The sequence below is a fragment of the Sus scrofa genome, chromosome 1 (genome assembly GCF_000003025.6).
Source record: "Sus scrofa isolate TJ Tabasco breed Duroc chromosome 1, Sscrofa11.1, whole genome shotgun sequence".
Classification (NCBI taxonomy): Eukaryota; Metazoa; Chordata; class Mammalia; order Artiodactyla; family Suidae; genus Sus; species Sus scrofa.
Genome location: NC_010443.5, coordinates 271,996,735 through 272,138,020, shown reverse-complemented (window position 1 = coordinate 272,138,020; position 141,286 = coordinate 271,996,735). Strand labels below are relative to the sequence as shown.

The 141,286-nt window shown below is 52.7% G+C and overlaps 2 protein-coding genes and 1 long non-coding RNA gene across 16 annotated transcripts in view; 2 read left to right on the top strand and 1 right to left on the bottom strand.

Moving 5' to 3' along the window:
- The window catches only part of SETX (senataxin), a 77,409-nt gene extending 32,837 nt beyond the window's left edge, over positions 1-44,572 (top strand). For 7 of the 13 annotated variants that reach the window (XM_021070661.1, XM_013987048.2, XM_021070654.1 and 4 more), the window contains 15 exons: positions 10,713-10,883; positions 13,479-13,711; positions 14,690-14,857; positions 15,373-15,529; positions 20,593-20,694; positions 21,042-21,157; positions 22,193-22,264; positions 24,348-24,497; positions 25,250-25,357; positions 28,808-28,995; positions 30,067-30,159; positions 31,806-31,970; positions 35,338-35,436; positions 35,985-36,072; positions 41,527-44,572. In XM_021070661.1, the coding sequence (XP_020926320.1) occupies positions 10,713-10,883; positions 13,479-13,711; positions 14,690-14,857; positions 15,373-15,529; positions 20,593-20,694; positions 21,042-21,157; positions 22,193-22,264; positions 24,348-24,497; positions 25,250-25,357; positions 28,808-28,995; positions 30,067-30,159; positions 31,806-31,970; positions 35,338-35,436; positions 35,985-36,072; positions 41,527-42,243 (2,627 nt within the window). In that variant the 3' untranslated portion in view covers positions 42,244-44,572. Of the gene's footprint in view, positions 1-10,712; positions 10,884-13,478; positions 13,712-14,689; positions 14,858-15,372; positions 15,530-20,592; positions 21,158-22,192; positions 22,265-24,347; positions 24,543-25,249; positions 25,364-28,807; positions 28,996-30,066; positions 30,160-31,805; positions 31,971-35,337; positions 35,437-35,984; positions 36,073-41,526 lie in introns of those variants that run through there. The other 6 variants (XM_021070714.1, XM_021070705.1, XM_021070681.1 and 3 more) reach the window with 4 other exon arrangements.
- On the top strand, positions 57,558-60,693 carry LOC106507242. 2 transcript variants are annotated; one of them, XR_001303098.2, is made up of 3 exons: positions 57,558-57,723; positions 58,178-58,318; positions 59,095-60,693. It is a non-coding gene; the product is annotated as an uncharacterized LOC106507242 (long non-coding RNA). The 2 variants fall into 2 exon arrangements; XR_001303099.2 differs by having other exon boundaries at positions 59,092-60,693.
- On the bottom strand, positions 60,916-130,508 carry NTNG2 (netrin G2). Its single transcript, XM_021070626.1, is given in 9 exon segments — positions 60,916-61,070; positions 61,073-61,237; positions 61,766-61,900; positions 63,526-63,693; positions 65,146-65,270; positions 71,909-72,085; positions 99,272-99,915; positions 125,498-126,548; positions 130,299-130,508. Coding segments are annotated over 8 exon segments (1,695 nt in total). The 5' UTR covers positions 125,711-126,548; positions 130,299-130,508; the 3' UTR covers positions 60,916-61,002.

Sequence of the window (141,286 nt, the reverse complement as noted above, 5' to 3'; positions counted from 1 at the left end):
TGAGTAAATCTTTCTGCCCTCTGGCTTCTCATTTCATGATTGGTCAGAAACACATACCACATTTATGCTGGTTATAAACCAAACATTGAGAACTCTTTAAAATAAAAAGTATAAATTTTCTCTTGATGTGTGTGTGTGTGTGTCCCCATCCCAGTCCATCCTACTTCATTGATTCATTTCAGAAAAAAAGCACCTGTATGCATTTTGGGGGAAAGGTACTGTGTATTCGTTGGAGAACATTCAGATAGTGTTGGCGAACTCTCAGTAGTGAGACAGACCTCACTCCCAGTTCCCATCATTCATCCGGAGATGATCCTGTGAACCCAGTAGTGTCTGTAGGGCTTTGTGCTCCTCCCGTGGAGGGTGTGTATGTGGTAGGGTCATTTTACCTATCCTGGGGCTTTTTTTCATTTACTTATTCAGCCAGTATTTACTGACTTTATATTACCCGATGGTATATGATTCTAATTGCTAGGTGTGGATCTGTGATGAAAACATAAAATTGTGCCTTTGCAAAGCTTACATTTGACTTTTTTCATTTAATCTATTGTAAATGTCTTTTTCAGAGATAATTAAATAGTAACGTATGTTCAATATTTGTAAGCATATGCCATAATTCTGTTTAATAATTTCTAGTTAGACATGTACATTATTTAGAGTTGTTCACTATTACAAACACTGAATAAATCCTTGTACTACTAGGTCAGACAATGTGCATTTTTTTTTTTTTTTTTTTTTTTGTCTTTTGCCTTTTCTAGGGCTGTACCGGTGGCATATGGAGGTTCCCAGGCTACCTGTAGCTGTCGGCCTACCTCCAGAGCCACAGCAATGCGGGATCCTAGCCCTGTCTGTGACCTATACCACAGCTCATGGCAACGCAGGATCCTTAACCCACTGAGCAAGGCCAGGGATCGAACCTGCAACCTCATGGTTCCTAGTTGGATTCGTTAACAGTGAGCCACGGTGGGAACTCCAGACAATGTGAATTTTAAGACTTTTGATTCATGTTGCCTCTGCCTACTGAAAAGAATACCATTTTTACTCCTAACATAAGATGTAAGAATATATCTCTTCTCATTTGCTAACTTAAACTTTTTTCCCAGTTTTATGTGAAAGATGTATCTCGTCTGAGATCCTAGTGTTTGTCCCTGAATCTTTATTGGTCTTTTGTATTTTCGAAGGAGGAGGGGGGAGATATAATTGTCTGTTCATGCCTTTTTCCTTCTTGCTATTAGACAGGTTGTTTTCTTATTTGTATGCGTTGTTGTAATTTTTTTTTTTCAGTTGTTTGCTGTGCAGTTTTGTGTGTGATTTTTGAGGTTTATACAGTTTTTATCTTCATAGGTTCAAAAATACCATATTTACTTCTTTACTGTTAAGACTTTTTTTTTTTGGTCTTTTTTGTCTTTTTAGGGCTGTACATGCGGCATATGGAGGTTCCCAGGCTAGGGCTCCAGTTGGAGCTACAGCTGCCAGCCTATGCCATGGCCACAGCCATACCAGATCCGAGCTGCATCTGCGACCTACACCACGGCTCACAGCAACACTGGATCCTTAACCCACTGAACAAGGCCGGAGATGGAACCCGCAACCTTATTGTTCCTAGTTGGATTCTTTTCCACTGTGCCATGATGAGAACTCCAAGACTTGTTTTTTTTTTTTTTTCTTTTCACGGCTGCACTTGTGGCATATGGAAGTTCCCAGGCCAGGGGTCGAATCAGAGCTTCAGCTACTGGCCTCCACCACAGCCACAGCAGCACCAGATCCAAGCCTCATCTCCAGCTTGGGCTGCAGCTTGCAGCGATGCTGGATCCCTAACCCAGAGGGAGAGGCAGTGATCAAAACCACGTCCTCGTGGAGACTATATCAGGTTCTTAACCCACTGAGCCACAATGGGAGCCTCCAAGACTTCGGTTTTTAGAAATCAGATACATACTTTCACATTTTCTTAGAGTAGTTTTATACTTATTTTTTTTTTAATTTTTTTTTTTTTTTTATTGTTAAGCCACTGAGATTGAGGGCTTATTTATTATAGCAGACTTTTACCTTAACCAATACAGAGCATTGGTATTTTGTTTTTGTTTTTTGTTTTTTTTTGGGGGGGTTGTCTTTTTTTTTTTTTTGCCTTTTTTCTTAGGGCCGCACCCACAGCATATGGAGGTTCCCAGGCTAGGGGTCTAATCAGAGCTATAGCCACCGGCCTACGCCAGAGCCACAGCAACGTGGGATCCAAGCTGCGTTTGCGCCCCACACCGCATCTCACAGCAATGACGGATCCTTAAGCCACTGAGCAAGACCAGGGATCGAACCTGCAACCTCATGTGCTGGAGGCCAGCTCTGGCGGCCAGGAAGTGTACACTTTTCCCAAAGGAGAGGGATGTGCCTCAGCTTTTGCAACAGACACAGCCTCTTTGTCCCTTCTTTCAGGGCGCTGGACTGCTCAAATTTTATTGGCATAAGTGGTTGATTATATGGACAGTTTTTCACTACGGATCACATCATGGTGTTAACTTTTACATGGTACAGCAGCTATACATCACGTCCTAACATCTTTGTCTTAACTAAATTTAGTGAGTACAGTTTAAGGGCAGTTAGGTACAATACATCATGTGGAAAGGAGGAGACTCAGCACCAATCGTCCCATGACCAGCAAGTCTCCACAAGTTGAAGACATCACAGACGTAAGAATTTGGCATTCACAAATCTTGTTAGGCTGGTGCTTATCTTCAAAGCGTTATGGCAGGGAGACAGTGTAAGAAAATATAAACCAGCTTAACTAGATATCACTTAAAAGCTTCTATTAACTCATAGCTAGGTGTCTTTTGGTCAAGAATAATATATGTCTGGGGAGTTCCCGTCGTGGCGCAGTGGTTAACGAATCCGACTAGGAACTATGAGGTTGCGGGTTCGGTCCCTGCCCTTGCTCAATGGGTTAACGATCCAGTGTTGCCGTGAGCTGTGGTGTAGGTCGCAGACGCGGCTCGGATCCCGCGTTGCTGTGGCTCTGGCGTAGGCCGGTGGCTACAGCTCCGATTGGACCCCTAGCCTGGGAACTCCATATGCCGCGGGAGCGGCCCAAGAAATAGCAACAACAACAGACAAAAAGACAAAAGACAAAAAAAAAAAAAAAAAGAATAATATATGTCTAACGTCTATGAACCTCATTAAAATCCTAACTCTAAAGTTTACTGTATAACTAGTTAGTGGCTAAACACTATGTTTTAATTAAGTTGGATTTAAATAGGGGAAAGTCCATCAGGATGAAATTCTTATTATATTATTGTTGTAATTTTGTTAAATCACAAATCACCACAGGAAAATAAGAATGGAAAATAGAAATAATAAGCAAATAATCAGGAAAGACTGAGGAAAACTGAATAACGAATAAAACAAGAGGAAAGACGAGGTCACCTGAGAAACAATCCACGTTCTCTGGCGCAGACATGGACATTGTTTTCCCAGGAAAGCCCCAGTTCTTCCCCGTCAACATCAGCGTGAGAGCCGTGTAGCCTGAGGCCTGCCCTCGGCTTGTCCCCTACAGGCAGGCTCTCATCCCGACCAGAGGCCCACCTTCGGCTTGTGCCGGGCAGGCGAGCTCCCTTCCTTGGTTAGGAACCTGCCTTCAGGTGTTCTTTTTTGCCATCAGGCAAGGTCCTTTTTTTTGAGTCCCTGCATCTGCTCGGCTCCCTGCACTCATGGTTCCTAGTTGGATTCTTTGGCCACTGAGCCACTTTGGGAACTCCTTATACTTATTTTTCATATTTAAATCATTGATTTACTGCCATTCCTTGTGATTGTGTGGTAGAGTCATATAGTATTTACTCTTGTGTCTGACTTGTTTGATTTAACATGTTTGTGTAATTCATCAAGTTTGTGTGCCTCTCTGGCATTTTCTCATTGCTGAGGTGGTGTTTCATTGTGTGAATATTATCACAATTTTCACTGCTGATGGACATTTTTTACAACAGTTTTGGCCTGTGTCAGGGGTCTCCAAGACCATCCCCAGGTTCAGGGACTCGTTCAGAGGACTCACAGGAATTGACGTTTTTTATGTTTGTTGTTTTTTTAAGGGCCACACCTGCAGCACATGGAGGTTCCCAGGCTAGGGGTCTAATCGGAGCTGTAACCGCCGGCCTACGCCACAGCCACAGCAATGCCAGATCCTTACCTCACTGAGTGAGGCCAGGGATCGAACCTGCATCCTCCTGGATACTAGTCAGTTTTGTTTCCGCTGAGCCACGGTGGGAGCTCCAGGAATTAACTTACGTGCTGCTCATGGTGTGTCTTACGGTGGGGAAAGAGCACAAAGCAAAATTAGCAAAGAGAAAAACACATGGGGTGAAGTCAGAGATAAACCCGGAGCAAACTTCCAGGAATCTTTCCCATGGAGTCACGCTGAATGCATTTAATTTTCCCAGTAGTGCGTTGTGACGACACATGTGACATGGTATCTGCCGGGGAAGCTTAGAGATAGTGCCTGAAACACCCTTGGCCTCGTCGCAATTCATGACTTTTAGAAGTCAAGTCGGGTTTGACATAAACTATCCTGAGATCCAAGTTTCCAGGTGCTAAGGGCCAACTGTGTAAGCAGGCTTTTTCTTTCTCTGTCTCTCTCTCTCTTTCTGCTTTTGAGGGCCTCTTTTACACACCGTGTTTTATGAATAATGCTGCTGTGATCGCTCATGAATCTCTTGGTGTTTGGGGGAGGGCATCCTTTGTTGAGTCTGTCTCCTGAGGTGGGTTTCAGAGTCTCAGGCTATGTGCAAGTTCACGTGCGGAGACAGTGCCAGGCCAGTCACACAGAGCTACGCTGCACGCCCGCCCGTGCACAGAAGTCACGTTGTCCTGTGTCGTTACCAACACGCTTGTGTTGACGGTGGTGTTAATTATAGCCTTTACAGTATGTGTTTATGGATGGCCGCTTGTGGTTCTCTTTTGTAATATCCTTAGTGTTTTGTTTTGTTTTTCCCTTTTTGAGGGCTGCACCTGCCGCATATGGAAGTTCCCAGGCTAGGGGTCGAATCAGAGCTACAGCTGCCGGCCTACACCACAGCCACAGCAACGCTGGATCCTTAACCCACTGAGTGAGGCCAGGGATCAAACCTGCAACCTCATGGTTCCTAGTCGATTCGTTTCCAGTGCGCCGCTATGGGAACTCCCTGTAATATCCCTGTTATTAGTGAGATTGAGCACCTTTTCACATAGTTGGGAGATACTTCAGTAACCTCTTGGGAGAAGGTCCTATTCAACGCTCTTGTTCATTTTCTGTTAGTTGCCTTTTTCTTGCCGATTTGTAGAGAGTTCTTTATATAATCTGGGTGTAAACCATTCTCCCACTTTGGCTTGCTGTATGACTCCCTTAATGATGTCTTAAAGATTCTTTTAGAGTTCCCCTTGTGGCTCAGTGGAAACAAACCTGACTAGTATCCATGAGGATGTCGGTTCCATCCCTGGCCTCACTCAGTGGGTTAAGGATCCAGTGTTGCTGCAAGCTGTGGTGTAGGTCACAGATGTGGCTTGGATCTGGAGTTGGCTGTGGCTGTGGTGTAGGCTGGCAGCTATAGCTCCGATTTGACCCCTAACCTGGGAAGTTCCATGTGCCACAAGTGTGGCCCTAAAAAAAAAAAAAAAAAAAAAAGATTCTTACTTAATTCTTGTTTAGAATTTATTTATTTATTTACTTATTGTCTTTTGTCTTTTCAGGGCCACACCTGCAGCATATGGAGGTTCCCAGGCTAGGGGTCTAATTGGATCTACAGCTGCTGGCCTACACCACTGCTCATGGCAATGCCAGATCCTTAACCCACTGAGCAAGGCCAGGGACTGAACCCGCAACCTAGTCAGATTCCTAGTCAGATTCGTTTCCACTGCGCCATGACGGGAACTCCCTAGAATTTAAACATAAGAATGCATCTTTTTTTTTTTTTTTTTTTTTTATGATTAATGCTGTGTCCCTCATTTAAGAAACTTCCCTGCTGTATGTCATGAATATATTATCTTAACCTCTAGAACAGGTGTCAGCAAGTTACAGCTTACAGAACCACCCTGTGTCCTGTTTTAGTGCTACTCTAGAGTAGGGTTTTAAATTTTTTTAAAGTCTTGAATAAAAGATGATGAATATGCAACAGATACCGTATGTGGCCTGCAAAGAAAATCTGGCTCTTTACAGAAAGTTTGCCAGTCCTTTTTCTAGAGGTTCATTGTTTTGTCAACCTGGAATTGATTTGTAAGGCTCATGCTCCATTTTCTTCTAAATGGAAACGTCATTATCCCAGTGCTGTTTCTTGAAAAAATTACTCTTTCTCTACTTTCTGCAGTGCCATATTTGTCATAAAGCTAATGTCCATTTACTGCACTGATCTTTTTTCTAAACTCCTTCTGTATGGGGTCATTTGCCTAACCCTGTGCCCATAATCACATTGCTTAATTGCCTAGTCTGGCTATACAATAAGTTTTGTTTTCTTTTCTTTTCTTTTTATGGCCATACCTGCAGCATATGGAAGTTCCCGGGCTAGATGTTGAATTAGAGCTACAGCTGAGGCCTGTGTCGTCCAGGAACACTGGATCAGAACCACATCTGCAACCTATGCCACAGCTTGCAGCAACACCAGATCCTTAACCCATGGAGCGAAGCCAGGGATTGAACCCATCCTCATGGATACTAGTCGGGTTTGTTACCTTTGAGCCACAGTAGGAACTGCAGGGTGTGCTTGATCTCTGATTTCTTTTTATAGTATTTGTAGCGGTTGATGGTAATCCCTAGATTAATTTACTAAAGGATACAAAATGGCAATGTTTTTATTTGATCATTTCTTCATTTATTAGTGAGCGTATTTCTTTAAGCAGGAAGTTCTCTGTGTCGGTTAATGACACTGTAGTATACTTCACGAAGAAAGGTAGAATAAGTACTTGCCATGTGGCCGGTTTTCGAAGTACTGACCTAGTTCATTGTAAATACTGGCGTTGACCGGTGAGCTTTTTTTTTGAATTTCATTATGAACACATGGACTTACATGTGCTTCTGTTTCAGTTCTTTGTAACTGGCGTCTTCAGGTCGAGCCCTTGAGCCCTTTAGATGGGATCCTCCTAGTCTTTGAGAGCGTCCGTGCTTATCTGACGTAGCTGATGTTATCTATGTTTCTTATCCCACATCTGAACTTGGTGATTTTCCAGGTAGCCTTAGTGTCTTTTCGGAATCATTATGGACATGTTATATGCTGTTAACAAGTAATATATGTAAACGTAAAAATACAGAAAAGGTGAAACAGAAAGACTGGAGAAAGATACTCATGCAAACCCAAGTAAAAGAAAACTTGTTTTGTTCTGTTAATATCAGACTAAAAAGACTTTAAGGTAGAAAAGCATTATTCGAGATTAAGGGAATATTTTACAATGATAACAAATCAGGTAACAGAGGATAGTGACAATTTTTAGTGGATATGTACCTCATAAAACATATAAGGAAAAAACTGTTAAAAAGTTCCCTTGTGGTGTAATGACTTAAGGGTCTGGCATTGCTGCAGCTGTGGCGTGGGTTATAACTGCAGCACGGGTTCAGTCCCTGGCCCAGGAGCTTCCGCATGCCATGGGTGCAGCCAAGAAGAAAAAAGAAAAGATTGATGGGACTAGAGCATACTTTTTATGTATGTGTGAGACTTTTGAGCCATTAAACTAACAAAGGTGAATGATTTAAAATGCAGGCCATAAGATGAACTACAATAGCACAAATGAGCTGAATTATACATTAAATTTATGACTTTGGGTTCAATTGAATACCTAAATTTTTTTTTTTTTTTCATTTTGAACTTCTTTGCATTTTTTTCTTCTCTTTTCATTTGGAAATTATACCTCAATTTATACCTCTTTTGTTATTTGGTAGTTTAGGTCAAAACTTAAATTGTGGGAGTTCCCGTCGTGGCACAGTGGTTAATGAACCCGACTAGGAACAATGAAGTTTTGGGTTCGATCCTGGCCTTGCTCAGTGGGTTAAGGTTCTGGCGTTGCCGTGAGCTGTGGTGTAGGTCGCAGACACGGCTCCGATCCCGAATTGCTGTGGCTCTGGCGAAGGCCGAAGGCTACAGCTCCAATTCGACCCTAGCCTGGGAACCTCCATATGCCACTGGAGTGGCCCAAGAGAATGGCAAAAAGACAAAAAAAAAAAAAAAAAAAAAAAAAGAAAGAAGAAAGAAAAACTTAAAATGTGCATGCTTGGAGTTCCCGCCGTGGCACAGCAGAAACGAAACTGACTAGGAACCATGAGGTTGCGGGTTCAATCCCTGACCTTGCTCAGTGGGTTAAAGTTGCCGTGAGCTGTGGTATAGGTTGCAGATGAGGCTGGGATCTGGCAATGCTGTGGCTGTGGCGTAGGCTGGCAGCAACAGCTCCAATTTGACCCCTAGCCTGGGAACCTCCATATGCTGCAGATGCAGCTGTAAAAGGGAAAAAGACCAAAAAAAAAAAAAAAAAGTGCATGCTTGATTTATCTAAGTGTATAGTTTTAGTAGATATTTTAAACGTCTCCATAAATAAGGTAAAATCTTTAAAAAACCTTAACTCTGTTATCCCTACCCCATGTTGTTATGTATTTTAACCATATTTTAAACTGCTTAAGACATATGGTTGGTTCTCTGTATCTGCAGGTTATGCATCCTTGGAATCAAGTGTGGATTCAAAATGTTTGGGAACAAAAATTGCAGGAAAACTGATTTGCTGTGCACCAGCACTTACTTACATACCCTTTATATGGGATTTACAACCCATGCAGATAGCATTTGCAATCCAGAGATGATTTAAAGTAGGCTGGAGGATGTGATTGGGTTATATGCAGATACCATGCCATTTTACATAGGGGACTTGAGCCTCCAGATTTTGGTGTCTGTGGGGTTCTTGGAACCAACCCCTGCAAATACAAGGGCTGACCATACTCTGTAGTGTCTCGTGCAGCCCTTACTTGGTTTATTGATTCTACCAGTTTATGTAGTTCTTCTCTCCTTGTGCTTTGCTTATCTCTAACGTGTTGGTCATTGTCTTTGAAAAGTGATGTTAGGAGTTCCCGTCGTGGCTCAGTGGTTAACGAATCCGACTAGAAACCATGAGGTTGCAGGTTCGATCCCTGGTCTTGCTCAGTGGGTTAAGGATCCTGCGTTGCCGTGAGCTGTGGTGTAGGTCACAGACTCGACTTGGATCCGGTGTTGCTGTGACTGTGGGGTAGGCCTGCAGCTGCGGCTCCGATTCGACCCCTAGCCTGGAAACCTCCATATGCCGCAAGAGTGGCTCAAGAAATGGCAAAAAGACAAAAAAAAGGAAAAGTGATTTTAAAAAACAATGTGAGGCCAGGGATGATACTGTCTTCTTCCAGAGAGGATTTTTCTTTGCTTCTGTCGGGATTCAGGGGCACTAGCACTGTGGGATCATGTTAACCTCATTGAAAGGGTCAGGCTTTTGCGAAGTACTCAGGTGAGTGGAAGCTAGGCTGCAGCCCGTGTAGAGGCTGGTTTACTTCTGCTTTCCTTCTTGGGTGTAGTCCTTCACAGTCCAGCCTGAAGCTTGGGGGCTACCAGGGTACCCCACTCTGTGCAGACTTGGACCCTAGTTTTTGTCTTTTTTTTTTTGGTACACAGTCATCCCAGATGCAGCTGGAAGTCCTGGCTGCTATTCCCCGAATAGTTCATATGTTTCTAGAAAGATACTGGGCTCACCCCTGTGGATTTCCACATTGTTCTCAGTCTCAATACAGTAATTCTTTTTTTTTTTTTTGGTCTTTTCTAGGGCTGCACTCGCGGCATATGGAGATTCCCAGGCTAGGGGTCGAATCGGAGCTTGCTGCCAGCCTACACCACAGCCACAGCAACGCAGGATCCAAGCCAAGTCCGCAACTTACACCACAGCTCATGGCAACGCCAGATCCTTAACCCATTGAGCGAGGCCAGGGATCGAACCCGCAACCTCATGGTTCTTAGTCGGATTCGTTGACCACTGAGCCACGACGGGAACTCCAGTAAATCTTCATTGTTGTATCTGTTCTCTGATGTCTAGAAATAGATATTTCTTTCATGATGCATTTTAAAAATTGTTTTTTTGATTTAGTGGTTCAGCCTACTTAATCCCAATACTCCATTCTGTGCTTCAGTCCAGTCTAGGGGGTCAAGTTGAAGCTTCAGCTGGGACCTGTGCCACAGCCGTGCCCACACTGAATCTGAGCCATATGTGTGACCGATGCCACAGCTTGTGGCAATGCCAGATCCTTAACCCACAGGGCAAGGCCAGGGATCAAACCCTCGTCCTCATGGATACTAGTCAGGTTCTTAACCCACTGAGCCATGATGGGAACTCCCCGACTCAAACAGAGCCCAGAGTCCCAGAAACTTGATCTGTTTCTGGATTTTTCTCTTGGGGTTTTGAAAATAGGGAACAGAAGTCAAAATTTCTTGGTTAAAAACTAAGATAAACTTCAAGGAAAGGATATTTATTAGCTACTTTGGAATATTATGATTTCATTTATTCTGGCTTTGTGTAGCAGTTTTTAAAAGATGTTTCTTAATACAGTTTAAACTATTTGAAAATGTTGACTGGCTTAGACCACGATTTTGAAGTATTTAAAAGCCCACTAGTGTTGTATACTTGTTTGAACTTAGTACAAGGGTTTAATATCCTTTAAATTAATCTTATGTAAAATAATTCTGTTAGAATGAATATGCCTTACTGTTTTATAGTTTACCTTGAGGAATGTGAACTTGCTAAACAGCTTCACCCAAAGGAAAATGATCTGGTGTTTTTGGTTCCTGAAAGACTGAATGGAGAGAAGGACGTAGAGAGAAACCGTGCGCACAGCCCCCGTGAATATCACTGCGGTTATGTTCATAAGTTCCGCCGCACTTCAGTCAGTAAGTACATCGTGGGACGTTGAAGTCTGTCCGCTGCTTCTGATTTCCCTCTAAGTCAGGCTCTGCTAGCCTCTGTTTGCTGTACATCGGCCAGCCATGTGTTTGCTGTACAGTTGCTAGATGTGTGTTTGCTCTGTGTTATTCGACGGTATGTGCTGTACATTTACCAGACATGCGTTTGCTTGGTTGATGATTTGCTCGTCGGCGTCCTTTTTTAGTTTTTCTAGACTCAGCTGGAAAAGGCCCAGTATTAATTGCTTTAGACTTAGGATTTAAAAGCTTTCTTTTGTAATGTCTTCTCCTAGTAAATTCCTTCATCTGTCAGTGTATTCGTTATAAAACAGACAATCTGCACACCGTCTGTTTGTCAAATCATCTTCCAACCTTGGTTTTGCGACTGATTGTTAATGAGAAGACCAGTCATGTAAGTCATTGTAAGGCAGCTTGAGGAGGTACTGTTTCCATCACTCCTGTCCATTGTGTTGTAGGGACGTCTCCTCTGAAGGCAGCATAAGAGAAATAATGTTGGCTTGAATTTAAGGGTTACCCACGGTGTTCCAGACAGGGTGCCCTGTCCCTCCTGTGCGCACTTAGCATCTTTTCCCCAAGCCCAACAGAGCAGTGAGAATTGTTTGTTCCCTGCCCGTTGGGAAGGCAGAGCTCGGGGACGTTCAGTGACTTACCCAAGGTCATCCTTAGCATTCAGTGCTGGGCCCAGAGTTGAAACTTGATTTTGTTTTGACTGCCAAGTCTGTACTCTTTATTATATGGCAAGCTGCTGCCTTTTTTTTTTTTTTTTTTTTTTGGCTATGCCCACAGCACGCAGAAATTTCCTGGCGAGGGATCAAACCCAGGACACAGTAACAACGCTGGATCCTCAACCACTAGCCACCAAGCTGCCTTTTTTTTTTTTTTTTTTTTTTCTTTTTAGGGCCGCACCTGCGGCATATGGAAGTTCCCAGGCTAGGTGTCAAATCAGAGCTCTAGAGGCCGGCCTATGCCACAGCCACAGCAGCGCAGGATCCGAGCTGTGTCTGCGACCTACACCACAGCTCATGGCAATGCCGGATCCTTAACCCACTGAGCAAGGCCAGAGATCGAACCTGAGTCCTCATGGATGCTAGTTAGATTCGTTAACCACTGAGCCACAGTGGGAACTCCAAGCTGCCTTTTTGACATTGGTCCTTCTTAGTCTGTTATATGGAGAGGATGTAATTTCATTACTCCTTTACCTTTTTTGCATCATATCTTAAAAATAGCATCAAAGCTCCTCAGAAGGAGTTCCCACTGTGGTGCAGCAGATTAAGGATCTAGCATTGCCACCACTGTGGTGTAGGTTGCAACTGCATCTCAGATTCAGTCCCTGGTCTGGGAATTTATGTATGCTGTGGGTGTGGCCCCCAAAACATTAAAAAGCTCCTTAGAGTTCGGCATTGTGCTGCTGCATCGAAACAGGTGTACCGCGTTTACTGTTGTGATCAGAGCCCCATTCTTTGTGTAGGGTGCATTTAGCAGAGTGGCAACAGGAATATGTAGTTTCATCTGTGAGTTTGACTCTGAGGAGTTGGTTATATTTGCCAGTTTCCTGTTGCTAAGGTAGTCTCCTTCTCTGAGCGCCTCATGCATCCCACTATCCGACATCTCCATTGGGAGGTCACTAGACATTTCAGACCTACAGCAAAAAGAAACTAGAGTTTCTGCCTCACGTCTGCTCTGGCTTCCGTTTTTCTTATCTCAGAAAGCAGGACCTCCATTTTTCCAGTTGCTCAGCCAGAAACCCCGGAGTCATCCTTGTGGCTCTCTCTCACTCAGCACCTAATTCATCAGGAGGTCCTGTCGGCTCTTCCTTTGCAGCACTCCAGCGTCGCGGCGCACTCTGCTACTACCTCCTGGCCCACGTGACCGTTTGCTTTTCCCTAGATGAGCTCAGTAGCCTCCTGAATGGGCTTTTGGTGCTTTTCCTATTGCAGTTTATCTTCCTTCTACAGCAGGTAACTCTGTGTGTAAGTTAGAGCCTGTCACTTCCCTGTGTGGAGCAGTCCGGTGGCTTTCACCCTGAGTCAGGGTGATGTCCGCAGAGCCCTGGGAAGTGTGGCCGGGTTAACGCTCTGTCTTCTAGCTCGCTTGTCTCTTCTTTTCCTTCCAGCCATTCTAGCCTTCCCCCTACTCCTAAGATAGTCCAGTCACCTCTCTGCCTCGTTATCACACGTTCCCCAGGTAAAGGCGTGGCTTCCTCACTTAGGTAGATCTGCTGAAGTGCCATCTGACCGGGAAGACCTCCCCTGACTCCTGTGCTGCCGCAGTAACTCCTCTCCTCCCTCCTCACTGCCCCGTCCCCCTGTCTGCTTTCCTCAGAGCACTTTCATCACCTGACGTGTGTCTTTGCTTATCTGCTGCTGCCTCCTAAAAATAAGCCTCCCGAGGAGAGGAACATTGCCTGGGTCTTAGGGGGCATTCAGTAGATGCTTACTGAGTAAATTACTTAAATGCTATATCGGAAGCATGCTACAGAATACCTAATTCTGAATTAGCTTTTTAACTGGACACTGTTATTCACTGGTGACTCAACTCCCTCTTTTTCCTTCTCGATGGCAGTGCGCAGTGGGAAATCTGAGTGCTCCCTGTCCATCCAGACTCAAGATAAGTTACCAGTCAATTTAAATGAATTCGTGAAATGTGTTGTCATCAGCTCTCTGGTAACCACGCAAAGGAAGTTGAAAGCCATGTCTTTGCTGAGCGGTCGGAACCAACTGGCCAGAGCCATTCTGAATCCAAACCCCATGGACTTCTGTACAAAAGATTTACTGACGACAACATCTGAGAGAATTGTGAGTGCCGATCATATGATCACAGGGAAAGGCGGGACATTTCACGTCGGGATGTTGTTTTATCTGTCGTGTTCCCTTTCGTCTTGCCCCGTGCCCAGTGCCGTTGTGTAGTGCTTGCTCTTCTTCAGTGTCGCGAAGTCTGCCTTTGTGCTTTCGTTAGTCAGCTTACGTCAGGACAGAGGCGCGTAGGCTAAGGGATGAAGGTGCGCTTGAAGGGCAGCATTCCGAGGGTAGACAAACATCCTCCGTGACGGTTAGGTGATGAGAATTCGGGAGTGCGAGGAGGTTTAATGGAATTGATTTGGCATGTGAATCATCAGTGGAGAATGACTGGTGGTGTTGCAGGTGTGAAGGTGAAGTTGTCATTCTGTGTGAACACATTTCTCCTAAGAGGTGTGTGATTAACACAGGAACACTGAAATTAACACAGGCAGGCAAAGGGGAAGTAATGGTATTTGAACCCGTGTTGGGGCTTTCATGTGCATTGCCTCGGTCAGTTCTCACCGTTTAAGGACTCTCGGACTTGGTTGGGTGACACAGGCTGAAGCCCATGGAGGTGAGGAGTTGAGAGACCCAGCTGGTGTGGGCGCAGCTCCGACCCCCCATCCATGCTCCTCCCGCGAGGTCAGCTGTGGTAGGAAAGACCGTCTGGGACTGTTTTCCAGAGAACTGGCTGAAATGGGAAGAGTCGAAGCATAAGGAGGAGGGAGGTGCCGAACACTCTGTTGTGATCATCTTGTAAGAATCAGAAATAATCCAGTTACATGTGTAGCTGGGCTGAGGCCTGTGGCCTTGGACTGGTGCCATTCCCGTAGTGAAGGGGTTCTTAGGTTAAAGGTCATTTGGGATCTCACTTGAACATAACCGGAGCTTCTGTCTGGTAAATGAGGAGCAGTTCAGACAGATGTTTTCCAGTGTCTTCCTCTCCTGTGCCACTCCAGGAAGAACAGCTCACTCTCACCAATGTGTTTTGTGTAGATTGCCTACTTAAGAGATTTCAATGAAGACCAAAAGAAGGCCATAGAAACTGCGTATGCCATGGTGAAACACTCCCCTTCCGTTGCCAAGATCTGTCTGATTCATGGACCACCTGGAACCGGAAAATCCAAAACCATCGTTGGCCTCCTGTACCGCCTGCTGACAGAGGTAGCGTGTGCACAAGGGCTCTTCACTGAACACGGTCGGGCCTTGCTGCAATTAGCCAAACGTAGATCAGTATGAGAGCACCTCTCCCCCTTTGTGAGTCTGTGTGGAGCTGTGGCAGGTAAAAGGGTAGCAGAGGTGAAGAAAGTTTATCAGAAATAAAAAGAGCAGGAAATGGCACCCTGTGTGAAACTCACCCCAAAGGCCAGAAGCCGTGGTCCTCTGGCCTTGTCACAGGCCACGTCTGATCCCAGGAAACCACCTCGACTACTTCCCTGAGCTGCATTTGGGTTGGGCGGAGTGTTGAAACGAGTGGGTAGGAGGGTAAAGCCCAGAGAAGTATGAAAATATTTTATGCCAGAGTAATTTTTTGATAGCAATGGAAGGTGTCGGTGCTTTTGTTTATTTTTAAGTCTAGGGGGACTTGGGAACATGAGGAGAGAAGAACTGTACCACTGTCTTATCGAACGAGCTCACCAGTGTGTGTGTGTGTGTGTGTGTGTTTGGTGGCACTGCAGAACCAGAGGAGGGGGCACTCAGATGAGAACTCCAATGCCAAAATCAAACAAAACCGTGTCCTTGTGTGTGCGCCTTCCAATGCCGCTGTTGATGAACTTATGAAAAAAATTATCCTCGAATTCAAAGAAAAATGTAAAGACAAGAGGAATCCTTTGGGTAAGATACTTACGTGGGCTTCCGATGGGTTTGGGTTTTGGTTCTCAGTGTTTAGCATGGGCAGCTTGGAGTGACAAAGAGCACGCCCGTTCTGGTGATAAATTCTCCTTGAGGCTGTGGCCCAGGTGGCGTCGTTGGTTCATTATGGAACATCACTGAGCACTTACTCTGTGCTGGGCACTGCGCTAAGTTCTGAGGTTTCAGCAGTGAAGCCTTCGGAGAGAGAGTGGATGAATCAGTGGGCAGTTACCCTCTCCAGGTGTGCGTTCCGTCGTGGGAGTGAAACGTGGGTGCTCTGGAGCTCCCTGGCCCAGCCCTCGATCCCGTCCTGTGGGGTGGGGAGGCTTTCAGAGGAAGTGGTGTCTGGGTGAGACTGGAGGAGCAGTGAAGAGTCAGCCATGGGAAGTGAAGGAGGGGAGGAGACACTCGCAGAAGTTGCTGCAAGTAAAAAGGACCCGCAGCGAGAGAAGCTCAGATCAGGCCACATGAGGAGACTGTCACGAGCTCCACGGAAGTGGGGTTCTTCAAAACATCTGTTCCAGCACCTTGAACAGTGCCTGGCATTCACCTGGGGTCTAGTAGGTATTTAGAGACAGAGAAGTGAGAGCAGTCGCCGTCTATAGTTAGGAAGTGCTTACCCTGTGTCAGTAACCTCAGAGTGACCCTGTGAGCCACGTTGCAAATAACCTTACCGTCTACATTTTATCGGCAGAGAAACCGAAGAATTGAGGCGAGATACGCTGTAGGGTAACTTCTGGAGTACCCTTGACAGATGGGCGGAAAGCGCCGCCACCGAGGATTCGGGATGCCCGTGTACTTACCCTTTAGCCCCTCTCAGGCCACCCAGGCCGAGCGGCGTGGGCGTGGCTCTGAGGGAGGCTGCTCTCCAAGCACGTCCGCCTTGCCTCCTGAGCCAAGGTTTCGTTTCCTTGAGGTTGCCTGACAGTGACTTGAACGAGTTAGGGTTCGACTGGGCTCACAGTGGTTCCACATACAGTGGCTCAGAGCTGGGCAGTCTTGTGTATGACTCTGCTGCTGAGCGTCTTCCGAGACCCAGGGGTTTCTGTCGCTCCACTGTGGTCCAGCAGTGACATCCAGCATGTGTAAGGAAGAGAAGAAGGGGCACAGGGGGCACACGCCATGCTTTAAGGAAAGTTCCTGGACACTGCCAGTAACCCCTTTGCTTAGGCCCACGGCCCCACCCAGCTGCAGGAGAAGCTGGGAAGTGTCGTCTTTATTAACTGCTGCGGGGTATTTCACCGTAGGAGGACACAGTTTATTCATTTTCCATTGATGGAAATTTTCGTTTATTTTTTTGTTGTTGTTGTTGTTACTTCTAATTTTTGCAGTGGACTTTCCTGTACTTGTGCATATTTCTCCAGCGCAGGTGTGAAAACCCCTACTACAGGGAAGAACGGGGTTGTGTTGTGTTGCACAGCAGCCAGAGGGACGCACCGAAGTTCTGTGTCTCCTGGGCACTCAGGCAGCCTCCTAGGGCAGTGCTTTTCCCACTGTGGCTTGTGACCAGTGAGGGGATTGTGACGTCAGCTCAGGGAGGCCAGAACCAGCGTTCTTGAGATGAAAGAGACCCGGAGAGGAGAGAAGAGCTCGGAGTCGGGGTGGTGGGGAGGTACTGTTGTGCGAAACCTGCTTTACCGGTGAGGTACGAGCGAGTGCTGAGTTTCAGGGTGACGTGTACTTCGTCCAGTAGACCAGAGTCCAGAGAGCTTATGAAGGCCGGTCTCGCGTGTGTGTACCTGGAAGTGAGACTGTCGGGTGGAGGCGTTTAAGTATCTCCAGCTTGCAGAGGAGCGCTCCGTCTTCTCGAGGTGGTCCTGTCGGGGGGCCCTTGCCGGGCAGCGGGTGGTGGCGCGGCGGGCAGCGGTGCAGCTTCCCTTTCCCTGAGGCGGGGGTGAGCCCCTTGTCAGGTGTGTGTCAACAGCACGCAAGCCCGAGCCCGGGGCACGGAGGGGGCAGCTGAGGTGTCTAGGTCGGGTCTCGTCTTTTTGTTAGAAAATGATCGCAGTCAGTAGAGCCTCTGTCTTCTTCTTCAGTACTCGCATTTCCTTTCCTTCCCACTAGTTCCAGTGGGCCTGGGTGTCCTTTAATAAATGCCTCGGCCGTCTCACCGTTAAATAGGATGTTTGTTTCTGGGGTTTGGGATATATATACCCTTTATTGGGTTCAAGAAGTCCCACTCTCATTAGAATTTTTTTTATGTATGGGTATTGAATTGGACTGCATGTGTATTTTTTTCATCCATTGAGATGGTAGTGAAATTTTTCTTCTTTAATCTGTTAATGTGGTAAATTACAATGCTTTTCTAATGGTAAAATATCTTTGATTCCTAGAATAAGGTCAGCTTGGTTGTGTGTTATTTTTTAACACATTGCTGGATTGTTCATGTTTTATTTAGGATTTTAAGAATTGGTAAATGAGACCAGCTTGTAATTTTTCTTTGTCATATCTGTTTGGTTAAATCAGGCTTCGAAAATGAAGTTATACAGACAATTTGGAATTTTTGTATAAGACAGAGATTGTCTGTTCTGTGAAGGTGACATTGTTTTTAGTGCTGTTTTGTTGGGATTTTTTTCTAGGGGTTTTCTTCGGTCTGCTTTTTGACAGATGGGTAAATTTCTGTCTGCTAAATGTCTTTTAATTATTGTTGGCCTCTTGAAGTTTTGTAGAGTTGCATGAGTTTTGCTAATTGGTACTTTTCAAGGAAAGTGCCCACTTCATCTTCGGTTTCCAAATACATTGGCAAAGGTTGTTCGTTGTGTTCTTGCTCTCGCCGTCTCCGCTCTCTGCTGGTGGGATCACCCTGGTCGCTCTCTGGAGTCGCTAATGAATCGACGCGTGGCACGGACCTGTGGGGAAGTCCAGAAAACTTATTTTTTTCCCGGCTAAACCCACCCACGCCAAGACAGATTCAAGGGTGTTTTTTTTTTTCTTCCATCCCTGTACCTCTTCCAGGCCCTCTTGCTTTTCTAATGGGCTTTAAAATCCAAGCCCCTCATTATAAAATTTCTCTGTCTTGATTGGAATGGTAGTTTTGCCAATGTGTGCATTTGTCAAACTCTCCAGCACTAAGGATTTTAGATCTCTGCATTTTCTTAGACATGAATTAGAAACAACACCTAAGCACCTAGACCAGACCAGCTCTTAGCCTCTTCCCTCAAAGGAGGCCTCCGCAGTTCAGGCTTTCAGCGCTGGTTTTCTGCTTTCTCCTTGGTTTTGGCCCCTAGGAATTTCTCTTACATTTTTATGAGCTCACCCTGCACATTTTTTGCTGCTTAGGGCCTTGTCTGTGGCATGTGGAATTTCTCAGGTTAGGGGTCGAATCAGAGCTGCAGCTGCCAGCCTACACCACAGCCACAGCAACCCGGAATCTGAGCCGTGTCTTCGACCTACACCATAGCTCACAGTAATGCCAGAACCTTAACCCACTGAGCAAGGCCAGGGATCGAACCCGCAACCTCATGGATACTAGTTGGGTTCATTTCTGCTGCACCACAGCAGGAACTCCTCACCCTGAAATTTAAAGGATGTCTGTTTTAATTTCTGGAGCATTTTTAGGTGTTGATAGTGGTTGTAAATCTCATCCGCCCTCCTGGTATAAACACAAGATAGCAATTTCAAAATCTTCAAGTGAACATTGACCAGGGAAGATGGCTTCAGATTTAGAAGAGTGAGCTGAACTAGGAACAAAAATATGTCCAGACACCTGTATCAGAAGTTTTTCATTTATTCATTAAATATATATTTATTATCCTTATTATATGTCAGCTGCTCTTCTAGACAGTGTCCAAAACCAAAGCAAACCCTGTTCTTGTGGGACTTGGATTCAGTGAAAGACAGTGGACAGGTGTGGGGGGTGTCAGATTGGGATAAGTGCTGATAAACTGCAGGATTGCTATCGTTTAGTACAGGGATGCAGTGGGAGATTTTTAGATTTTTTTTTGTCTTTTTGCCTTTTCTAGGGCCACTCCTGTGGCATATGGAGGTTCCCAGACTAGGTGTCTAATCAGAGCTATAGCCACCCGCCTACGCCAGAGCCACAGCAGCGAGGGATCCGAGCCGTGTCTGCGACCTACACCACAGCTCACAGCAACGCCGGATCCTTAACCCACTGAGAAAGGCTGGGGATTGAACCCACAACCTCATGGTTCCTAGTCGGATTCGTTAACCACTGCGCTATGACGGGAACTCCTTTAGATTAAATATTATCTGAAATGTGCTAAACTAATTTTAAAACGTGGTTAATAAACCAGTTAAACAATGTTGACAGTTTTTGAAATGAGCCATATTCTGGAATTTCCAGCATCTTGTGTCCCTTGTATCCCTGGAGTGGTGTTGTGATGTGTAGCAGAGTTTCAAAAACGTGGTTCAGAGGATACTTTAGAAAAAGATTTGATGGTCGGTGTCCTATTTTGGGAATTCAAACATGTGTTACTAGATAAAAGTCTTAATCTCTGAGGAGTTCCCGTTGTGGTGCAGCAGAAACGAATCCGACTAGGAACCACGAGGCTGCGAGTTTGATCCCTGGCCTAGCTCAGTGGGTTAAAGATCTGGCGTTGCTGTGAGCTGTGGTGTGTAGGCTGGCAGTTGTAGCTCTGATTAGACCCCTAGCCTGGGAACCTCTGTGTGCTGTGGGTGTGGCCCTAAAAAGCTGAGAAAAAAAGAAAGTCTTCATCTTTGAAGTATCCTGTGTTTAAGAAATGTTTTCTTTTTACTCACCATTTGCCAAGTGTATTTAACAGTGAAGTGTTGTATAGAACCTGGTTGAGAAACATGAGTGTAGCAGAAGCTCAGCTCCGCAAAGTGCTGTCTCTGCAGCCTCACTAGCTTTTATCAGGTGGAAACAAGTCCTTGCCTTACAGGGTTGTTACGAAGAATATCTCTAATAATGTGACTGAAGCCCCTAGTGTAGTTTCAGGTATCTGGTTGGTTAATAGTCATGTTAGCTCTCTTCTCTGTCGTTGACGTGTTTGCTTAGAAACAGTTCTTATGTACAGAGACGGGTAATGTCCTTATTAATTTCTAAGTGTGACTTTTATCAACAGGAAACTGTGGAGATATAAATTTAGTACGTCTAGGTCCAGAAAAGTCTATTAATAACGAGGTCCTAAGATTCAGTTTGGACAGCCAAGTTAACCACAGAATGAGTAAGTACTGAATCAAGGTAAATGCTCACTTCCTTCTGCTGCTTTTGTAGGGTAGAAAATGGCTTGGGTGTTAAAGGCAGTTTGGAGAGCCTAGAAATAGTCTAGTTTTTGTTTGTTCGTTTGTTTGTTGTGGCCACACCCACAGCATGCGGAAGTTCCTGTGTCAGGGGGTTGAACCTGAGCCACAGCAGTGACACCACTGGATTTCTAACCCAAGAAGCTACCAGGGAACTCCAAAAGAGTCTAGTTTTGAAAACTAGTTTTTCTTCCCATTGTGTATGCATATATGTGTATTTGTTAGAATTAGCATATCATTCTTTATCTTTTTTTTTTTTTTTTTTTTTAAGAAAAAGACTTACCTTCCTATGTTCAAGAGATGCATAGAAGAAAGGAATTTCTAGATCATCAGCTAGATGAACTTTCCCGCCAGCGTGCTTTATGCCGAGGGGGAAGGGAAATGCAGGTATCTAAACATTTCTCGATCAGTGTTTGTTAACAACTCATGGATAAGCTAGTGATGAGGATTTGATGTCATTCTTTCATCGTGGAATAGCAGAATTTGTGTGGAAAAGTGTGTATGAAAATGGTATGCCTTACATCAGGGGTAAACTTTTTTTTAAAAGACACAAGGTAATCAATACTTTAGACTTTGCAGGCCATGCGGTGTCTGTTTCAACCACTCAGCTCTGCTGTATAGCATGAAAGCAGCAATTGCTAACACATAAATGATATCCCACGGGTTGGTATGCCTAAGCAGGCAGAAAGAGCATACCTGCAATACACTGGATAGAATTGAGTCTGACACAATATTAAGAATTTATCAAATTAACACCTGCTAAGCCTAGCATGGGGTGCTGGTTGTTGGGTTGCTGAAGAACTGAGGTTTAAAAACAGACCACAAGAAATCAATAGAGAAGTTACTCTTCACAGGTCTTGAAGGAAGGCTAAGGCGTGGCTGGAGGGGCGTGGCAGGGAGGTGGAGGCAGAGTGGGGACACAGAGGCAGGCTCCGGGGCACACGCCTTTATCAGGGTCACGGGTGGAGTGCTTTGGGGTTCTTGGCCTAAGGCTGTGTTGGTCAGTTTGAACCAAAGGAGCGAGCAGGGTTTGGGGAGCAGCTTGGAGGGTCTCTATCTAAGGGACGTGTGAGGGGAAGGCGTGGATGGCAGGAGAGCGTTGACCACCAGGGTGGACGTTGGCTTGTGACTCGCAGGCTGCTCTCTAGGGCCTGCGCGTGTGTGACGGGGCTAGTGTCAGTGTCAGGTCTCTGCAGGCTGCTCGGCCAAATTAAATGGGTGCCAGGCAGCAGGGCCGTGGAGGGCCTGAGCCAAACTCTGATACACAGCAACACAGAAAGGCTGGTAGAGAGAAAACACTGGATGAGGCAGTTTTTCATTGGTAAATTATAGGCTCACCCTTTGGAAATCTGAGGCAGTCCATTGGAAAGCATTTTAAAATGCTTAGTGTAATTTTAATGATGGTATTCTAATCTTTTCCAGAGGCGAGAATTAGATGGAAAAATCGCCGAAGTTTCAAAAGAAAGGCAAGAACTTGCTTCTAAAATTAAAGAGGTAAGTGTAGAGTTGATTTACAATTCTGTGCCAATTTCTGCTGTACAGCACAGTGCCCTAGTTATGCATATCTACACACTCTTTATTTTTCTCATGCTCTTTTCCAACATGTTCTATCCCAAGAGATTGGAGAGAGTTCCCTGTGCTGTTCCGCAGGACCTCATTGCTTCTCCGCTCTCAGGGTCGTAGTTTGTATCTGCCAACCCCAAACTCCCCATCATCCCACTCCCTCCCTGTGGTTTTTCTTGAGCCTAGCCATGAATGCTTACTACCACCTGAGGTTTCTCAGAGGTGATTATAAAATACTGTTTTCCTTGTCTAGGTCTGGGTAAATATTTTAAGGCGCTCACTAGTTAAGTGTTCTACTTCTCCAGCCACCCCCACTGCAAAATCGGTTACGGTAATTAGCAGATGAATGATAAGACTTGGTTCCTGGGGCTTTTCTGTATTACAAATAAAGAAGAAAAGAAAGTCACATGTCTGGTTTCAGGTGCAGTGCCAGTGGCTGGGTGTGGCGCAAGAAAATGCAGGGATCTTTATCAGTTTTTGGCTGAAAGCATAAACTTTTCTTACTTGTTTTTGATCACAAGAATTTTTCTATAAATGTATAACTTTTCCTCCAGTATTCTTTGGATATAAAAATATCAACTAAGATCTAGATTGGTCAAAGCTGGGGCGAGCCAGGTTCATATCCTCATCACCAGAATGCAGCCCTAATAAAGTCAGGGAGAGAGGGTGATATCAGCTGCTAATGGTATTTGTATTTTTGAGCTGAGATTTTTTTTTTAAATGTTTTATTGACCTTCTCTATGTGGCTAAATAAATACAGTTGAATTTAATGCATATTTCCATTAGAAGTTTATGTAAATTAAAAATTGAGTGGAGGAGTTCCCGTTGTGGCTCAGCGGAAAACAAATCTGGCCGCGCTCAGTGGAGTAAGGATATGGCGTTGCCGTGAGCTGTGATGTAGGTTGCAGATGTGGCTCGGATCCTGTGTTGCTGTGGCTCTGGCGTAGGCCGGCAGCTACAGCTCCGCTTTAACCCCCAGCCTGGGAACCTCCATATGCCTCGGGTGTAGCCCTAAAAAGACAAAAGACAAAAAAAAAAGAAAAAGAAAAAAAAAGAAAGCAAGCTTTTGTTATTAAAATTTTCAATTGAGCCCAAAATCAATCTTCCCAAATTTAAGGATAAAGTCCATATTTACGGGTATTGTGGGTTTTGCCACTGTTCACATCGTTCTGTGGGCTGTTAAATGAACCACATGTGGCAGTTGTACTCATTCGGTGGGTGAGCGCAGAGGCGTGTGGCAGTACTTTGACATGTGAGCGTGGGAAGGCCGCAGTGGCTACCCATTTCCCAAAGCTCCCCTACTTGCCTTGGAGTCCACGCTGGAACAGGTCACGTGCTCAGGGATGGTTGCCTGCTGCTTTTCAGGATCCGAAGTAGGCTGGCCACGTCTCCAAGGAGAGGGCTGGTTTGTGAATTTGAAAGTACGCAGTGGACGTTGTGAGGCCGACCTCAGTCATCCTGTCCGCCTCCTTTACGGTGTGTTGATTCCCCGTAGGTGTGGACCAGGGTTGCTCCGAGGTGGAAGTAGGATGCTGATCGGTCCCTGAGGTGTTTTTGTTGGTGCTAGCTAGCCTTGTAAAAGAAAGAGCAGTGTTGCATACTTAGAATTAACAGGAAAAGTATGTTCCAGCTTAGTTCTGGTCCTGGTTTCCCTCAGAGAGTTGCTCACAACTCAGTAGCGTTATTCAGTCTCTGCTTATTCTGATACCTTCCCACATCCATCAGGCTATAAGAATTGTAATCTACTTTGGCCAAATTAAACCCTGAGTAAATTGTGTTTAATGTGCTTAAGTCATGTTCTAAGATTAGACTCCACTGCAAAACACAGTGTTCTTCCTGGTGGCTTCTGATTATCTTGAATGTTTCTGCTGTTTTTTATATTTGCGGCCCCCCCAACATTTCCTAAACGTTATTCTGCCGCATGATAAACGGTGGGCGTGTTAAAGTCAGAATAGGCCTGTCGCCGTCAGGAACTTAGGTGCAGCTGAGTACTGATGGACTTTTATTCTCCTAGGTTCAAGGACGCCCACAGAAAACCCAGAATACCATCATCCTAGAGTCGCACATCATCTGCTGCACGCTGAGCACGAGCGGTGGTTTGCTGCTGGAGTCCGCTTTTCGCGGGCAGGGGGGTGTCCCCTTCAGTTGTGTCATTGTCGATGAGGTCAGTGAGCCGTCGGCCGTACAGCTCTGCCTAGTGCGATAAGGAGTAAGTCTTAGGTGGAGAGGGGCTGTTGAGGTGTTGGCAAAGTGGTCTTTTTGCATCTGACTTCTACCTGCCTTTACACCGTATCCTCTTGTGTTCAAACATGTTGCTGGTTATCCCGCTCCTGCGGGGAATACCTGTGGTTACCTTTGGAAGCTTTTTTTTTTCGGCTGTTCCTGGGTGAGGGATCAAACCTGCACCATAGCAGAGGCCCAGGCCGCTGCAATGACAGTGCCTGATCTTTAACCCACTACACAACAAGAGAACTCCTAAAGTTTGTGTGTGTGTGTGTGTGTGTGTACGCGCACGTGCATGCGTGTACACTTTTTACAGCTGCACCTGCAGCCCATGGAAGTTCCCAGAGCAGGAACTGAATCAGAGCTGCAGCTGAGGCCTCTGCCACAGCCACAGCAACACCAGATCCCAGCCACATCTGTGACCTACACTGCAGCCATGGCTACGCCAGCTCCTTAACCCACTGAGCAAGGCCAGGGATCGAACCTGGATCCTCACGGACACGATGTCAGGTTCTTAACCTGCTGAGCCACGGCAGGAACTCAGAATATACTTACTTTTGATGTTGGTGCAGAAAGAGAAAGTGTGATACTTTTCTGAGTGGTTAGAACTTTTATGAGTTAGACAGACTGTATATGGGTGAATAAAGGACAGATAATTAAGAGCAAGTGTCCCTTCTGTACTTTCTTACCAAGGCCGGGCAGTCTTGCGAAGTGGAAACTCTGACTCCACTCATCCATCGTTGCAACAAGCTTGTCCTCGTAGGGGATCCTAAGCAGCTCCCTCCCACGGTCATTTCTATGGTAAGGCTTTGGAAGGGGCTTTTTGGCTTTGGGGAGGTGGGGGCTTTCTCGGATCATCACCTCTTATTTGCAAAGAAAAATAGGGAAAGGCCAAGAAAAGAGAACCAGTGTTTGGACCTTAATAGTTCGAGTCTCTGGGAATGTTCCTTTGCTCACAAGTGGAGCAGTGACGTGTCGGAGACACATCTGGGAGGATGGCATTCCCTGTGCACTGGGCTGCTCCTTTGGGACAGGCAGTGCGCAGCTGTTCCGAAGGGTTGTGTCTGATGTATCTTAATAATATAAACATGGAAACAGTAATAAAAGAAAAACTTTTTTTTTTTTGGCTGCACCTGAGGCTCATGGGTTGAATCCAGGCCGTAGCTGAGACCTACACCACAGCTTCACAACGATGGATCCTTAACCTGCTGCAGCAGGCCAAGGATCGAACGGGATCCTTAACCCACTGCGCCATAAGGAGCATTCCTTAAAGAAAAACTTGAGAAGCAAGAGTCCTGGGAGTTCCTGTTGTGGCTCAGCAGGTCACAGTGTCTGTGGGGATGCAGGTTCCATCCCTGGCCTCACTCGGTGGGTTAAGGATCTGGCATTGCTGAAAGCTACGGCACAGGTCATACATGCAGCTCGGGTCGGCTCTGCTGTGGCTGTGCTATAGGCCAGCAGCTGCAGCTCCGATTTGACCCCTAGCCCAGCAACCTTCTAGATGCCACAGGTGCAGCCCTAAAAAGAAGAAAAAAAAGCAAGAGTCCCAGCCTCCTGATTTATATTTAAATGTGTGCAAATTTGAGGAGAACATTATAAAGAGAATTTATTTTTGGAGTAACATTTCAATTTTAGGATTCTGTCTCCTCTAGTGCAAGAAAATGCCTGTGTCCCTCACATCCTCTGAAAGGAAGGTGAAAGGAGAGAGCATGAACTCCGCTCGTGGGAAAACGAGCACCTAAATTGTGGCCCCTGTCACTTTTTTGGGTTTCCATCCTCATGGCATATGGAAGTTCCTAGGCCAGGGATCGAATGCCACAGCTGTACCAACGCTGGAGCCTCATCATACCCCCACCGTAGCAGCAACCCGAGGTGCCACAGAGGCAACCGCTGGCTCATTCACCCACTGTGCCATAGCAAGAACTCCTTGTTTTCTTAAGGTCACTAAAGATAACTCCTAGAAGTAAATGCACAGCAGAATCAGAATTCAGATGTTTTGGGTAATCTGAATAGGTCTAGACCATGACTTTGAAATGTAATAAAATTTGAGCATTTCAGTAGTACATAGATTATTTGTACAAATCAAGAGTAGTGGCTGCACAGACAATCGCAGAGAACAGATCATTTTCGGAGCGTTTCTGTACAGTTAGGGGACGCAGGCATGTGGGTTTATTAGGACTGTTTTTTACTTTGGCATCGTCCACGTGGTGGTGCAGTTCTGATGCCCGAGCACGGACACATGGCCATGCGAGGGGGTGGCTGAGGAGCACCTCGCCCTGAGGGAAAACCTCGTCCCCAGAGAAGAGCTGCTGCCGGTGACTCTGCTGGTGGAGAGTTAGGAGCAGCCACCTCTGCCCTGCCCTCAGAAACGTCCTGGGGTTCCCATCGTGGCGCAGCTGGAACGAACCCGACTAGGATCCATGAGATCATGGGTTCAGTCCCTGGCCTTGCTCCATGGGTTAAGGGTTGGGCATTGCCGTGAGCTGTGGTGTAGGTCGCATATGTGGCTCAGATCCTGCCATGGGTGCAGCCCTAAAAAGATACCCCCCCCCAAAAAAAATACTAATTTAACTTCTTGAAGGGCCTCAGCATGTAGTGAAAAAGGGATTTCAGTGGGCCTTAACTTCAGTGCCTACCTTGGTGATTAATTAAATGGGAAAAATCTATTTGGGCTGTCTTTATTATTACAAAAATAGTACAGGCTTATTGAGGGAATTCTAGAAAACAGTGAAGGTTAATTTTCTCAACATTCTTTCCTAACCACCTATTTCTAGGGTGATTACTGTGAGCAGTTCAGTGGGTGTTGGAACAGTTTGTGTGCATTTGTGTGCTCCCTTTGCTCCAGTGTGTGTTTATCGAACGCCAGCCTAGTTCAAGCACTGTCTTAGATTCTGGGGTTAATGCAGTGGTGAAATCAGACAAAAATCCCTGCCTTCATGAAGCTGACATTCAAGTGGGTAACAAACAGTAAATAAATTGCTAAAGTGTAAAATACAAACGGTGTGTGTGTAGGTGGCGTCTGACCTTGTCTAAAGGGAGCAGGGTCCGTCTGTGCCATGTTGCCTTTTTTTCGCATCAGTAAGTAGCTCAGGAACATGTTTCCATGTCAGAACATAGGCCTTGTCATCATTTTGTAGGACGGATTCAGGTCTTTTTTTTTTTTTGGAAATCAATGTGTGTTACCTTTTCTTTTTTCCCAGAGTGAAGAAGAAAACGAGGAGGTTTTAGATGACTGGAACAGATAAACTTTAAGGGGTCTAGATGACATGGCCAAATGTCTACTAATAACATTTATTCTTTTTAGTTACACAGACCTTTTTACAGTCACATGTGTAAATAATCACATATATAAATATTATAAATGAGAGGTAGTCTCTTTTTTCCCACTCTGATAGCTTGTGAAACAGGTTTGTTAAAACTCTGCATACCCATCTCCACTGCTCACGTCTTCAACATTACTCATGAAGATCCCATCGTCTTAGTGGGTTTTCCAGAGCACATTTTTGCTTCTAGGTTATTCTGAGGTATAGTCCTTTTTTTTAATTCGGTGAATTTTATTAAATGTATGGTCGTACACCATCGTCATCACAACCTAGTTTTGGAACATTTCCGTCCCAAACCCCAACCCCATCCCTCCCCACTCGAGTGTAATATTTTTGAATCTCGATATGATGCAGGCACAACCAAGATCATATTAAGACAGTTTTCCCGGTTTGTCAGTTAGGTCCCTCTGTTTCAGATTGCACTAGTAACCCTTACTGGATGTATGAAACCAACTTGGTCAGCTGCTTGTCTCCCCTCCACTCGGAGCGTAGGTTCTGGAGACTGGATTGGGTTCCCCTTCACCGTCTCAGTACCCTGAATTGGAGATTTAAAACGTTGGCGTTGTTTCCCATTGGGGGAGCGTGCCCCAGAAGTCCGTGTTAAAATCTGTTACAGTGTTTCGCTGCTTTTGTCATTGGTTCTTTCGAGTAACCTCTGTTAGCGGCACAGTAGCTGCAGTTGTGGTCATCCACAAGGTCACATGGCTTTAGAAGCAGGGTGTGGGTCTTCTAAATAAAGGGAAAACACTTCGACCTTTGTAGTCAAGCTAAGGGCTGCCGTCAGGAGCATCTGCTTTCTCTGAGTCTGTGGTTGTTGAGCAGATTAGGTGCACATTTGCCATGCACACCTTAGCGCTCAGCAGCTTTTATACTTGTGGGGAAGGTACAAGTGAATTCTGGAGATTACTGCTCCATTTCTCCCTTCCAGAAGGCCCAGGACTACGGCTATGACCAGTCGATGATGGCCCGTTTCTACAAACTGCTGGAGGAGAACGTGGAGCACAACGTGATCGGGCGACTGCCTATTCTCCAGCTCACCGTTCAGTACAGGATGCATCCCGACATCTGTCTCTTCCCTTCTAACTACATCTATAACAGAAACCTGAAAACAAACAGGTACGTTCAGCTCAGCTCATTGCAGGTTAGCTTATTTTATTTGTAGATTTAGCTGCTTAGGAAGGAGAGATTTTTTTTTTTTTTTTTTTTTGGCCTTGACTGTGGCATGTAGATGTTCCCGGGCCAGGTGTCAAAGCTGCGTCACAGCAGCAACCCTGCCCACTGCAGTGACAGCGCTGGATCTTTAACCGGCTGTGCCACTCGTAAACTCCAAGAATAGCTCTTTTACTGTGCTTTTTTTAAGGTCTTGTTATTAGCAAACATGAACATTTAGTAATTTTAATTATAAAAGTCGTATTGATTGCAGCAAATGCAGATAGAAAAGAAGGGCAGACACCCAACCCGTATTTATACTGCCCAGAAGTAATCACTGATGACATTTTGTAAGTCCTAAGTCCTAGCCATGAGACCACCAGGGAACTAACTGGGGATGTTTTCGTGTATCTGCGTCTCATCCTTGTACTGTATGTACGTCCTTTTTTCCTATTTTTAAGGGAGAAAAATCACACCATGCATAGCATTCTGTGGCCTGCTTTTTTTCCTTAACTCTCTTATGGATAACTTTCCAATCATAATTGCTATGTATCTGTATATTTGTTTATTTAGGGCCGCACCCCCAACATATGGAGGTTCCCAGGCTAGGGATCGAATCGGAGCTGTAGCTGCCAGCCTCTGCCAGAGCCACAGCCACAGCCATGCTGGATCTGAGCCGTGTCTGCGACCTACACCCCAGCTCACGGCAACGCCGGATCCTTAACCCACTGAGTGAGGCCAGGGATCAAACCCGCAACCTCATGGTTCCTAGTCGGGTTTGTTAACCACTGAGGCACGACGGGAACTCCCCTCATTGTTCTATTTTAATCACATGGCTCATTCTCCTTAGCACTAGAACAGAAAATTCATTTTCTGCCTTTCACTAAAACATACTATTTAAACTTCATTTAAGAAGAAGGTCCTTCTTACCCCTTTCCTTTCCCGGGCTCTCTCTCCCACTCAGAAGAGGTGGCCCTAGTAACTGAAGTTTTTCTTTTCTCGTGACGTGTGCTCTGAATGGTGACTGCTTTGTTGTAGCTTGACGGAGGCCAGCCGCTGTTCGTCAGACTGGCCGTTTCAGCCCTACCTCGTGTTTGACGTCGGGGACGGCTCCGAACGACGGGATAACGAGTATGTCCTCCTTTCCCTGCGCCCTCCGCCCTCCGCTGACGGACCTAGAATGCTCACTCTGCTCTTGTTCCCGTGTCAGTTCAGAATGTCTTCCGTGCCCACCTCCCCGCCCGGTGCCAAGCACCCTCATTTCCTTTTCGCTGGGTCGCCGGCTTCATCTTCTTTAGTCACAAATCCTCCTATCTCTGTATTCGTGTGTCCTTCTCATCGTCCTTCGCTGTATACTGGGGACCACGTTCCCTGGCATGCGGTCAGCACGTGAGTCCGTGCGGTCTGAGCTGTCCCAGATCTCGGCTGTGAGTGAAACAGCCATGGCCCTAGCACAAGGCTCTTGTGGCCCGAGAGGGCCTTCGCCGTGGTGAGTGATGATGCCAGTTGGGTTGGGACCGTGGAGGAGGAGTGTAGATGCCGTTGAACGAAGGTCCGAGGCAGGAGGTGGACGGTCTCTAAGCATGTCGGACTGTGATTCGGGTGGCCTGGACGGCAGCAGAAAGGAGCAGTGGTTCCTAACTAGGAAGCGGCAGGGGAGCCGGGCCCCTTGTGAGGGAGGGGCAGGGAGAAGTAGTGCAGAGGCTGCGTTCCTTAGCACAGACCTAAGTGCCACCTCTGTGTCATGAGTCGTAAAGCAGTAGAAGTTCCACTTCCGTTTCGGGAGAGGGCGTCAGAGCAGGTGGTGTCCTCGGTGAGAAGCAGGTATGAGTGAACAGGTGGAAGCAGGGGACACTCCGAGAAGACGTTAGAGACACAGAGAAGCGGGCTGCGGGGGGTGGGGGGCTGTTCCGGGGTCCGTCAAGACGGAGCAGGGGATTGAGAGTTCAGCCCATAGGTATTATGGGGTTGGGTGGTCCCCGGCGGGATGTTGCCCTGAGGGGTGACCCAAGAGAATTGAGAGCTCAGGTATGAAAGAGAGAGTCAGGTAACTGGGTTGTCTCTACAGTAAGTCCTGGAATTAGGACCGGGAGCATTTAAGGCTTTAAGGCGATAAGACAGATGAGGTGGTCTCAGGAGTCAAGGTGCAAGTGCAGGGCGGCTCCCACTGTGCGTGGGGCCTTTGGTGCGATAGCGAGGGGACGCGTGCAGGTGGGAGATGAGTCAGGAGTGCAGGGCGAGGCCAGCAAGGACGGGGAGCCCGTGAGCCTGCTCTGGGGCCCCACGCGGTTCCTCCCGGGGGCTGTGTCTCGCTTAGCCCGTGCGGATGGATGCCGTCCTCTCAGTCAGGTGGTGCGCGCACTGCGTGGCCGGTGGAGGGGAGGGAAGGGAGGCAGGTCAGCTCTTCTCAGGGCTTGAAGGATGGCGCATCCTTGGTGTTAGCTATTTATTAGTCAGATCTTCCTATTATACGTACTTTGGTTCTTTCTGTGGCTGTCCCTGTTTTAACACATGACGAAATTCGTGTCTCATCCTCATTGAACACCAGCCTCTTTTCTCTCATACGACTTCGTGCTTCACTGGAGCGTTATCCTCGTATTTATTCAGATGTACAATATTAGGTCATTATAACAGCCTCTTTGAATCACTGCTGACTGAATAAAGATGAAACCTACCTATTTACTCTTTACTGTAATGGAAAACAAAGTGGAATTTAAGTTAGCAATTGGATTGCTCTTAGTTTTGATGTGTTGTATTTTTTTTTCCATCTTATTTAGCTCATATGTAAATGTGCAAGAAATAAAACTGGTAATGGAAATAATTAAACTTATTAAAGACAAAAGGAGGGATGTTACTTTCCGAAACATTGGCATAATAACCCATTACAAGGCTCAGAAGACGCTGATTCAGAAGGATTTGGACAAAGAGTTTGATAGAAAAGGGTGAGGCATCTATATTTTTACAGATATTTCCAGTTTTTCTGTTGAATTAAAAAGAAGAAGGGGGCTAGAAGGACAGAAGACAAGGAAACTTGGCCCTGGGGAGTGGTCTTAGACCAGGGTAGTTTAGAAGGAGGCGACTGGGACGCTGGCGTCCGTGGCCCTGTGCTGGGAAGGGAATGAGGTTACACTTGCAGCCCTGTGGACGGAGTACCTCCTGCCAGTCCAGTCGGAATGTCATCACCGTTGTACTTGACGATGGAGTTAACCGAGAAACTCTTCAGGCCTTTCCCTTTAGTCGCATGACTTGTTGATCTGAATTCTAATTCTGCTGAGACTCGCGTAGTCGCATTTTCACTTAGAATAAATTACGTAACCCTTTTAGTGCCTTCACGTATAGGGTAAAGATGTTTTTGTCTCCTTTATACCTCAGTAGTAAAATTAAATCTTGAAAATCCATTAACTCAAAAGTTTCTTCACTTAGAAACACACAAACTACCAAAATTGACTCTAGGGGGAAAAAAAAAAAAAGAAAGAAAATTTGAATAGACCTATAAAATATAAAGAGATGGAGTTAGTAGTCACTTTCCAACAGAGAAAAAGCCAGGACCGGGCTTCCCTGTTGAATTCCGTCAAACATTAAACTAAGAATTAGCACCAGTCCTTCTCAAACGCTTCCGAAAAATAGAAGGAGACTTTCTCACTCATGTTATGGGGCCCAGTATGACCCTGGTACCAAACCTCGGAAACATCATCAGAAAACTGCAGGCCAATATCCCTTATGCATATGAATGTAAAACTTCTCAACAAAGTTCTGGCAGCTGAACTCAGCAGCATATGAGAAGGCTTATACACCATGGTCAAGTGGGACTTAGGAATGCAGGGCTGGTTCAGCCTGTTACATTAACAGAGTAAAGGGGAACCTCACATGATCCTCTGAATAAATGTGGAAAAGGCATTTGCCTGAATGCAGCAGCCTTTCATGATGAGAATACTCAACAAGCTAGGAATAGAAAGGAACTTAGCCTCATCAGAGGTGTCTATGAAAACCCAGTAGTTAAAACATCATACTCGACGGTAAGATCGAGGACTTTCCCCAGGTTCAGGAAGAGTGCCTGCTGTGCAGAATCGAGTGAGAGGTTCTAGGCGGAGCAGTTGAGCAAGAAAAGTAAACAAAAGGCGTCCATATTAGAAAAGAAGTAAATCTGTCTTCTTCACAAAGGGCGTGAACTTACATAGAATCCCCCGCAAATTCGCGTCAACAAGTTCAGCCGAATTGTAGGATATGAGATCAGTATCCAAAAATAAGTTGTAATTCTATACACTAGCTATGAGAAATCTGAAAAGGAAGTCTTTACAAATTCTATTTACAATAGCATAACGAAATTCTTAGGAATGAGTATAACCAAAGAAGCATAAGCTTGTACACTGAGTGCAAAACATTGTTGAAAGAAGCTGAAGAACTCCCAAGTAAAAAAAACAGTCCCGGAGTTCCTGTCATGGCTCAGTGAAAATGAATCTGACTAGCATCCATGAGGACGTGGGTTCAATCCCTGGCCTCGCTCAGTGGGTTAAGGATCTGGCGTTGCCGTTGCCATGAGCTGCGGTGTAGGTCGCAGACACAGCTCGGATCTCTCATTGGCTGTGGCTGTGGCTGTGGCTGTGGCTGTGGTGTCGGCCGGCAGCTACAGCTCTGATTGGACCCCTAGCCTGGGAACCTCCATATGCGGCCCTAAAAAGCAAAAAAAAGGTCCATGTTCATGGATTGGAAGGCTTAACATTGAGAGGGTGCTGTCTCCCCAAATTGATCTACTGAGTGTTACCTCTATCAGAATTCCAACTGCCTTTTTACAAGAATGGACAAGCTCATTCTAAAGTTCACATGCAGGCGCGAGACCCTAAATAGCTTGACAGAGGACAATGTTGGAGGGTTCGTACCTGCCTTGTTCAAGGTGTCCTACAAAACTGGTTAGTATTGTCATAAGATAGATCGGTAGACCAATAGAACTGAGTGAGCTTCCAGAAAAAAGCCATACATACGCGGCCTCTTGATTTTCAGCAAGGGTGCCAAGACCATTCGGGGGGAAAGATTAGTCTTTTCAGTAAATGATGCCGGAACAACTGGAGATCCACATGCAAAAGAATGAATTTTGATCCTCACCTCACACTGTATACAACAATTCATTCAACATGAATTAGAGCCTTGTAAACCTAAGGGACACAGTTATAAAACTTACAGGGAAACAAGAGTAAATCTTTATGACCTCAGACTAGGCATCAGATTCTTAGATATGATAACTCAAGCACAAGTAACCAGAGGAGAAATGAATTGGCCTCCTAAAAAGTGTGTGTGTGTGTCAAAGGACACTATTGAGAGTGAAAAGACAGCCCGTAGAATGGGAGGAAGTACTTGAAAATTACATAGGAGTTGCATCCAGAATATATAGAGAACTCATTCAACTCAGTAATAAAAAGGGAATCTAATTTTTAAAATGGACAGAGGATATGAATAGCATTTCTCAAACAAAGACAAAAAGCCAACAGGCATGCGAAAAGATGTTCCACATCATTGCTCATTAGGGAAACGCAAGTCGAAAATCACAGTGAGATACCATTTCACACCCACCAAGATGGCTATTATAAAAAAAAGAACAGGCAATGACGAGGCGGTGGAAAGACTGGAGCACTTAGACGTTGCTGGCGAGACTGTGAGATGCTAACACACTGTAGAGACCAGCTGGGCAGTTCCTCCTAGGGTTAGACATGGAAGGACCACCCGACCCAGCTCTTCAGTGCTTGATGTGTGCCTGAAAGAAAGGAGAGGGTGGCCACACGAGAGCCGGGACCTCAGTGCTCACAGCAGCATCCTTCCCGGTCGTCTGAGACTTGAACCCAAACGTCCACCGTTGTGCGTGGGTAAACTGTGTGTCTGTACAACCCCAGAGTCAGTCACAGAAGGAATCCAATAGCCGTAGCAGGAATGAGGGCTGTCACATTGCTGTGACACGGATGAACCTTGAAAGCATTTGCTAAGTGACAGAAGCCCAACACAGAAGGTGCCATGTTTGATGATCCCATTTATACCAAAGTTCCAGTATAGAAAAACCCATAGAGACAGACAGCAGATGAGCGGTTGCCAGGGCCCGGGGAGGGGGGACGAGACTGGGTGGTGGGCGTGTGCAGGAATTAGCGGTGATGGCTGCACAACAGAGGGACTGTGTCGAGAGCCACCGAGGGTGTTCTGTAAATGGTGACTTTTATGGTATGTGAATTAGTTTAAGTTTTAAAAGTTTCTAAAATGACTACTGTGTAAATATATGTATTTAATTATTTTCTTTTGCCAGTGAACATGTTTCTCTTTTGTAAATAGGCCGGCAGAAGTAGACACCGTGGATGGATTCCAGGGTCGTCAGAAGGATTGTGTTATTGTTACATGTGTGAGAGCAAAGACCTCACAAGGCTCCATCGGGTAACTGTCTTACTGATTTTTGTGTGTGTATAACCTAGAGTTACATCCGGTTTTCATCACTGTTAGAGAGTGCTGTCAGGTTGTGAGGTTGGTCCGCTCTCAGGTCTGCTGCTCTTAGTATCCAGGTCCCAGTGCGAATCTGTTTTTTCCCTTGATGAGAGGGAAGAGATGACTAAATCCAGGATATTTTGCAGAGGCATCTTCCTCTCCATGCTCTGTGTCGTCACTGACCTACTGTCAGATTAGGGGGATTTTTTTTTTAAGGCTTAAAAGTCATAATGCTAAAATGTTCAATATCACATCCAAGTCAAAATAGGAAGTGGACAGACGCATCTCTCGGATGGAAAGCGCTGGGCAGCTTGTTTCCTCGTCGTCATGGGCGTTGCCTGTGTGCCGGGCACCCTGTGCTGGGAGGTGCATGACAGCGCTGTGCCCCCAAAGCAGAAAGCCCGAGAGAAGCCGCCTGAAACTCTGCCTGGGTCTCGCCTCCGTGGCAGGCCAAGTCACTCTGTAGAAGGAAGTCACTTTCTTTTTTTCCTACTGCTTAGGTTTCTGGCAAGTTTGCAGAGATTGAATGTCACCATCACACGAGCCAAGTACAGCCTCTTCATCCTCGGACATTTGAGGACCCTGAGGGTAAGTACGGCCTAGAGGACTGGAGGACGCCCAAGTTGGCCCGTCCTTCCTGATGTTGCATTGAGGCTTTGTTTTTCTTTTTCATCAAAATGACAGTGATTTCGAGGTTACAGACCCTAAGAGCCTCTTCCCCCGACAGGTGTGTCCTCCAGCAGCTCCTTCCTGGGAGCTTTCCTGTCTGTGCCCTTTCTTAGCCCAAAGCCCCCCGTATCCAGCGTGCTCTCAGGATGACCTTTAAGAAAAATTGTGTCTGCATCATAGCCTGGTTAAGCCGTGAGTGCAGACACACGACGTGCTAGAAGACGGGTGAGCACGTAGTCAGCCCTCAGTCAGTGTGGCTGTTGGCCCAGCTGACTGGCAGAGAGGTGGGCTGTGCGGGAGTGAGCTTGGACCTGCGTTTCCGTCCTGCACTTGGGGCGGTAGAGCTTGCTGTGTCCCCCGAGGGTTCGGGGTGTCAGAGCCCCTCCATCGGCACAGGTGCTCCTCCAAAGGGGTCCCATCCGTGGGAGACCAGCCCTAGAGCTTAAATGCTGTCTAGAGCGTCCCGGCTGGATAGGGCGTGTATTTGCTGCGTGTCTCGCCGGGAGCGGTAATACTGTAGTTTTTCTGATTTCTCTAACAAGGTCATTGGTTTATCTTAGGAGCGGTGCCAACTCGGTAGGTTTTTCCCCTGTTTTGGTTAGTTCCACCAGAGGGCGTTCGAATACAGTCTTTCTCCTCCTTTCTCTTAACCTAGATCTCTGGCCTTCAACTTTTGTTGTTTGTGTACGAAAGAATTTTAAAAAGCTGTGTATCCCCATTTTTTTGGCCGTGTGGAAATTCACAGGCCAAGGATCAAACCCATGCCACAGCATCGACCCAAGGCGCTGCAGTGACAGCAGCAGATCCCTAACCCACTGAACCACAGAGGAACGCCCACCCCTGTTTTTAAGTTGATATTGAAAATTTTTATCGTGAGTATTGATAGGGATTTTGTGCTCTGTCTGTCTCCTCTCTCCACACCCCCCACCTTGAGCCCCCCCCGTGCTTTCTCCACATGTCTTCTCTCAGTAAACACTGTAGTTGCCACAAAAGTTTTTTTGTTTCTAATGTATAATAAATATTGATGTTTTAAAATAAAGCTAGTAAAAATAAATCCATCACTTTTAAATGTAAATCCGGTAGAATACAGTAGTAGTATTCTTTCTGCTTTTTAAAATTGAAATACTGTTTAGGATGTAATCTAGTGGGGTAATTAATATATTTTTATAATTGAAAGCCTTTTTTTTTTTTTTTGCTGTTTTAGGGCCACACCCACAGCATATGGAAGTTCCCAGGCTAGGGGTTGAATCAGAGCTATAGCTGCTGGCCTACACCACAGCCACAGCAATGCGGGATCCGAGCCACACCTTCGACCTACACCACAGCTCACGGCAATGCTGGATCCTTAACCCACTGAGTGAGGTCAGGGATTGAACCCGCATCTTCATGGCTGCCAGTCAGGTTGGTTAACCACTGAGCCATGACGGGAACTCCTAAAAGCCTTTCTATTAATATGGCTATTATGCTTTTCTTTTCTTTTCTTTTTTTTTTTTGTCTTTTTGCCATTTCTAGAGCCGCTCCCACGGCATATGGGGGTATGAAGTTTCCCAGGCTAGGGGTCTAATTGGAGCTGTAGCCACCGGCCTACGCCAGAGCCACAGCAACGCGGGATCCGAGACGCGTCTGCAGCCTACACCACAGCTCATGGCAACGCCGGATCCATAACCCACCGAGCGAGGCCAGGGATCGAACCCGCCACATCATGGTTCCTAGTCGGATTCGTTAACCACTGCGCCACGACGGGAACTCCTAATGTGGCTGTTATGCTTTTCTACCACAAAAGTTTACATATAAATTGAAAGCTTAAAAATTGTTTTTCAGAGTTCCCGTCGTGGTGCAGTGGTTAACGAATCTGACTAGGAACCCTGAGGTTACAGGTTTGATCCCTGCCCTCGCTCAGTGGGTTGACGATCCGGCGTTGCCGTGAGCTGTGGTGTAGGTCACAGACACGGCTCAGATCCCGAGTTGCTGTGGCTCTGGCGTAGGCTGGTGGCTACAGCTCCAATTAGACCCCTAGCCTGGGAACCTCCACATGCCACGGGAGCGGCCCTAGAAATGGCAAAAAGACAAAAAATAAAATAAAAAAATAAACTTGCTAAACAAAATTAAAAAAAAATTGTTTTTCATAACTGGGGAACCTAGGTGAAGGGTGCCTGAAACCTTTCTGCAGCAACGCTGGATCTTGAATGCACTGTGCTGGGCCGGGGATGGACCCCGCGTGCTGGTGTTTGCAAGACGCCGCCAACCCCATTGTGCCACAGCTGGAACTCCAGAACCTCTGTACTTTTTTGGTAACTTCCTCTGAATCTATAGTTACCTCAAGATAAAAGGGTTTTCAAAAAATTATTTTTCCTGTGACCACAAGGACCTGATTATTCGGGTGTGCTGTCAGTTGGATGATAACGTATTAGCAATCATTGTTTTTACGCAGTTGAATTTTGATAGTGCGCAAACCTGAAAAGGACAGTGTCACTAGAGCTGTGGCTCTCCGATGCCCTGATGACAGCACCTTTCCTGGGCACCCCTGTTTTTACCAGCCCCTTCATTTGACACCCAGGAGTTTCCACCTGCCCTGGCAGGCCCTCTGCCCTGTGCTCAGAGCTGGGGCCGACGTGAGCCATGTGCCTGTGAAGGAGGGCAGGGCAGGAAGGCCCCGGGGCACACGGGAGACCAGGGTTTGCACGCTGAGGTTTGGAAATTGATTCCCAGAAAACATTCTGCCGGGCCCCGAGGACACCTGGAGCCCCCAGAGTAATGCCCCTCTGCACAGACTTGGAGCCCGCCGCCCGCTGGCCGTGTGTGGCCCAGGCATTATTTCCGCTCTCGGAAGCCAGTGCTGCAGCAAAAGGCGGGTGCAAGAGAAGAGGGCCCGGCCTTGCCGCCTCTGGACTTGCCGGGCCCGCTTGTGCCTGTTGTCCTTGGGCTTCCCCTCCCCCCTTGGGGGTCCTCGAGCCCAGTTTCCTTCGTGGAAATGGAGTTAATAATTACAGTTTCCTCTGAGAAACCAAGATTAATAGCCCCTCCTCAGAACTGTTGTTGTGATTTTAGAATTAGCTTAAACACCAAGTGTAGGTGCAGTAGGCTTGGCAAAGGTAGCAGTTAAGGCCACGTGCTTGACCTCTGCGTTCCCGCCCCTGAGCAAGAATCTCTAGGGTTCCCTGGGGGTCTGAGCCGCAGAGCCTGGTGCTGCCGCCGTGTGTACCTGCTGCTGCCCGCGACCCCGCCCTGCGCCTGATTTCCTGGGCTTCCTAACCCTCTCGGAGGCCCTGAGCCTGGCAGTGCCACCAGTCTGTCACATCCAAGAAGCTGTTCCTTATAATACGCGTCAGTATTTTATGTTCTGCCATTGAACTGTGACACTTTATTTTCACTTAGAATTTTCATTTTATGTTTATTGAAAGAACTCTTGTTTTAGGCAGATTTTTGTCATACCGCTCTTGTTCATACAGAGGAAATGCAAACAGCAAATAAGGTGAGGCAGTCTTAGAAGTATTTCACCCGCAGACTCTTAACACGCCTTAATCACCTCGCGGTTCGGCGGCCGCTCGTGTCCGGTGCTTGCCTTCCCGTCTCCTGTGCAATCAGAGGTGAAGTTTCCTAAGAGTTTCCAGGGTTTTCTTCCAGCTGCTAATCTCCGTTCTCTACGTTTTAATGTGGGTGCTCTTTTTTGTCTTATCAGAAGATATCTGTGGAACGAGCCAGGACTCACTGTTTTTAAAAATGGTTTATTGGAGTTCCCGTCATGGTGCAGCGGAAACGAATCCGACTAGAAACCATGAGGTTGCAGGTTCGATCCCTGGCCCCATGAGGTTGCAGGTTCGATCCCTGGCCTCACTCTGGGTTAAGGATCCGGTGTTGCCATGAGCTGTGGTGTAGGTCGCAGACTCGGCTCAGATCTGGCGTTGCTGTGGCTCTGGCATAGGCCAGCGTTTACAGCTCCGATTCGACCCCAGGCCTGGGAACCTCCATATGCTGCAAGTGCAGCCCTAAAAACACACACACACACACACCAAAAAAAAAAAAAAAGATGGATTATTGACTAAAAGTCAAGAGTTTGTAATTGCCTAGCCATGGATTCCTCCAGGATTATATACTGGAAACTGCTACCTGGCAAGGATACACCCCAAATTCAGAAATGGTGAAATGTGAAAACAGGAGTTCCCACTGTGGTACAGTGTGTTAATGATCCAGCTTGTCTCTGTGGCATTGCTGGTTTGATCCCTGGCCACATACAGCGGGTTAAGGAACCAGTGTTGCCACAGCTGTGGCTTAGGCCACAACTCAGATTTGACTCCCAGCCCAGGAGCTTCCATATGCTGCTGATGCAGCCAAAAAAAGCAGAAAAAAAGGTCAAAATCATGCACATTTTAGAATCAATTAAATAAAATAGCCCTATTTTACAGATGAGGAAACAGGCTCAGGGAGGTCAAGTGACTTGGCCAAGGTCACACAGCAAGTATGTGCTGTGTGTGCACCCTCGCTGCTGTACCCTTGCCCACCGTAGGGTGCAGGAGCCCGCAGGAGGGCGGCTGTCCTACTGCTTCTCTTCCCTTCAGTCTTCATCTTTTTTCCTGCCTCAGGCTCACTCTGCTTTCTAAGGAGGGCCAGGCTCTGATGTTGTAAAGAAGCAGCTTTATTGTTGAGGAAACTGAAGGGAAGAGAGGAGAGATGTGAGTTGGGTTTTTCCCCCCTTTAGATGTGCTTTTCATAACTTGAGGGCTTGTAGAAAGGAGACAGAAAGCAGGACGGTATTGCTGGGATCACAGCTCAGTGGATTGAGTTGGTCGAGCCCTTTGGAGTTTGGGAGGCTTTGGGGAATTTGCGGAAAGCTATGGACCTCTTTCGGGAGCAGTCGCATGCACTCAAAAGTTGAGGGCTTTCTGAAACCAAGCCCTCCCGTTAGTCTTGCCCAGAGGCAGGTGACACTCTAGATTGGCAGTGTCGAGGGGACTTGGGGTGACGGAGCGCTGCTGCGTCTGCATTGTCCACACCAACCTGAGTCACACGCGGCCGCCGAATGCTTGAAATGTGGCTGGTGCAGTGGAGGAAGTGAGTTCTCAGTTTTCGTTCATTGAAATTTCAGTAGCTGCCTGAGGTGGCAGCACAGGTTTGTGTCATAGCTGGGTCGCCATGTGGCTGAGGAGCAGGGGCAAAGTGGTCCCTGGGAGGTGGTGCCTGGTGTTCTTTTCTAGCAGCGTGGCCTTGTCATTCTGTATTTGGTCTGATTTTTCTTTTCAGCCTTGTCTGACAAGGAATGGATTCTTGAGAATCTGTTCATGAAAGTACACTATTTATTCAGAAATGAAAGCTGGACCCCCTGCTCCCCAAGCCTGTCTGTGGGGTGTAAACGTCTCTCCTTCTCTTCGCTTCCAGGAAAACGATCATTGGAATCAGCTGATCGAGGATGCGCAGAAGCGTGGCGCCATTATTAAGACTTGCGACAAAAATTACAGACATGACGCAACCAAGATTCTGAAACCCAAGCCCGTACTGCAGAGAAGTCTGACTCACCCTCCCACCATCGGCCTGGAGGCGTCCCCAGACGGCGAGTTTTCCAGGACGGCTGTTGCTTCTTCCCTGTACCACTCTCCCTCTGACTGCAGAGACGCCACGGTTACTGCCAGTGACCCTGAAAGGCCACCCATTCAGGACCGGCTTCGGGACCCGCGACTGCTGAGGCGGATGGGCCTGAGCCCTGAAGCCAAAGGGAGATGCTCAAGGGAGCCACAGCCCTCGAGCCCCCAGCAGCCTGGGGCAGCGCCCCCCCCGGGAGAGGCGGGCTTCTCTGGAAGTCTCCAGGATCCCGCCGGTCCTGGGCAGCAGCCCACCGCCAAAGGAGCGGCTCCGAACCTCCACAGACCTCAGGCGCAGGGCGAGCCTGCAGCCGCTGGTGCGGACGCTTCCACGAGCAAAAGAAAATGTGACCCGGAGGAGGGCTCGCTCAGCCACAGAAGAGAGACCAGGGCTTTCAGCGAAGGGGGTCCGGAGAGGCGAGGCTCTGTGCGCCACCACGCGGGGAGGGACCTGGGCTCGGACGAGTGGGGGCCGCAGAAGGAGGACGGTGGCTGGAAGAAGAGAAGGCTTTCATAGTGAAGCCGGACGACAGGCTGTCACCCACAGGCATCACCGCAGCCCTGAGACACCAGCTCCCAGGGCGGCCCAGATGAGATGACTTTGCTCCTTGAAGGAGTTTGGGCACTGTTGGGAAACAGCCTGTGTACCTGACCCCTGAGCCCCCTGAGCCCCCCGGTCCCGCCGCACCATTGTCAGCAGCAGAAGCTCTCCGAGGGCACGCGCCCATCAGTGCCAATGTCCTTGAGGCCAGAGACTTGAAGTGTTGCTCTCTTGCTCCTCTGAGAAGAGGAGGTCGGACTGGAGCAGACGTTGTAAAGGTTGGAATGTATATTTGTATAGCAAATAACAAAATCCTTTTAAAATTTAATCTGGTAGACAGCTTTTCTTTCCCCGGCTTAAAATGTTAATCATTTTCAACAGAACAAACCTTGTATTTAAAAAAACAGAAAGAGGTGGAGGGCAGGTTCTTTCAACCATTGTTACGGCAAAACACACCTCTGACAGCCCAGGTGGTTTGGGATAAGCTGAGTTTGTGCTGGTGGGTCAAGTGTCTCCAGTTCTGTTTTAAAACAGCAACTGGCATCTCCTGGGGGAAGCTCTGGGGTGCAGAGTTACCATGTTAGGTGAAGTCCCACTGGTGTGCATCTTTAGAAGAGACGCCTTGGCAGTGGGACACGACGCTTCTGTGACAAGTTCATCTCCCTAAGGTGGCACATGGTTCTCTAGCTCAAGTTCCTCTTCTTCCCTGAAATTGAAGCATATGCTAAACGACAGACTTATTCTTGAAACATCATTCAGATGCCCGCAGCCTATCGAGAGTTTCCTGCACCTGGTGGGTTACAAATCCAGTGGTTGCCAGGTGACAGACTAGTGCCAGGGTGGCCGTGTGAGGCTCGCCCGGGTTGCCTGTGGAAGCATGCAGGTTGCGGGGAGAGTCCCGCTCATTAGCTGCGGGTGGAGCCTCGAAAGCTGGATGTTAAACCTTCCTGAGGGATTCCGGTCACTGGGCAGTGTGGGAGCCAGAAGGGCAGACCAGAGACAGTATTTTAGGCAGGGAGGAGCCATCCTTTTCAAAGGGAAGCGTGGAAGGGGAGTGCACATACTCGGGAGGTCACAGCTAGGAAGAGGGTTGTCACCTGCTTTTTGAACAGAAGGGCTTTGTGTTAGAAATTCTGCTGAAGCAGGGTATTAAGATCTTTAAAAAAGCATTTGGTTGCCAGAGGTTTCAGCTTTGTACTTCATGACCCTTGTCTTGCCTGTGGGGTCCGGACACCTGCTGATCAGAGTGAACATCCCTGTGGCTCAGGGACCACCGCTCTGTCCCCAGTCAGCCCTGCTCCCTGTTCAAAAGCATAGAGCTCATCCCCAGCCTTTGGGGGTCGGGGTGGAATGAGCCCCCCCACCGCCGGCAGGAAGTGGGCTTCGTATACTTGCTGCCAGGCCTTTGGCAAGAAGTGTTTTTTGTTTGTTTGTTTGGCTGCTCCCATGGTATATGGAAGCTCCTGGATCAGGGATCAAAGCCATAGCACAGCAGCAACGTGAGCTGCTTCAGTGACAATGCCAGATCCTTAACCTGCTGAGCCACCAGGGAACTCCATGAGAAATCTTTATCATTATTTGAAGTTTATTTTCCTGCTATCTTGGGAAAATGCTGGATGTAGCAGATACTTGTGGTGACAACTTAGAGTCAAAAACCGTAAGCTCGTACAAGTGGCGTGGTTAGATACTCACCCCACTCGGCTCATGCAACACATGAATTAGGGAATTGCTCTCCACCAGGCGTGGTTGGCTGCCACACCCCAGAGGTGTTACTTCCAGTGTGACGCCTGTTCTCAGGGTTCACCCCTCACGAGTCGGATTATGGGAGAATTAGGAGAAGTGAATACTCCCCTCTCAGGGGGAAGCCTGTGTCCTGACAGCTTCTCCCAGCAGAAACGCTCACACCCCTCATTGCATTGGAGACGAGTTGTTGTTCCAGTTGGTGGATGTGTTTGCGTCAAACATTTCATACGTACAGTCCGGCCTTTCTTGATGTGGCTGTCATAGCCGTGTTGATCGGGGGTTAAACTGATCACAGATGGAAAACCTGGCAGTTGGTTTCGTCCTTGCCGTGGTGTTCTAAGAAGGTGTGCTGTCTTCTTTCAGTCTTGGTTCTCTCAACATGAGTATGTTCTACCTAAAACCTTTTGCTTCTTTGTACCTGCTTTGCCTTGGATTCATTGTGCACGGTTTATTTGGTTCTGTGTTTTCATGTGTTAGCAGGAGCAGCTTAGATAAGTACACGTGATAACTGCCTGTAAATGAGTTTTATAACAGAATTGTACTAAACTATTTTCTAAAGTTAGTTACGCAGTTGACCATTTTTTTTCCTGTAGCTGTAACTCTTTCTATGCTCTGAATTCCTAGCTGAGAGGTAGCCAACGGTAGCCCTGTTGTCTTTGTGAAAGTCTACATTTTAAGAGAAAAGAGCAGAATTAAAAGTGGAAAGAAGAAAACTGCCATGGATTAGGAGTTATGTATTACTGAATGAAGACAGTTCAAGGTACTTCCCCGATGACCTGTTCAGTCCGCCCTCAGACTCGTCTTGGGCTGACGTGAGCTGGTGGGATTTGTGTGATTCGAGTTCACCATCCAGCCCACCCCCCCAGCTCTCCTGGCTTCTTGGCTCACCCTGAAATCTCAGCGGTGAGGTAGAGGGGGGCGTGATGGCCCGACGTGGGCTTCAATTACACGTTGAGACCTTGGGGCCAAGAAACGGCACGTTCCCCCTCAGGCTGAGCTTGGGGAGGAGGCCGGGGAGGGCGCGGATGAACAGGGCCCAGGAAAGGAGCTCCCAGGGAGGCGCAGGGCGTAGGTGGCCAGGTCGAGGGTAACTGCCGGTGGTGCCGGGGTCGAGAGTGCTTTGGAAAGCAGCGAGTCCCGGGAGGGTGCTCAGACCTGCCGCCGCTCCTGTCGGAGGGCACCCGCCCTGGGCCCGCGCCTCGCTCCCCTGGGCCCTGCGCGCAGACGGCTGCGCCGGGCCTCTGGCTCATCCGGGTGTGCACCCCACCCACCCACCAGGGTAAAGTGGTGGCTGTGGAGTCATGGGGCCCGAGGAACCTGACACAGGACCTGATGAGGGGGCGAGTGCTCTGCGATGGCCATTGCAGGTGTGGTGTTCTTCACCTCGGCCGCCGGAGCAGTGATTTTTAAAGTCACTGCCGACCAACGCGCACCGCACGCAGTCGCCACCACCTCCTGGGTTTGACCGTCCATTGTGTGAGGAGTAAATAATTCAGGGCCAGGGAGGAAACTAAAATCTAGCTTCAGCTTAAGTAGAATTTACAGTGTCGTGCGGGCCATAAAGGCAGTTTCTGTCCACAGGGGATCCCTCCAGAACTCTTCAAGGACCTGAGTTATTGTCACCGTGTCCCACTGTACAAAAGGCATTTGCCAAGTCAAATGGCGTAAGTGGTGTCCACAGGTGGACGGTGTCTGAGCCGCGGGAGAGGCCTTTGTGCTCCCTTTTGCAGCTCAGGCTCGGCTGTGCTTTGTTCTTAAGCAGCATGGCTGCAAATAGAACCGTTAATAGTTTTCAGCCTGAGAGGAGTTAGTTATCTGGGGAACTTTTGAAAAATTCCCACTTCTGGGCCCTACCCTAGAATTTCTGACCGAATGGGTCTGGGGGCAGGTCCTTGCCCTTTTTAAAAAATTTAAGTTTAAACTCACTCTCAGGTGGTTCTGTGGAGCAGCCAGCCTTAAGGCCTGGCTCCTAAGGGATCAGGAAGAAAGGGGAGCAGCCTTGGGGCCCGCTGGGGTCACGTCTGCTTTTCTCAATACATTGTTCCCTGTAGGTGCCCTGGACAGGGCAAGGCCCTCCACCAAAAGCCATCTGGGCATCTCTGCTCTTGTTCAGGAGGTTTCCAGAGGCAACGGGAGCTGGGAGACTCCTGACGCTGGCAGGAGGGGCAGGTAGAAGGCTGCCTGTGGGGTTGAGGAGGAGCCCAAATGAATGGGGTCTGAGCAGGACTACATGCCAGGCTGGCACGGAGCCCTGGAAAGGGCCTGGGCCAGGAGCTGGTGTCCTCAGGAGCGAGGCTGGAGGGAGGTCTGCCTTGGCTCCGCCTTGCCCTGGGCCACCCATAGCGCCTGGTCTTCAGGGCTTCAGTTTCTTTACCTGGAAATGACACCTGGGGTCTGAATTCTCTTCTGATTCTTTTTACCAGTAAGTTCTGAAATTCCAGGCCCCAATCCCTGAAGTTCTAGAGCGGAAGAGGCTAACAGGTGTAGAGGAGGGAGTTCCCACTGTGGCTCAGCAGGTTACAAACCGGACTGGTATCCACGAGGATGCGAGTTTGACCCTGGCCTCGATCAGTGGGTTAAGGATCCGGTGTTGCCATGAGCTGTGGTGTAGGTCGAAGGTGTGGCTGGGATCCTGCCTTGCTGTGGCAGAGGCCGGCAGCTACGGCTGTAATTTGGCCCCAAGCCTGGGAACTTCCATATGCCGTAAGTGTGGCCCTAAAAAGAAAAAAGGCGGGGGGACTTCCCATTGTGGCTCTGTGGGCTAAGAACCTGACTAATGTCTATGAGGATGCGGGTTCAACCCTGGCCTCTCTCAGTAGGTTAAGGATCCAGCATTGTTGCAAGCTGTGGCATAGGTCGCAAAGGTGACTCAGCTCCTGCATTACTGTGACTGGCAGAGCCTGGCAGCTGCAACTCTGATTCAGCCCCTAGCTTGGGAACTTCCATGTGCCACAGGTGCAGCCCTAAAAAGAAAGAAGAAGAAAAAGATGACACAGGGACCGTTTAACCAGCTCCCACAGCTGCATTCAGCCCAAGTCCTTGAAATCCGCATGTCACATCTATGGGATAGTTGTTACGCTTCGTTCATTGAACCCTCACAGACGCGGAAAGTCCTGGTCCCTCCAAGTGGGGACGGACTTCCACAGTCCTCTCTCACTGTGAGGAGGGCGGACCTGTGTAACCAACCGGGTGTTGAGGGAGTGATGGCCTGAGACTGGAGGCCCGCTGCCCTGTCTCGGGTCATTTGCTCTGGGGAAAGCCGGCTGCTGTGCTGTGAGGACACTCTAGTGGCTCTGCGGGCAGAGGTCCCCGTGGGGAGGAACCGAGGCTCCTGCCCACAGCCGGCCGCACCAACGTGGGCAGTGAGTGCAGCATCTCGGATCCTCCAGCCCCGGTCAAGCCTTCGAGTGGCGCAGCCCCAGCCAACACCTTCCCTGCAACCTCAAGAGAATCCCCGAATCAGAACCATGGAGCTGGAGCTGCACCAGGAGCCCTGGCCCACAGGACCCAGGTGAACCCCCAAGTCGGTGCTTTTCAGCCAAGAAGAACGAGCCGTATGGAGGGTAGGCAGCACCGCGCTGTGCTGGGGGAGGCCAGCCGGGGGAGGCAGAGGGTGCCGAGAGCTGAAGGCTGGAGCACAAGCCGGCAATGCAGACAAAACCTGGACGCCCAACGACGACGAGCAAGAGGAAGCCGGGCTGGCGGAGGAGGCCCAGGTCTCGGGCCCTGTTGGGCTGTGAGCAGACAGGTCTCGTCCTGAGGGTGGTGGGAGGCCCTGAGGGTTTTTAGGGAGCGCAGAGGGGCTGTGACTACCAGCCGAAGTCATTCTCTCGGTCGTTCTTCCAGTCTCTCTGAAGGCACAGTGACAAGGGTAGCTGCTTACTACTTGCCACTGGCACTCGAGAAGTGACCGTCTCCGCTCCTCCAGCTCCATCCTCCGAGACCACCCCTCACCGGCTCCCATCTCGGGTGTGGCCCGGAATCACCCAAACACACAGCTGGGCAGGGAGCCCACAGATGGCCCTGCCTTTGCCCCGCGGCGGGGGAACGTGTCCTCCAAGCTGTTTGTGTTTACGCTTCACACGTGCGTGCTGTGATGGTAGCTGATGAGAGCAACGGGTAAAGCAGAAATCCAGTCCACAAATCTTTCATCATAGCCCTCTGCTCGTAGCAGACGTGTTTGTTGAGCAGGAGCCAGCCTCTGGGGTAAGCAACAGGAGAAAAGAGATTTTTAAAATAACAGTTCCCATCATGGCTCAGTGGTAAAGAATGGGACAAGAAACCATGAGGTGGCAGGTTCGATCCCTGGCCTCACTCGGTTAAGGATCCAGCGTTGCCGTGAGCTGTGGTGTAGGTCGCAGGTGTGGCTCAGATCTGGTGTTGCTGTGGCTGTGGTGTAGGCTGGCAGCTACAGCTCCAATTCAACTTTTACCCTGGGAACTTCCATATGTTGTAGGCGCAGCCCGAAAAACATTAAAAGTGAAATAGGAGTTCTTGTTGTGACTCAGCAGTTAATGAATCTGACTAGCATCCATGAGGACGCAGGTTCAATCCCTGGCCTTGCACCTGCGTTGTGATGTAGGTGACAGATGTGGCTCTGATCCCATGTTGCTGTGGCTGTGGTGTAGGCCGGCAGCTACAGCTCCAATTTGACCCCTAGCCTGGGAACCTCCATATGCTGTGGGTGCAGCCCTGAAAAAGCAAAAAAAAAAAAAAAAAAAATCATTGAATAAAATGTCCTTAAACTTTTCAATTTACTCTTAAATTGAGCTATTCAGTATGTTTCAAATTGAAATAAAACTAATCTGATGAATGAATATGCCAGATTCTCTTGAATGTTAAAACTTGAGCTATCTGGAGTTCCCGTCTTGGCATAGGGGAAACGAATCCAACTAGGAACCATGAGGTTGCGGGTCCCATCCCTGGCCTCGCTCGGTGGGTTAAGGATCCAGTGTTGCCATGAGCTGTGGTGTAGGTTGCAGACATGGCTCAGATCCCTCATTGTTGCAGCTCTGGTGTAGGCCAGCAGCAACAGCTCTGATTCGACCCCTAGCCTGAGAACCTCCATATGCCATGAGTGTGACACTAAAAAGCAAAAAAAAAAAAAAAAAAAAACCCAAAACTTTAGCTATCAAATACACTTTAAGTAACAAATATAATTTGATACAAAAGCATTAGCACTCTGGGGTTTTTTAAATTTTGTCTTTTTAGGGCCACACCTGTAGCATATGGAGGTTCCCAGGCTAGGGGTCGAATTGGAGCTGTAGCCACCGGCCTACGCCAGAGCCACAGCCACGCAGGATCCAAGCTGTGTCTTCAACCCACACCACAGCTCACGGCAACACTGGATCCTTAACCCACTGAGCGACACCAGGGATCGAACCCGCCACCTCATGGTTCCTAGTCGGATTCATTTCCGCTGCGCCACCACAGGAACTCCTCTGCAGTGGTTCTTAGACCGCTGATTGACATAGACCCGGCTCTTAAAACCTTTGTAAAATAAATCCTATACATCAGTGTATACAAGATCAGTGTAAAATGAGAGACGTAATACGACAATTGTGCTGTCTACTCCCCCAGCATAAGAAACAGGTCACTGCTGACACCACTGCTGACAGCCGCTCCCTGCTTCTTCTGGTCGCTTTTCCTCCTGCCTTCCACCTAATTGTAACCAGCATCCCAAACTCTGTAGTTTGTATAAAATTTCACTACATACTCTGAAATTATATTTACTTAATTTTGAACTTTATGTCGATGTATCAATGGGTATTTTGCGACTGACTGCTCACTCTCTCTCATATTTCTTTCTTTTTTTCTTCTCTTTTTGGCACATGGACTCAAATCTGAGCCACAGCTGCAACCTACACCACAGCCACGGCCACACCGTTTCCGAGCCACATTTGCGACCGTCACCACAGCTCATGGCCACACCAGATCCTTAACCCACTGAGCGAGGCCAGGGTCGAAACCTGCGCCCTCGTGGACACCAGTCAGACTCTCTTCTGCTGAGCCACGACGGGAACTCCCAAGAGCTCTCATCCTTGTATTCCTGAGACGACGTCGTATTCATTCCATTTTAGGAACGTGCCACAGTCCGTCCATTCTACTCTGGCGGACGCTGGGGGTTGTGACTTTTTCTCCTGTCGTGTTCCCCTGGTGCACACGAAGAAGCGTTTTCCCGGGCAGTGCTCAGTCGTCTGTCATGCGAGGACGCAGGACAGGGAGGCAGTCCAGGGCCCTTGGAGGCGATTGCATCTGGGCTTGAGGCTGTGACATCAGAGGACGGCACGTCAGGACATGTCTCCCCCTTCCCTGGGAACCAAGCCGTGGGGACAGCATGCTCGGGTGGGGCCTGATGTGGAGCCCTGCCCTTTGCACCTCAATCCCCATGTCCCACCAGTAACTCCCTTGATCACAGAGGCCAGGCTTCACGGGTTCCATTCTTTGCAACTTAAATGCCTTGACTGGAACAGCCCGTAACTAGCCATCTGCTCTCGGGCAATTATGGGCTCGAGAGACCCATCCCGCTTACCAGCAATGTTGTAACTTCCTGACATGGCTGTGCAACCAACACTGCGGGAGGGTTAATGATGGCACCTCTCTGGGGCAAGGTGACAGACCCAGATATAAAAACAGACCGTGGTAGATGGAGAACGCCCACAGTACTATGGGAAGGTGGGGTTCTAGTTTTCTTCTGTGTGTATATGTGTGTGTGTTTGTATGTATGTGTGCCCCACGGGATACGGATGAGGGATGCGATCCAAGCTGCAATTGTGACCTACACCACAGCTGTGGCAATGCCCAGTCCTTAACCTCCTGTGCTGGGCTGGGGATCAAGCCTATGTCCCATCACTACAGAGATGCTGCTGATCCTGCTGTGCCACAGTGGGAACTCTTGTATTGCTTTGTTGTTGTTTTGTTTTGTTTTGTTTTGTCTTTTTGCCTTTTCTAGGGCGCTCCCGCGGCATATGGAGTTTCCCAGGCTAGGGGTTGAATCGGAGCTGTAGCCACCGGCCTACGCCAGAGCCACAGCAACGCGGGATCCGAGCCGCGTCTGCAACCTACACCACAGCTCACGGCAACGCCGGATCGTTAACCCACTGAGCAAGGGCAGGGACCGAACCCGCAACCTCATGGTTCCTAGTTGGATTCGTTAACCACTGCGCCACGACGGTAACTTCCTGTATTGTTTTTTGTACTAGAAAAAAAGCCTACACAGAGTTCCCGTCGTGGCTCAGCGGAAACGAATCTGACTAGCATCCATGAGGACACAGTTTCAACCCCTGGCCTCACTCAGTGGGTTAACAATCCTGCGTTGCTGTGGCTGTGGTGTAGGCCGGTGGCTGTACCTCTGGTTCCACCCCTAGCCTGGGAATCTTCATATGCTGCAGGTGAGGCCTTAAAAAGACCAAAACAAAAGAAAGAAAAGGAAAAACCTATGGAGTTCCCTGGTGGATCAGTGAGTTAAAGATCCAACTTTGTCACTGCTGTGGCTCAAGTTGCTGCTGTGGCATGGGTTCCATCCCTGGCTGGGGAATTTCCACATGACTTGAGCATGGCCAAAAAAAAAAAAAAAAAAAAAAAAAAAAAAACACCCTAAAAAGACATTCACCAGAATGGCAACAAGAGTTAGGTCGTTTTATTTTTTTAAATAGAGTTTATTTTTTAGAGCAGTTTTACACTGATAGCAATATTGAGCAGAAGGTACGGAAGTTTCCCGTATGCCCCTCCCTGCACCTGCCCACAACCTCCCCCGCCACCAGCATCCCCACCAGAGGGTACGTTCGTTACAATGGGTGAAGCTACACCGACAGGTCGTTATCACCTAGAGTCCACAGCTGACATCCGGGCTCACTCTTGGGGCTGTGCAGTCCATGGCTTTTGACAAATGTGTGATGACATGAACCCACCGTCAGAGTATCATACAGAATATTTTCACTGCCCTGAAAATCCCCTGTATCTGCCCGTTCTAGGGAGTAATTCTAAGTGTACACACGTACATTTTTTCTTCATTTTTCCGTTTGTTGTATGGTGTGTATGAATTACTTTCACAATAAAAATAATTTTAAAGACACACGTGTTCTTTAGTCACTTTTCTCTATTTTTTATTTGCTTATTTTTTCTCTTTTTAAAAAGGCGTTGTCCCTGGAGTTCCCATCGTGGCTCAGTGGTTAGGGAACTGGACTAGGAACCATGAGGATGCGGGTTTGATCCCTGGCCTCGCTCAATGGCTTTAGGATCCAGCATTGGCATGAACTGTGGTATAGGTCACAGAGGTGGCTCGGATCCCGTGTTGCTGTGGCTGTGGTGTAGGCCAGTGGCTACAGCTCCAATTCGACCCCTAGCCTGGGAACCTCCATGTGCCAAGGGTGTGGCCCTAAAAGACATAAAGACAAAAAAAAGGCAGTGCTGGGAGCCTGCGGAAAAGGCCCTGTTAGCACATCATGATCCGGGCAGGCCCTGGGGGCTGCGTTCAGCTGAGCGGCGTCCCCATGAGCCCTCAACAGGTGTTCACCCCCTTTGGGGCTCAGCGTAACCACCTCCTCCTCATGGGGGGTCCCCACAAGGCCTCCTGGCCTTCCCATCCTGGCCCCCTAGAGCCAGGGGACACTGTGGGGCTCAGCAAAGCGGTTACTGAATGAAAGGCCAGAGGGGCAGCTGCTCGGGGAGGGGAACCCCAGCCTCCTTCCCCATCAAGGGTCACCCCACCACCTGGGCCCTCTCGTCCTGGCCCTGCACACCTGGGAGGGCCGTCCCCGCAGCCTGGGTGCGAATGAACTCCCAGCGGGCACCTCCTGACCTTGTGACGGCCTTTCTTTGTCCAGCCGTGGAATCGGCCTCCACTCGGAGGAGCGCTGCTTCCTCTTAGGGGAGAAGCGTGTTTAGAACCCAAGGTCTAGGGAAGGAGGAAGAAGTGGGATGGACGGGGAGTTCGGGGTTGGTAGATGCAAACTGTTACATTTAGAAAGGAAAAGCAGCACAGGGAACTCTGTCCACTCCCTGGGACAGAACTTGATAGAACGTAAGAAAGGGAAAGTATATATATATATATGGATGGCCGTTCCCGTTGTGGCTCAGTGGAAATGAAGCCGACTAGGATCCATGAGGACACGGGTTCCATCCCTGGCCCCGCTCACTGGGTTAAGGATCCAGCGTTGCTGTGAGCTGTGGTGTAGGATGGCAGCTGTAGCTCCAATTCGATCCCTGGCTTGGGAACTTCCATTGGCTGTGGGTGCGGCCCTAAAAAGAAAAAAAACAAATTACGTATGACTGGGTCACTTTGCTGTGCAGCAGAAATTGACTCAACACTGTAAATCGACCACATTCTAATAAAAAATAAATATGAAAAAAGAGAGAAGGAAAGAAACCAAAGTCTGGGCTCCCTGTTTCCACCCCTTCGGCTGGGCTACCAGTGCTGGGGCCCTGGAGGAGCAGGGAGGGTGGTCCCGGGTCTCCACGAGGTCTGTCTCAGTGGGGTGACAGGCGTGGGCTTCTCGGCGCCCCCTGAAGACGCCCCGGGAGGTTGATCCCTCCCTGTCCCCTCCCCACCAGCCCCCTTGCCGCCCCCACCACGGGCCCCTCTTCCAACAGCTCCGGAGAGGACTGTACACAGCACGAGAGCGCGTGCCCTTCGTCTCTGTCTCTGGAGGCTCCCCCTGCCCTTCTCTGCCTCACTGCTTTGTGGCCCCGATGTGGCCCCGAGGTGGCCCCTGAGGGCAGGGCCACCTGCGTCTGCTCGGCCCCGGACCCAGTGGAAGATGACGAGGGAGGTGAGGACTGGCATGGGGAAGGGCGCCCACTGTGCCCCGGGGTGCTGGGCGTCGGGGGAGGCAAAGTGGGTCTGCCTGGTTCTCGTGCCCTGGGGCCCAGCACGTGTGCCGGGGGAGGGAGGGAGGGAAGGGCTGAGTAATACTGCACCCACTTGGCAGGTCTGGGGGGCACAGGGAGGAAATGCATACCAGCCGACACTGGTTCCTTTGGGCCGGCACTCCACCTGCCAACTTGCGTCATCTTCACCACAGCCCTATCCTTTTTTTTTTTTATTTTTTTGTCTTTTTGCCTTTTCTAGGGCCACTCCCACGACGTATGGAGGCTCCCAGGCTAGGGGTCCAATCGGAGCTGTGGCCACCAGCCTATACCACAGCCACAGCAACGCCAGATCCTTAACCCACTTGAGCGAGGCCAGGGATTGAACCCACAACCTCATGGTTCCTAGTAAAATTCGTTAACCACTGAGCCATGACAGGAACTCCACAACAGCCCTATCTATGCTGCAGGTACTGTTTTTGTGGTTTTGGGGTTTTGTTTTTTGGGGTTTTTTGTTGTTGTTGTTGTTGTCTTTTTAGGGCCACACCTGTGGCGTATGGAGGGTCCCAGGCTAGGGGTCCAGTGGAGCTGTAGCCGCCAGCCTACGCCACAGCCACAGCCATGTGGGATCCCATCTGTGTCTGCAACCTACACCACAGCTCATGGCAGGCAACACTGGATCCTTAACCCACTGAGCAAGGTCAGAGATCGAACCCATGACCTCATGGTTACTAGTCAGGTTCTTTAACCACTGAGTCACAACAGGGACTCCCAGTACTGGTTTTGACATCCCTATTTCACAGATCAGGAGACTGAGGCACAGGAGTTCCCTGGTGGCTCAGCAGGTTAAGGATCACTGTTGTCCCTGCTCTGGTTCTGGTGACTGCTGTGGAGTGGGTTCGGTCCCTGGCTGGGGAACTTCCGCATGCCATGGGCGGCAGGGTCTGGTGGGAAGGAGACTGAGGCACAGAGAGACCGAGTCGCTTGCCTAAGGTGATCCTGGTGGGGGAGGATGGCTTCAAACTCAGGTGGACAGACCAGAGGGCCCCTCAATGCTATCCCTTCTGCCTTTGGAAACATTGCCCCCCCACTCCCCCATCCCTGTCTTTGGGGGAGAAATATGGGCACTGGGTCAGCTGTGAGATGGACAGCGTGAGACAGGCCCCAGCGCTTCTAGTGTCAGCTGCAGGGCACAGCTCCTCAAGCTCCTGGGGCTTGGGGCCCCACTCCAGCTGCTCCTGGCCAGGTCCTCCCTGCTGAGTCCTCTGGCCAGAAGCCATCTGTAGCTGCGGCCCAGGGGCACCTACCTGAATTCCAGCCTCCACCCACCTTTGCAAAGGTCTTCTGTGCTTTGGGGAACCCCATGCCAGGGTTCTGGGGGCCAGACCAGACCTGGTCGTGAGGCCATGGCAGTGGGCGAGCAGAAGGCAATCGGCCGGGGCGGGGAGGAGCCTAAAGTAAAAGGGAGAAGTTTTGCATTTCCTTTTTATTTCCAAAGACCTCCTTGGGGAGTTCCCGTGTGGCGCAGTGGTGGTTAACAAATCCAACTAGGAACTGAGGTTAACGAATCCAACTAGGAACCATTAGTTGCAGGTTTGATCCCTGCCTTGCTCAGTGGGTTAAGGATCCGGTGTTGCCATGAGCTGTGGTGTAGGTTGCAGACGCGGCTCGGATCCCACGTTGCTGTCTCCAATTAGACCCCTAGCCTGGGAACCTCCATATGCCACGGGTGTGGCCCAAGAAATGGCAAAAAGACGAAAAACAAACAAACAAACAAACACAAAGATCTCCTTGGATAGAGTATTGCTACATTTTGTTACGCTGGCTAAAGAAGGGTGTGTATAAGATGAGGCCATTGTTGCCAAAATAAATAAAATAGAGGGAAAAGTGGCAGCCCAGCAGCTCAGTGTTACAAGCTAGAGCTTCTGCACGGGAGACTGTGGATTTGCAACCCAGACTCTGTCTCTTCCAGGCTGTGTGACCTTGGCCACTTGCTCACCCTCTCTGTGCTGAAGAGTCAGCATTTCTTTGTGCCCTTCCTCTGGTTGGGGAAAGACAGCGGAGCTCCTCTGATGGGGTGGGAAGCTGGACACAAGGTGGAGGGCCTGATGGGGAGGCCATCAGGAGGCAGGCCTGGGCCCGAGGTGCTGCCTGTGGACGCAGCAGTGGCTCTCAGGCCAGGATACGGGACGTGGTGCGGGCTTCCTGGCACCCCTCACCCCACCCCGAGCATCTGGCCTGTGTCTGTGGGTCCCGTGATCTTTCAAATAATCTCCTTTTCTGCTTAAGTCACCCAGAGGTGTCTTTTTGTGCTGTACCCAAGATCTCAGACCAGGCTCTTCTGGAGCCTCGGTGGTCCCCGCTGTGAAATGGCTCTATTCCTGGAGCCCGCTTCCTAGCTTCATGGCTGGGGTCCTTGAAAGGAGGGCTGTGCAGCCTCAATGCGATGCTTAGCACTATCTTAGCAAATGTTGGGCAGACTGCGTGGGGGTTTGTTTTATGGAAAAGCACTAGAAATGTACATCAGAAAATATTAACAGTTATTAGCTCTGGATGGAGGATTGTGGGCGATTTTAATTTAAAAATTATTATTTCACATTTCTGTATGTTCTAACTCCCCTGCAAGGCGTGATTTGTGTTTTACAGAGGGGGAAAAAACACATCAAGTTTTTCTTCCCTGGGCCTTTCCCCCTAACTCTTCAGGCCTGAGATGGGGTGGTCCCCTGGGGTCCGGGGGAGACTGGGCAGCTGGAGATGCAGGGCCTGGGGCACGGGTGCTGGCATCGGGGTGAGCCCCTCTCAGCCCTGCCCGCCCAGGCCTGCTCCCCAGGTGCCAGTTAATGCCTCATAACTGCTGACACAGCAGGCCTGCTTATTTAGAGGGGGCAGGAGGGCCGGGGGTGAGGCCTTTCCCCTGACAGCAAAGCCATTCCGATGACGACAGGTTCCCCAGGGCTGCTTGCCCAGCCGGGGAGCTGCTGCAGGGGCCGAGGAGGGGGGCAGGCAGGAGCCTGAGCCACCGCCTGGGCTGCTGAAGCTGCAGGGCCTGGGTGAACACTGGGCTCTGGAGTCAGGCTGTCCTGAGTCGCCTTCTGCACCCGCTTCTTGGCAGTGTGACTTAAGGCAAGTTATCTCCGTCTCTGGGCCTCAGCTTCCCTCTCTGTTAAATGGGTAGACAACCCCTTCTACCAGGGACAGTCGTTCTCAGTCTGGGGGGATTTTGCCCCCAGATTGCAATGTCCAGAGGCGTTTTTGATTGTCACCACCAGGAAGGACATGCTACTGGTGTCTAGAGGCTCCAGATCAGAGAGGCTGGTACACATCCTAGGACACACAGCACAGCCACCTCACCCCCCACCCCCAGCAAGAACCATCCAGCCCCAAACGTCAACAGCACCGAGAGTGAGAAACCTGTCCTGGGGTGACCATGAAGGTTAAGTTCAATGCTGCCGAGCTACGCCTGTGGACTGTGGCTGTTAACATCTGAGCTGTGAAATGGGAGCCTTCTCTTCGCCTCTCAGCACCAGATGTCAAAGCAGGAGCTCTGGGCCAGGCGCGCCGTTGACAAGAGGCGGGCTGTGACTCTGGCTCTGCTCACCTTGTTTTTTCCTCCTTCTCCGCTGCCTGGAAGACGTCAGAGTTTTCCAAATGGCCACTGGCAACGTTCCTCCCCCTCCGGCCGGGGTCAGGGCCTGAGCTGCGTCCTGGGGGACCTGGGCTGCCACTCTGATTTGCGACGTGCTCCACCTCCTTGGCCCTCGTGCACAGAGGCTTGTCCCAAGGAAGCTGACACAGCGCTGCTGGTCCGGCTGAGAGGTCGGGGCGGACAGAGTGCTACCACCCAGGACCCCTCCTCTCAGACCTCTCAGGAGCCCTCTGGGGACATACCGAGGGTGACACAAAGAGGTTTGTGTGTGTGTGTGTGTGTGTGTGTGTGAGCCCGGCCCAGAGCCCGTCTATGGGAAACGCCTCCACTGCTGTGATGCTTCTTAACAGCTCACAGCTGCCCACCCTCTGTACTGGGGCGGGGGGGCTTATACTACACCCCCCAGATCCAGCATGAAGCCAGCGACACGAGACTGCCCCTTGCCCTTGTCTCAGGACGGGACTTGTGCTCAGAGGCCTCCGGGGTGGACCAGGCTGCGGCTGGACATTCTCTCGGGCCCCTCCCTCTCCCTCTCCTAATTCCCTCACTGCCTTACGTGTGTTTCCGAGCAGCACACCTTCCAAAATCCACGCCCTGAACCCCTGTCTCAAGCTCTGCTTCCATCAAGGGAGCCAGACCTAAGACTGTGTGTACGTGTGTGTGTTGGGGGTGAATTCTTGTGGCTCCTCCATATTTTAACACCATGATCCTTAGGAGGAAGGTGACAGCTGTTTGCAGGGATAACGCCAAACCCTCAACCACCAGGCCACCAGGGAACTCCTCCCACTGCTTACAAGTTGCAGGCAGCAGCTGATGTTTCTCTAGAGGTGGACTTGGGTCAGCCTGGAGGTGGAGGTGGGGTGGGTACTGGTCTGAAAACACAGGGTTTGAGGCAGCAAATTCTGAAGCCCTGGCCTTAAGCCGCTTAATCTGTGCTCTGCCTCGTGGGCAGTGTTATGATGGGGGCTATGGCTGAGGGAGGGGGTGGTTGTTCTGGCCCCTGGTGGACTCAGGGGGCCAGATGCTGGGCCCGGGGGGTCTGGTAGGAACTGGTAGGTAGGGACTGGTAAGTCTGTGTGTAACAGAAAACCCAAAGACCAGTTTTCATCACACCAGGGTTTATTTTTTCTCACGGGTTAAGAAGTGCGGAGGTTGGCGCCCAGGGCAGGTGTCCCTTCTCTGCTAGGTCCTCAGAAAACAAACAGCCACCTTCTCGGCTCCAGCGTCCTGAGGGTGGCACCTCACCCATGCTGACTGAGCATGGAGGGAGGGGCAAGAGAGAAGCCAGGGCTCCAGACTTGGCGACTGAGGCTTGGCAAGGAGGGAGGGGAGGAGAGGCTTCTGAGGAGTTTTCTGGGCCCCCCCATCACCCCTGCTTAAATCTCATTGGCCAGAGCTGTGTCACGTGGACACCCCTCCCCACAGGGAGCCCCCCAGGGAGGTTTGCTTTCAGCCACTGGAATAAGCAGGGTTCTGTCCTTAAGAAAGAGGGCACGGATGGTGATGGGGAGGCCACGGGGTGGGGGGAACCTGGCAGAAGGCACTTCTTCGGGGTGGGGGCTGAGAGAAGGTCAGGAGGGGCTGGTGTTTGGCCCAGCGAGGCTGTAAGCATATTTTATATCCACTAGTAGCTGTGTCACCCTCAAGGCCAAGTTCTGCTAAAGCTCCGTCCGAGTCTTGCTTTGGGGATTCACAGGAGGGATCCAGTTCTGAGCTTCCCAGCCTGGAAAGAGTGGCTACAGCCAGAAGGTAACTGCAGGTGGGGCAACGGGACTAGAACCTGATCCTTGGGGTGGGAATCTTCAGGCCTGCTGTGATAGGAAGTCGGAGGGCAGAGAAATCCAGACCTTCTAGAGAGACCGCAGGAAGTCCACCCCCCACCCCCACCCCGCGCCCAGGCCCTCCCGAAGCACAGGGCTAAGCTAACGGACTCCATTCTTCCTTTTTTTCAGATGAAAAAATTAAAACCTTCCAAGGTCAAATACATTTTGCAAACAAACTTTTGATAGGCCAAGTCAGCAGATTTCCTGCAGGACTTGTCAGAGCCTTTAATATGCTAATGCGCACATCATTCTTTCACATCTCCCACACTGCCCCTAGCCCCTTGGCTGTCCTCCTTCCTGATGCTGGAGAGAAAGAGAAAGGGGAGAGGGGTCGACTGTAAGTCCCTGGGTTGCCACCTCCACCCGTCTATGCCCACCTTGGAATCTGGCCCACAGAGGGCTCTGGCAGAAGGCAGGAGAAGCGGCAGACCGGCAGACATCAGGCCAGAAGGTCTGATAGGACCTGCTATTCTGATTTACAAACAGGAGCATTCAAGTCAAGCCCTATTAGGATGCTCTGCCAGTCACTTCCCTTGGACTCTAAGCAATGGTATACATGTCTTTTTTTGTTTTTTTTGGTGATTTTTTTTTGGCTGCACCCAAGCCACAGCAGCCATAGCAGCGACCTGAACTGCTGAAGTGACAAGGCAGGATCTTTAATCCACTGCACCACAAGGGAACTCCTTCCACTATGTGCTTTTTAAATTTGAGGGCAGCTAAGGAAAAGTGTCCATAAACTCTGAATTTTTTTTTTTTTTTTTTTTTTTTTGCGGGGGTTGGGGGTGGTGGGGTAAGGGGTGGGGGAGGAAGGCAACAATTTCCCAAATGTGGGGAACACGTGGTCATTGCAGAGCCACGGGTGGCCAAGCCAAGAGAGAGCTCTGCTGACCATGCCTGCCTGTCATGCACAGAAGCGCTTGGGGAAGGATGGCCTGAGAGTGAAATCTTGCGGGCTCCGCTTTCAACCCCAAGCTTGCTGGGCATAAAAGAACAGAACAAAAACAGGCCCTGGAGGCAGCAGTGAGCAGATTCTTTACTGTCAGGTTCTATACCCTCGCCCGCCCGCCGCCGCCGCGGAGGTGACCAGCGTTAAGACGAACACGAATTGTTCTTTACAAAAGGAAGTTTCCGGCCCTCCCAACACCCTCCTTCCTAACTCCCTTCCCCAGACAGTGAGCTCCCTGGTCTGGTGGGTCGCAAAGAAAAACAAAGAAAGAATATAAAAGAGAATCTAAGTCAGCGACTCGAGTCGTAGGCAACTGGAGTTTCCGGCCCGCTGGCGGATGGCGAGCCAGGGACGCGCGCAGGCCGTGTCTGCAACAGTCGTGTGTGTCAGCGTGAAGAGGGGAGGGCAGGAGGCAGGACCCGGGGGTGCTGGGGTGAGCCGCCCTTCTCCCCACCCCCTATCTCACCCCCAACAGAAAAACAAAAAAAGGAGAGTGGAGGGGGTAATAGAAAAACTAAGACCAAAATCGCAGGCCGCTGGGGCCAGGGCCCCACAGCGCCCCCTGCTGCAGGGCCGGGGCGGGGGCAGGTGCCACTTGGGGGCCGGGGCGGGAGGACTGCTGAGTAGCACCTGGGAGCAGCTCGGGCCGCACCCTTCTCGCCGTCGGGCCTCGGACGCCGGCCCCGGGGCCCCCAGCTCCCCGGGCGCAGGGCGCAGGGCGCGGCGGTGCTCGTGGACCAGCCCACCCGGCCGGGGGTCCTCCGGCGGGCTCAGCAGTCCAGGCGGGCCGCCAGCCCCAGCAGCAGCAGGCAGCCGAGCAGGGTGGCGGGGCGCGGGGGGCCCCGGGCGCGCGGTCGCAGTCCAGGCCGCTGTCGTCGTCGGCGGGGTCGCAGCGGGGCTGCTCGCAGCGCACGCCGGTGTAGCCGCGCGGGCAGGTGCAGCGCTGGTTCTGCACGCAGGTGCCGCCGTTCTGGCACAGCAGCTGGTCGTCGTCGCACACGTTGGCTGCAGGGCGAGGGGCAGTTAACGCGGATGGTGGCCCAGTCCACACCCCCACCCCATGCTGGAGCTTCTGCGACTGGGACGTGGGAACCTTGGGGGCGCGGCCTGGACCAGGAGGTGTTGGAGGCTCAGGGCGCACTTGGGGCGAACGGTCCCTGTGCGGGTGGTATCAAGAGCCAGGCGAGACCTGGCGCCTGCCCCCGGCCCCGGGGTCTCGCCGCCCCCAACCCCCAGCTCCCGCCCCAGGCACTGGCCTTGGTGCGGTTCTTCCGACGCACCTGCTTTCCGGCCTCCAGAGCTTAACGTGTGCTGTTCCATATGCCTGGGGGCCCTTCCGCCCGCTTCCCGCGGGTCTCCGCCGACCCATCACTTCCTCGGACAGCCTCCCTCCCTTCTCGCAAACCCTTCTGCCATCTGCCCCCCAGCTCCGCTTTTGTCTCCAGCTCCCTTCCAGGTACCGACTCCGTCACCTGTCGCATCAGGCCCCGCCCCGCCCTCCTGGCCCCGCCCACGGGGACCGCGCGCACTCACGGTAGCAGCCCTGGCGCCAGTAGTGCGTGGGGAGGCAGTCGTCGCACTTGGGCCCCGCCGCGCCCTCGCGGCACTCGCAGAAGCCGGTCTCGTTGCACCGGTCGTGCACGGAGCCGATCTGGTTGCAGTTACACTCTGGACGGACAGGCGCACGGCGTGCGATCAGGGCGACTTTCTGGACCTAACAACCCTCCCGGCGGGATCTCCGCACCCACGGCCGGACGGCGGGTGGAGGCTGCCTGTGGCGTCCAGATCTCGAGGAAAGACTGTGTTTCCTCACGTCCATAGCCCCCTTCCCCTCTGGCCCCGGCGCTGTGTGGCCCGAGCCAGCCCCTTCCCCTCTCTAGGCCTCAGTCTCTGCATCTGTAACCTGAGTGGGCACTGAGCCCTCCCAGCCCCAAAGAGCTGTGACAGGCAGGTGGGAGGAGCCTCATCAGAGGCCACCGGGCATCTGTCCTTGGGGCTGTGAGCTGTGGGGGAGGAGGCGTGTATAGGCGGCATCCTTAACGCCTCTCCAGGGCTGGTAGAGGAGCAACCCCGGGGCCTCCAGCCTCCCCTGGTCCCTTCTCGCTTGGTTTCCGTGGGAGGAGACAAACGCCCCCATTCTGAGAGTCCTTGCCACCTAGTGCTGGGCCTGAGAGTGCAGGCAGGCCGCAGGGAAAAGGAGGGCGCTGGGGGAGGAGGAATGCCTCTAAGCCCACCCAGCGGCCTCGCCCTGTCCCTGCAGCTGGCCGGTGTGACATGGAGAGTGCAATTCGGTCGGGGTCACTTTCGAGTTGATGAAATTATCTGAAGGCCGCTGCCATAATTCAAACTGACAGCTGCAGCTTTGTGGGCAGGCGGTCCTGTGCGCAGCCAGAGCTGGCCGGCCCGGTGGGGGATGGGCGGTGGGCTCCCAAGGTGCCTGGGCATCCCAGGGCTGAGAACTGGCTCTTGCTGGAGACAGCCTTCTGGGCTAGTAGGTGCTGGTTGCCGGCCCTGGGTCTGGCCCTTGGGGAAGACCTGCCTCTGCCGAGGCCCAGGGTCCTTGTAGATTTCCTTCTTTACCCCAAAAGCCAGACCTGGAGCAGAGGTTGAAGAAAGGAGACCATTTGCCCACTGGGAGTGGAGGGCAGCTTTAAAAGCTGGGCTCTGCTTATAAAGCATGAGAAAAATTTCATTTGAAGAAAGGCTTTGGTTGCAAAAAAGAGCTGAAAACTTTTGATCCACCTTACAAATAGGGAAACACGCCCAGAGAGGGGAAGAGAATTCCCTAAAGCACACAGCAAGGCAAGCCCCAAACCCATCTTTTTGTTTTTTCTTTCTTTTTTAGGGCTGCACCTGTGGCACATGGAGGGTCCCAGGCTAGGGGTTGAATTGGAGCTGCAGCTGCCAGCCTATGCCGCAGCCACAGCAACGCCAGATCCGAGCCGCGTCTGTGACCTACACCGCAGCTAGCGGCAATGCCAAATCCTTAACCCACTGAACAAGGCCTGGGATCGAACCCGTGTCCTCATGGATGCTCGTTGGAAGTCTAACCCTCTGAGGCACAATGGGAACTCCAAGAACCCATCTGTGCCTCTAACTGGTGGTTAGGAAACTCCCAGTGCCCACAGGGAGACCCGCATGGGGACATTATTGATAGAACAGATTCTGGAGGCTTCTGTCTTTCACGACGCCCAGCTGGAGTGGGCCCTGGAATTGCAGTTTCCACACACTGCTCCTCCGCCCGGAGCCCCGTTCACGAGCTGGCTGGCCCCACGCCCCAGCTGATGGCTCACCAATGCATACGTTCTCGTCGTCCAGCTCGGCCGAGCCGTTGCGGTAGTAGCCCAGGCGGCAGTGCTGGCAGTGCTGGCCTCGGGTGTTGTGCTTGCAGCTGACACAGGTCACCACGTTCAGGAAGTCGATGTAGCTGCAGCGATTGGAGTGGCCGTAGCACTCGCAGTCTGGGCCGGCCAAGCGTGAGAAACGCCAAGGGTCAGAGAGCAAAGGGAGCCCATGCCTTCCTGCTGCTCCCTCCCCCGTGCCTTCGGGCAAACTGAGGCAGGAGGTAGGACGTGGCACAGGAAGGGGCCCTGGGCCCCCGACACTTCTGTACCATCTGGGGAGAGATGGGCTTGCTAGCTTTGAGCCCAAAGGAGAACCAGCACAGGTCCAGCCCAGCAGTCTCACCTGGCCCTGTGGGCAGGGCACCAGGGAGGGCCAGTGGGCAGCACCTGCTAAAGGCCTGGCCAGGTGCCAGGGCAAGGTGCTCTCTGAATGGATGCCCGCGTGATGCTGGGGTGATTCATGCAGGGAGGGTGGGTCGTGCTGCCAGACTCGGAGCTCAGGGAGATTGGTGCCTGGGTTTGTGGCTTTCGCCACGCCATCCCAGTGATTCAGGGAAGGGTAGGCGCATGCGTGAACGCTGGAGAAGATGGAATGAAAGGGCCAGGAGCTTCCTCCCCGTGCTGCTTTGGAAGACGGCTGGAAGGAAAACACCCACTTGCGAGAAACCCTTCTTATTAGCCTGGGCTGTTCTGCGAATTTGGCATCAGAGGGCAGGCACTTGCACGACCCTGAGAGTGGGGCTGCCTTAAGATTGTGCTCTGGGCATCTTGCCTTGACTCCCCTTGGCCTTGGCCCGGCTTCTGAGTCTCACTGGAGGCACCTGTGACCTCCGGGGGCAAGCCCCCTGGAGATTGGAGGTGGCTCCCATGAAGTCATCAAGAGGTGGGTGGGGTCTGGGGAGGAGGGTCGCCTTCCCTGCCACAAGAAGGGGGGGCATCCTTTGACACCCCCTTGAACAAGAAAGTCAGTGTGGCTCCCCTTGAACAAGGAGGGGGAAACACCATCTCTGTTTCTTTAGAGGACCCCCCCCCTTTCATGATGGGAGAAGGAGGGATGGACCAAGTGTCAGGGTCAAGGGCAGGGGAGACCTTGGAGAAATGAGCCTCTGACATGTGCCCAGGAGGAGATAGGGGGCGTGCCCACACCTTGGGCCTCCTGGACCTGTCCCCTTCACCTTGTCCTTCCAGGGACAGTGATATGGTGAGGCATCCTCCGGGTGTCCCAAGGGGTTAGTGCCAGTGACCTCTGTGTCCCAGATCTTGCTTCAACCAAGATGAGCCCCTGGGCCACACCTCCCAGGGGAGCCAGGACAGGCTATTTCTGGCCACTGCTCTGCCCGCCCTGTGCCTGCCCACCAGGCTTCTGACTCATACCTGCTCCCAGCTCCCCAGGTCGGGGGTGGGGGAGGACAGGAGGGGAGACAGGCTTGGTTTCACCTTGACCCAGCTACTCCAGGAGGGTTTTCTGAGCCAAGCATCCGTCCTCATCCTGCTCCCCCCGCCACCCCCGCCAGCAGAGGTCGGGGGAGAGGTGCAGGGGCGGGCACTGATTCTCCCCGGGGGCCTTACCTTGGAATTCTTCAATAGGCATCACTTGAGGAGATTTGGGCCTGAGCTGGAAAAGTTTGGAGGCCTTGACAGGGCCAAGGACAGCAGCGGACGAGCCCGCAGCTTGGAGAGATGAGAAACAAGCTCTTTCTTCAGCCGTGGTCCAGCTGCCCGGGTCGGGTGGTCCCAGCCCAGGTAAACTCCAGCAAAGGCTCCCGAGGTGCCCTGAGCAAACTCTGGGGCAGCTTTGTCACCCACTGAGATGTGAGATGACACAGCACATCCAGGAGCGTGCAGAACCGGGCCTGTCTTGGGCCCCCCCCTCGGAGACCATCTACACATCTAGCTGGATTAATCTTCCCCGGTTGCTCTCTGTCCCCAACAACCCTCATGCTGCGCTAAATACTTTGCTGACTCGGGACAGTTGTTTGACTATTTGTAAACCTCGCTTTGCACATCCTCGTACTCCTTCTCCCGCTTCGGCTTTCCTAATGAGCATCAGACCAGACCTTGAACTTGGCATTCAAGATTCTGGCATCATCCTTCCTTTCTGAAGCAGACTCCCTGCTCCAGCTAAAGTGAGTCCTTTGCCGTTTACAGAATCTCTGTGTGCAGGTGCTGTCCAGCCATGAGCACAGTTGGCCCTGCTTCCCACTGCCTGGAATCCCAGCCTCGAATTTTCTGGGGAGGGGGGTGGTCCTGGGAGCACCAGCGCCTCGCTTCCCCCTGGGAGCCTGTGCTGCCTTAGTCGGTCCGGGGCTGGGAAGGGATGGCTCCAACCTGCTCTCCTTCACCAGGTAGGACGCCCCACTCAGAGGCCTCCAGGTTGCTCACCCATTGTGGCTCCGGAACTGTTTGCCAGCAGGGGGCGCTCAAAGCCCTGCTCACTGTTCCGCGGGCGGGCGGACGAGGGGAACTGGGGATGTGGGTGGGGTTGTCGCCTAAGCCAGGCATTAGGGTCTAATGTCCAGGGAACAGTGACCTGGGGCTGGGGACAACAGTCCTTGGAGACCCGGGCAGACTCTCTGTGCTTCCTGTGTGTGCCCACCATGGCTACAAAGCAACCCACGACGCCACATGTCTCAACCCGGGGTGGCTGGAGGATGGGACTCTGGGCTTGGTCTCAGTGCCTTCCACCACCGCTCTGGGCACCCCAGTTGGTCGGGCGTGCTCACTGCCATCCCACCGCCAAGCCTTTGCTCCCGCTGCCTGGAACTCATTACCTGCTCATACTCCCCTCCACCCACCGCCCCGCAGGAAGCTCTGACTCTGAGCAGTCCTGTGAGCGCCGTGGCTGGAGACCGAGGACTACCGTTATCAGGATAGAGTCTCCACTTGGCTTCCAACCCTTGGGGGTTGGGGTCAGGATGGAGAGCAGGACTCAAAGGGCTGGTGTGGCGATGTCACGCTGGCTCTAAGTCGTGAGAGCTGCAGGTGGAGGTGGGTGGAGTTCCGAGGCCCCTCCCCTCAGCGCACTCGGAGGTGCCCTGCCCCTGGGGTCCCCACCGCATGCCCCTGCTGCCTACACTACAGAGCCTCGGAAGGGGCTTGCCCCATACCTTCTGCACTGGAGGCCACCTGGGGCCAGGGGGCGCTCGCCCAGAGAGGGGCAGCAGTAGATGGCCCGGTCCACTCTTGGGGGAAAGAAGAGAAGAAAGCAAGTTATGTGAGGGGCGGGGGCTGAGAGAACCTGCTACAGGCCCCCATAGGAGAAGCGGCACTATAGAAGCGGCTCTGTCTACACTGGCCAAATAGAACTTGATTCAGATCTACAGGAGAGGCAGCGTCTACACTACAGCAGCCTGTGAGGGGCACACAGAATCCAGCTGGAGGGGGCCCCATGTCCGAGCATCTGCATGCTCTGGGAGGTCTTAGGGGGGGCACCTCATTCTTGGTCTCCGCCCCCACTGAAGGCTAATGTTAGACTGAGCCCCATATCTGGGCCCAGACACCTCTGGGCTGAAGTCTCTGGCTAATGGCTGCAAAGGGGGCGTGTTCTCTGGCCAAGACATTGAACGTGTCTCCAGAAGGTCCTTGAAGGCTTCCCGTCCAACCTCATTCCAGGGACTGGACAGAAAGCCCTTCCCGACCCCTAGTTGGGCTCATTTTCACCAGGAACCCCAACATGAGTCAGCCCCAAAAGGCCACAGTGGCCATCTCCAGGACAAACTGGACACACAGCAAGGGACGCAGGCAGGGCTGATAGGCAAGGAATTTGCTCTGTGTTGAATTTCAAAAGACAGACCCAGAGGGACAGGGGAGAAATCGGATTTTTTCCGCTTCTTAAAGGGATTATGTACATGAGAAAATCTACCAGTTAAAAAGTGCAGGAGACTTTCCAGCTGGGAGCTGGGAGCCTCTGGACATCAAATCGACAGTAATGTGATGTTCAATGGGAAGAGGCTGCTGGACCCAAATTGGCAAGGGCTTAATTAGAGCCACGATGAACCTGCCCCCAAGGCAGCGCGCTCTGCAGCCTTTCTCCCACCGCCCTCCTCCGCGGCCGCCCTGGGCAGAGGGCGAGTGATCCTGAACAGCCTTTCTGCCCGCAGCCCTGGCCCGCCAGGCAGGAGGGAGAAGCATCTGGGCCAGGGGTTCAAGGGCCCAGCTGGACTCGGGCCAGAGAGCCCGAAGCACCTGGGGGGAGGTCCCTGGAGAGACTCAGGACCTTTCTGGGGGCCGGGAGCTGGACTCCGGCTGGGCTGTCCGGGGACACACTTAGGTATGCGGGAAGAGCCTTGTCACAGTGGCCCAAGTCGTTTGCCGAGAGCAGATGGAGTCCCCGTCTGTTCCTTCGGAACTGGGGAGGGTTCCAAGCCAGGTCGTCAGGCCCGGGGGCCGTGGCACTGGGCAGCTGAGGGGGCCATGAGCGTCTGGAGTCAGTGAGCCCCGAGTTCAGCTCCTGCCTTTTGCCTGGAGCAACTGCTTCTTTCTTTTTTTTTTTTTAAAAAAAAGCTTTATTGAGGTATAATTTACATACTCTAAAAAGCCAGCTCCTTTTCCCTAAGCCTTAATACCTTCACCTGTGGGACTAGGACGCTAACTCGCAGGGCTGTGAACAAGGGACACAGGACAAGCTCCCAGCCCAGGAGGCGTCTATTCCCCACTAGCTGCAGTGAGGGTCATGACTAGTGGGGGGCCCGGCATCGTGGGGTGCCAGGCACAGGCTTCAGCTGCTAAATAGCAGTGACGACCCCCAAGACGAGGGCCACTCAGGTCCCCGGCTGTCACACTGCAGCCTTCTCTTAATGTTCACCACCTGGCCCTGGGCTCAGGATGTGAATCAGACCTTGACCTCACTAGATGTCGGACAGTCTGGCCTGGAGGGAGGGGTGCCTCCTGGAGACCCTCAAGGTTCAAATTTTGCCGGGCTCACCACCCTGACGGATCCTCTCCTTAATTCCCAGCTTTGCAGTTTGCAGCCCTGGTAACACATCAGATACAGCTCTGAAAATGGGGTGCAGGATCCTTAACGTGTGTGTGTGTGTGTGTGTGTGTGTGTGTGTGTGTCACTGGCCTCCCACCCAGACAGATCACCGTTTGCAGGCAGACACAGCACCCACCACTGACTATTTTTGGTCCCATCTGCCCATCACAGGCTCAGCAGAAAAAGCGCAGGTCTCCGGCAGCTGGATCAAATTATGTCCAGGGCCCGGCTTCCCAGAGTGACGGGTGTTCTCCACCCCAAAGAGGATTCCTGGGTCAGGAGGCTCCTGAAACCCTCCCATCTCCCAGCAGGCCCTGCCTCCTGTAACTGCCTCCCGTGGAGAAGGGAGGGAGGCAGAAAGAAAAGAGGTGTGAGGTGTCGCCCTCTGGTCCACGGAGGAGCTGGGGGAGGGGGGCTTTCCCATCGAATCCACTGGCTGGGGGAGGGCTGATCACGGAGGCAGGAGAAGCCAGCCTGTGGGCAGACCCCTCCCCAGCGGATGGAGGGGGTCCCTAACTGTTGGAAATGCGCCCCCTCCAAGGGTCCGTGAGCATCAGAGAGAGGAACGGTCAAGAGCTGCCCAAGGAGTAAGGAGCCCCCACTCCACCATCGCCTCCCTGCAGAGGGGGATGGGCGCAGGGTGGGGGCACACTGTGGGGCACCCCTCCCCGCTGGTGGGACCCAGGAGAACTGCCCTTGGCCACGCCTTCCTGACGCTCTCTGGGAAGGATGAGGCCTTTCAGACTCCTGGACCTTGCAGTAGGCAGGGCCTCATGGGACTCCCCGGGTGAGACCAGAGACCACGCACTCAGCCCCGAAAGGCCCAGCAGTCCATGGCTGAAAACCCCGGCTCAGAGGCTCGCTTCTGCCTCGCTGATCTGAGGAGTCTGCCTTCTTGGCTAACCCTGCACCGTCCATGGGTGGGCGGCTGGGGATGGGGAGAGGGGCGGGGACGGGGCTGGGACAGCTGCTGGGGGTGGCCCAGCACTGAGGCAGGAACCCCACTGGGAGAAGTTTTGGGTGAACTTAAGTGACCTTGCTGCCACTGGGCCCCTCCTCCTCCCTGTCCTGTTGGCTGGCTGCTCTCGGGGTCCTCCTGAGCAGTGCCTGGGGTGGGGGTGGGGCGCAGGAGGAAGAGGATCTAGGAGCTTGCGGTGAGTCCTAAAGGGCCTGGCTGGGGTCCCGCGACAGGGGGGCGGTCCAGACAGCCTGAGCACCCCTTGGCCCCAGGCTTCTGTGGCTCTGGGGATCTAGCATTTTCTACTCTAAAAGCCAAGCCCCTGCCCTCCCCCGAGGCTGATGCTCCCCCTGCCCCATCACCGACATCCGGGAGGGGCAGAGATTCAGCAAGAAGTGGGAAAGGGCAGGGCAGCCGAGACTGTGCCTGGGCACCCACCTGTGGGCTGTGGGGTGCTGGGGACCGCGGGGGTCTGAGCAGTGGATGCGGAAGGGACAGGAGTGGTGGGGTCCCCCCACATGGCCGCAGTGGCCACAGGGGGTTTGGGGACAGGGTCTTTCCGGGACCGGCTGAGGCCTGGCGAGAGATGAGAAAAGCAGTGGGTGGGGTGCAACCCAGAGGAGCAACTTAACGAGCCCACTGAGGGGACCAGAGTCCCCTCTGGATCCAGCTTCCTTCTGGGCCACCCCACCCCCCGCACCCGCTGCCCACTGGTGTCCCAGCAAGGAGCAGTCTGGGGACTGAGTGTGGCCCCAAAAAGCCCTGGCGGAGGCACCCTGGAAGCCTTTCTGAGGTTTGGAATGAGCCTCTGGCTAGCTGGCTGGCTGACACTGGCAAGACCTCTCCTGCTGACACTCAGAGCAGATGGTAGTACCTTCCGAGGGGGCAGAGGCGTCAAGGATGAAATGAGACGGCACAAGTGTCCAGCTTAGCTGATGGCAGGCACTGTCAGTGTTTGATGATGACTTCATGATAGTCTGTCACCATCTCTCCCCCACCTTCCCTGCTGAGCTGTCAGGACCCCCCCCACCGCCGCCGCCCCGCCTCCTTCAGATGATTTGAGGGCCCTGGGACCTGGATGCCTCAGGGCAAGTGGCTGCAGAGGTTAAGAGCTGCAGGCTGCCCAGAGGGAGGCCAAACCTCGTGGTCAGACTGGGGGGATTCTGCCTCTGGTCAGGAAAGGTGACTCCTCTCTTGCCCGGTAGGAGGGGGAGGAATGGGGAATTGGTGGGGCGAGGGCGGGGTGGGGGGGGACCTTTCCAAAGCAGCACTAGCCAAGGAGCTGGAGGGGCGGGACTGTGAGACAGGAAGGAGGGGCTGAGGGGAAGAAGCCAATGGATGGGGAATGGGGAGGGGCCCACAGGCCTAGCGTGGGGTGGGAGTGGGGGTGGGGGACAGGAAAGCCCCATCTTTCTGTCATTCCTCTGCTGCACTTTCCAGGACCTGCAGAGGCTCGTGCACCGAGGGCCCCAGTCGCCTTCCCCAGGGCGGCAACCCGGTGTGTACTTACTGCCAACGGCGAGCCTGCAGCGGCACCTGCAGAAAAGAAGAGCAACAGCCACGTGAGGGGCTGGTCACTGCTCACTCATTCAGTCCTCACAACAGCCCCACGGGGGGGTCTCTTAGGGTCCGATTGTACAGAAAGCAGGGCTCAGGAGGGGAAATGTCTTCTCCAAGGCCACACCGCTGAGTGGCAGAGGCCTGATTCCAATCCGGGCCATTCTGTCTATGCATCCGTGCTCCAGCATGCTTGGGTGGATGCTGCGGTGTGGGCAGGGGGACACGTGGCACGTGGACCTCTCCTGGTGGCCCCGGTGGCGTGATGGTGAAGAAAGTCTGAGAGGAGGAGCCTGGGGCCCCTCGGGGCCTGACCTGCGGGTAACGGTCTGGTCTGTGGGTGCGGGGGGGACCTCGGGGGATCCTTTCTGGAGAGCAGGGCACAGAGGGTGGGGGAGGCCAGCAGGACAGATGCAGGAAGGTGAGCCTGCGAGTGAAGGGAGGAGACAGTGACTAAAGAAAGGGGGTTTCAAGAAATGGTTCTGGCAGCAAAGCGCTGGGTGGGCACCTGCGAGGAGGCAGTGGAGGGGGCTGGGCTGTCATGCCCAGAGCGCTCTGTGCCTTTGAAGGCCCGTGAGCGCCGTGAGTCTGGCCCGTCACCCTTCAAAGGCCTGTGAGCAGCACACGCATGATGTGCCTGTCACCGACTCATGGCAAAGCTTCTGGCTTTGATCAGCCTAAAGTCACATAAATCTTTCACCAGTTGTTGCGGGGGCGCCAATGGAGGGGCTTCTGGGGGTGTGGCCAGGAGGGGCGGCCAGGAGGACTGCAGCCTCGCTGGTCCGAGGTGGGAAGGGGGTTGGGGGACGTGGTGGTCGGGGGCAGCGGCCACTCTGCGGTACGCACACGCGTTGGGCGAGCCATGGGGCAGCGGCAGGTAGGAGCCAGCCCGCCAGGACCGCGTGCGGAAGCTCCTCTTGCACTTGCCGCAGTCGGGGCCGGTGGTGTTGTGGTCACACTCGCACTGCAGGCTGCCCTCGCGCACAGAGCACAGGTTGGCGTGCAGGTTGCACTTGCACCTGGGGTGACACAGGGGGCAGAGGCGTCAGTGAGCACGTGGCCGGGCTGGCCTGGCTTCCGGGAGGGGCCGGGGTGGGGTGTTAGGGGTGGTCCGGAAGGGACCCTTGAGGCCACCCAACCAACCTGCCATGACTTTCCTTCCAGACAAACTCTCCCCAACTCCATTCTGAGTCCTCCCCAGCCTGAAGGGGCCCCTGGTTCCTTCCTCTTGGTTGGGGCAGGGTAAGGAGAGGCCCTTGTCCCGGATCGTAACACAGCTTACAGTCACCTGTGCCCTTAACTGTGGGAAGTTGACAGGCAGCAAAAGCTAGCTGCCCCTGCTTGCGTAGACAGGAACCCAGCCCCAGGACACACCTCTCTACTCTCAGCCATGCCCACACCCAGGCCCTAGAGGGCAGAAAGAAGCCCCGAATCCCAAACCCCTGTCAATTCATCCACACATGTATTATTCATTCATTCATTCAAATATTTATAGGCAACTCATTATTCTGAAACCAGTAAATAAAGGGAAAGAATCAAGCACTTGTCTTGCCTGGCCTATATAAACTGTACCTCCAGGTAACAAACAGCTGATGGGTGGATATTTCTTTTTATAGAAGCATTCCAGCTGATAACGGTAAATGGGAGGATAGAATTAGGAAGTTGCCACGTAGCATCCACCGAGCATCAACAGAGAGACAACCAGAGAAAAGGTTCCTGATGGAAGGATACACCCCACCCTGAAGCAGTCTCGTCGAGATGAACCGAACTTGAATCTGATCATAAACTGATGAATTTATGATCCCATACATTCACTCGGATCCAGCTATGAGTTTATGGGAAATACAGAGGACAGACAAACATACTAAACACCACCAGGGGGATGCAATCAGCAAACTCCAGACTGAGGGAGCTCCGGAGGTGAGGACAGAGTTTCTAGAACAGATGAATAGCAAGGAGCAACACTTAATATGGAGGGGGGGAGGCATCAAGAGAAACTTCAAAGGCAAAGCAACCATGTGCAGGGTGTGGGCCTCATCTGGATCTTCGCTCAAATAACCTCTTTTTTTTTTTGTCTTTTCTCTTCTGAGGGCCGCACCCGGGCCATATGGAGGTTCCCAGTCTAGGGGTCTAATCAGAGCTGTTGCTGCTGGCCTCTGCCAGAGCCACAGCAACGCCAGATCCGAGCCGCGTCTGCAACCTACACCACAGCTCATGGCAACGCCGGATCCTTAACCCACTGAGCGAGGCCAGGGATCGAACCCCCAACCTCATGGTTCCCGGTCAGATTCGTTTCTGTTGAGCCACGACAGGAACGCCATCAAATAACCTATTAATTCAGATAAATGGGAGTTCCCTGGTTGCCTAGCGGGTTAAGGATCCGGCATTGTCACTGCTGTGGCTCAGGTTACCGCTGTGGTGAGGGTATGGCCCTGGAACTTTCTGCATGCTGCGGGAGTGGCTAAATAAATAAAATAAATTCACAAGACAATGGCAATTTGAATACTGACTATACTTGGTGATTTAAATTAATGTTTATGGGGAGTTCCCACTGTGGTGAAGTGGGCTAATGATCTAATTGCAGCAGCTCAGTTCACTGCAGATTGTGGGTTCAATCCCTGGCCCGGCCCAGTGGCTTAAGGACCCGGTGTTGCCGCAGCTGTGGCTTAGGTGGCAGTTGCAGCTCAGATTTGATCCTGGCCCAGGAACTTCTATGTACCAAGAGAGCAGGTGAAAATGAAAAAAAAAAAAAAAAAAGAAATAAAAAATATAATAAATTAATTTTTATTGAGTGCGATGATGACATTGAGGTTACGTTTTTAAAAGTCCTTATCTTTAGGGACACACACAAATATTTACAGATAAAATCGTTGTCGGGATCCACTTCAGAATAACACAGGAAAGAACACGGCCAGGGGTGCAGATGAAACAAGAAAGGCCATGAGTTAATTGCTGAAGTTGGGTGACAGGTATATGGCAGTTCATTATGGTAGATTCTATTTCTGTATGCATGTTGCAAATCCTCCATAATAAAACGTTAGAGAGAGCGTGCGAGAGAGAGCAAGTGCTCTCTAGTCTGATATGGGAAGATTTCCAAGATATATTGTCAATATTTGCAAAAAGCAAATTGCAGAATAACCCCTGTTTGGTGGGATTTTATTTTTTATTAAGATGTGCAAAGAAAATATTTATAGGGCACCTGTTACATGCCAGGGGGCGCTAGCTGGGAAGGGTGAGTGGAATGGTCAATAAAGAAGAGGGGGTCCCTGCTCTGATGGAGTCTAGGGTCTAGCAGGGAGACAATTAAAAAAAAAAAAATCAGTGATTGGGGGAGGGGTGGGAATGACTAGGTGGAACCCAGGAGATGTTTAGGGCAGTGAAGTGATTCTGTGATTCTGTCATAGTGGATACATGACATTATGCTCTTGTGAAAACCCTGAGAACCGCACAGCACCAGGATAGAGCCCCAGTGTCAGCTGTGGATTTTAGTTAACAGTGTATCAATATTGGTTCATCAACTGTAACAAATATATCACACCAAAGCAAGATGTTAATGATGGCGAAACTCTACCGCGGAGAGGGGATATTACCACCTCTCTGCACTCTCTGCTCAATTATCTGAAAACCTAAGACCTAAACATTAAGCCAGACTTAGTTTAAAAATAATAATCAGGCCAATCTTTCATTGGTGTCAACTGCTCTAGGTGCCCAAGTGCTCTATAAGGAGGGGGTATCGTGGGGTCTTAGTCTCGGGGGAAGCAGGGTAGGCTTCCAGGAAGAGCAATTTACAACTAAGACCAGAAGGAGCATCAAGAGTTACTCAGGCAAGGAGGGGAGAACCTTCTGGAAGGAGCCAAGAGCGTGAGGGAAGACCCTCGGGCAGGGAAGAACTCAGTCTGTGAGGTCCGAGATGAACTAAGGGGCAGGGGGAGGGGAGAGGCCAGACTGTTACATGGAGGCTGGCTTTTGTTCTGGAAGCCCCTGGAAGGCTGGAGGTGTCCTGTACTGGCTCATATTTTCTATATCACCCTGGCTGCTCCATGGAGAATGTTCTGTCTGAGGGACCAGAGCCAGGGTAGGGAGAGCAGGGAGAAAGCTGTGCTCAGCTGGCCCCAGAGGACAGTGGCCTGGACCAGGGTGGAAGCGCCTACATCCCGTAGTGATGCTCGGCTTGGGCAGCATTTCCCCTCATTGGCTCCCATCATCTCAAAGATTGTTTCCCGAACACTTCACCAGCATTTCCTGTCTCGCTCGTTAATTTCCCCCTTCTTTTCATACCCCACCTTCCACTGGGCCCAGAGACGCTCCTCTAAGCATCGCCCCTCAGCCTCCGCTCATCCACGCGATGAATATTTAACTCCTTGCCTCTTCCCGCCTCATAAATCAGTCTCACCAGACCCTGGCTCCTGGCTCTTGCTGCCTCCGCTCCTGCCCTCTGTTCCATCACAGCGGAGCACCGCTGTGAGGCTGGCCTCTCTGGGGCGAGGATCCCGAGTGGGGAAACTGGTTGCCAGGTTTCTAGCAGTCCTGCAGCTCTGCATTAACCCGCTGCCTGCTGGCTTCAGAAGCACCAGGGCTGCCTCCCTTCTCGTAGCTTCCCTCTGCCCTCGAATCATCTTGCAGATGCTGAAAGAACTTGGGCACCTCCGTGCTATGTAAAGTATTATCAAGCTATCACGTATCACATTGTCAAAGCCTCTCTCAAGCCACGGGGAATATTTCTGATAAACATTCCAAATCAAAAGACCAAAACTAGGGCGTGTTTACTGGGTGCCAGTGGGCATCTCATGCAACCCTCAAATGACCACGAGAGCTGGTGCAGCTGTCACCTTCATTTTACAGAGGCGGAAACGGAGGCTCAGAGAGGTTAAGTATCTTGCCTAGAGTCACGAGCCTGCTCAAAAATGGGCCTGGGACTGGAACTCAAAATGCGCGGCTCCAGAGTCCAAGAGGCTAACACAGGCTAGAACATGGATTGAAAAAAGCAGGGTATCAAATTGCATGTATTGTAGCATCAGCACTGAATTAGGTACACCCTCAAATTCCTATGGCGAAGCCCTAACCCTCAACGCAATTGTATTTGGAGATAGAGCCCTTAGAGAGGTAATTAAAGTTCAGTGAGATCAGAAGGTGGGGCCCTAATCAGACAGGTTGGTGCCCTTATAAGAGGAGGAAGAGATGCCAGGGTTGTCTCTGCCACGTGAGGACACAGGGAGAAGTTGGCCATCACCAAGCCAGGAAGAGAGGTTTCACCAGAAACCAACCCCACTAGCATCTTGATCTTGGATGTCTAGCCTCCAAAATTGTGAGAAAATAAATAAATATCTGTTGTTTAAGCCGCCCAGGCTGTGGCACTCTGTTAGGGCAGCCAGGCAGACTAATACATGCAGCTTCTGATTATATTTAAACGCATATTTCCATACCCGAAGCCCCAGTAGACCAATCCATCTAGATGTTCCTGCGGTTGTCCTAGCGAGGGACGGGAAGGGATTACAAATGATTTCTATTTTCTTCTTTGTCACTTTGCACATATCCCACATTCTTCACAGTGAGCAGGTGCTAACACTTTTTTACCAGCAGATAACACATGATATTTGAAAACTGAAGTCAGGCCACGTGGTGAAGGTGGCTGGTACCTGAGTTCAAACAGGCCTTTCCTCTCAGGAGCAGAAGCTGGTCTGCGAGGGTCCCGTTTGGGAAACCATTGCTCCATGTTACAGATCACGCACTGTTCCTGATTCTCAAGTCCTGGGCCCAAGGATGGCTTTTTTTTTTTCTCTTTTTGTCTTTTTATGGCTGCACCCATGGCATATGGAAGTTCCGAGGCTAGGGGTTGAATTGGAGCTGCAGCTGCCAGCCTACACCACAGCCACAGTAACTCAGCTGTGATGGCGACCCACACCACAGCTCATGGCAACACCGAATCCTTAACCCAGTGAGTGAGGCCAGAGATTGGACCCGAATCCTCATGGATACTAGTCGGCCCATTACCACTGAGCCACAGCAGGAACTCCCCAAGGATGTCTTTTGAATTCTCTGGACTAGAATTCTTCCTTCTGATGCAGAGTGAAGGCTCTGTCCAAGGAAGGTAGCTGGTGCTAAAGTCTGTGCTATTTTAACTCCGTCTTCCCTGGACACCGACCCTGTCAAGGTCTGACTGCAACGCAAAGCTGAAATAAACGGAGCACGAGAAAGCCTGTTCACTCTTTCTCTGGATTTCCAATCAGCTACCACCTATGTACTATGGGCCTACTATGTGCTCAGCTGTGAGAAAGGCACAGAAGGGGTGGGCAGGCACCTGTTGGCACTAGGGACCCTAGACCCCAAAGATGGTCCATGGCAAAGAAAGGTCCTGGGCTTAAATCTTACTGGTCAATACACATGATGCTCTCCTAATGCCCTGACCTTCTGCTCCCTGTCCCCTCTTCCACCCAGGGTCCCAGGGCACATTAGCACATTAAAGGCTCTGACAAGTCCTGCAGGAAAACTGTTAACTTTGTTTGCAAAATGTATTTGACCTCAGAAAGTTTTAATTTTTTTTCCGTCTGAATGCTTATTTCACATCCCACTGAGCTAGCTAGAGAGGAACACCCCAGCTGTGTGAAGCCAGGAATGTACTCCATCCTCTGGCCTGAGGATGGGATATTTTTAGATATCAGCTACATAAAAAAAGACTGTCATCTCAACTTTGGGTGATAACACTGACCTTGGCTCGTTAAAAATTCGTAGAAGAGCAGCTGAATCGGAGAAGTGTTTTGTAATGACGCTAGTAGGGAGTTACAGAAGGTGAGAGCTGGACAGGCCTGGAAGGGGGTGCCAGCCCGGGAGAAGCCTACCCAAGGTCATGCAGTGTAAATGGATCCAAATCCAGATGTCCCTCCCTGAACTGGGCTCTGCCCTGCTCCACGCTGGCCAGCCCCTCCCACCATCTTCATCTCTCAGAGTGTGTCTTGGCTTCTCTGTCCTCCTGGGTTGAGCCTGGAATGGGCCTGGTGCCTCTGCTATCAGGGAGAGACATTCCCTGCTGGGCAGGGCTGCCAGGAGGAGCCCACACAGTGTGGGTGCAGCCTCGCCAGGGCTGGCGCAGAAACAAAGAACCCAGTCAATGGAGTTGCCTCTCAGACTTCCTAACTTCATAGGGAGCTCTGGGTGATGCTACCTCTGTGTGTGTGTGTGTGTGTGTGTGTGCGCGCGCGCGCGCAGGCACGAGCTTCAATACACAGAGCTTGGTCTTTCTGGCTCTCTCTTTGTGTCCCTCTCTGTCTGTGTGTCTTTCTGCATCTCTATCCAGCATGCGTTCTGGTCCTGCTTTCCTCTGGACCTCTGCACATGCTGTTCCCTCCGCATGGACTGCCCTGCCAGGCTCCACCTCCTTCTGCTAAAGCTAACGCCTAGAGGGAGTGTCAGGTTCAAGGGCAAATGTTACTTCTGTAAGGAGGCCTTTCACAATCCCCACCTCCTTCCAGCACCTGCCACACTCTTCCTCATCCCAGCACCCACCATAATCAGCATCATCTGCCAAAGTGGAGCATAAGCGATGCCCGGGGGAGAGGTGGACACGCACTATACACACGGTGTAATAGTTTCTGTTTATTTTTGATTACAGAGTAGTTTTTCCTCCTCTTTTTTGGCTGTTCCGAGACACATGGATGTTCCAGGGCCAGGGATCAATCTGAGCCGCAGTTGCAGCAACACCGGATCTTTAACCCGCTGTGCCAGGCCTGGGGTCGAACCTGGGTCCCAGCCGCTCCAGAGATTCTGCCCATCCTGTTGTGCCATAGCAATGTGGGATCTGAGCCACGTCTGCAACCTCCACCACAGCTCACGGCAATGCCGGATCCTTAACCCACTGATCAAGGCCAGAGATCAAACCCACATCCTCATGGATACTAGTCGGATTTGTTTCTGCTGCACCAAGACGGGAACGCCATACTTTTTTTTTTTTTAAGTGAAAAACTCACTAAACCAGGGAATTTCAAAAATATTATTGCCTAGGCAAGGCCAAATTTTATTTCATTTTTTATTTTTATTTTTATTTTTTGTCTTTTCTAAGACCGTACCCATGGCATGTGGGGGTCTAATTGGAGCTGTAGCTGCCAGCCTACGGCAGCGCCACAGCAACGCCAGATCCGAGCCGCGTCTGTCAACTACACCACAGCTCACGGAAATGCCAGATCCGTAACCAACTGAGCGAGGCCAGGGATCGAACCCACAACTTCATGGTTCCTAGTCGGATTCATTAACCACTGAGCCACAATGGGAACTCTGGCAAGGCCAAATTTTAAAAGCATATTCATTTAAAGAAATTATTAAGCTGATAAATAAATCATGTGAGATATCCTTATGCCACAGACTGACGTTAGAACTCAACCTCATTCCATAAACAAAAGTTAACGCAAAACTGATCAAAGACCTACAATTAAGAGCTGCAACTAGATAACTCTGAAAACACAGGTGTAAATCTTCCCGATTTTGCATTAAGCAATGGTTTCTTGCACATCACACCAAAAGTATGAGCAACAGAGGAAAAAAATAGATACACTGGACGTTATCAAAATTAAATATTTTGTGTTTCAGAGGTTACCATTGGGAAAGTGAAAAGATAACCCACAGAGTGGGAGAAAAAGTTTTCAAATCTTATCTCTGATAAGAGACATAGCTAAGAAGATATTATAAATGCTTATAACTCCATAATAAAAAGACAACTCAAGTTTTTAAATGGGGAAAGGGTTTGAATAGGCATTTCTCCCAAGAAGACAGACAAATGGCCAACAAGCATGTACTCACATCATAAGCCATCTGGGAAACATAATTCAAAATCACAAGGAGTTCCTACCTCACACCCTTTAGAACGGCTAGTATCAAAAACACAGAGAATAACAGAGAATGTTCATGAGCAGGTAGAGGAAATGGGAAGCCTCGAACACTGCCTGTGTGGATGAAAAATGGTGCAGTCACTTTGAAAAGCAGTCTGGCAGCTCCTCAAAAGTTGAAACCGACTTATCCTATGACCCAGTAATTCCCCTAAGTATATATCCAAGAGAAATGAACAATGTCCACAGAAAAACGTATGAGAATGTTCATGGCAGTATTATTCACAATAGTCAAAAAGTAAAAAAGACTCAAATGTCCATCAACAGACAAACCGAATGTAGTGTGTATGCACAGTGGAATAGTATTCAGCTATAAAAAGGAACAAAGCACCTATACCTGCTGCAGCCTGGGTGACCCTTGAAGACATCATGCAGCCTGAAGGAGCTGGACACAAATGGCCACATATTGCATGATTCCATTTATATGAAAAGTCCAAGACAGACGGAGAGTAGATTCGTGGTTGCCAGGGGCTGGGGGTAGGGGAGAATGAGAGCAACTGCTAGATGGAATGGGGTTTATTTTTGGGGTAACAAAAATGTTCAAAAGTCAGTGGTGGGGATGCTTGCACAATTCTGTGAATATACCAAAAGTCATTGAATTGTACGCCTTTTTTTGGTTTTGTTTTAATCTTTTTAGGGCTGCACCTGTGGCATATGGAGGTTCACAGGCTAGGGGTCCAATCGGAGCTGTAGCCACCGGCCTGCGCCAGAGCCACAGCAATGCCAGATCCGAGGTTTGTCCGCAACCTACACCACAGCTCACGACAATGCCGGATCCTTAACCCACTGAGTGAGGCCAGGGATGGAACCCACATCCTCATGGATACCAGTTGGGTTCGTTACCACTGAGCCACGATGGGAACTCCTAAATCGTACCTTTTAAATGGGTGCATTATGGTGTGAGAATTATATTTCAGTAAAGCTGGGAATAAAAAAACAAATGAATAAATCCTTGGGACATGTGGGAAATAGCAGAGGGGCTACCTGAACGACTAGAGCCTGGGAAACAGGGTTTTATCGACATCTTGATCCCACAAACCTTCAGCATTTGTTTTGCCATTTGTGTCAACCTATCACGCTGTAGCTTAAAGAAAGTCTTGCCAGGCAAACACAGCTGATACAAGGCATCATTCTGAGAGCTCCATGTGGCTGAGCATAGCAGCCCTTCACCACTGTCCTGCCAACAACATACTATTATATTAATATGTCCATTGTGCAGAAGGGGGAAACTGAGGCCCGGGGCGGTGAAGTGAGCTGCCCGAGGTCCCCCAGCTGGACTTGAATCCAGGTGGTCTGAGTCAGAGCGTGTCTGCCCTCTGCGGTGGCCAGTGCTGTGGGCACTGGGGTCCTCGGATGAGGGGCAGGGCCTCGCCCCCCTCCCAGTGCACACACTGGGTGGCCCTGCCCAAGCTCATCACCAACCTGAGGCCGTTTTCTCACCTGGAGGATGAGGAGCAACTAGCCTGTTCACACCTTGGGCTGTTGCAAGGATCGGGGACTTGGGTCATTCATGAATGGAGGATGGGCAGGTGGACATAAGTAATGCACCTGCCATGTCACCTGGCCATTCGGGGCTCATATGTCTCCTCTTAATTTTCCTGATGCTGGCAAGTGGTAGCCCTGGTCCCTGATTGCACTAGCCTGGCAGGGCCTGCCACTGGGGTGGCGGGGGCGGGGGTCACTGAACGTCCCTCGGCCTCAGTTTTCTAATCTGTAGATTAGGCATGGCGGTGGCACCTACCTCATATCGTTGTCATAAGGAGCAACTAAGACAGGGCCTATGAAGTGCTTGCTTGGTGCCTGTAAGTGCCTGACAAACGCTAGTGTCCTGCTGGTTTTCCGTCTCTCATACTTCTGCCTGCCCAGAGAGAGGGGCCTGAGAACTTTCCTGGAATAAGCATCGGTTCTTCACAAGAACCTAGGTATATTGCTATGATCTCTGTTTTTTAGAAAAGGAAATGAGGCACAGAGAAGGTAAGTAAGTGGCCTAAGGCCACACAGCTTGTGAGCCCCACTCTAGGAAGGGGGTGGCAGCCTGAAGAGTCTCGAGTGCTGGTTCTCAGACAGATGATAGGCTCAGACAAGTCCAACCTTCCCACAATCCCCCCAAACACAGACACGTCCCTCTGCCTGCCCTCAGGCTACTGTCTTGCAATTTCTCTTCCCTTGGGAGATGAGATAAATAAAATAATGAGCAAGTGTATAAGTAAGTTATTGAGCAGGCACAGGTGAACAGGTGCTCTGGGACATGCTTTATGAAATAATTCCTTGTGAAAATCCAGATGGCATCACCCTTCCCTTCTACAGGTGAGGCTCATGGTAGGTCAAGTGCCACGAGCCCCTGCCCCGGGTCTCTGGGTGGAGGAGGCTGGATTTGAACCCAGAACTGCTGGGTGCTAGCTAGGCTTGGACTTCATCTGGACTCTACTGCCCTGTGTCTCACTCGCCTTTGATTGCTTCACTTGGATAATGAAGGCCAGGTGGGAGGTGGGGGCCGGGGGGCCCCCACCAACTCTGAAGCCCAGCCTTGGCCAAAGAAATGCAGGAGAAAGCTCCTATTCCTGCCTCTCCACCCCCAACACTGCCTGCTGCCTGCTGCGTCCAGACTCCTGGTTGCACCTCTGCCCACATATCTTTCCTGCCTCCATGGGATCAATTTTCCCAAGGAATTGCTTTCTGAATTTGACCTTCAAGAACCATCAATCTCACCAGAAAACCATCACCTGAGCCGCCTGACCCCGCCACACAGCTCATCCATCAGGAAGCATTATTTAATAATGAACAGAGGGGCCAGCCGTCCACTCCCAGCCCATCAGGATCTGCTGCCTGCCCCATCACAGAATCCCAGGGCCTTGACCCTTTGGGGGCAGGGGGCAGCAGCAGCAGCTGTAAGAAGGGGGTGGGGGAGGGGCCAAGATGCTGAGTCAGCAGCCAGAGTCAGAGCCAACTCCCTGCTCCCGATTTGCTGGGTGACCTTGAGCAAGTCACTTCTCCAGGTCTCAGACCTCTTGTTTGCAAATTGCAAGGGCTGAACTGCATCTTAGATTTTCGACGTTTCTAGTTTCTATTCAGTTGTCTATAAGTGGCACACGGTAGGCTCTCAATCAACAGCTGTTGAAGGAATGGAGGAGGAAAGGACAAAGGGAGCAGGACGGTGATGCCCAGAAGCCCTTTGCACAGTGCCTGGCTCGGAGGGGCAGCTCAGTTAAGGCCGGGTGGAGTCATGGCTGGAGCAGTTGGGGGGGTGGGGGGGGCAGGTGACCAGGCTCAAGGTCTTGGCCTCCTGGACTGCAGAACCAGGGAACCGACAGTTCCCACGGGACAGGGCCGTGGAGAAGACGGGATGGGTTGGCCCATGGGAAGGGCCTGGCACAGGGTCGGGCACATAGAGAGCCCCCCATAAATGGCAGCTGCGTTGTTACTGCTAACGGCCAACAGGTGGCATAGGGGAATGTGGGGGTTCCCAGGAACAAGGACGGTCCTCACCCAGCAGCCCCCAGGAATTAGCCCCAAAGGACAGGTCCCCTTATCCACGACAAACTGCCAACACCCCACCCCAGAGCCCCTCTCTGTGGCCCACAGCCCCTCCCCCAATCAGCTGGCCTGTTTTCCAGGCCCCTGGGAGCCCCCACCGGGGAGGACTCGCCCGCTGTTCTCTTAGAGTCACTTCCCTAAAGGGCCTCCTATCATTACAGTTAGCAGAGGTAGCAAATAAAAATACAGGATGCCTGGTTAAATTTGAATTTCAGGTACACAAGGAGTAATTTTTTAGTAGCATTGCAGGCACGTCCTGGAGAGACTGCAGGTTCAGTTCTAGAACAACCAAGCAAATGTCGCTGTAAAGCCAGGCTCACGACCTTTTTGGTTTCCCAGGGCATATAAAAATTATGATTACATTATACTGTAGTCTATTAAGGATGCATTAACATTATGTCTAAGAAACAATGGACATACCTTAACTCAGGAAAGACCATCGCTAAAAAAATGCTATCACCTGAGCCTCCAGTGAGTCCTACCAGCGACACTAAAGACCACCGGTCACGGATCTCCAACTATATATAAGAATAATAATACTATTAAATAATAATCAAGTTTGAAATATTGTGAGAATTACCAAAGAGTGACGCAGAGACCCGAAGTGAGCACAAACTGTTGGAAAAACAGCACCCACTGACTTGCTCGACTCAGGGTTGCCCCTCACCTTCCATTTGTAAAAAACCCAAACATTGGTGAAGTTCCATACAATGATCACAGTAAAACGAGCATCTGCCTATAAGTCCCATGAAATATTTGGGACATCCACTAAAATAACTACTCGTTCTTCATGTGACATTGAAACTTAGCCAGTCGTCCTGACTTTATCTGGCAGCCCCACCTGCCAGCCCTACTCACCCCACATGGTCAGCTGTGGCCCTCCAGCCCGACCCCTGACCCCTGACCCCTGACCCCTCTCAGGGCCTGGCCTGGGGTGTAGCCACCCCCCCACTGGAAGCTCGCCTGGCTGCCTGCCTTCCAGAGAGGGGGCTGCCGCTGCCTTCACCTCTTAGTCTCTAAGCCTTTTCTTTTTCTCCAGTTGATGAGTCCCTAACGAGGCCCAGGGGACACAGGCTGTTTGGAAGCAGGGCCATGTGTCACCTCCAGGAGCAGGTTGTCCCAGGCAGCCCAAGTTCTCGGGGACACATGCCCTGCTCCTGCTAGGAGACTGACGGGCCGACGTCACCCCATCCTGTCCACCGCCACCGGGCCCGGCTGGGGGCCTGACAGCCACGAGAAGCACGAAGCAGTTGTCAGGACGGTGGGGGCACCGGCCTGGGCCAGGCGCCAACGTGTCCTGCCCGCGAGGGGGGGGGCGGGCGTGCCTGGGAGCTGCCGACGGAGCGCCATCTGGCACGGGCCTGGCACCTGTGCTCCAGGAGAATCGAGAATCGTGAGCCGGGCCCTCCCCTTCTCAGGGTGAGAGGAGGGGGGTGTCTGGAGCGCCTCCCAGACAGGAGGGAGGGCGGAGGAATGTAGGTCGACTTTGGCTTCGGGAAAGAGTGATGTCACCCGCTCCTGGGGACAGGATGGGGAGCGGGCAAGCAGGGAGTCTGGGTGAGCGAGGGAGCTGGGTGCTGGGGCCAGGCGGGGGGGGGGGGGGCTGGGTCCCCTCAGTGGTCCAACCTGCCAGGAATCAGGGCACCAGGGACCCCTCAGTCCACAAAAAGGGGCAAACAGGAGAGTCCAGGATCCTGGGTTCTTGGTGGTTGATCACCTCTGCCTGGCGTCTTCCCCACTTTTTTTTTTTTTTTTTTTTTTGCTTTTTCAGGGCTGCACCTGCGCCATATGGAGGTTCCCAGGCTAGGGGTCCAATTGGAGCTTCAGCCGTTGGCCTACACCACAGCCACAGCTATGCAAGATGCAAGTCGAGTTTGCGACCTACACCACAGCTCACGGCAACGCCGGATCCTCAACCCATTGAGTGAGGCCAGGGATGGAACCTGCATCCTTATGGATGCTAGCTGGATTTGTTAACCGCTGAGCCAGGACGGGAACTCCCCAAATTGCTATTTTAAAGCGGCCAGCTGTGTCTTCCTGTTTCTCTTGCCAGGTAGAGCATTTACCTCTGGGTAAAGACTGTTCTTTTGTTTGGGAGAAAAATCTTTCAGTGTTTCAGTGGGCTTCTGGGTTTATAGGGAGGCGAACCCCAAACCTTTGCTGGTCTGGAGACATTAGCATGTGAGTGAGGGTGGACGCATGAGGGCGAAGGCTGACCCCATGGAGGCCCTTCCCGTGTCCAGGGGCTCGTGCATCCAGGGCAGGGAGCCTGGACTCCAAGGAGGAAGGATGCAGCCCTGGCAGGTGCTGGGGACTCAGGGGACAGGTGGCCCAGGGGCCGCCCCTCCCAGGCAGCAGGTGGCCGAGGCCAGTGGCTGGATCTCAGGGGTGCTGACTAACGGCTGTCCTTTGAAGAGTTCTCTTTCTTTTTCTGTCTTTTTAGGGCCACACTTGTGGCATATGCACATTCCCAAGCTAGGGATCGAATCGGATCTGCAGGCGCTGGCCTACACCACAACCACAGCAATGCAGGATCTGAGCCGCATCTGTGACCTACACAGCAACTTGTGGCAACGCCAGATCCTTAACCCACTGTGCGAGCCCAGGGACGGAACCCACATCCTCATGGACGCTCTGTCAGGTTCTCAAGCCCCTGAGCCACAGCGGGAACTCCTGAAACCTTCTCTTTCTACCGGATCATTCTCATTGGCTCGCTCCAGCCTTGAGTCCTGTTGAGATGGTCTGCGGCTGTTAGACCTTCTTTAGGGGATTAAAGGAGAGACTGTGTCCTTGGCTGGGGGCAGCAGCGTGGAGATGGACAGCCATCAAAGAAGCAAGCCATGGTCAGGAGAGAAGCCTGGAGAGACTAGCAGGACCAGGGGGTGGCAAGTGATGAGAAGGACAGAGTGGGGCTGGTGGCGGGGGACCTATACGATCCTGGACTCCCAGGCAATTGGTGGGATGGAGGCAGGGCTAGGCGATTCGAGAGAACAGGGCACCTGCCTGCGGGAGAACTTGAACTCTCTGGATCCAAAGGCGGGGAATCAAGGCTTGAGACTCCAAGAGGAGGGGGCCTGAGGGCGCGGGCGGCAGGGCGCGGGTCTGCGAGGCCGCGACCGCCTGGGTGATCTGGCTTTCTTAGTGGCTGCTGCCCCTCCTGGAACGCAATCAGGCCGGCAATTGAGTGCATTGGCCAAATCAGATTTGGGCTTCTGTGCAAAGTCCTTTTCTATTAAGTGCTTTAACATCCATCGCCTCCTCCAGTCCATTGATAAATCCTATTACCCACTGTGAAGCCAGGGGCGCTTTCCCAGCCAAGGGCAGAGGCTGGGGGAGGAGCACAGGGGGGCTTGGGCGTGTGGCTTGGTGGGTCCCACCGGGCCTGGAAAGGCACCCCACCTGATCACCTGCTCCCCTGCTGGGAGGTCCCAGCACCCTGGAGGAAAGAGCCAGGCCCAGGCGGCAGGTGGGGGAGCGGGAGGGGGGCCGGGTGTGGTGGGGGCAGGATGAGGGGGTGTTGTCTCCCCGTCTCCTGGCTCCCATGCTCCACACACTTTCTTCTTTGAAAGAGTTACTGACCTTAAGACTCATTTGTTCGTGGAAGTGCGAGTTCATTTGTTCATGAATGAGTGAGTGAATGAATTCAACAAATACACGGCACATGTGCCTGCCTGGTTCTCGGACCCAGAACCTGTTTGCTCAGAGCCTGGAGCTCAGGGTAGGTGGGGGCAGCTGGGTACCTGAGCGGGTGCGGGTGTGGGTGCGGATGCATGCGCAGTGACAAAGCTGTGACAACACAGTGGGATTGCTGCGCTCCTTGAAGGCCAGAGCAGGAGACAGAGGGAATGGCCGCCCAGATCTCCAGCCTTCGGGAGCCCCAGAGAGGGGCTGTTTTTAATTTTGGAGGAACTCGCCTGCATCCTTGCTCCCCTCTGGATCCCCCTCCCAAAGTGAGCGTCTGAACATCAGAAATCAGATCAGGTCACTTGCCTACTTAGAATCCTGTGATGGCTTTCCCTGAACTCAGGGTGAAAGCGGCTTCCTCCCAAGGCTGCAGGGCTGGCACCACCTGGCCCTGGCCCTGGCCCTGTCCCCTTAGTTTTCATGGCACTCTCACACACTGTAGCCACGTCACGTCAAGTTCTTAGAAGGCACCACCCAGGAATTGCACCTGCAGCTCCCTTGCTGGGAACGGCCCCAACTGCTCCCACTCGTCCTTTCACCTTCAAAGGTGCTTCCCCCACCACCTGGACTCGGGTCTCAGGTCGGTCCTCCCAGCCCCCCTCCCTGCATTCCCCTTGGCTTGTCACCTTCCTAGCATCTCTCCTCCGCCGTGATGGTCTGTTTATTTCTACCTCCCTACGAGAATGTAAACCCCATGGAGCTTTGGAGTCTGAAGCACCTGCTGTGTCAGGCACGTAGTAGGTGCCTGGTATGGGTTGAATTGGGTCCCTGCCTCCACCCCCTCGAAAAAGTTGCTGTGAAGCTCTGACCCCTGGTGCCTGTGATTGTGAGCTGCTGGGGAAGTGCGGTCTTTGCAGATGCGATTAAGATGTAAATCCAGATGAGGTGAAATGAGGGGGGCACCTCTCAGTTTAAAGTGACGGCTGTCCTTCCAAGAAGAAGAGACGGTGGTGGTGGGGAACACTACAGAGACAGAGGAATAGAGAGCACGGTCACAGAGGACAGCGGGAGGGACCCACAGCCCAGGAGGGCCAGGACGGCTGCCACTCCCACCAGCAAGGAGAACCCACTTTCCCCCGCGACAGGTTTCAGAGCGCGCATGGCCGAGCTGACACCATGATTTCAGACTTTGCACCTGCAGACTGTCAGACAATAATATGCTTCTGTTGTTCTATGCCCGCCTGATTTGTGGCCCTGGGTTACGGCAGCCCTAGGAAACTAGTAAAGTGTCCATTAAACATGTTTGTTGGAGTTCCCGCTGTGGCACAACAGCATGAGCAGAGTCTCTGCAGCGCCAGGAGGCAGATTCCATCCGCAGCCCCGCACAGTGGGTTAAAGGATCCTGTGTTGCCGCAGCTGCTGCACAAGTCACGTCTGCAGCTTGGATCTGATCCCTGGCCCAGGAACTCCATGTGCCGTGGGGCGGCCACACAAAAAAAGAGAATTGTGGAAGGAATTCATCGGACGGTGACAAAATTCTTAGAAGGAAATCCGTCCCACTCAGCAGGAGAAGGCGGGGGGTAGGGTGGTGCCGGTTCTAAGCATCCCTGTTAGTGGTTCCATCCCCAACTCACCTGCAGGCCCCCCCACATCTTCTGCGACCCTGGCTAACCCAGAACCCCCTGCTTTCCCCCTCCCACCAGGGGTGGGGGCACACCTGGCAGGTGAGCAGCCCAAAGGCACCGGATAAATACCCCATGGGTCCCCCTGCCACACTTGGAAGTGGACACCCCCCCACAGCTCTGCCCCCACCGCCCTTTCTTAACAGACGGCAATAATGTTTTCACCTGAGTGTGTCCCATCTTTGGTGGGAGGCAATGGCCGATTCGGTTCAAAGGGTGTAAACTACACCCCCAAAAATCTCTATCCCTAACAAGCTGGGAACATGTATGTTGGTTGAAAAAATTAAAAGTAGAACACACAACTGATTCTCCAAATGTTCTGGGATCAAAGACCCCTTAGGATATGGAATGAAAACTGGGGCCATCTCCTGGGCCAGCTGCACCCACACAGCACTTAGCACCTGTGTTTGGGAGTCCAGGACCCTTTAAAGTCCCCCCTCCCGAGAGCCTACAGCTCCCAGAGAAGGACCCCCGGTACCTCCATCAATACCCGTTTCCAGAATTTTTACATCAGCCCAAGCAGCAGCTCTCTCCCTACGAAATAATACCTCTCCATTTCCCCTTCCTCCAGCCCCTGGTAACCTTATCCTAGTTTCTGTCCCTGGGAGTTTGCCTATTCGAGGTGCCTTAGGTATATAGATTCACACTGTGTTTGTCCCTTTGTGTCTGATGTATTTTACTCAGCATAAAGCCCACGCGGTCCATCCATTTGTAGCAGGTGGCAGCATCTCCTTCCTTTTTAAGGCTGAACAATATTGCGCTGGGTGTTAATCCATCACCAGCTGATGGGCACTTGCGTTGTTTCCACCCTTTGGCCGCAGGAATAACGCTGTCATGAGCACAGGGGCACAAATGCCTGTGCAGATCCCTGCTTTCAGTTCTTTGGGGTGTACACACAGGAGTGGAATTGCCAGGTCACACAGGAATTCTATGTTTAGGTTTTTGAGGAAGCAACAAACTTGTTTTCCAACGTGGCTGTGCCATTTTACATTCTGATGACAGCACAGGGGTTCCAGTTTCTCCACGTCCTCACCAGCACCTGCTGTTTGCTGTTTTTCTGACAATAGTTATGCTAGTAGGGTACATGCATCTATTTCCTAACCTCCCAGGCTCAGTTTCCACATCTGTGTATTGGGGACAATGACTCTCACTGGGCAGGACTCAGTGAGGAAACACAGAAGAGACTTAGAATGCTATTTGGCCCCCAAGTACCCCTCAGTCATGAAGGTCACGGTTACTCAAGGAGGAAGCCCCGCCTCCGACCTCGGGCGGGGATCACAGAGCTTCATGGGTCACTGTGGGCAGAATAAAATCACACCGTTCCTTCTCGCCAGTGTTGCCTGCGGAACAGCGCACGAAGGGACAGGAAGGAGGCCTGGGGACATAGCTACAGCAAGTGCTCTTGGGATTCCCTCCCCCTCCCACCGCCCTACACACACACACACACACACACACACGTGCTCAAAGCCTTGCTCCCACCTGCGGTTTCTATTCTTGTCCTAAGTTCCGTCCATCTCCAGTTACTGGGCGATCAATAAGGAGAGGACAGTTTATGGAAGAGACAAGAAGGGAAGAAAGGGGGAGGGGTCAAGGGAGGGGAAAACCAGGGAGGTGCCGGCTGCCCGGGGACTCGGATGAGAAGCCAGACCCCAGCAGCATTGGGGGCAGCCCAGTGGACGCCAACACCCACCACATTTTTTTTTTGGCCACTCCCCTGGCATGTGGAAGTTCCCAGACTAGGAACTGAACCCAAGCTGCAGCGTCAAACTACGCCACAGGAGCAGCAACACCAGATCCTTAACCCACTGCACAGGGCTGGGGATTGAACCCATGCCTCAGCAGTGACCCAAGCCACTGCAGACACAGTGCTGGATCTATAGTTCCTGTTCACTCAATCATCGGTGTACAGGTCAGGTGCACAGGACTGTCATCTGCGGCATGAGACGTCTCTCCACCATCTCCCACAAACATCAGCCTGCTTGACTTGCATACCTCCAGGGACGGGGAACTCACTCTTCCTTTCCTGTCTGTGGCTGGCTAAGGCCTAGCTGGACTGGTTCCCTGGAGGCTCCCCAGTTTTCTGGGTGGAGGATTTGTCCCTGGGCAGGGCCTGGGGGTGAGTCTAGGATGATCACTGTCCCTTCGCTCTGTCCCAGACCCAGAGTCAGCAGGAGGGCGAGACGGTTTAGACAGAGTTTGTCCACACTTCGGATCCCAGAGTGGCTGCCTTGCCAGGGACGCGCTGAACACTGTGAGGTGAAGCTATGCCATCACGGCTGCAAGAAAACACGAAAGGCTCAGAGCAGGGTGGGCACGCTGTCAGCTCCTGAGCTGCCCTGGGCTGCAGGTGCATTTTGTTTTACCTGCAGAGGATTTTCCAAGAACTTTGAAGTAGGGGCCAGTATTTCAAAAACCAAGAGATTTCATATGAAATTTGGATTCAGTCCCTAGCCCGGGAACTTCCATATGCCATGAGTGTGGCCAAAAAAAAAAAATATATATATATATATATTGATGGGGGCTGGAGTCCACTGGCTGCCCCTGATGTTGCTGGGGTGTGGCTTCACATCTGAGTCCCACACCCCTCTCCCCTGGCCGATACATATATCTGCTGTGGGTTTGCCCTGGCAACATCAGAAGATCTGGCCATATTTGGTCTGCCTTTCTCCTCGACCGCTCCTACCTCCTAGTCTGAGAAATGGGATGCCAGGTAAGCTCTTCGAATACCTCCTTTCATTGAATCCTCACCACCAGCTGGTGAGGTCGTTACTCTATCTCCACTTTGCAGATGGGAAAACTGAGGCCGCAGACAGGCTAAGGTGATCCGGCTAATCAGTGATGGAGGCAGGATTCAAACCCTGCCTGGTCTAATGAGGCCACCTTCTGCCTGGGAGCTCCCACGTCTCCAGCTCCTTTCAGGGGCTTTGTAAAGGGATGGCTTCTTGGACCTCGCCCCAAACTTAAGGGACCCAGAGTTTTTAGCAGTGGGGGTGCACCTGCTGCCTTAAAACGCCCTCCTGTATGAAGCCGGTGAGATGTGGGCCTGGCTACTCTTGACCGTTGTGTTGGGTCAAGGTGGGGGCCTCGTCTCTGCTCCAAGCACAGGAAAGGCACCATCTCATTTCTCCTCAAATCCCGATGCTGCCCCAGATTCACCCAGTCCGCATCTGAGTTCCCCCGCGTGTGGAAGGAGGAAATTGCTTCTACCTCCCTGCAGCCTTCCAGGAATGGGAGCAACTTGGTGGGCGGGAGGCCCCTCTTCCCTCTGGGACCCATCGTAGGCAGGACCCCCGTGCGGGCTGTTTCCCTGGTCCTGCAGGGAGGAGAGGCCAGTGGGGGGCAGGGGCCTCCAGGTGCTGGGGGCTCTTCCGCCACCCCACCCCCTCCCTGTGTGGCTGCGGTTCCGCCTGCCCCTTCCTCTCACCCTGGATTTGCACCGCTTCCTTCATCCCCAGGGGCCTGGGCTTCTCCATCTGCTCCACACGCCCACCCATCCCTCGACCGAGTCAGGTGCCTCTGCCGTCCAGCTCCTGGCTCCCTCCCCCATTTGGGTTCCCTTTGAAACTGGAAATCTCTGACGTTAGTGACAGGGCTGGGAGCAACCCCAATATCAAAGACCCTCGGACAGAGGGCTGGACTTGAGCTCGACACGCTTGGGTTGGATCTTGATATCTGGTCTTGGGTTTAGCCATGTGATCTCCTCGTGTCCCCTGGCTTCAGCCTCCTCATCTAAGAAGACGGGGTGGAGGAGTTCCCGTTGGGGCACAGCGGAAACGAATCCAAGCAGGAACCATGAGGTTGTGGGTTTGATCCCTGGTCTCACTCAGTGGGTTAAGGATCTGGCGTTGCCGTGAGCTGTGGTGTAGGCTGAAGATGTAGCTCCAGTCTGATGTGGCTGTGGCGTAGGCCAGTGGGTATAGCTTCAATGGGACCCCTAGCCTGGGAACCTCCATATGCAGCGGGTGCAGCCCCAAAAACCAAAAAAAAAAAAAAAAAAAAAAAGCAAAAAGAAGAGATACCAAGAAAATAAAAATAAAAAGATAGGGTGGAGAGGAATGCCATCCCTATGGGGAGGGATCTCTGGGGTGGAGATCAGGTCCGGCTTGCTCAATGCTCTGACTTGTGGGGTCTTAGGGATTCAATAACTATGGGGGAATGGAATGACCACTGATTAACTAAGAAGATGCTAACAGGAAATGAGTCTATAGCAAATGCTCAGTAAATATCAGCCACAGTGGTTAGCAGGCCATGTGGAGAGGTGCCGTGTAACTCTGGCTCATGAAACTGAGCAAATCCCAGAAGAGGTTCAGTCTGAAATCCCAGCACCCAAGAGCCCCAGGATCCCCGGTGCCCCCTCAGGATCACTGAGGGCATCATCTGAGTGGGCCCACGGTCACCTCTGCCACCCTATCCTGCCTCTCTGGCCCCTCTGGCTCCCAGGCACAGCCAGGCTTTCCCACCTGGAACTTAAAAAGGAAAAGCCAAGGAAGTCACCAGCCTTTGCTGTACCATCTAACCAGACCGAGTTAATCGATAAGCCAAGCTGCCGCTTTCCGGCCAACCAGCCACCTGAAGAGTACTTACTTTATCTGTGAATCGATTGCGTATTTTCGCCACCACTCCAGCTAACCCCCACCGCCCACAGAGGCTGGGTGCCGATGGGAGCTGGGAGCTGCTGGGCAGGGACTGATCTGCCACCTTGCCAGGAGGTTGAGCTCTGGACAGCCCCAGTCCTCATGTTCCAGACGGGAAACTGAGGCCCAGAGGGGAGGGGTGCAGAAGGGCGGGGCTGGAACCTGACTCACCTGTACCCCAGGTCACTGGGCGCCGGCACAGCCCTCTTGATCTGAATGAGGCTGGAAAACCAAGACTCTTTCCTGCCCACTCGGGCCCTCTAGCCCTTCCTGAGTATCATTTGTCCCACTGTGCATCTCAGAGTCCTGCCTGCGAGAAAATTAACCTTCATCCCCACCTGAGATTTTTGTCTTTGTTTTCGTCCTTTTAGGTCCACACCCACGGGATATGCAGGTTCCCAGGCTAGAGGTCAAATTGGAGCCACAGCCACAGCAATGAGCGAGGCCAGGGATCGAACTTGTGTCCTCATGGTTACTAGTCTGGTTTGCTACCGCTGAGCCACAATGGGAACTCCCCATCTGAGGTTTAAGGGGCATTTCAGACCCTGCAGCCACCTGAGCCACCCGATGAAGCAGAAGGCAGGCCTTGACCAGACTCCTGAAGATGAGGGACCCTCATAGCAGCTCGAGGAGGTCAGAAAAGAGGCCACAGTCCCCAGAAGGGGTGGGCATCTGGTTCCCAACTCCAGACTGCTGAGCTGCTGGGTTGGTTAAACCAATCAGGCCATCGCGTTCCCCAAGGTGGGCAGAGGTCACTGCAATGACTGATAGCCCAAAGCCTGGACACCGATTCGAGAAATGATGGAATATTACTCAGCCATAAAAAAGAACGAAATCATGCCATTTGCAGCAACATGAATGGACCTAGAGATGACCATACTAAGCGAAGTCAGAGACAAATATATGATATCATTTACAGGTGGAATCTAATAAAAATGATACAAAAGAACTTATTTACAAAACAGAAACAAATGGAACAGATTTTGAAATCAAACTTACGGTTGCCAAAAAGGGAAGCTGTGGAGGGAGGGATACATTAGGAGGCTGGGATTAACATAGTCACACTACTGTACACAAAATGGGTAACTAACAAGGACCTGCACAGGGGGCACAAAATAGCTGCCATATATCAATGGCCCTATATCAAGGTTTCCAGAACATTCCTAGTTTAAAAAGCCTGCCCCATTTGAGGGACAGTTAGCAATCACAGGTGTCGGAACCACAAGCCACTGTGTGTGCACCTGTCTCCCTCCCGCCTGCCTGCCTTGAACCTGACCCCACCTCATGAATCGCTTGCCTTGGCCTTGGGGCACCTGGAGCCCACACACAGAGTCCAAGTAAAATAAAACGCAACCACGAGCGGAAAACCTAAGCCCCACGCTGCCCCTGCCCAGCCCCACCCTTTGACGCGACCCCAGCGCGAGGTTAGCGCCCAGGCTTCCAGCGTTTCCTCACACCATGCTGCTCCCGTGCCTGAACGGACTTCTTCCAATGTCAATTCCAGATGCGGAAATTATGCATGTGGGCATATATTACACAGAAATTATGCATATGTCATACATTTTACAAAAACAGGATTATACGCGTACACACCATGCAGCGGACGTGTTTTTTGCACTTATCAGTAATTACATACTCAGGCCAGTCTGTAGAGATTGCCGTGGGAGGATGCCCAGGGTATGTTGTTGGCGCTGGCTTCTGGTGCAGCTCCTGCCCCAGCTGGCCTAAGCCGTGCTCCTGGACCTGGTTATGTCCCCAAACCCTGGGGTCTCAACTAGGTCCTTCCTCAGCCTCCCCCAGCTCTGTGACATCATTACATGGACAGCTATTTATTCAGCAAATACTTTTTTTTGGTCTTTTTACAGCCACACCTATGGCACATGGACGTTCCCAGGCTTGGGGTCCAGTGGGAGCCATAGCTGCCGGTCTACACCACAGCCACGGCCACTCAGGATCCGAGCCGCATCCACGACCTACACTGTAGTTTACAGCAATGCCAGATCCTTCATCACTGAGCGAGGTCAGGGATCGAACCCGGATCCTCGCAGAGACCACATCAGGTTTTTAACCCACTGAGCCACAGCAGGAACTCCCACAAATACTTTTTTAGCATGTGTTACATGCTAACACAGTACAAACAGGCATAGAGTTCTGCTGTTTTGTCAGCTTTGACTCATTTAACTCATCACAATCCGTTGAGAGAAACACGGCCATTATCCTTCCACTTCTGCAAATTGGGAAACGGAGGGGAAACAGAGCGGCCCTTGCTCAGAGACCCCCAGCCCCGTGGGAATTCAGCCCAGGCCGTCTGGCTCCAGCCTGCCTCCTCCCAACCACGTACTATGGTTCCCCAGTGCGAGTGTGGATCAGAAACCTCCGGAGAGCTTGTCAAAACACAGACTGCTGAGCCCCACCCCTGGAGTTTAGAATACAGCAGGTGCAGCTCGGGGCCCACGAACTGGCATCTCTAACAAGTTTCCAGATGACGCTCATGCCGCTGTCCAGGAACCACATTTAGCCCCTGCGTTACCCGTGGCTGCCCCTTGGTGACCATGCGGCTTCTCCAAGCCGTCCTCTGGAGAGTAGATCTGGGTGTTATATACATGGTTTGGGGTAAAGGCCTGGTCCCTATTGGCCAGCATGTTTTCTGTCCAAGGAACATATGATCTGGGACAGTGTGGGGTCGGTTTATCATCTGCAGTTGAAACAATTCTGGGAATCAAAGGTGGTTTTACCTCCTATGACGGTCTTTTGCCTCCCCCCAAAGTGTCCTCAAAACAGTCTCCTCCAGGGGTGTGGAGAAAAGGGAACCCTCCTGCACTGCTGGTGGGAATGTAAACTGGTACAGCCACTATGGAGAACAGTGTGGAGATACCTTAGAAATCTATACATAGAACTTCCATATGACCCCGCAGTCCCACTCTTGGGCATCTATCCGGACAAAACTCTACTTAAAAGAGACACGTGCACCCTCATGTTCATTGCAGCACTATTCACAATAGCCAGGACATGGAAACAACCCAAATGTCCATCGACAGATGGTTGGATTCGGAAGATGTGGTATATATACACAATGGAATACTACTCAGCCATAAAAAAGAATGACACAATGCCATTTGCAGCAACATGGATGGAACTAGAGACTCTCATCCTGAGTGAAATGAGCCAGAAAGACAAAGACAAATACCATATGATATCACTTATAGCTGGAATCTAATATCCAGCACAAATGAACATCTCCTCTGAAAAGAAAATCATGGACTTGGAGAAGAGACTTGTGGCTGCCTGATGGGAGGGGGAGGGAGTGGGAGGGATCGGGAGCTTGGGCTTATCAGACACAACTTAGAATAGATTTACAAGGAGATCCTGTGAGTAGCATTGAGAACTTTGTCTAGATACTCATGTTGCAACAGAACAAAGGGTGGGGAAAAAATGTAATTGTAATGTATACATGTAAGGATAACCTGACCCCCTTGCTGTACAGTGGGAAAATAAAAACAAAAAAACAAAACAGTCTCCTCCAAAGCCGTGATTAAAGGAATAATTCACTGGATCGGACTGTTCACCCCTCTGATGTTCCAGAGAAAAGCCTGGCCCTTGATGAGCTCCTGGGACATACTTCTAAGCCTTGGAATGTCCTGCCCAGCGAGAGTGTCTTGGTTTACCTAGGGCCTTGGGCCACTCCGGATAGTTCACGCTAATGATGTTATTTGTGGTGTGGCCTTGGGCCCCGTAGTATCAGCCTGCTCTCTGGGTCCAGGAATTGGGGACCAAGGTCAACCACATGGGCAGTCAACCATGCCTGTGTGATCAATTCCCAGTGCAAGCCCTGGGTGCCCGGGCTTGGGCAAGCTTCTCTGGCTGGCACTACTCCACACGTGTTGCCACACGTCGCCGCTGGGACGATTGCCCTGGGAAAAGATGACCCGAAGCTTGCACTGCATCTTCCAGAGGCTGCCCAGTGTCCCTTTCTCTGTAGTTGGTTTTAATCTGTACCCTTTCATTGTAACAAACTATAAGTGTGAGTGTAGCAGCTTTGCTACAGGGTCTGTGAGTCCTTCTAGCAGATCATGGAGCCCAAGGGCGATCTTAGGGACTCCCCAGACATACATGCCCATTCACTGCGTCATGGACAGTTACAGTGTATTTCCGGAGCACCACCCACCCTGCCCAGCTCTGCTCAGCCCCACCCATTCTCTCCAGACTTCCCAGCCCTGTGGCCTCGGTGCTACAGAGGACACTGATCACCCATCATTCACCTCCTTCCATGGAAAAACACAGGCAGCCTCTTTAATGTAACACCAGGCAACATCCCAGGTACCAGGTAATGTCCTAGGTATCAGGTGATATTCCAGGTTATCAGGCAACATTCCAGGAACCAGGTAACGTCCTGGGGGCAGGATAATATCCCAGGAACCAGGTCATATCCTGGTACCAGGTAACATCCTGGGAACAAGACAATGTCCCAGGAACCAGATAACACCCTGGGAATCAGGTAACATCCCAGGTACCAGAAAACATCCCAGAAACCAGGTAACAGCCTAGATACCAAGTACTGTCCCAGGAACCAGGTAACATCCCAGGAACCAGGTAACAGCCTAGGTATCAGGTAACATTCCAGGAACTTGGTAACATCCTGGGTACCAGGTAACATCCCAGGTACCAGGTAACATCCCAAGAGCCAGGTAACATCCCAAGTACCAGGTAACAGTCTAGGTATCAGGTAACATTCCAGGAACCTGGTAACATCGTGGGTACAAGGTAACATCCCAGAAACCAGATAACAGCCTAGGTATCAGGTAACATTCCAGGAACTTGTTGACATCCTGGATACCAGGTAACATCCTAGAAACCAGGTAACATCCCAGGAACAAGGTAACATCCCAGAAACCAGGTAATAGCCTAGGTACCAGGAAACATCCCAGGGACCAGGCAACAGTCTAGGTATAAGGTAACATTCCAGGAACCTGGTAACATCCTGGGTACGAGGTAACATCCCAGAAACCAGGTAACATCCCAGAAACCAGCCTAGGTATCAGGTAACATTCCAGGAACTAGGTAACATCCTGGGTACCAGGTTACATCCCAGAAACCCGGTAACATCATGGGTACCAGATAACATCCCAGAAACCAGGTAACGGCCTAGGTACCATGTAACATCCCAGGAACCAGGTAACAGCCTAGGAACCATGTAACATCCCAGGAACCAGGTAACAGCCTAGGTACCAAGTATTGTCCCAGGAACCAGGTAACATCCTAGGAACCAGGTAACAGCCTAGGTATCAGGTAACATTCCAGGAACTTGGTAACATCCTGGGTACCAGGTAATAGCCCAGGTACCAGGTAACATCCCAGGTACCAGGTAACATCCAAGGAACCAGGAAACATCCTAGGAACCAGGTAACAGCCTAGGTATCAGGTAACATGCCAGGAACTTGGTTACATCCTGGGTACAAGGTAACATCCCAGAAACCAGGTAACAGCCTAGGTATCAGGTAACATTCCAGGAACTAGGTAACATCCTGGGTACCAGGTAACATCCCAGAAACCAGGTAACACCATGAGTGCCAGGTAACATCATGGGTGCCAGGTAACATCCCAGGAACCAGGTAACAGCCTGGGTACCAGGTAACATCCCAGGTACCAGGTAACATCCCAGGAACCAGGTAACAGTCCAGAAACCAGGTAACATCCCAGAACCAGGTAACAGTTTAGGTACCAAGTAACAGCCTAGGTACCAGGTACCATCCAGGAACCAGGTAACAGCCCAGGTACCAAGTAACAGCCTAGGTACCAGGTACCATCCCAGGAACCCGGTAACCTCCGGGGCACCAGGTAGCCCCCCCCCGGGGCCTTACCTGCCCGTGACCTCGATGTTGGAGATGGCGTAGAAGTACTTGTAGAGGTTCTCCCGCTGCACGTAGGTGCCCCCCAGCGCCGGGCGCAGCAGGCGCATGCGCAGGTCGGTGAGGGTGAAGAAGTCCTTGAGGCCCTTGGCGCTCTCCAGCCGCGTGTACAGGTTGTCCATGTTGCGCAGCTCGGGGCCGGCGAAGATGGCGAAGCGGTCGCGCACCTCGAAGCGCACGTGCTTCTCCTTCTTGGAGCCGGCCCAGCGCGAGTACTCCTCGGTGCAGAGCACCCGGTGGGCGCCCGACGCTGACAGGTCGCGGGCCCGGCGGGCTGGCATGCCGAAGGCCTCCATGCAGTCCTCCGCGTAGAACTGGTAGGGCTGCCACGTGCGCCCGTTGTCCAGCGACTTCTCCAGGACCATGACGGTGGGCCTGCCGTACTCGAAGGTCACCACCACGTCGTCCGTCAGCTCCACGCTCTTGTTCCACGAGAGGGTGATGTTGGCCTCCAGGGGGCTGGGGTAGCGGCTCCACGTGACGCTCTGCCAGTAGGTGGCCAGGCCCTCGTCCTCCCGGTCGAACATGAGCCGGGGCGGGTGGGCCAAGTCCGGGTTGGAGGCGTCACACTCGTTGCTGCACAGGTAGGGGTTCTCCTGCATGGGGAGAGGACCAGGTGGGCGCTGGCTGCTCTGGGGGGGCCCTGGGAGCCTCGGTCCAGCCCTGCCCCCCCCCATGTCCCGGGCACCTGTCCAGAGGTCACGGAGCCTGTGCTCCGATGCCCGGGTACCGGAAAAACCTCTCTTTCTCAGAGCGCGTAAAGGCACGCAGCTCTACGGCTTCGAGAGAAGACACTCCTGCTTCTACTCTAAGCTGAGACAGTCAAGGAGGGCGGGTGCTCACCACCTGTGCCAAGGTCCCCTGCAGGTCCCCATTGCCTGAGGATAAAGCCCTACCTCTTCACCACATTGGCCCCAACCTCCTCCCACCAGACCAGGAGCCACCATTCCTGGTCTCCCACCTGAGCACGCCTGTCCTCCGAAGCCCCTCTTGTCCATGCCCTGAGTCTTTGCAGATGCTGTTCCCTTTCCTCAACCTGCCCTTCTACTCGCTGTCAACTCCAAATTCCTCCCCACGTTCTTGACTTTTTTTTTTTTTCTTGGCTGTGCCTGCAGCATGCCGAAGTTCCCAGGCCAGGGCTCGAATTCACACCACAGTGGTGACCTGAGCCACAGCAGTGCCAATGACAGATCCTTAACCCACTGAGCCACCAGGGAACTCCACACTTTTGACTCTTGAACCGTCTCCTACATGGAACCACATTCCAGATCCTTCAAACAATACAATTAGTAGCTTCCGGAGGGGAGGCAGAAGAAATCAAAGTCACAGCCCGCATGTGTGAAACTGCCACCTGGTGCCGGGAACGTCATCTCGAGTCTCTCCTGTTTAGTATCTAGCCTCCAAACACAGAGCGGGGATGTTAGCTCCATGCTCCGGATGAAGGACCCCAGGCCCCGGAAGGGGGTGGCCCCGTACCCCGAGGCCCCTGGCCTGTGACCATCACACCTGTCTCTGTCCCCACAGCCTGCGGGTCGGCCTCACGCACAGCCCAGGCCCATGGTGCTGATGGATCCCTCAATGGGTGCCTCTTGTGGCAAGCCGTTTCCAGGTCCTTGGCATGTGCCTGGCAGGCCCGGTGGCGGACACAGGCTGGGGCACGCAGGGCACGGTCCCCACGTGCTTACTCTTCTCCCCTCCCCCACCTCCGAAAGCCGGGGCAGCACACATCAGGGCCCAGCGGGCAGCAGCGACGGCTCCCCTCCCCAGTAGTTCAAAGCCATTCCCTCTGTCTGGTCCACCCTGTGAACTCACCCGGAGGCCTGAGCATATCACTAACGTGGTGGTTGCCCTGGGTGGGAGGACAAACAGGACGGCCAGGGGACTTTTAGGGCAGGCAGGCCGTCCTGGGTGACACTGCCACGGTGTGTACGTGCTATTATACCTTTGTCAAGACCCACAGAAGGTACAACACCACGAGTGAACCCTACTGTCAACTCGTGTTGATAATAACACGTCCGTGTTGGCCCATCCGCAGTGACAAAGGCGCCACGCAAAGGAGAGACGTTCATGACGGGGGGCTGTGCGGGGAGGCGGGTATTAGAAGCTCCCCATCCCGCCTGCTCAGAAAGAGATGGAGTCCATTAATTAGAAGGCAAAACTGTCACGAAGCACCGCACGCGCCCTGGACCAATCGCAGCCCCTTTTGATGAATATTTCAGGTCTCTGGCTCGCTCAGAGAAACAAAGCGGCTTGGATCTGAGTTAAAGCCTCCCTGTCTAAAATGAGGCGTTTGGCTCCCGGGGGGATGTGGGCACTTTGTCTTTTGAGGGGCTGAGCCTGCACCCCTGCGGCCTCGCCAGCATCACTGCATCGGCTCCGCCACCACTGCGACCTCAGGCCATCGCTTTTGATGCCTGTGAGTGGTGGGCGAGGTCCTGGGCCACCCGGGATCCTCGGTGGGCAGGATGGCTCTGGGGTTTACTGAGGCAGGTGCCACCAAAATAGCTCTGTCGTGGGTCCCCCCTGGTGCCACTGTCCACCCCACCTGGCCAGCCCTGCTGCTTCCCGGGACCCCCAGACCTCGGGGTAGAAGGGGTACACATTTCATCCAGCCCTCTCTGAGTAGATGGGGACGCTGAGGCCCAGGTGGGGGGGACTGGCCCAGGCCTCTTTGAGACTGGGAAGAGTTTGAGGATGAGTCTGCCTCTGCCCTGGACAACCTCAGGGGTATCCTGGAACTGTGTCACCTCCCACACCACATGGCAGAGAGAGGGGCCTGGCCCGTCTCCTGCGGGTCTGAGCTGTCTTGTGCTCCATTAGGTGACCTTGTGATGTCACCTGAGTCGGGAGGGGCTGAGAGGCCCCGGGATGGCTCCCTGGCCTGCAGAGGCAGGGCCCGGTGATGGCAGGGTGGCAGGCCGCCGGGGCTGGAGGCAGCAGGCCCTGCCATGGGGGGCAGAGTCCTCCCCAGTCCCTCAGCCGGCCCACAGCACAATGGGCTCTGCTACATGAAGCAGGGAGTGGTGGGCAGGTGTCACACCTGGACACTGGGGACCTGAGGACATGGTCTGTGCTCAGATGGGCCTCCTCCCCTCTCTCAACCCAGCAAGCGCCTTCATACCACAGCTTCCTCTTCTTCTATGGCCCTTGGCACCTGCTTATGGGCCAAATTGTGTCCCCTCCCAATTCATATGTTGAAGCCTAAACTCCCAGGACCTCCGAGTGTGACTGTATTGGGAGAAAGAGTCAACATCAGGCTGTTAGGACAGGCTCTAACCCGATGTGACTCGTGTCCTTGAAGGAAAGCTGGGACACACAGAGAGACACCTAGGCAGGTGCACACAGAGAAGTGAGCACGTGCTGAAGCAGCAAGAGGGGCCTTGGGCAGGTCAAGGGGAGAAGACCCAAAAGAAACTAACCTGCTTTAGTCCTCAAGGTCAAACAAACCTTGACCTTGGCCTCCAGCCTCCAGAACTTGAGAAAACAAATTTCTATTGTTTAAGCCACCCAGGTCCTAGTAAACTAATACACACCTCACCCCAGGTGAGCAAAGGGTGGGTTGGGGTGGGAGGAACAGCCCCAAAGCTCTCTCTGGAGCCCTGCTCCACCAGCCCTGCTTCTCAGCACAGTGGCACCAGGTGACATCACACATCCCTACCCACCTGGAAAGACACGCACCCAGCACTGATGCTGGGCCGTTTCCCTGGCTGTTTCGTCCCCTCTCACCTCTGCTCTTACAGCCACTCTCTCCCCACCTGTGTTTTTTTTGTTTGTTTGTTTGTTTGTTTTCTTTTCTTTTTCCAGCTCCACCTGTGGCATATGGAAGTTCCTAGGCTAGGAGTCAAATGGGGGCTACCGCTGCCAGCCTACACCACAGCTACAGCAACACTGGATCCCAGCTGCACCTGCTATTTGCAGCACAGCTCATGGCAACCCTAAATCCTTAACCCACTGAGTGAGGCCAGGGATCGAACCTGCATCCTCAAGAATACTGGTCGGGTCCTTAACCCACTGAACCACAGTGGGAACTCCCTTCCCACTTGGTTTTCAGATCCTTCCTCCGTGTGCTTCCTCCAGGAAGCCCTCCTTGCCTGATTCATCTTTGAACCCAGTCCCCTAGTCTCCCATCACAGAGTTGTTAGTGTGCTCATTTGGGACCGTGTCGTGAAGCCTCCGTATACGGCCTGGTCCTCAGTAACCACTCACAAGTTATAGTTGTTACTGTCATCCCATTCATTAGTTATTAGTAGGAAGATAAATAGACTAATAGCAATAGATCTCTTACTGAATGTTGATATTGTTGCTGTCAACTCCGGGCTGCTGTGAGGGAGCCATACCTCACCTCTCCCCTGGCCCATCCCCCTGCCTTACCTTCGGTCAACCTCGCGTCACCCTTCCCGGCCACAAGGGACATGGGATCCCTCACAGCCCCAGCTGTACCCAGCCTGTCTGTCCTCAGGCAGACTGACACGGTGGCTCTGCCAAGGGACGGGGGCTCCAACCTGGCCGCTGGCGCCAAGCTGCCCTAACCTGCAGGGCCTGCTGGCCCCCCGCCCCCGGCCTGGGAAGCAGATGGTCAGAAGCTAATGAATCAGCCTGTGTATTTACCAGTCCCGCGCCTGCTGCGGAACGGGCTTAATCAACAGCAAGCACAATAAATAAATCCCAAGCCGTCGCCAACACGGTTCCCTCCCTCCTATTTCTCTTCTTCCACCACCCTCCCACCCCAAGATCTCGGAATCCCATTTAACCATTTAGGGGAGAGAGTGCCTCCTGCCGAAGGCGCCTCCAACGTGGAGCCCACTGTCCTTCCCAAACACCCCTGGCTCATGCTCTCCCTTCCCCTCTGTTCACCAGCGAGGGTTCGAGAAGCCTGGGATTCGAAGCCCGTTCCCCCTGAGCCCCCCACCCTGAGTGCTGCTTGCTGTGTGCAAAGGAGGGGCGGCTGGAGGGCCAGTGTTTGCCAGCCTCCCAGGTCTGCCCGTTTCCACTCGCCTCTCGAGATCAGATTGATTAATTAATGATGAAATAAACCATTAAGACCAAGTGGCCCGATACTGGGGAGAAAGGGCCAGGGATGGTGGGGACACACTTAACTTTTCAAGACAACACCAGAGCCAGTCTCTGACACATCAAAAGCAGTAGTCGTTTCTTTCGACAGTGCATGGATATCACACAAAAAAAGAAAGAAACAGAGAGAGAGAGAAAGAGAGAAAGAAAAAAATCATACCCCTGATGAAAAGCCTTAGGATTTCTCTGGAAAAATGTAACCCATCACGCTTTCCATCCAGGGCACTCTAGGAGCCCCATCCCCCAGTTAGGAACCCCCTGTTCTGGGGTCGAGCAGTTGAGGAAACGGGTTTTGGGGTCTGAAAGTCTTGGGTTCAATCTCAGCTCAATCCCTTAAGACTGTGTGACCTTGAGAAAGTTGCTTGGCCTCTCTGAGTCTTTGTTTTCTCATCCAATATCATGTGAGAGAACCTGTAGGACATGCCTAGAAAACGTCCCCAAACGGTCGCAATTATTAAAGAGCAGCTTCATTGCACCAGTTCAGGGGCTTTGCCAGCAACCTCCCGGGGGGAGAGGGAAGGCTGAGCGGCTTCCGGCTCCTTCGTGGTGAAGCCGGGGTCTGCACATGACATGGACCACCGTGGGAACTGCCGCCTTGAAAAAGCTCGAGGATCGTGACTTTTGAGTATCCACCATGGGCCAGGGTGGGCTGGGCCCTCCGCATCCATCCCAGCCACATCCTCCCAGTGACCCCAGGAGAGAGGTCACCTCCATCTCACGGACAAGAAACCAAGTCCTTGCCGACCCCGGCATCACTTCCTCTGGACCCCATGGGACCCAAGCCACGAAATCCCGGGGAAGCGGAGTCCATCGCCTCTACGGCTTATCCATCACTCCAGGGGCACAGAGGCAAATCACCTGCAAGGTGGGGCAGCGTAGCTGGAGGGCTGAAGGCTGGGGTGCAGGGCGAGGGGAAGGCAGCCAGCCTGGACACCAGCACCAGCAGAGAACGGGGCGGGAACGCCGTGCCTCCGCAGACACTGAGCAGGAGTCTCCTGGATCGAGAAAGCATTTCATCCCAGCCTTTTCATTTAAGAGACCTCGCAGTGGTCTCTTAAATGCTTTCACTTTTATGTTATTTTTTGGACAAAGGGTACAGCTGGAGTCAGAGGCCAGGTTGTAAACAGCATAGACAGGCTACCAGCAAAAAAAAAAAAAAAAAAAAAAGTCATCCAGGGGGAAAGCCGAGTGTTAGCTGGGATGGAGGCAACCTGCCCCCGTGGGAGGTCTGGCTGTTTGGGCCACGGAGACTCTAAACAAGGAGGGGGCAGTCACAGAATTGCAACAAAGTCTTAGGAGGAGGAATAAACAACTTCACACAGACCCGGACTCGAACCCGCGTTAGGACAAAATGACAGCGTTGCTGGATGCCCCCAAAGCGGGGTCTTTGTGGAGCAGCACGCCTGGAAGGGCTTTGCACCCTGTAGCTGGGGGAGTGAGGACAGTGCTCGGCCCCTCACTAGCCACTGGATCAGAGTCACTCGGCTGCCACGAGCCTTGGCCTCCCGACTGCAGGGGAAGCACCAGGAGGGCAGTGGCCTCCCCCACCTCCTCCCCCACTGCAGCCCAGGCCGTGGCGACCCCTGGGGACTTGGGAAATCTCCGTCCAGGATTGGAAATCCAGCGAGGCTGAGAATGCTGACTTCATGGGCTGTCCCGAGAATTATACCAGGGGCCACATGGCAAGCTCCTGGCGTGGCCCAGGGTGGCGGATAAATGGCTGTCGGGAGAGCATCGCCACCGTCGCCAGCCCCGCGGCCTGGGCCGAGGGCAAGTGCCATGGCCGAGCTAAGCACTGCATGTGCCTTATCCCGGAGGACGGGGTCCTTTCACGTTCGCTGTGCGAAGAGGGAGCCTGAGCAATGTCTCAATGTCACCTGGCTCCACAGTGGCCGAGGTGGGACAAGAAGCCGGGGCATTAGGCTCAGAGAGGAGTCAGGAAACTGCCCTTCACCCAGAAGGGAAAGGCCCCTGGCACCCCAGCCCTGCGCCACTCTCCCGAGACTCCAGTGCCACCGAGGCGTGTGGGTGGGCCCAGGGAACAGTTTAGCAGCTGACAGATTTTTTTGAACCTGTCTGTAGAGTTGTCAGCTGAAGTCTCATCCTCAGCCCCATCCACGCAGCTGGGGCTGGGGCACCTGCTGGTGGGAGGCTGGAGGTGGGGGTGAGGTGGGGCTGCCAGGGAGAGCTTGGATGAGGGGCTGGGGCCAGGACATGGAGCGTGGCCATCCCTGGGGGGTGCTGAGGGGCGGGTGAAGACGCATAGCTCTGTCATAGAACAGGACTCAGGAACAAAAGTGGGGAGAAGGCAACCCCCCCAACACCTCGGAGCCGCCCCACCCTCCACTGCGGACGATGCTTCTAGAACTTTGAGGAGAACTCTTCGGGCCTGGGCGCTGCCCCATGGGGTCCTGGAGCTGGGATCCCAGAGACGGTCCCAAACCCGATGTGTGACCTTGAGTGGGGCCTTGCTCTGTCTGTGCCTCTGTTTCCCCAGCCATGAAACACTGAGCTCCGACCCTGACCTCCCCAAGTCCAAGTTCCTCAGTCCCCAGGCCAGCTGGGAGGAAGGATGCCAAGCCCCATTCCAGGGAGAAGGCCGGGGTGCCAGGGGAATTCTCCTTAACAAATTATTTCCTATTTATTGGTAAGAAAAGTTGCAGCGGGAATAAATTATTAACAAATCGGAAACGGAGATTCTGTTGGGAGCGGATTCTAATTCTAGCTGCCCCGAGGTCTCTAACTCACTCCCCCCCCCCCCGCCCCCAATTCTCCTTCTGTGGTTTCATTGATTCCTGTTCCACCTCTAACTCCCCCACCTCCTCCAGGTTTCTCTCCCTCCCCTTTTTCAGTTTCTTTCCGAGCAAAAGCCCTGGGCACCAGCAAGGTCACCCCTCCCTGCTCGTGAATCAGCTGAAACGGACCCGCATGTTATTTCAGGGCGGGAGCCGCATCTGGCCAGGGAGCCTCTTCTTTTTTTCCTTCCATTGGGTTTTTGTTTCTCGTTGGAGCCCTTTCTTGCCAACCCAGCCATCACTCAGGCAGGGCAAGGCGTCTTCCTGGCTCATCCATCCTGGCAATGAGACTCCAGAAGCCACGGCGATGCCCCACCCACCCAGCCCAGGCCATGACCCTGACCCTGAGCCAGCCATGCTGGCACCTCCTGGTCCACCTTGGACCCAGAGCCTCGGGCCACCTCCTGAGCCTCGCCCAGCCTGGCCATGACTCAAGGAAACAAACCTCAGTCGTGCAAGTGCCTGAACAGCCCTGCGCTCTGCGCCAGGTCCCTTCTCATTTCAACCCTGCCTGCAACTCAGCTCCTTCCAGAACCTTCTGTGACTGAGACTGGACTCTGGGACAGCAAGGGTGGGGTCTGGCCCACCCCCTTGCCGCCCCCACCCCCAGCCGTGGTTTGCACATTAGAGGCATTTGAGAAGCATTTCCAGACTTGGGGAGGCCCTTACCCGTTGGATCAAGGATGGTGTCTGTTGAGCAGTCACTCAACGTACCCTTCCTAGCTCGCTTCACTGGATCCCATCTCTCTGGGGAGGCTCAGAGAGGGTAAGCAACCTGCCCGGTGTCACCCAGTTTGGACTGGGTGGTTGCTGAGGGGGGTGGGAAGCGGCCAGTCCAGGTGTGGTTCTAGCAGCTGGGCAGGTACCCACTTGCTCATTTCTCCTCACCCTGACTCCGACGTCCCCCCCAGACCCCGGCAGCGAGCCTTCCCGATGACCTGAGACACTGTGGACAAGTTGTCTAGGAGCGGGGCAAGGATGCAGCTCTGGTGCTGCTCACCCCCCAGCAGACCCCAGAACGGCCGTCCATCAGCTGACCAGCCAGACAGGGCCAGGCAGGGTCTTGCCAAGGCTCTGGCTAGACAAGGGTTAACCTCTCCAGGAACTTAAAATATTTTCCTTAAAAAAAAAAAAGGATGCATTTCACTTTGTCCTGGGCATATGTGGATTCTTCCCACGGCCAGATTTCTAGGAATGTCTGGGGTGGAACATTCTCTCCCAGCTGAAGAGTGCCTGGGCTGGTCCCTGGGGCAACCCCCTACAGGCACTTCCTTCTTACCTGGTACACGTAACCAACCAGATCCACGGGGGTCTCTCTCCCACAGAGGAAGGGCTCCCCTCCATTTGCGTACCCCCCCCCCCATGACAGCAAAGTCACTACTATAAAAAGCAGGGAGGCCAATCTGGATTGGTGGCTCCTGGGAAAGTTTGGTGACATATTTTGACTCGTACTCTATTTCTTTTGCTCCGGGCCTCCTTTTCCTTTATGTGTTTGTCCTGTTTTCTCCGGTTAGGCTGTAAACATTTTCTAATTGATTAGAAAAAGGAGAATGAGAGGCCGGATTAGCCCAAGCCCTCCTCCTCCTCCTCCTCCCCCATGCCAGCAGCTCAAACGCTTCCCCACCGGGGCCAGCGGGAAGGCTCAGCCAATCCTCCGGCCCCCTCCCTGCGCACACAGACTCCACCTGTTCAGCCGAGGAGCTGCCTGCCTGGCAGCTGCCCCGGCCTCTCTCTCTGCCTCCCCCCCACCCACCCACCTGCTCAACCCACTCCCCATCCCAGGCTCGCCACCCAAACACCACTTTCACTTAACACTTAAGAAAAAAAGGTAAATAAAAGCAAATCAGGAGAGATGGCAGGACCAAAGAAAGAAGGAAAGAGAGCAAGAAAGGGAGAGAGAGAGGAAAACCGGGGCCGGGTGGGGGAAGGCTGTAGAGAGGAAGAAAAGCCGCGTCCAGAGAAGCCGGGTAAAGTGCATTATTGATTCAGGACTTAGAAAATGCTTAGAGAGGAGGAAAAGCGTCCTGCTCCTTAAAAGCCTGTGCAAAGCAGAAGCTAGACACATACAGCCTTTCCAAAGAGGGCCGGCTCTGCTGACATGAATATTTTATCACGGAGGAAAAAAAGCGGCTTGGAGGATTCGGGGCCGGGAGGGGTGGGGGGGCAGGGCGGCGAGCGGCCCCCTCCGAGGGGCCTGGCTCCAGGGCTCTGGGCAGCCGCTGCCTGTCCCCAGAGCCCCCAGGGCCTTTGCAAAACCCCTCTCCTCCTCTGAAAGCTGCCCTTGGCTTTCGTGCTGAAGAGCAAAGCAATGGGCTTTGGTGGGTCCTGAAAGAGACCCAGGGCTGGTGGGGACCCTGGCTGAATGGGGAGGGTCTAAGAGGGTTGAGGCTGAAGCTGGATCCTCACAGCCCCCTCCCCTAGCCTTGGCCCTGTCCACCCCCTGCCCTGCCCCCACCTGCCACCAGAGGCTCTAACACCGGCTGCGAGGTTCAGCTCCCAGGTCCTCCCTCTGGATAAAGGCGACACCCCAGCTGGTCCTGGCTCCGCCCGCCTGGCTCACCTATCTCTTTGTTTCTATTTCTCCTTTAGAAACTTCTTCACTGAGTCCTTTTTTTTTAGCGCCAGATACTGAGATTATGATTTTTTGCGTGCGATGTCATTTTCAATATTCATGACATCATCTCATGTTCGAAATGGAGAAACAGAGGCACCGATGGATCAGGGAAGATGCCCACTCACACTTTGCCCAGAAAAGGGCAGAGCTGCTGTTAGAAGCTCCAAAAATACGTGCTCTGGGACAGGCCCACGGTGCCACCCTGCCTCTTCCCAGAGCCCCAGTCCTTGGTTTAGGGATGGTGAAATGAAGTTTGCATTAAAACAGTAAAATCTCTCTCCCTTTGTTGGTCACCCTGCGGTGTATGGAGCTCCCGGGCCAGGGGTCAGATCTGAGCCACAGCTGTGACCTAAGCAGCAGATGCCACAACGCTGGCTCCTTAACCCACTGTACTGCATCGAACCTGCGTCCCAGCACGCCCAAGACGCCACCCATCCTATTGCGCCACAGTGGGAACTCCTAAAACATTTTTAAAAATCAAAGTATAGTTGATTTACGATGTTGTGTCAGTGGAAGGAATTTTTGTGCGATGGGGTCTACAAAACATGTGTGAGATTCGTACGTATCATTTCAGGATCCGACTGAGGCCAACTTCTCATCTCATTTTGGACCCTCTAGTCTCTCCCTCCTCTCTGAGCTCCCCCTTGCCCCCGCCCCTCTCTGGAGCTCCCCGCCTCCGCCCCTTTGCCTGCTAACTCCCCCTCCCTGAGCACCTGATTGGGTTCCTTAGCGATCTCTTTGGTTAATTACTGGGTGGTCCCCTCCCCACTGTGTGTTCCCTGAAGGCGGGGGGCGGGGCCTGGCACACACTAGGTGCTTCATTAGGGTTTGCACAGTGACCCACCTCCCACCCCTTGGCGGGTCCCCTCTCTAGGTCCTCCATGCTTGAAGGGAGATCACAGGAGTGGACACAGCACCCAGAGGGGTGGGACCTGTCTGTGCCAAGAGCCACAAGCCGAGACCTTCTAGGGGCTTCTTCTTGCTGGTCTCTGGGGAGTTAAGAAGCAGCAGGGTAGAGAACAGAGCAAGAAGGGCCTGGGCCTGCCCACCCCCAGGTACACCTGGACAGGTGCGTCGCTCCTTGGATGAAGCCCTGGGTGGGGGCGGAGGTGGCAAGGATGAGCTGGTGCGGTTTCATTCATTTATTCATTCACTTAGTCAGCAACTGTTTCTAAAGTCCTCGGCATATGCAAAACGGCCCTGAAGAAGCAGCAGTCGAACCATGCTGCCCATCAAGACCCCTGGGAAGGGGAGGGGTGTGAAATTATTTCTGGGCCCCGAGAGCAGAAATTCTGTTCCAGATTGAAAGTGAACCAACCGATCAACCAGTTGTTAAAATCCCTGCAGTGACTCTGATGCCCGACCAGGTTGGGGAGCCAGGTACCGAAAATTCAAACAAGGACCACCTGTGCTATGACGCCGGCCCAGCTGCCACCATCATCCCTGCTTTATAGGTGAGGGGACTGTGGCTCAAGGTCACACCTGCGGTAACCTGGGCACTCTAACCCTTTTGGGAGCGTTGACCACTCTTCCGTGACCCCCAGAGAATGGCATGGATGATGAGCCAGGAGGAGAACTGGCTGGGAAGGTCAGGAAGGCTTCTTGGAGGAGGCAGGATTTCAGAAGGACAGGCCCAGAAGGATGGGTGGGCTGGCTCTGGACAGACAGGTGGAGGAAGATCCAACCGGGCTGAAGGGGGATGCTCCATGCAGAAGGATCAAGCAAAGGGCCAGATCAGACATGCAGGAGCTGCAGGGAGAGAGGGGTTAATGCACTCAGCCGGGCCAGGAGCCTGGTGGGGAGCAGGAGGTAAGGCCAAAGGGGAGGCCCGGAGCCAGCGGGCAGCCTTGACATTTAGCAGCCGCAGGGAAAGCCCAGACTCCGGCCAGGCAGACTCCTTCCAGAAAGAGAGGTTAAGAACCTGGAACAAAGGGTAAGGCGGGGGGCCAGCACCCCTCAGGGCCCTGCAGCAGAGCAAGGAGAAGGCGCCTGCAGTCAGAGTAAGAAAGATTCGGAGAGCAAACTCCCCTTCTGGTCTTTAAATCAAAGAAAAAAGATGCTGGAGATTAAAAGGCAAGATGTTTAGAGATGGAAGGGACCCAGTGCAGCCCCGGGAAAGAAATGCTGGTTCTTGAGCTTTGACTGCTCCCCACACCCCCTGGGGAGCTTGAATAAATCCTCCGCCAGGCCCGTCCCAGAGAGCCTGCAGGAGCTGGGGCCCCCTAGACCAATCATGTCAGACCCTTGGAGTAGCACCCTTTCTGGGCATCAGTGGTTACGGTTTCCCAGGACACACCAATGTGCAGCCAAGGTCAAGGCCACAGCCCGGAGGACCCTGCGATAGGACACTTGTCTTGGGGTGGCGCCTCGCTCTTCAGCCCCCTTCCCTACCCTTCACCCTTTCCTACCCTCTTCCTGGGATGGGGGGCAGCCTGCCCCCTGGGGACCCCACGTGGGTAGGGGGATGCTGTGGAGGCAGAGAAGCCCAGGAGAAGGCTGAGGCTTCGCTCCCCACCTGCCTCCCCTCACCCTCTATTTTTAGGTCCATTATTGTCCATTCTTGGGTGTATTTTTTTCCCACTCCTTCCCCAGAAAAACAGATCGGATTCCTCCAGGCAAAGCCATCTCGCCTTCCCTGGAGCTGGTGCGTGGGAGCCTGCACGCTGCCAAATAGACATGAAATAAGTGAATTATCAACTAAGTGGATTAGCCGACTCCGTCATGTCTCAAAGGGCAGAGGCGGGCAGTAAACACTCCCATCGCTCCTCTCCAGCCCCCCTCCACAGGCTGATGGGGTGTTGGGGAGGGGGCAGGCAGGGTCAGCGCACTCCCCCGCCACAAAGGGCCACGCGTACGTGCGAGCACGCACACACTTGCCCAGAGTCACAACGACCGCCTCAGTCTATCCTGGGAGACACTCAGCGCCTCTGGTCCGCTAAGCAGCCTGGTGAGGAGCTAGGCACTGGGTCCAGCTTAGAGGTACTAGGCTCCACTGCTTGGAAGCTGTGTGACTTTGGGCAAGTGGCTTGACCTCTCTGAGCCTCAGGTTCCTCCCCATCAAAATGGGTATAAATATAGGACCTGCTGTAGGCGTTCTGGAAAGGTTCAATGAGCTACTACTTCAGGTCAGGTGCTTGGTATACAGTAGGTGCTCCATACATGGAAGTTGTCACTGGGCTGAGGAGGATCAGGAAAATCCTCAGACAGCAGGACCAGAAGACAAACAGTGATCTTCCTGAGCTTAAGGATGCAAACGGGCTTACAGGTGGACTCGGGGTGGTCTGAGAAGCCCTGCAAATGTTTGCAACTGTGTGTGTGTGTGTGTTGTGTGTGTGTGTGTGTGTGTGTGTGTGTGTGTGTGTGTGTTGTTCTAGGCAGAGAACCATGGATTCTCAAGGGGGCTGTGATCCCCTTATGGTAGGAGACCCTGCTCTGGGGTTTTGTGGTTGGGGTTTTGAGGTTTAGGTTGGTGTCCTGCCCTCGCCTGTCCCCTCCGGGTCCTCAAGTGCCTGGCAGATAATTGTTCTCTCTCTTTTTAAAAAAATTTATGGCCGCACCCACGGCACATGGAAGTTCCCAGGCCAGGGACTGAATCTGAGCTGCACTTGCAGCCTATGCCACAGCTGTGGCAATGCTGGATCCTTTAACCCCCTGTGCCAGGCCAGGGATCGAACCTGTGCCTCCACTGAGACCCGACCTGCTGCAGTTGGATTCCTAACCCACTGTGCCACAATGGGAACTCCAGTTATTGCTCTCTTCGTGCCTCTCCCTCTGTTTCAGCTTGAAAGTCCCCAAAGCCAGAAGCAAAATTTAGGAAGGCAGTGGAGTTGGGAGGTTGAATACACAACCTCTTCCAGTGAAAGCAGGAAATTTACAACCCAAAGGGGGTGGAGACCCATGGTCTCCAGGCTCCTGGCAGCCAATCTAGCGAGGAGCCAGGTCCCCAGGATCCCAGACCCAGAGCTGCCAGCAATGGGCTTTTGGTTGGTGCCTTGCGGGGGCGGGGTGGGGGACAGGGACAGAGACGGTGTACCCTTTGGCCAGCTGGCTTCTTCTACTGTCACCTGCCTTTGCCATCTCTCGATTTCCCCAGACAGAGGGAACAATTTGAGAGCCCGCAGTCCCTGAAGGGGGCACCGTGCACTTTCTGTGGGCTCGGGCAGAGGCAGGCACTGCCGTGGCTGATGGGGGTGCTGAGGGCGACCCGAAGGCTCCATCTCTCATTTTTCCCAGCCATGGGCTTCCGCTCTCACCAAGGGGCAGTGCCTTGGCTGTGTTTCATTTCCTTTTATTTCCCTGGGCGACACTTGGAGTCAAGTGGACAAATGACCCAGGCAGCCAGAGGGAGTGGACTGAGGAAGAGAGGGGCCCAAATGGTCCCAAAGGCCCCAGGACAGACTGTGCTGGGGGAGAAGGATGCCAGGAGCCCTTGAAGAGGAGGGGCAGCTCCAGACAGCCCCGGATTTCAATCTGGAGGGATCCACAAGCAAGGGTGTGTTTAATTCCTTCCTATCAAGGAGACCCTGAGAAGGGAGGTGACCCCTCTGTGGCTGCACCTCAAAATCCCGGGTCCCCGAGGACGGCCATCCAGACTTCGGACAAGGCAGGATGGCACAGTGGTCAAGTTGCTGTGCAAACTTGGGTCGGTCTCTCCACCTCTCTGCGCTTCCCTCTCCTCACTGGCTACACACCCATCCCACTGCTGTGGACAGAACGCAGATGCCTCACACAGAGTGCTCTGCAGGACGCCGGGCTCACAGGGAGGCCTCCGATAGAGCGGGTGGGAGAATCTCCAGCAAGTGGTGATTCGTGCAGGGTGGATTCCTGGCTCTTGCTCCTTGAAGCTCCCAGCGGAGGGCGGGGGCTGGACCGCACGCACATCATAGAGGGGGACTGTCCATGCTGACTTTGTTCTGATCCCTAATCCTCCACCCAGCATCCTGCCTCCCCTCTGGCCTCACCCGCGTGCCATGACCTCCCCTCTGGTCCACCTTTCACGGCGCTGCCACAGCCAGGACAGTCAGAGTTTGCGGGGGTGGAGGCGGGTCTGAGGCAAAGACCTAGAATCCCCAGGGCCTGTGAGAGCCAGCTGCGAGCAGGGCCGGATCACCAGGGGTTACACACAGGTGTGAGCCCCGGGCAGACCAGAGAGCAAACTTGAACCTTATGGCCACACCTACCCTGAAGGTAGCTCCGGCACCTGCTGGCTGCAGATGGCTTTCAGGCAGGTGTCCCACATCCCCCAGCAAAGGCCACCACGTGCTGTCAGATCCAGGACGTGATTAGGTGGACAGGGACTTGGTGTGGAGGCCGCATGTCCCCAGGGCTCCAGTCCACTCTTCTGGGAGTGCCCATGGCCTGGGTCTGCCGTCCCCTCACGGAGGCCCAAGGAAGTCACTCCCTCATGCTGGGCCTCTGTTTCCCCGTGTGGGAAATGGGACAGAAGCGGGACTGTTTCAGTGGTTTCCTACTGTGGTCACAGGCGCCCTAGGACTTGGAGGGGTCAGGGCAGAGGGTGTTTGCCGCCAGGTTCCAGGCCCCTGCCTCCCGCTGAGGAGTCGGTTCTGCTGTTGTTTGCTTATAGATATTGGGGTTCCTGGGGTTCAGATAACCTCTAAGACCCCTTCCAAATCGCACTGTCTGCCTGGGGGGTATTTGCCACCAGCCTTTCTTGTGCAAGCACAGCCTGGGCAGCAAAGATGGAGACACAGAATCTGGTGTCTTGATGAGTGGGCGGGGGTGGGGGGAGTGGAAGCAGGAGAGGAGACATTTGGAGACCGGAGAGGTCACAGGTCACAACAGCCTCCCTCCCCCCTACCCTCTTCTGGGAATCATGGTTAACATCTCATCTCAGGTGGGACAGGGGTGGGGGGGGGAGAGGAAAGAATAGGGGTGGGATAGAGAGGGAGGGAAGTGGGGGGTGAGCATTTGAGCTTCCTCCCTGCTTGGGCCTCACATGAGATAGTGGTTGAATGACTTAGTCTAAATTTGAGCCTGGACTTGGCCTCAGGATTAGGTCTCAGTTTTCTCATCTGTCAAATGGGGCCACAAGATAAAGGCAGTTTCCACCATGCGGGATATTTGGGAGACTTAATGCAAACTGCATATAGAGCGCTCAGTGCCTCAGTGGAATACGTTTGAGAGTCCAGAAATAAACCCATACCTCTACGGTCAACTGATTTTCAACAAAGACGTCGAGGCCATTCCATGGGGAAAGAACAGTTTTTTCAACAAATGGTGCTGGGAAAAGTGAAGACCACATCTAAAAGAATGAAGTCGGTTGCTTGTTTACACCATATACGAAAATTAACTCGAAAGGGACCAACGTTCTAAATCAAAAAGCTAAAACTATAAAAGTCTTAGAAGAAAACATAGAGGTAAACATTCACGACCTTGCATTTAGCAACGGTTTCTCAGACATGATACCAAAAGCACAAGGGAAAAAAAAAAAAGGATAAATTAGACTTCTCTGAAATAAAAAAAGAAGTGCATTAAAGACACAATCAAGAAAGTCAAAGATTATTTGTAGAAGGGGGAAATATTTGCAAATCATATATCTGATAGGGATTTAGTATCCAGAATATATAAAGAACATGTACAACTCAACAACAAAAAGACAACCCAGTGAAAAAATGGGCAAAGGAGTAGAATATGTTTCTCCAAAGATACACAAATGGCTGATGAGCCCATAATGCCCAGCACCGTTAGTCATTAGGGAGATGCAAATCAAAATCGTACGGAGGTACCACTTCACACCAACCAGGTTAGCCATTAAAATAAAAAAAAAAAAACCCAAAACCCAAGTCCGAAAATAACAAGTATTGGCAACGATGCGGAGGAGTTGGAAATCTTGTACAGAGCTGGTAGGAATGTCAAACGGCACAGCTGCTCTGCAAACAGTTTGACAGTTCCTTAAAAACTTACATATAAAATTACCAAAGGACCCAGCAATGCCACTCTGAGGTATAGACCCAAAAGGAATGAAACTTATGTCCTCGCAAACGCTTGTCCCTAAATGCTCGTGATGATATTATTCATCATAGCCCCAAAGGGAAACAACCCCAATGCCCATCAACTGATGCATGGATCAACAAAATGTGGGAGAACACACTGTGGAATATTACTCAGCCATCAAAAGGAATGCAGGACTGATTCATGCTATGAAATGGATGAAACTCGAAAACATCAGCTGAGTGAAGGGAGCCAGACACAGGAAGTCACACGCTGTATGATTCCATTGACACGAAATGTCTAGACTAGGCAAATGCAAGAGACAGAAAGCAGACCAGTGCTTGCCAACACTGGGGGAGGTAAGATGAGGGAATGCCTGCTGATGGAGACGGCGTTTCCTTTCAGGGGATGAAATGTCTTAGATCCCGATGGGGTGGTGGTGGCATGACATCGTAAGCGTGCTAAATGCACTTAGCCACAGAACTGTACACTTAAAAATGGTCCAAAAGGCAAATTGAATGTCCCATATATTTTACCCCAATTAAACAAAATGTAATGGTTAATTTCATGTTCCGTGACTATCGCCAGCTCAATTTTTTAATTTAAAAAATATTTTAAAGAATGTCTTCGCAGGAAAAGAAACTGCAACTGGGCATAGATATTAACTAAACTTAACCACGGTCATCCTGCTGCGATCTGTACCTGTATCGCATCATTATGCTCCACACCAAATACAGTGTCATATGTGAATTACATCTCAATTAAAAAAAATGAAAAAGGATTTAGAGGCAGAAACCAGGGAGAAACGATATGATGAAGCATTACATTTTTAGCACTTGGCTTTTTCTTTGTTTTGATTTTCCTTCAATAGAATACTATAATGAAGAGATTTTGAACTTGGAAAAAAAAAAAAAAAAGCCTAGTGCTCTACTGAGCACAAGACACGTGCTCCAAACCCCTCTATTTGCACTGGAGTCCCCCCATTTTGACTGACAGTGACCAAGGCTAAACCCCAGCATGGACTTCTCCAAGCTCCAAGACTGTACCTGCAGTCACCCAGGACGCTGGACGAACTGATGAGTCTAGCCAAACCCCATCCGTCATAGTTGGGGAAACTGAGTCTAAGGGGGCTCGGCCTGGTGTCTCAGCAGTGGGGAGGCTTTGCTGGGGCCCAGCACACCCAGTTTCCATCTCCTGCTCATTCTACTCTGACAGGATGCCCCCCTCCGCCCGTTCCCCAGCCCCGCCCCCCACAGTTGGTGGATGCTTGGGGAATTAGAAACACATTTTCATTTATTTAAGCAAATCTGCTGTGATGAAAAACAAATTAGAACCTGCAACCCAAAGCCGAACAGAACCAGGCATCATCTGCCGTTTCCCACTGCCCTCACCACTCTGGTCCCATCAAGGAGCTGGGCATCCTTGTGGGCCAGGTGGACCCTGGCCAGGTCCTGGGCTGTGTGACAGGAACAGAGTTTTGCAGCCAGGACCCTGTTCCTGGGGCGGTGACGGCTGGGCACTGAGGGTGAGGGGCCTCAACCTGGCACCTGCTTCTTTGAGCCTGCCAAGCTCGGTTCCATTCCATGGCTCAGGACTTCCATGCCCTGTGGGCACCCTGGGGTCCCTGCCTACCCACCATTCCCCACCTCCCTGACACCCTGGACCTCATCCCTCCCTGCCAGGCAGAGGAAGGCTGAATCCCAGCTCCATTTAGCGGATCTTGGAGAGCCTTGGCCCAGGCATCCACCCAATGGAACAGTGGCATACGGGGGCGGGGAGGGGGCTTTGATGGAGGTGGAGTGCCTTGTCCCCTCCCTGTTTCCACATGCTCTTGTCTCCTGTCACGCTGTGGGAATTGACTCTACCCCGCCTGACATGCTTGGCTGATAGGCTCTTCTTCTTTTTTTTTTTTTTTTGGTCTTTTCTAGGGCCGTACCCATGGCATATGGAGGTTCCCAGGCTAGGGGTCTAGTCGGAGCTACAGCCACCAGCCTACACCACAGCCACAGCCACAGCCACAGTGATGCAGGATCCCAGCTGCATCTTTGACCTACCCCACAGCTCACGGCAACGTTGGATCCTTAACCCACTGAGCAACCTCATGGTTCCTAGTCAGATTCATTAACCACTGAGCCATGCATGACGGGAACTCCCTAATAGGCTCTTCTGTTATTTTTTACTTTTACTCCTTTTTTTTTTTTTGGTCTTTTTAGGGCCGCACCTGTGGCAAATGGAGGTTCCCAGGCTAGGGGTCCAATCAGAGCTGTAGCTGCCGGCCTACACCACAGCCACAGCAACACAGGATCCGAGCCGCGTCTGTGACCTACACCAGAGCCCACAGCAATGCCGGATCTTTATCCCACTAAGCGAGGCCGGGGATCGAACCCACAACCTCATGGTTCCTAGTCGGATTCGTTAATTACTGTGCCACGACAGTAACTCCTACTTTTACTCCTTTTGTCTCTCAAGCTAAATTCTAGGATGGGGAAAAAAAAAAAAAAAAAAAAAGCCTTTTTTGGAAAATTTATTTTGTGCCAGGCACCCAGCTGAGGGCTTCATGTGCCTTGTCTGATCTCATCCCTACAACCTTCCTTGGAGGTCGTGTCTAGTATCGTCCCATTTTCAGATGTGAAAATCGAGGCTCAGAGCACCAGGGACTTATCCAGAGTCCCACAGCCCAGAAGGGGCAGGATGAGTTGGCACTCCTTTCAGCTCCCTCCCAACCTGCAGGTTCTCATCCACTCCGGTGTAGCCTGCCTGTCCGTCCATCCATCATCCATCCCCCGCCTAATCACACGTGGGATTTGAGGCAGCTTGTGCTAATACGTGCATTAGAGGAGAAAAACGAATATACATGTAAAAAAAGTCAGGGCTGGGAATGTAGAGACAGAAGAGGCGGACAAGCCTAGGGATGGGAGGGTGTATAAACTGGAAAGTTCTAGAACCTCTAAGTGTCTGACCCTCTTTGGAAAGATGCCCCCCGCCTTCTCCCTACTCCTTGGCACCCCAGGGACTCTGCCCACTACTCTCCACTGGATGTCTGCACCCAAACCCATTCCCTTAAGAGAAGTAAGAGGCCAGGCTCTGCCCTGTGGGGGCCCCGGCTCCTGCAGGCACTGCTGCCCCCATCCTGTCACTTGTCCGCTCCCCAGGAAGGAGACTGCACTGAGCCACAAGATGTCACACATGGAACTATTCTTGTCCCAGGCTGGGCCCTGCCTCTGGCGTTTCAAGAGATTGAGCGGCTTTAACGAAGGGCTGGGTGAAACTCAGGTTCCGAAGTCACTTCCCGCTTAAGGAGGAGCTGTGCAGGCCTCCTGGTGTCCTCTGATCAAAAATCCCACAGAACAGGGACTCGAAAGAAGCAGAGGCTTATGGGTGCCTCCTCTGCTCTGATCAAAACCCTAGCTCTTCCTGTAAGTCTCAGCCCTCATCTCTCCTCCTCCAAGAAGACTTCCTGGATCACACTGTCCTTCCACCCACCCATGCACTGGCTCAGTGAACGCCTACGGAGCAGGGACTGAGCAGAGAGGGGGGAGGCAAAGCTGAACACGGCAGCCCTGCCTCTGAGGAGCTCACAGTCCCGGGGGAAGCAAATATCAGGAGGATCAACTAGCATGGATTGAGCATCTACTGTGCATTCAGGACAGTCCCCTTTGTGTATTGAACCCATGGTCCCATTTAAGGAAAGGAGACTCAGAGAGGTTAAGCTAATGCCAAAGGTCACACAGCACAGGATCACAACTTCTACCTCTCTGCCCCCGGGGGCCTGAGCTCTCAGTCACTGGGCCACAAGCATGAGCAGGGCAGCGACCAGATGAGGCCTTTTAACCCACCTGGGCTAGGGAGTCAGAGAGAGCCTCCTGGAGGAGGTGGGGTCCAACCCAAACCTCGAAAAATGAACCTGGATCATCCAGGTAAACACGCAAGCCTTGGAGATGAAGGAAGCCAAGAAGGTGTTCACGGTGGAGGAGGCAGCTCCGGCAAAGGCAAGAGGGTGGGAAATTTCCTGGTGAGGGGATCGAGGAAGCTGGGGTGGGGGGCACCCTCATCCTTTTTCAGAGCCTGGAGCAGTAGGTCTCCGTCTCACCCACTCGGAGCGAGTTACGTGCCACCCTCAATGTCTGCCATGTTTCTCCCGTCGTCTACTTGGCTTTGCAAGAGTTCTCTCCCCTCCCCCTCCTAGCTGTGCCTGGGGAGGGGTGTTCCCAGGCTCTCCCCTGCGGGTTTGGGGCCAGAACACAGAGTGAAGAGCCGGGGGGTTGGTGAGCTCAGGACCGGGGACAGAAACAGAAACGTTTCATCGAGGTCTGGCAGGAAGCGGGGCATCCGTGACCTTGATTCTGCACGTGGCATTCAACATGATGGTGGGGAGGGGCTCGAGGCCTCCAGAACCCACCTGCTGGCTGCAGTAATCAGCCAAGCAGACCCCCGGGGGAGGGATGGGGGGTCACCGACTCTGCATCCCGGTAAAGGGAGGTACCGAGAAAGGACAGCAGGTTCTGAGGAAGATGTGTGCTCAAAGACGCGACTTCACGGCCATCTCTGGGTCCAAGACCCAGGCGCCCTGTGTGCTAAAGCCTCCTTGGATAAAGCGTTTCCCCATCACCCATTTCGCCGTGGAAGATGTCCAAGCGATCAAGACTGGATCAACGCCACCACCGAAGCCTCACACTGGAAGAGAACGTGCCCCGAGATATTCCGAGAGAGACACTCCCTTCTCCCAGGATGCGGGAGAGGCAGGCAAGGCAGCCAGCACACCTCCCACTACAGATGGGCAAACTGAGGCTCGGAGGATTGGAAGACCTGCCACGGATCACCCAGCCCACAAGCAGCAGAGCTGAGATGCGAGCTCAGGTCTTTAGATTCCGGGCCTGTGGCTCTTGTCAGACTACTGCCCCTCCTTTCTGGAACCTTCCACTGGGGTCTCCAACATTCAGGAATCTGAGCTTACTCCCAGGCCCCAGAATCCTCCTGCTCTTTGCCTTTCTCCCTCAGCAGCGACTTCCCCCTTAGGCTGCAAAGATCCCAAGGGAACCACAGGTCTCTTGCCTGCCTGTCATCAATAGGTTTTCACTCTCACTGGTGGCTTCTGCAGAACAGTGCTCCCCCCTGGTGCTTTCCAGGCATCCGGATTGCTTGTTAAAATGCAGCTTCCGGCTCCGCGGGTCTGGGGAGGGGCCCAAGAGTCTGCATTTCTAACTGGGCCAGTCCAAGGACTGCACTTGGGTAGCAAGGGGGGAATGAACTGTAACATCACTTTATTTATTTATTGGCCACGCCCATGGCATGCGGAAGTTTATGGGCCAGGGATTGAACCCTTGCCACAGCAGGGCCGGGAGCCACGGCAACCACACCGGATCCTTAACCCACTGCACCCCCAGGGAATTTCTGTAGGATCGCTTTAAACACCACCTGCCTGGCCTGTGTCCCCCGCCCTCTTTCCTCAGCATCTCCCTCCTGAGGCTCTAGGGTTAGCTTCTGGCACAAGGAAAGGGTTTTTCCCTTGCTTCCACGGCAGCGTGTGTGGCTGGTGGGCAACGAAGGGCTCTTTTGGAAGCTGCGGGGCTGGTCCTCACACCGAGCAGTGCCCTCCCCATCCCGAAGGGGTCTTGCGAGGAGCAGAGACGCCTCCTCCGGTGCTGCTCTGGGAGGAGTCTGGGGGAGGGGGCCGCCTGCCTTCTCCCGCAGCCCTCGTTGAAATTTTGCCCTTGCCCAAGAATCCTTGCTTGAGAGCTCAGCCCTATTAATTCTCATTGTGCATTTAGAGCCAATAGGTTTTTATTTATTCATTTATCTTGGTCTTCCTCCCCCCTCCCCTTCCTCACCAAGCTGGAATTTACAATTCCCTTCTCAGGTGGCCTTGCAGAAGGACGAAAAAGCCCAGCGGCGGGGAGAGGGTCTGGACCCCGAACCCTGAAAGGGGCTGTTGCCCCTCGTCCCCTCTTGCACCCTCAGGGTGCTCCGGGGCTCACGCTCTGGTCGGATGGATGTTGGGACAGGCCCAACACCTGCGGCAGGAGGGGTGCCAGGAAACAGGGGCCCGCTGGGCAATTGTGAGGCTCAAGGGGCAGTGGGCCGCCTGGGTACTGCTAGGGCGCCCCCTGGTGGCTGGTTAATACCACCACCCGTGGCTGGAGGAGTTTAAGCCTCCGGACCGCACATCCACCGCCTGCTGCCGTGAGTCTAGGAATACAGGGCGTTGGTGTCCTCGGGCTGGAGAGAGGCTAAGCAAAGGCAGGGACACTCCCGAGGGCAAAACAGCAACAATAATAAGCTAGCGCACACTGAGTACCTACTACGTGCCTGAACACCAGGGGCTGGACTGTATCCTACACACCTACGGTATCATTTATCTCTACTTGACTGCAGCTGGGGTAGTGAAGGCCGAGCAGCCTGGTGTGTTCAGCAGGGGCCCTGACCAAGCACAGGTTCCCAGCCTGCCCTCTAGACGGAATGACCTTGGCAGGATTTAGCCAACACTTTCTAATCCCTAAAATGGGATTAGAACAGGACCCACCTCAGAGCATCCTAGAGATTTAATGAGACACGCGCAGAACCCGAATCCATCTGGATGCGACCCTCTCCTCCCCGCAGAAGCCGCCGAGGCAGCATCCCCATGCTCGTGGGCTGCACATTTGTAATCAAAGGCAGAGCCGGATGGCAGCCCGTAATGAAATATTTAAGTTCATCAGACAGGTGTCGGGACACTGAGGGCCCACCTAGGCGGAGGGTGGCGGAGATGCTGTTCCCACCCCCTGCCGCGGCCCCCGCTGCTCTTCCCAGGGGAGGAGAAGAAGGGGACAAAAGCTCCTTTCAGAGCCCAGGGCCTAAGGACACATCCTGGACAGCATCAGGGCTGTGGGGGGGTGACCACCCGACTCCCGCAGCTGCACTGGGTTCTGTCTGCGAGAGTGGGGGCAGGGCAGAGGTCCAGGGCCAAGGGCATCCTGAGCCAGCTTCGGCCAGGAGAGGGCCTCGGCCTGGCATTTGGGGGTCAGTGCTACCCTTCGAGCCTTGACCAGAAGCTGGTCCAGGGTTTTATGACTTCGCTGCCCTGCCCCATGCCCCTTTCCCCAGCACATTAAGACAATGATTAATATTTAAAAGAAGAAATACAGTTGAGACTCTAATACAAGAGGCAGCAGTTGACTGCTCAGGGACTGTGTGGAGAGGTCCTTCCATGAGCTGGGGTGGCTGGCCAGCCTGCGGGGTGGACTCAGAGCTGGGGTCCTCCAACACTGGCCTTGCCCCTGACCTTCAGAGGGTGACCCCCTTGCCCGCCCCTGAGCCAGAGAAGCCCCGCGGTCTCCAGGACAGTGATCCCCGCGGATTATCCAGTCTCCAGATCCTGGCCCTGTGCTGCCTTCTCCATCCCTCCCCTGTCCCTCCCCAGCTGGCACCTGCCAGCCCAGCCACCACCCACAGTGACAGCCTCCTGTCCATGCGGGAACGTATCTTCCCAGGCTAACTGCTCTAGGTTAGGACCAAAGTGCCCCACAGGACTAAGATGTCCTCGGGAGCCCGGGGGGGACTCTTGCTCCATCTAGCCATAAACCCAGAGCCCTGAAGGCTCCCCCAGGACACAGTAGCCACACAAGGATGACACTGAGCCCCTCCCGTCAGCTCCTGCAGCCTGGCTGCCCTGCCCTGGCCTGCGGAGCTCTTTCCAGTGGGAAAGCACCTCCAGGGAGGCAAATTAACTCAGTGACTCTGGAGCCAGGCCCTTGAAGAATCACAGCTTCACCACTTCCTGGGCTGTGACTCTGGGCCTCAGTTGCTCCATCTGTACAATGGGAATGATAATAACTGCTATCGAAGGGCTCTTGCTCTGTGCCAGACCCTATTCTGAGCAGTTTAGTGTGAATTTGCTCACTCCTTAGAGCGACCCGGTCTGTGTTACCAGTGGGTTCACTTTACAGATGATGGACCGAGGCCCAGAGAGGCCACCAGTCCAGGGCCCACCCCTGAATCTACTTGAGCCCCACAGAAGCATTCTGTGGAATGACTCTTAGCCCGCCCACTGGGAGGCTCCCATAAACCATCCCCACCACTGTTACTGCTGCTGTTAAGGTGACTTGAGTGTTGACATCTCCACGGTTCTCGGACTCTATCCTCCTCTAACTAGGGCCTCAGGTGACAGCACCTGAAAGTCTGCCTTCCCCGGACTTGACCAGTGACTTCGAGCATAGTGATGGAGTAGGACCTGCCACAGCGAGCAGCCTGGTCTGACCCCTCCCTGCCTCCCTGTGAATCCCCTCTGCACGTCTATCAAAGCTTTCCCTGCAAAGTGCCAGCTTGGTGCTTGGCATCCCCTCGCCTAGCAGATCTGGTTGCTGGACTGGACTAGGGGGCGGTGCTGTGAAGGGATGAACAGAGGGAGGTCAGAGTGCAACCTGGCAAACTGGGCTCTGCTCACCCGCCTGCCCTGATGCAGACTTCCGACAGGGAAGGCGGGGCTTGTCTGCAAGGCTAGGGACCGGTGACTGCTCTGGTTTCGCCAGCAGGGAGGATCTAGTGATCACCTGGCCAAGAATCTCCCCACCGCAAAGCACGATGTCACGTGACTCCAGCATTCTCAGGGCGGCCTTCCCTTCTGCAGATTTCTAGGGTGGGACAGGGACCTGGTCCCAGTCCAAGATGCCGGAAAGTCAACCTTGGTCCTCCCGCTCTGCTCCATCCCAAGGGTTGGGCCCAGACCCCCTCCCACTTGGCCTGAGGACACAGAATACTGGGGGGCCGACTTACATGGGAGCAGAATCTCTCAGGGGGGTCTCCGCACGTGATGCCCGAGGGCTCCACCTTCACCTTGACGTAGTCCTTGAGGCGCATCACCTTGGGCTGGCAGGCATAGAACTCCCAAGTGGGGCCTTCATCCGTGGTCACCCAAGATTTGCAGATGTCGTAGTCCCCAGAGGCCAGTGGGAGGCAGTGCAGGAAAAGAGCCAGCAGGTGCAGCATGGCGGCGCAGTCCGCAGGGGTGCGGCCCGGAAGGGGCCTGGAGAGGCGGCGACTGGGTCAGGCAGCCTCAGCATGGAAATGTCACATCTACCAGGCGACGGAGGCCGGATGTCCCAGGGACTGCCAGGTTGCAAACAGCGAGGGACTTGTTTTTTCCAAAAAGCCGATATGGAAAACTCAGAGCCAGCGTTTCTCAGACTGCTGATGGGCAGATCAAGAAGTTGCCCACAACTTTGTGTCCTCCTAACCTTGGCATCACACCTCTCCCAGAGGTGAATCTGATCAAATCAGGCAGACTCTCAAATTGTGACAGTGGCTAGAAACGGGAGAGGGAGAAAATCCTCAGGGATCTGGCACGAGGCCGGATCAGATTGCTTTTAATTTTTGTCCTTCCAATCAATCCAGGTCTTTAAAGGGCCCTTAATGTGTGATGTGCTCAACACAACTGCAAAACAGCCCTCCGGCCTGCGTTGTAAAGATAAAATAAGATCAGGAGGTTTACCAGTTAGCCGTGAACATGTTCCCTCTACGGGACTGGACTTGGCATCTCAGACCAATAAAAGAGATTTCTTTTCATGTGGGCTGAACGTGACAACAATTGTGCAGCTGGACTGAAACATAACAAAGCTACTGAGGTGTTAACGGGGGAGAAGCTTATTTGGCTCCGCTTTGGTGGGGAACAGGCACTAATGGGGGGGGGGCAGCTGACCCTGGCTGGTAGCCAGTGGCAACTTATTAGGAAGTTTCTGAGACTTCAGCTCCCAATCCATCCAGGTACCCGGGGTCTGGCTTGTCTTTCATTGTAAGAAGGGAAGAGGGAGCTCATTAGCAACAACACCTGCAACAAATTAAATAGAGAAGGGGGGATAAAGACGTATAAGAACAAAAGCTTTTCTGGCAAAATGTGCAAAGTAATGAGGCTGCATTAGCAAGGCCTTCGGAGGAAACTGGGTTATTTTTATTGATATCGGAGTTGGCGCATTTGGAGATCAGGCACGTTATTTAAAAGGTGATGCGCTCTCTCCTTATTTATGGGGGTGTCGGGGTCGGCAGAAGTGCCCCTGCTTGGGGTCAGTGACTTTCTTGAACAGCCCCAGGAGCCGAAATGGAATGGTTGCTTTAAAATAGCACGCCCGACAAGTCAAAACGTCGAAACTGTCGAAGACAGAGATGAAAACGCAAACGAGAGGTGTCGATGAGACTGTGTGGACAGGTACAGGTAAAAAAGCGGTCCATGCGCTGGCCACCAGTTACCAACCAGGTGCCAACAATATCTCTCCAAAACCCTGAAATGGTGAGTTTAATTTTTAACTGTAAGAAACTCGGGACATTGAAGACAATAATTTGTCCTCTTAGATTTTCTGATCAAGCCAAGATTTTGCAGCCATCCTTAGAGGGTGTGTTTGGAAACAGATCACCGTCATGATTACGGCTTTACTATTTTAAGCTACCAATACTTATTTAAAAGCCCAAATAGATATAACTAAGATGAATGCTGTATTGCGAAAAACATGACTCCAGCAAGGCAATGTGATCCCAGGCACTTGATAAATTACCAGGAGAATTTGAGTCCAGCCAGTGTGGGATCCTGGCCAAAAATGCTAGCCAGTAGGGCAAAGGTTACCACAATGAGTCGCAGGAGAAGCGCCGGAGTTATTAATTCTGGTTATTGTGTCGACAATTATTGCATCTAAATTCCCAAACTGCTGCAGCCTTGGTGCTTTCACCTGACTCTCACCTGCCATCGTCTGCAGACCTTGAACCTAGAGCGTCCTGAGGAGTTAACTACACAGCCACGAAACTCCATTCTCCATCCAGATAGACAAACACACTCCTGCCAAAAATGACAAACCAGGAGGGGTGGACATTGCCCCAAGGGGGCCCGGCCGCTCAGCACCTCCCCAGAAGTCCCCAGCCTGTGCCCCTGGCTCCAGGCTGGGGGAATCATAAATCTGCATTAAGGCGGCCCCTGCCCCTCTCTCTGGCTGAAGGGCTCTTGATGGAGATGGATGAGAGGAGCCAAGGGGACAGACGTTCCGGTCTCACCTCTGCCTGTTTCAAGAGAAGCGGCGTGAGAGTGTCTGCCCGGCCCTGAATGTGCTCCTTGCTAGAAAACTCTCAGAAAGAACCCGCCTGGAGACTATTTTTACAACCTGAGAAAATGTAGTAAAAATAAAATAGCGCGGTCGGCAAAGGTTTGGAAGCCTCTACCTGAGCTTCATTTTTTGCCCAGAAAACAGCACGTCCCTAATTAATTCTTCCAGCCCGGGGCTCCCAGCTGTTCCCTCACAGGCAGGGCGCTCCTGGTGCGGGACACCAGGGCGCGGCTGCGGCTGGCAGGGAGGGCCCAGCCGCTGGCTCCCTTGATCCGCAGGACCCGTGCTGCTCCCTGCCTGGACCATGCTGGAGGGTGGGCAGGGGGAGGCAGGGAGGCTCCGAGGCTCCGAGGTCGGAGGCCCTGGTGAGCAGGGTGGCGGCGCGCCTAGCAAACCTATTCATTTCTTAGCAGTTCGGTCGGTTTAAATTGCCAGGCATTGCCTGGCAAAGGGGTGGGGGGAAGCCAGCAAGCACAAAATCCGCCGGGGAAGGGGGATGAGACATGTGTTTACAACTAGTCAATCAGTTGGGTGTTGCTGGCATTGTAAGGGAATTGTGAGCTCAGCAGAGAATATTACAGTCGGGTTTTTGCCCAACAGAAAAAATAAAAGGGGGAGGTGGGGAGGAAGACTCAAGAGTCCCCGGAAGAGCCGGGCGGAGAGCAGGGAGTGAGAAACCAGTAGGGGACATTTCAGAGTGAGAGGTTGTATCCCGGTGGATCGCTTTCTCCTTGGAAAATAAATCTTCACCTGATATTATTAAGAAACTGCAGCTCCCAGGAACAAATAGAATCAATGCGCTTTATTTTCTTTTAAGAGTCCTCAGGAACCGAGGGGGGCTGATAGCCAGGGTATTAAAACCCGAAAATTAGATTTTACCAGGATTTCTGAACTCAGATTTCTCTGTCTTATTGAATTAGCGCCTCTCGGAGCTGGCTGGGCTTCTCGAAGCAGGCTCCTCCCTGGAGTTGCCGGCTGCGCCCTCGCCTCGTGGGAAACTTGCCTCGGTGGCCGCGGAGCCTCGTTGGGGGGAGGGGTTGTCCTTGGAGAGGTGCGCTCGGGGCTTCTCCGGGGACCCAGCCCGCCCCCAAGTTCCTTCTCCCTTCCCGGCGGGGTCGGCGGAAGGGGGTGAAATCAGCCTTCGGGGGGTGGTGCGGGCGGCCGGGAAGGAAAGGGGAGCCGGCTCCAGGCGGGGGTCACCTTCCAGCCCGGCCCATCCCCACCCCGGACCGGGTTCAGTAGTTGTCCCGCTCACCGCCGCCCGAGCGAGCATCCCGTTTCCGGCGGCCGGGGACCCCCTGCCCCGCACGGCCCCGGAACGGGAGCTTTTTGTGGCTCCCGGCGCCCCCCAGGCTCTCTCGGTGGCCTGGAGCCCCGAAAAGTTGAGCGCGGGGGGTGGGGCTGGAGCAGGAGCTCTCGGCTGGGCGACCCGGGCCGGGGCGGGGGACCGGCGGGCGGAGTCAGCCCCCGACCGCGGACGCCAGGGGGTCGGAGTCGAGCCCGCGCTTCGGGTGGGCAGCGCAAGGGGACGTGCCCCGCAATCCCGCAGTTGCTTTCTGTCTTTCCGAAGTTGAGTGCAAGCTGCGGGAGCAATTAATAATCACGCCTTTAATAAAGGCCCAGCCGGCACCGAGGGTGCCCCCCCCATTTGGCACCGCCTCCCTTAATTAGAAGACAGCGAGCAAAGCGCCCGGGAATTAGTTGCATCCTTATCCCCCAGCGCTGCTGCCAGCAGCAACCCCGCCGCCGCCGCCGCCGCCGCCGCCACCGCCGCCGCCGCTCCCCCACCCCCCCACGCCCCGGGCAGGCAACTTACTCCGGAGCGGATGGACCCTGCGAGCCCACCGGTCCTCTTCCCGCCTTCCCCGGTCTCTGCTCCCACCATCTGCGTGCCACTCAGCTCGAGGGTCGACTCCACACTGTCCCCAAGCCGGTCCAGGCACATCCCCCTCCCATTAGCCCACCCCTCCAGCGCCGGGGAGGAAGTTTCTAGCCGCCGCTGGAACGCAGAGTTTCTCTGTGCAACTCACACATACCCAGTTTCCAGAGAGGGGAAGGAGATGGGAGGAACGGGGGTGGCTCTAAAGGGTGGCGGTTAAATTGGGGTGGGGGAACGGCGCGAGAGAAGGGTTAATTTCCTTTTCGCAAACACATCCAGGCATTCTTGCAACATCCATCCCCACCACTCACACACACGGTGCAAAAAGACCGTGCTGGGGGAAAGCCAGCCAGGAAGACAAGCTACTCCTTTAAGATGCTGCTACAAATGCACACTCACACACCCCTCTCCAAGCGACTCCAGCCCTCCGCTAGTAACAGCCGCCAGCAGATAACTTTTGCATCCGAGCCTTTGCTGGGTGCTTTAAGTGGCTCCTGGGCCCCGGGAAAGCCTGCATGGTCACCGAAGCCCTATCAAAATGAAACCAGGCTGGCAAAGCTGCAGCATCTCTCTCCCCCCCTCTCGCCTCCCGGGCTCTCCCCGCCCGCCTTACCCCGGCTCGGAGCAGCTTCCCGGAGCGGAGACCCGGGAGGCCGAGGACCGCCACCCTCTGGCGCTCTGCCTCCCCCGTCTGGCTGGCGCTGGGTGGGGGCGAGGGCCGGAGGGCTGCGAGCCGGAGCTCCTTCCCCGCGCCGCTCCCGCTCCCGCTGCCGCTGTGGCCGCCGCCGCCGCCGCGACCGTCAGATCGGAGCTGGGGAGCCCTCCGGCCGCCGGGGGGCCCGCCCGCAGCCGTCCCGGAGACGCGGGCCGGGGGAGGGGGCCGCCCGCGCCGCCCGCATCGCCCGCCCGGGCCGAGCGGGAGGTCGCCGCTAACAAGTGCAAACTTTTCGGGCCCCCCGGGCGGCTCGGAGAGGACCCGCGCTCGGGCGCCGGGCAGCCCCCGGCCCGGGTGGGCTTCGCGGCTGCTCGTCGGGGCGCCAGGGCATGCCCCCGGCGCGTCGCGGGCCAGATGGCGGGGCGCTTCACGGCCCCCCTGCACTCCGCTCCAAGTTAATGCCGAGGCTAAATCCTCTTGCCATCACTCACGGTCACCATCGGGGCTTTTATCTCTCGGTCTGATCCGGGCTGCGTAACTTCCTCTGTGTGGCTTTAACACACCATCCCACCACGGAGCAACGGTCTTCTTAAAGGTGCAGGAAGGAAATACTGCGAGACTCCGGGGACGCGCCAGGGCCCGGGGAGGGGCGCCGCGAGCAGGGGCGTCCCGGCGGGCCCGCGGCCAGGGTGGCCCCAGCAGGCGGCCGCGCCAGCGAGCCTGCTCCCGGGGGTCGCAGCCTAAACATCTCCTCCCGGCCCGGGGGCCAGCGGGTCCCTGCGCGCAGAGCGCATCCTCAGGCAGCTCGGGTCAGGCGCCGCGGGGCTGCAGCTTCCCCTTCCACAACCCCGGGGCCTGACCGGGTGCCAGCGCCCATGGGTGGGGGGGCTGCCCCATCAACACCAGGGAGGGGGCCAGGTGAATCAGTCCGCCCACCCGCAACAGCCAAGGGCTCAGGGCTGCTGCTCCGTCTCCCTCTGTGAAGTGCTGCCACCCAGAAGGCCCCGAGCAGTGGGTAAAGGGGTGGGTGGGTGGATTTGGGGAGATGGGGAGGGGAGCGATCTGAGCGCACAACCAGAGCCTGAATACCAGCTGACACATCGCCGCCTCCACCCTGACGGGCCCTGCTTTTGACGAAGCCAAGCCAGCTCGGGAGGGAGTGCAGAATTGGGGGGGACAGGAGAGGCCTCCCTCCCTGCTGAGCAAGGGGGGAGGGCACCGGAGGACTCCCGCAGGGGCCAGGGCAGAGGCCGTGGAGTTGGCATCCCTGGACAGCCCCAGGCTCTCCAGTGCCCTGCAGGTTTCCTTCCAGGCTGCCTCCCTGGCCTGTGGGGACAGCTGCCTCCATCTTGCAGGGGGCCGGGCGGTTTCCAGGTGCTCCTGGTTCCCTCTGGGTGGGTTCTCACTGCAGCGCTGGGGCAGCCAGCACTGTCATTTGGATGCATCAAGAACAAAGAGCCTGAGGACAGAGAGAGAGGGAGGGAGGGACTGGTCCAAGGTCACAGAGGGTGTCAGGAGGGAGAGCAAGATGGGGCACCTGGGTGCCCCACCCTTCGGCCACCTCTTCCCCCCACCTTAACCCTTCCCTGCTCTTGGCTCCCCCTAAGCGGGGAGAGGGGGCTGGACCGCTGAATAGCATTTAGCCTGCTGCCGAGCAGACAGGATGTCATCTGCTTTAATAACAATGGTGATTTAACATGGATGGAATACCTGTTTTGTGCCAGGGTCCATGCACACCGGTTTATGTGTCTTATCCACTGAGTCTTCCCCACAGACCTGTGCCTTAACTTGTACTAGTAAAGTCTCAAGTGACAGAAGTCCGGAGACGTTAAGTAACTCGCCCAAGGTCACACAGCTGAGGAAGACTCCGCTGAGAGGCAGGGCTCTCGGGCTCCCAGGGGGGGCTCTGTCACTCCCTGACACGCTGGTCAACTTGGGGCACGGCACAGATTGCTTCGGGGCCTCAGTCGCCCCGTCTGTGACACGTGAATGGTGAGCCTTTCCTTTTCCAAAGGAAATCAGGGCCGCCAAGGGCCTCCCCTGGAGAATGCTCTCAGATTCCTCCCACTGGAGACCCCCTCCCCTCCCCAACCGCCACCGCCACTGTCAGGAGAGCAGACGCAGGCCTGGCCCTGCTTACCTGCTCCCCAGCCTCAAAGCGTCCATCAAGAGGCAGCTCCTTGCAGGAGGAGAACCAACCTCAGCAATGTGATTTTTAAGCATTTGGCCTGCAGGCGGCTGTGGAGGGCACCGTGTGGGGCTCCCACGCAGGCCGGATGAGTGATGACCCAGGCTGGCCCTGAGCCTGCCTTCGCCCCCAGGCAGGGTTATCAATTCCTGGGAAACGCCCTGCTCCCCTCCATCATCAGCCAGACTGGATGCTGTCAGGACGGCCAAGGAGAAGGGAGGGACCCGGGGCACACTCCTGTTATTTCCCGGGTGGTTTAAGTGACCCACGTGCAAAGCTATAGGCCCGGGCAACAACATTTAAAAGGCCTCTGCAGCCCTCCTCTCCCCAGCCCTCCCTGCCTCTCCAACCAGCTGATACCCCCAGGCTTTTGCAAGGACCCATTCCCAGAACCTGTCTTCTGGTCTCCCTGCTTCCAGATACTGGGAATGATGCGATTTGGAAGGACCCCTGACCCAAGAGTCAGAATGATGGGTTTTTCTCGGCCCAGCCCCTAAGTTGCTCTGTGGCCTGGGGTCATCCCTTTCCAGCTCTGAGCCTCAGTGTCTCCATCTGCGTAGTGAGGGGACTGGTCCCCCGGACGGTGGGCCCTGTGCGGTCACCTTGACTTGACAACAGGCCCCTGCAGCCTCCAGGAGACAGCATTCCCTTTCAAATGACGAAGAAAGTGCTTCTTTTCCAAGAGAGGAAACAAATGGGATTCCAGCCATGCAGGGACCAGGTGGTCAAGGGATAGGTTCATTTTTAAATTTCATTAAGGTGTCTTGTGACCAGTGACCTTTTCCTGGCAAAGAGAAGCAGCTGAGCACCAGGGGCAGGAAAGTGTTAATGAATCTCCCCCCCACCCCCCACCCCCTTCCTCCAAACATTGCTGGCTCCCATCTCACAGCAGCCTAATCATCGTCTTCAGTGGTGGGATTTTGGCTCCACTGCACGGTTTTAATTCGAATAGTGTATGTGGAATCTACTATTACGAAACATCTGCGGAATAATGCATTTAATTTTATTCCATCTATTTTTTTAAACAAAGGAGACGTAGATAGATCTAGATGATAGATAGATAGATAGATTGGCAGATAGATAGATAGATATACACACACGTATGTATTATAAAAAGATACCAATGTATGAACGGGGTGATGGGGGCACAATATGCTGTATTACGTATATATTCTTCCTCTGTTGCTTGATTCTTCTACAATTGAGAAAATATGCATGGATGGGATAGACAAGTGACAGGAAATTATAAAGTCACACTCAAAAAGGATCTACCAGCTTTGCAATGAGAGGTAATAGATGAGGTCCGGCCCCTCTGGGGATTTCTGAGAGAAGGCAAATCCTCACGCAGACAGACTAAAGGGTGGATAGATAAAATGAGCACACGCCACTGATTAAAGTCAAGGGTAAGCTCAAAAGGCACCCCCACGACGTTCTCACCCTCCACTGAGTCCCTGCATTCTCAGCTATGCTGGACCAAAGTTTTGATTTGTCCCGTTTGACCTTGAGCAGTGGAGATGCACTATAAGTAGCTGGTGGGATGCTGGGAACGAGCCAGGACCATCCAGCGGTTTGGAGGCTTCCCCCGGCCCCTTACTCCCACTGCCAAGGCAGGCCAGGAGGAGAGCCCAAGCCCCAGGCCCAGGGCATTCCCCAAGGTGACACCTCCAGGCAGTGGCAGAGGCTGCAAGCAGCACCCCGACTCCTCCCCGCCAGTTTTCCGCTTTAATCTCCAGACCATATTCCCATTAATTATTATTACTGTATTAATCATACATGTGATTAATTCAGTAATGGTGATTCATAATTGATTGCATTTTATATGGTGCCTTTCATCCACACATCTCCCGAGATGTGCACTGCCTACAACAAGAGACGCGTAAAGCAAGACGTGTTCTTAGCTCGCCTGCATTTTGTTGGATAAACGTCTCTTTGCAGGGGCTGACGGCTTTTGGGCAGACTGGGCTTGCCAGCCCCAGCTCCATGCCCGTCTCCCAGCTCAGGCAGTGCTTGTAGATTTGCTGCATCCTGCTCTGCCTTGAGCTGGCCATGCCCCAGGAAGCCTGCAGACCCCATCCCTTGGCAGGTAAGTCTGCCTGGGCTCAGGGCTGCAAAGCAAGGCCAGCATGGGTTCTGTGGGGAGGCGGTGCCACAAGCAGAACTGAGCAAGGCCTCTAGAACTTGACCCTCGGGGTGTGAGTGCAGGTTTTGAGTCTTGTTTTTTGGCTGCCCCGTGGCATGAGAAGCCCAGGCAGGGATCAGAACCACGCCACAGCAGTGACCGCAGCCACAGCAGTGACAACACCGATCCTTAACCTGCTGAGTCTCCAAGAAACTCCCTTTTTTTTTTTTTTTTAACTTCTGTTCATTACCTGGGTGACCTTGAGAAAACTACGGCCCCTCTCTGCCTCAGTTTACCCAAATGAAAAATGGGATTGATGAAAGTCTCTTTTCGGGTTATTGAAATTTACACAGAGTTCCCATCGTGGTGCAGTGGTTAAAGAATCCGACTAGGAACCATGAGGTTGTGGGTTCTATCCCTGGCCTTGCTCAGTGGGTTAAGAATCTGGCGTTGCCGTGAGCTGTGGTGTAGGTTGCCGAAGCAGCTCGGATCCTGCGTGGCTGTGGCTGTGGTGCAGGCCAGGGTCTACAGCTCTGATTAGACCCCTGGCCTGGGAATCTCCATATGCTGAGGGAAGTGGCCCTAGAAAAGGCAAAAAGACAAAAAAAAAAAAGAAATTTATACGCAAGGATGTATGTAAAGCACTTTAAAGCTGGCATGCCGTAAGTGCCCCATAAATGTGAGCGGTAACTGTGGGAGTCACAGGCCTAGTTCCAGCAGCAGCTGCTCTGTGACTTGGGTAATCTCTTCCCTTCTCTGGGCCTCAGTTTTCTCAGCTGTAAAATGGGCTGGCCGATCGATTTTGAGAGTTCCTTTCGGCTCTTAGACAAGCACTTGTTACAGTCATGGTTGGGACTCAGGCTTCAGAATCCAGCAACCCTGGGCTCACACCCCTGCTTACCGGGTCCTCGTTGTACAACCTTGGGCAAAGGACTCACCTGGCCCAGTCTCAGTGGCTCCTCTGGAAAATGGGTATAATAATAGCACAAACCCCAGCCTGGGTTTGATGTAAGGGTTTAATGAGCTAATGCTTGAAACCTGTCTGGCTTCTTGAAAATGCTTAACACAAGGGGGCTCTGGTTTTCCACAGCAGGCAGGGTGCACAGCACTTGCTGATGTTCTCACACGTCGCCGGACCCCCCGCTCCATGAATGATGCTCTTATTCTCCCCACTGTTCAGATGAGAACACTGAGGTCTGTCCTGGGTGATTCAGTTAGGAGTTAGGGCAGGGTCAGTATTCGGATCCAGACCTCATGGCCATGCTTATTGACATGTGGTCTCTATCCTAAGCTCCAGGGTTGTTTTCTTCCCAGCGATCCTGGGGGGGAACTGGCTTTGCTACCCCCACTTGTCAGCAGGACCCCCCGGGGACCCAGAGAGGTTCAGTGGTTTCTCCAGGGCACACAGCAAGTGAGATGGGGGTGCAAAGGACACGGACCTCCCTCTCTCGGTGGGGCAGGTAATTTCCCTGGTCCTGCCAGCTTAGATGTCAGGGGACCTCTCTCTGCAGGGCACCTACTGTGTGCCAGCACCTGTGGTGTCCTGGGGATGGACATGGCCACAAAACCACAGGTCCTGCCTTTGGAGAGCGGCAAATCTAATAGGTTTCCCATGTCGCAAGCGTCAAACTGCTTGTGCAGCCCACATGGGTTTACAAAGCACCTACTATGTGCCAGGCACTGTCAGGCCAAGCCAGGGAGGCAGTGGAGTCTGGGGAAAGCATGAGCATGTGTGTGTGTGTGTACACGTGCATGCACACCAGCGCATGGGGTATGGCCAGTGTGAGTGTGCCAGCTTGGCAGCATGGCCAAAAACCACTGGACAAGCCAAAATAACTGCAGAGGCAAGTCCTAACTCCCAGGACAGGAGACCTGGAAGGAAGGTTCAAACCATGTGCGTGAAGAAAAATAATCCCCAGGCTTGCGGGGACCTGGACCCCAACTCCTATCTCTCTGAGCATCGTGTCCTCAACTCTCAAGTGGGGACAATGACAGCACCTTCTTCTGGGGCCTGGGGAGGATTCATGGAGAAACACCTAGGAACGCTTCCGCACTGGTAGATAGCAAGTTCTCTGTAAACGCTGGCTCTGCTGGAGCTGGTCGGCTCCTTCCAGGGACGCCCTTCCGGCCAGCAATGGGGGAGGGGACCCAAAGTCTTCTGGGAGCCTGCGACCCAGTGGGGGACACTGCTCCATGTCAGAAGAAAAGGGGGTTCTTGGAGTGTGCGAAGGGCATGGGGTGACCAGCCCCAGCTCTCCTGCCCAGCACCTCCCCTCACAAATCACTCTTGGGAGGTTGAACCCCCCCCCACCCCACCCAGCGTGGGGGGCAGGAGGGCCAGGGAGCTCACCTGGGCCCTCCCCACTCCCAGGTGTGCAGACACGAGGGGGCTGCGGGTGGGGGGCAGGTGTGAACCAGGAGGGGCTGAATGAAGGCGGCAAATGGGAGGGAAACACAGCAGTGCGGGGGCGGGGGGGAGCAGCCCTCCCTCCCGCGGCCCCTCCCACCCCCACTCCTCACCTGGAGGAAAACATTTTTCTTTCTTCCTGGGGGGCAGGTGATCTGAGCCTCCAGGACGGCACAGTAGATGCGGCCTTCCTCTCAGACCTGTGCTGATGGCACAATAATTCACCCAGGGGGAGAAATCCCTGTGCTCTCCCGCCCTTTCCCCCTGGCGCTCCCGGAGCTGGAGTGGCCTTCTGAGCTTCTCAGACCCCCACCACGAGCCAGGATGCAGAGTCCTGGGCAGACGGGCGCCCGCGTGGGGCAGGCTGAGAGCAAGAGGACCTGCAACCAAAGGCAGCTGGAAATTCTGCAAGACAACCCACAGTGAGGGAAAGAAACAAGCAGGGAAACAGAAAGGCATTCCCTCCAACGCCCCTTCCCGGGTCACACGGACTCATGCGCCGCCCGTGTCGCAGGCAACAATTTCCCCATTAAATTGTTCACCTCTTGGAGGCTGCCCGCTGCGGCATACAAACTTCTCTGCCACCAAGCCCTGAATTCTAAAAGCCCTGCCACCTTGGCCTCTGGTCTGGATTCTGCCAAAAGCAGGGGCCTTGCTCCTAACTGGCCACATCTGTGCTTTCAGGCACTCCTGGCGGAAAGAGAGCCTCCCCGTCTCTTAATCCTCTTGGTCAGTTCATTCCTTCCCTCCCTCCCTTCTTTCTTTCCTTCTCTCCTTTCTTTCCTTCTCTCCTTTCTTTCCTTCTCTCCTTTCTTTCTTTCTTTCTTTCTTTCTTTCTTTCTTTCTTTCTTTCTTTCTTTCTTTCTTTCTTTCTTTCCTTATCTCCTTTCTTTCTTTCTTTCTTTCTTTCTTTCTTTCTTTCCTTCTCTCCTTTCTTCCTTTTTTTTTTTTTTTTCTTTTTAGAGCCACACCTGTGGCATCTGGAAGTTCCCAGGCTAGGGGTCAAATCGGAGCTGCAGCTGCCGGCCTACGCCACAGCCACACCAGATCCCAGCTGTGTCTGTGACCTACACCACAGCTCATGGCAACACTGGATCCTTGACCCACGGAGCAAGGCCAGGGATCGAAGCCACATCCTCATGGATACTCGTTGGGTTTATAACCTGCTGAGCCACAACGGGAACTCCAGTCTCTTCTGCCCAAAGGAGGGCGTCAGGATGGGAGCTGTGCAGGCAGCTGCAGGTGCTGTTGCTCATCAAGTTCTCCTCTTGATCTTAGGGACCTGCTTCGATTTCTCCCTTAATGATGCTCGGCTTAACGGATGGAGACAGCTCACCACTGACACTGCTCTGTCATTCCACTGACTTTGCCTCTGTCACCCGTGACCTCTGGGAAGTTCATGGTTAACCCATGTTGCCCCCATTCCCAAGAGGGCTCCTCAGCTCTGAGGGCTCCTCACGAGCCTTTGTCTTTGCCCCAGGACCCTCCTTGGCTCCTCTGTCTCCTGGTCCCACCCCCATCCTTCTCCACCACCGGCCAGTAAGAGCAGAGGTGTGCAGGGCTGGAAGGTAAGCCACTGGTCGCCTGATCCAGTGCGTTGCTTTTTATGTCCCTGGAGAGTCAGAATGACAGGGCTCTAGCATCCCACCCAATGGAGGACGCCCACAAGTTTGGGTTTTTTGTTTTTAATCTGGAAAACCAAAAGCTCTGTATTGGATTTCCTTTCATCTTGACCCTGCTAATTCATGAATCTGAATTTGCTGATGGAGCTCTTCCATGCTTTGCCAAGACTCACCAATTTCCAGGTGCCTGCCTGGCATCTCAGCAGGGACACTCCCGCCCCCCCACCGCCCCATAACTCCGATCACCCAACAGTGTTGGCTGCTTTGGCAGTGCCTGAGGGAGCCTACAGGGTCCTGAGCCAGGCGTCTGTGGGGCAGATTCTGAGCAAGTAGCTGTGCCCCCTTCAACCCGGCATGATCCAGACCCTGTCTGAAGAACTTTGGGTACATTTGCAGGAAGCCTGGCATCCACCAAGGGCTTAGGGTCCCCACCTGCCACTTACTCCCTTGGGCACCCCTCTGCCCCTCAACTTTCCATCTGTATCATGCAGATAATGATGGTACCCACTTCTCAGGCTCTTGCGAGGATTTAAGTCATTGGGAGCATCTTTCTACTTGCTGGATGGGATGCTGCAGACTGAAGAATTTTTGAATAAATCCAATTAGATCTTCAAATAATTTTCTTTAAATGGCCGCAGCCTTGGCATATGGAGGTTCCCAGGCCAGGGACTGAATCCAAGCCTCAGCTCTGACCTATGCCACAGCTGCAGCAACAGCAGGTCCTTTAATCCACTGCACTGGGCCAGGGATTGAACCCGCACCTCTGCAGTGACCTGAGCTTCTGAAGTCAGATTCTTAACCCACCTCGCCACAGTGGGAACTCTTTTTTTTTTTTTTGTCTTTTGTGTTTTTAGGGCCGAACCTGTGGCATACGGAGGTTCCCAGGCTAGGGGTCTAATCGGAGCTACAGCTGCCGGCCTAGACCACAGCCACAGCAACGCCAGATTTGAGCTGAGTCTGTGACCTATACCACAGCTCAGGGCCACGCGGGATCCTTAACCCACTGAGTGAGGCCAGGGATCGAACCCGCAACCTCATGGATCCTAGTTGGATTCGTTTCTGCTGTGCCACAATGGGAACTCCCCTTTCTTAAAAAAAAAGAAAAAGAAAAAAAAAAAAGAATAATGAAATCGTGGTTGCAAGGAGTTCAGAGGAATGTGGACAACACAGAGTGTGACCAGGCTGCCAGGAGGAGGGGGACCCCTGACCCTGGATGACCCCCCTGTCCTTACAGAAGCCCTTTGAGCCTCCAGGGGCAGGACCTGCTCATCCTGCCTCAGGGTGAAGAAGTCACCTTTGAACTCATGAGACAGCTGAGCGAGGGCCGTGCCAGAAGCCAAAGGGAGTATGCTTTCGGCCAGACTGGGGGATGTACCCCAGTCCCCCCATCCAGCTGAACTCATCCTTTGGGGCCAGCTTCGATCCCAGGCACAGCAAAGCTGGAGGTGTGATCTCCCTGGGATTCCCAAGCTCACTGTTGGCCCCTCTAGAGCAGCACCACTCCCAGCCACAGAGTCTGCCAGGGTTTTGTTTTGTGTGTTTTTTTTTTTTTTTAGAAATTTATTTATTTATTTATTTATTTATTTATTTATTTATTTATTTTTTTTTTTGTCTTTTTGCTATTTCTTGGGCCGCTCCCGCGGCATATAGAGGTTCCCAGGCTAGGGGTCTAATTGGAGCTGTAGCTGCCAGCCTATGCCAGAGCCACAGCAACGCGGGATCCGAGCCGCGTCTGCAACCTACACCACAGCTCACGGCAACGCCGGGTCCTTAACCCACTGAGCAAGGGCAGGGACCGAACCCGCAACCTCATGGTTCCTAGTCAGATTCGTTAACCACTGCGCCACGACGGAAACTCCTGTGTGTTTTTTTGTTTGTTTGTTTTTTAAGAAATCTTGGAGTTCCCGTCGTGGCGCAGTGGTTAACAAATCCAAATAGGAACCATAAGGTTGCGGGTTTTGTCCCTGGCCTTGCTCAGTGGGTTAAAGATCCAGCGTTGCTGTGAGCTGTGGTGTAGGTTGCAGACGCAGCTCGGATCCCGTGTTGCTGTGGCTCTGGTGTAGGCCTGCGTCTACAGCTCCGATTAGACCCCTAGCCTGGGAACCTCAGGTGCCGAGGGAGCAGCCCTAGAAAAGGCAAAAAGACAAAAAAAAAAAAAAAAAAAAAAAGAATTCTCAATCAAGGGAGTTGCCATTATGGCTCAGCAGGTTAAGAACCTGACATAGTGTCCATGAGGATTCGGTTTTTTTTTTTTTTTTTTTTTTCTTTTTAGGGCCGCACCTGCAGTGTATGGAAGTTTCCAGTCTAGGGGTCGAATGGAGCTGCAGCTGCTGGCCTACACCACAGCCACAGCCACACCAGATCTGAGTCAAATCTGCTACCTACACCTCAGCTTGCAGTAATGCTGGATCCTTAACCCGCTGATGGGGGCCAGGGATCAAACTCATGTCCTCGTGGATACTAGTCAGGTTCCTTAGGGCTGAGCCACAACAGGAACTCTGAGGATTCATGTTAGATCACGGGCCTTGCTCGGGGCGATGCTGTTCCCTGCTGTCCCACAGGGTCCTCTACAGGTGGCAGCCCTCAGGGCCCAGCTCGTTGGGTTGGCTG